The following is a 144,179-nucleotide window of genomic DNA, read 5'->3' as shown; positions in this document are numbered from 1 at the left end:
CCCCAGGCGATTGCTAGCCAGTGCCCTGCTTGGGTTGACCTCTCCACCGCTCTAAGACGATGCCTGCAGAGGGAATCCCGAGGGCCCCCCTGACCGCGAAGCTCCGGACGAAGATATCCGACGCCTAAGAACACACTGCACCTGCAGCCCCCAGTCCTTGGAGAAAATTACCCCTGGCGCTTCAACGTCCAGCAAGCGGCCCTCCTCCCTGTCCGCCCATGGTGTGCCCGAGACACCCCCCTTGACCTTGTGTGCAGCCTCTGAGTGACCCCTGGGGTCTCCTCATAGACGAGCATTGGAAACCCGACATCCTGTTTGCACCCTGCACCCGGCCGCCCCTGTGCCGCTGAGAGCGTGTGCCCTCTGAGCCGCGGGTACTTACCTGCAGGCAGGCCTAATCCCGAGCACCCCCTGTCTCCATAGGAGCCCACGTTAAAATTGCTCAACTTTGACCTCTGCACCCGACCGGTCCCGTGTTGCTGGTGGTGAGTGTTTGGGATTAACTTGAACCCCAACCAGTGGACTTCCTAAAACCCCGGGGCTGAAACTGTAAGTGTTGTACTTACCTGTAAACTGACTTAACATTTCTTCCCCCGCAGGTACTGTTCTGAAAATTGTACTGTGTCCATTTTTAAAACAGATTATTGCCACTAACTCAAAAACTGTATTACTTACCTAGTTCAAACAAAGTACTGTTGATACCTGTGTGAAAATACGGAACTTTTAAAGTACTTACCTGCAACTTGAATCTTGTGGTTCTAAAAATAAATTAAGAAAATATATTTTTGATACACAAAAAACATTGGTCTGGAGTTAAGTCATTGATTGCGTGCTTCTTCTATTGTCTATGTGTGTACAACAAATGATTTGCACTACCCTCTGATAAGCCTAACTGTTCGACCACAATACCACAAAGAGAGCATTAGTATTATCTACTTTAGCCTCTGTTAAGCCTCTGGGGAACCCCTGGACTCTGTGCACACCATATCTCACTTTGATATAGTATATACAGAGCTAGCTTCCTACAAATATATTCAATGCCTAACTTTTATATATTAAGTTCACATTCTTGTGGACTTACAAGACACCCTCAAAGGGTGCCAGAGCTAATGTATACAAGTAAACAATTCTATTTGGATAAGGTATTTGTTTTAGTCATGTGTCACTTCATTGCTTTTAACTATGACTTAGCCATAGCAGAACAATGCTCTCCGGAACCATACTTTTGTGCCCTCTATGTTGGCGGTGTAAATACACACAGCACTATACATATGACATTTAGCTCACAAGTCGCTGGTGAAATTTCTGCACCAATGTACAATGACCTTTTTGGAGAATAAAATAAACTCTTAGGTGAAACTAATTTTACAGTATAGTTGTAGGGATACAGCACGATCACTGCAGTACAGAATGGGTGCTGCATGGCCGTGGGACATAATACCTGCAAAAAAAACATCCATTATAAGGCCAAAAGTCCAGGTTACCATGCAAGAAGGGTACATTCCCTACAAAATATAGGGTGACGGTCAATATTAAAACTCAATATTTTGGTAGAACACCAAAACATGAAGGTATATGCAACACAATAACCATGCATACAAATGATGATGTGATGCTGTGTTTAAATACAAGCATCTATGCAAACATACTATACATCCCAGCTACCAAAAATCATCTGTTCCCTTCATCTGCACACCCTCGTATTCATAGTGGCCTGGGTTGCAACAGGTACCTGTGGCTGTAGGGTTCAAGCTACATGCAGCTGGAACTGCAGGTGCTATCCACCTTCACCTAAGCCATATGACAGCAACCTACTACACTGTTGTTTTATTTTGTGGATGGGCGTGCTTCCTTATTTATTCCTATGTCTTCCATGTTCTTCTTGAGGGAGATAGAGATGCTCTTCGGCTCCAGTGTCCCAGTCCCACACTAGTCACCCAGAGATAAAACCTTTTACACACATGTGCATATTGATCTGCTATAGCACTACTTTTCAGGCTGGAACTTTTCCAGCCCAGGAGAACAAGTTACCAGGGAAAGGGTATGGCTTTGTCTTAGGAGAGTAGATTGGTTGATCAGGATATTTCAGGCACTGGCACAACACTGAAGGTGCTTTCAGATCTGGATCAATTGCACTCCATACTCTGAAAGTAGTCCTCTTGCATGTAGCCCATTGTGAAAATGGTAGGCTGCCAGAATGGCAGTCCAGCCCTGGCTATTGTGGTTTACACTGTTACAATGGTAGATGTACACTTCTGACCATGCTGTTTTTAAAAACCATCTTCAGAGGCACACGATATATTGCAAACCAGACCTTGGAGTCAGCAATGGCTGTATTGTCATATCCCTTAGTTGCAAGCACACAGCCAATACCACATTTTTTACAAACCTCTTCTGAAACCTCACCTGGTTACACCTGCCAATGAATATACGTTCATGCACCTAACAAAACGTTTATGCTTCTGCAGGATCAGACAGGGGATGAAAGAGCCCCAGAAATGCTATGTTCCAGATTCCAACTGATTTCAAAAGCTGCCCCCTTCTTGTGTTTCTGCAAAGCAAATGAGCCAAATGCTTTGAAATGTTGTTGGTTGAACCTTTGTTTGTTTTTACAGCACTTTATTAATATGCATGCAAATTGCGTTTATTTTTTGGATCGCGCTCACATACTGCAGCTATACCTTAGGGGTATTTTTCCCTATTCCAATGCATGTGACTTTACAAAAACGTTGTTGTAAGAATATCTTATAACCAAAGATTAGTGAAGTTAGAAAGTTCTGCTCATTTAATCTTTACAAAGATCTCTGGTTGCACATTTTACACTTTACACTTTTTGCATGAAAATCATGACTATTTATGTTGTACATATTTTTGTAATATTTTCTTTTATTTCATATTTTTGTATAGCATACTTGCACCTGTGGGTCACACAGAGCAACATTATACATTTGAAGTTAACTGAATTAAGAAAGTACCTTATAAAATGCTAAGGGCCTGATTTAGAGTTTGGCAGACGGGGTTACTCAGTCACGAACATGACAGATATCCCATCGGCCCTATTACAAATCTATGATATCCTGTGGAAATCATAATATGGCAGACAGGTTATCCGTCATCTTTGTGATGGAGTACCCTGTCCACCAAATTCTAAATCAGGCCCTTAGTCAGAAAAGCCTATCCGGTAAATCCATAGCGGGCTGGCGTTAGTGGGAGTAGGGTATTTTGTCAGCCAGGATGTGATTGAAGATGTGAACTTTGAGATGTTCTATGAAGTAAGTGATGGGTGTAAGTGTTTTTAGTTAGGCGGTAATGAGTTCCATTGGAGCTAACAAAATGTTTAGACCTCATTCAAAGTCCAGTGCAGAAACTGGGTGCAAAATCCACCTGGGGAAATGCCAACACTGCCCTTTGGTTTGGTATAACATACTGTTAAAAATTGGGTCTTTGGTTAGCAGTCAGGTTACCCCCTGGCCAAACAAGGACCCTCACTCTAGTCAGGGTAAAGAATAATCACCCTCAGCTAACCCTCGCTCACCCATGTGGTAGTTTGGCACGAGCAGGCGGGCTTAACTTCAGAGTCTAGGGGTAAGGCTACCATGTGGGTAAGCGGGGGTTAGCTGAGGGTGATTCTCCTTTACCCTAAAGTGAGGGTCCTTGCTTGAACCTGTGGTAACCTGACTGCCAACCAAAGACCCCATTTCTAACATTAGTGATCAGCGGTTGGGATTGGACTTGCATCATACAGTGATTACGTGTACACTACTGTTTTCAGTGCAGACCACTACATGACCACATATTACTTGTCTTGTGATTTTGTTTTTTTTCTTTTTTGGATTTTTCCCTACTTCAATTTTGTGGTAATCCTCGATTGACTTTTAAACTTCATTTGGAACTTGTTTTTCTGCCTTTCAAACTTTTCACTTCTGTTGACTTTTTTCACCATGTCTCAGTCTGGAGATGCATCAGCTGGAGCTGCTTTTGATTTAGGGAAACAGGAGTGTTATACAGTGGCCCGATTGAAACAGTTCCTTAAGGATCATGCCTGCCCCATTAAGAGCTCTACCAGGAAGGAGGAGCTGCAAAAGGCACTGAGGGCCTGGGTGGCAGCCAAGGAAGCTGAGGGGCACACAGAAGATGAGGAGGAGGGTGATGAGGAGGTGCAGAGTATTCACAATGGTATTGTGGGTGGGCCTGTTCTGTCTGGGGAGGATCTCCAGGGCAGGTAGCAATGTCTCATCTAAGGGTCTGACTCCTGAAGAGTTGCAGGACAGACAGGCAGAGAGGGCTCACCAGTTGGAGTTGGAGAAAATGAGGATGGTCATAGAGGAGAAAAAGTTATTGTTGGTTCATGAGCTCAGCTTGAGGGAGCTGGATCAGAGGAGCCAGTCTAGTAGGGACGGTGATAGCAACATCACAGTGCAGCCTGAGCAGCGGGTGCACATTCCTAAGGACCTTGTGAAAGATTACAAGAGGGAGGATGACATACTGCTGTGGTTTGAGGGGTATGAGTCTGCTCTCCATATGAATCTGGTCCCTGAAGCTCATTGGGGGGTGGGTCTGTAAAAGCACTTTGAGGTAGAGGGAAGAGATACTCTGACATCCTTAGGGGATCCACAGGGGCTCACTTACCCTATCACGAAGGACGCCCTGATCACTAGGTATGGTCTCACCCCTGATCAGAATAAGGACAAGTTTGGGTCCTATAAGAAGGAGGAATCCCAAACATGGTTGGAATGTGTTGATTCATTCCACAGGTCAGTAAGAGGGCAGTAAGATGACAACTTATGAGGGGCTTTACAATCTGATTGCTTGGGAGCACTTATACAGTTTATGTTTTCCAGAGCTGCACCAGCACCTGATTGACAGCAAGCTGACTGACCCCCAGGAAGCTTGCGCAGGAAGCGGACCGCTGGGAGAGCACCAGGGTCCAAAAGAGGTATGGGGAGACCACACCAAGGGTGGGCAGGGTCTCTCTCAGAAGAAAGGGGGAGGTAAGGGTAAACAGGGGGAGTTCTTAAAAGGGCCCTAATCTGATTCCCAGAGGAAGGATTCCAAGCCCCCCAGTGAGAAGAAGCCATGGTTCTCCAAAGGAAAACCAGTGGCAGGGTTTGGTCAGTGTAGCGCTTGGGGAGGAGTTGGTTCCAGGTGGGTGGGAGCCTACTGGGTCTGGCTTATGATGTGCCTTTAGCTGGTCATTTTTTGTATTGTATTGTAATAGTATTTATATAGCGCTTACTACCCCTGACGAGGCGTCGAAGCGCTTTTCGGTGAGTAGCACGCTACTCTGGAACCCAACAAGAATTAGTGATGGATTAGTGTAGGGAAATATGTGTGATCTAAAAAGGGGAAGAGAGAGTAGTGTAAGTAAAACGCTCAAGGAAGGTTGAAGCAAGGGAAGTAGATGCCACTGAACAAGTGGGAATGAAGCAAGGACATGTCCAGGAGGTAGGGTACTGAAGCAATAATAAGGGAAGAAGCAGAGCGAAACGCATGGAGAAAGCAACTAAAGTTCTTGAGAGCTTTAAAGCCGAAAGAATGACAAAAGAAGGGGAGGGAAGGCATACAAGAGCTGTTAAATACAGGAGGGAGAAAATAGGGCAAGGGGAGAGCAGATGGGCCAAGAAAAGAAGAAGAAAAACTGCACGTAAGGTATACGTGAGGACACGGAAGGAACTGGATAGATCTTCACCAAAATTCCAATGCCAGCTGTGCCTCCTACTTAACGTCCTAACCAACCACAAACAATCATAGTAGTGAACATTGAGTGTATTTAACGGTTTGGCGGTGCCCATCACACATTGCCCAAGCTAGTGCCAAGTAAAACAATCGATCTGCGTACTGAACAAGTCTAGTGACACTGATGCTAAAACCATTGAGTATCAGACTGTCACGGTCGCCCACTTGCTGCCAGTCTAGTAACCCGCTTGACGGGCTGCCCAGAAGGGCGCCAGGTACGGACCCCCGCACAAAGTTCATGATTTGGGGCAGGACAAGACCTTTGAGCGGCTTGTCACCCACTTCTATTAGCCCCAAATGCGCAGGCACTCTGATGCTCATTGTAGGTTTTGCCCAACTTGTCAGGCAAGTGGCAAGAGTGGGGGGAAATGTAAGGCTCCCCTCCTACCTTTTCCTGTTGTCAGTACCCCCTTTGAAAGGGTTGGCATTGACACTGTGGGGCCTCTGGATCCCAAGACAGCCATGGGCAACAGGTTTATCCTAGTCGTGGTGGACCATGCCACCTGGTACCCAGAAGCCATTCATTTAAGCTCAATCACTGCCCCTGTGGTGGGCCGTGCCGTGATGGGAGTCTTTACTCGCATGGGGTTCCCCAAGGAAGTGGTGTCCGATAGGGGTACCAACTTCATATCAACATATATGAAGTCTCTGTGGAAGGTGTGTGGGGTAACCTACAAGTTCACCACATCTTACCAACCCCAAAGCAATGGTCTGGTTGAGAGATACAACCGCACCTTGAAAGGCATGATCATGGGCCGGTCAGGGCCCTTGAGGCGGAAGTGGGACATCCTCTCACCATGCCTTCTGTTCGCTTACCGGGAGGTGCCTCAAAAGGGATTTGGCTTTAGTTCCCTTGGAGCTCTTCTATGGCTACCTGGTGAGGGGACCGTTAGGTCTCGTGAAGGAGGCTTTGGAAAAAGCTCCTAGTAAACCCCCCAGAATGTATTCAGTTACATGCTGGCTCTGAGAAACCATACTGCTCGCTTCAGGAGTCTCGCACAGGAGAACCTAGAAGCAAGCCAGGAGGATATGAAATGCTGGTATAACCAGAATGCCACTCTGGTCGAGTTTCAACCTGGTCAAAAGGTGTGGGTAATGTCACCAGTGGAGCCTAGGGGGCTCCAGGACAAATGGACTGGGCCATTTGAGGTGGTGGAGCGCTTAAGAGTGAAGCCACCTACCTGGTGGACTTGCAGACTCCCAGGAGCCCTTTGAGGGTCCTGCATGTTAACAGGCTCAAGCCACACTTTGAGCGGACATACTTGTCTATGCTCCTAGTGACAGCTGACGAGGTGGAGGAGGAGAGTGAGCCTCTTCCTGACCTCCTGTCTTCAGGAGAGAAAGATGGGTCTGTGGAGGGAGTGAACCTCAGATCAGCAGAGGGACCTTTGCCAGGTGTTGGGACAGTTCGCCTCACTTTTCTCCTTGATCCCAGGGGTCACACACTTGTGCACACATGATCTGGACACTGGGGATAGTACACCCATAAAACAAAAGGTTTATAGGGTGACTGAAAAGGTCAGAGCCAGCATCAAGGATGAGGTATCTAAGATGTTAACTCTGGGGGTTATTGAGCATTCCAGCAGTCCTTGGGCAAGACCTGTGATTTTGGTCCCAAAGGCTGCTGCTCGTGGTGCCTCCCCAGAACTCCAGTGGACTACCGGGGTCTCAATGCGGTCACTAAAACTGACGCGCACCCCATCCCCCGAGCTGATGAGCTCTTAGATCGGTTGGGAGCTGCCAAATACCTCAGCACGTTTGATTTAACGTTTGGGTATTGGCAGATTGCCTTGACTGAGGGGGCCAAGGAGAGGTCAGCATTCTCTACCCCAGATGGGCACTTTCAGTTTACGGTGATGCCATTTGGGATGTAAAATACCCCTGCCACCTTTCAGAGGTTGGTCATCCAGGTTTTGGCTAGGCTGGATGAGTTCAGTGCCGCCTACTTGGATGACATTGCTGTCTTTAGTTCCACATGGGAGGAGCATTTGCAACACCTCTGCAAAGTGTTGGAGGCCCTGCAGAAGGCAGGCCTCACTATTAAGGCAAGCAAATGCCAAACAGGGCAGGGTTCTATGGTGTACTTGGGACACCAGGTGGGGAGTGGCCAGGTGGTACCCCCCTACAGCCAAAGATTGATACCATTCTGGCTTGGGAGCCTTCTAAGACCCAGATTGAAGTGAGAGACTTTTTAGGTCTCACAGGATACTATAGGAGGTTTGTCAAGGGGTATGGCACAATTGTTGCTCCCTTGACTCAGTTGACCTCAAAAAAGCAGCCCAGAAATGTGATCTGGACTGAGTGTTACAAGTCTGAGCCATGTTTACAGGGCTACTAATGTGGGTGGCACAATCTGTGCTGTGGGCCCACAAGTAACATTTGATTTACAGACCTTGGGCACCTCTAGTTCACTGTACAAGGGACTTACCAGTAAATCAAATGTGCCAATCATGGAAAGCCAATTACATACACATTTTGTAAAGGAGCACTTGCACTTTAGCACTGGTTAGGAGTGGTAAAGTGCCCTGAGTTACAAAAACAGCAAAATCAGAGTCCAGCACACATCAACAACCTGGGCAACAGAGGCAAAACGTTAGGGAAAACCATGCCAAGGATGAAAAGTCTAACACATACTGTATAATACATTCGTTTTGCACCCAGTTTTATAATTTCTTCACGTATAACTGGGAGCAATGTTCAATGACAGTTTTGTGGCCAGTTTTACCAGGTTGTATTGCTTTTTGCTTGCTATTTAGCACACAAAGGGGCATATTTAAAAAGGTTTTGAGTCACCCTTGCACAACGCTAGGGGGTTTAGGAAATGCAAGAGTGATGGAAAACCTAAATCAGATTTAACAGGCCATGCAAGGCCAGCTTGCATGGCCCTGCCTAGCTTGATAAATCCAGAGTAATGCAACGCAGCATCAATTGCTGCGTTGCATTACTATGCCCTGGGAAGGCGTTCCGTGGGTTTTCCCACGCATCCACCCATGGATTTTGGTGCCTTCCCAGAGTTATGATCACTGGTAGACCTGGGAATGTGTCAAAAAACATATGCCTCCCCAAGTGAAGCATAACAAGAAATATCTTTATTTCTACTTGTTAATTTTTCTTTCTATGTGTTCTGCATTCTGCAACCATAAAGATTAGAAGAAGAAACTCCTTGGTTAAGCAAAACCCATGAAAACCTAAGGGTTCATTAGCGTAGTGTCAATTTACAATTATAACAGGACGCTGTAGCTGTGCAAAATTGCGCCTGCGTAGTTCCTAGTAGTTCTAGCTCCTAATATCTTTGCAGTTATTGCAGAGCTTAAAAATGCACCTTAAGGACATTTTTAGTCACATTACAGAACAAGAGGTTGCTTTAAAAGGTTGAACTCATTCGGAGAAGGTGTGCTGTACTTTGCCAAAGTTTAAAAAAACAGGCCTGTTAAGAACCCAGCTACAGGAAACTGCAACCCGATATTTGGAGCTGTTTCCGCCATTTATCTTGGCAGTGAAACCAGTGTGCAGAAAGTAGCCCAGCATACCTCCTTCCACCCACTCCGGCTCTTTTCAGGGTTCAGAGTGTGTGCAATTAAAAAAATACACATTTTATAAATCTCGCTGTCGTCAGTTTTGGTGCTGGTGGTATTCCCATGCTAGTTACAGCTGTGTTCCATGAGTCAGCATATATTCTATTGCAAGTGGCTGTCATCGGTTTTGGTGCTGGTGGTATTCCCATGCCAGTTACAGCTGTCTGTCATGAGTCAGCATATATTCCATTGCAAGTGGCTGTCATCAGTTTTGAAGCTGGTCGGGCTCCCATGATAGTTACAGCTGTCTCTCACGAGTCAGCATATATTCCATTGTAAGTGGCTGTCATCGGTTTTGGAGCTGGTGGCGCTCCTATGCTAGTTACAGTTCTCTGCCATAAGCATGGGAAGTGGTGGTCATCAGTTTTGGAGCTGGTGGTGTTCCCATTATTATAGTTATAGGTGTCTGTCATTGGTCAGCATATACTCCATGGCAAGTAGCTGTCATCGGTTTTGGAGCTGGTGGTGTCCCCATGCTAGTTACAGCTGTCTGTCATGAGTCAGCATATATTCCATGGCAAGTGGTTTTCATCGGTTTTGGGTATGGTGGTGTACCCATGCTAGCTACAGATGTCTGCCATGAGTCAGCATCTATTCCATGGCAAGTGGTTGTCATCAGTTTTAGAGCTTGTGGTGTCCCCATACTAGTTACAGCTCTGTGTCATGGGTCAGCATATATTCCATGGCAAGTGGCGGCCATCGGTTTTGGAGCTGGTGTTGTGCCCATCCTAGTTACAGCTGTCTGTCACTGTCAGTATATATCCATGGATCCATGTAAAGTGACGTTCATAAACATCATGTGACCCATTCATAAAGCAGATGTGCTCAGTTTACGCCTACGCGTCTCCGCAATTTGCCAATTGGGTTGTCACAGAATTGTCATACCTGTGTGTAAATGACAGCATAAAAACTATAGATCCTTTCGGGAAATTATTTTTCTTAATTCATTTACAAATTTTTTTTTCGTAGTTACATTTAAAGTCTAAATAAAGACTTGCAAACTCAGGTATTAACCCATATTGAATTGCGAGTAGAAAGTGTTTACTAGTGCGGTCAGTAAAAAAATATGCAATTTTATTTTCAGCACATATAAAGGAAGACAATCCCATTTACATATCATAGCATGATCTTCAGCGACGCTTCAGAGAGGGCCTGCTTTCATAAGTAGCTCTCGGCAGTCTGCCCTAAGATTTTTGGGGCTGGGACAGCACCTGGTTGTGTGGAGTTAAAACAACGCAAGGGGCAGATTTAAGAAAAGTGGGGCTGCATCCAGTGCAGAGCCACTTTTCTTGACCCCCCTAGCTCCCCCCCAACACCACGTGTACGCCATATTTAAAATAATGCGTACCATGGCGCAGGGTAGGGGGCAATAACATCAGAATTTTTGACGCTATTGATGTACTGTTCAGGGTTAGCACCAAAATGTTGGCGCTAACCCTGAACAGCACATAGGGGCCCATTGTAACCAATAGTGTGCCCCCTTTCAACGCCTGCTGTGATCAGGCGTTAAACCCTAACGGGGGTATGCCCCCCTTTCATACATTATGGCTGGCGCAGGCATAATGTGGCGCACGGGGTTACAAAGTGGCACAATGCATGCATTGCGCCACTTTCTAAATATGTCACAGTGTTTTTGCCATAAAATCACCACATTAGCATCAAAATAATTATGCTAATGTGGCTATATATGGAGCAAGGGGCTCTTAAATTTGCCCTTAAAGGTCTTCCTGCCAGAGTAGAGGCTGGGGTTAGGGATGGTAAGTGAGGAGATGACCAGAGCATGGTCATGATGGAATCTTACGGTGAAGGGGGTGTGAGATAAATAATGTGGGGGAGCATGTTCATTATGTGAAGTGTTCCCAGCGTTCAGTTCTTAATTTGTAAACGAATAAATGCGGGTGCCCAAAGTTTTGCCCAGAACTCCACGGAGAGCGCTGTCAAATGTCAGGAGTATCGAATACCAGGGCTGCATAGTCTTGATTCCAACAATGTCTCTCTTTTGTTCACCACCAGACACCCCCTGTCTCTTTATCTCACTCTTGCAGGTTCCTTTTAGGTTGAGGCACAAGGCTTTGACCTGTTTGAGAGCCAATACTACAATATTCACTGCATTCCGGAAAACTCACCCCATAATGCTTTGCTAGCATTCTTTTTCACACCATTTTTGTCCATAACTCAGCCTGTGGTGGTCCTAGGACAATGGGACCACCATCAAAACATTCCGCATGACACACTCTTTCTTTCAAGGTCATCTCTCAGTCCTCATGATAGGCTAGTGGGGACCCGAAAATAATAACCCCTCCCACCATGCAGTGACTTTTTAAGCAATTTCATAGCTTGAACTTTTGTTTTCCAGTGGGAAATAGCTTGTCTTTTAAGGGCCTTGTTTGTAATACCATTACTATAGGCATGCTGCTCCTGAAAATGCATAATGCACTATGTTCTCCAGGGGCTCCATATATGGTTTCTGTGCATTATTTATTGCCATTTTTTTGTATTATTTATTGTTATTTTCTATATGTGTGGTTATGCCCTCTAGGGGCTACCTATATTGTCACATAACCATGTTTCATACAAATACTATTTTCATTGTAGTGTCCTCTAGGGGCTGTCCTAAGCATTATAGTCATATCAATATATTAAAATATTTATGGTGCGGAAACTTGCCCCATGATGCTTTGCAGGGAATTACTTTTACACAACATTTTTGCTCATAACTCAGCCTGTGGTGGTCGTAGGACAATGGGACCACATTCAAAACATTGTCCACAATGTGCTGTTTCTGTCTACATCATCGCTTGGTCCCCACACTATGTTAGTGGGGACTCTAAAATAATAACCCCTCCCGCCAATGTCTTTTAAGCTTTTTTTTTTATGGCTCGAACTTTTGTTTTACAGTTAGAAGTTTTGTTTTAAAGGCTGTGTTTGTAATATCATTGCAGTAGGCCTGCTAGCTCTATTAATGCTCTCTAGGGGCTAAGTATATGATTACTCTGCATTACTTTCTCCTGTTTTTTTTCATGGGGCTATGCCCTCTAGGGGTTAACAATATGGTTACATGACCATGTTTCCCGCAAATGAGATTTTTGTTATGGTGTCCTCTAGGGGCTGTTTTGAGCATTACAGTCTAATGCCAAACGTTTATTTCTGATAAAGATTTAAATGATAATTGTATATGTTTTAATAATCTCTCCTTACTACAATTATGACCATAATTCAGGTCAACTTAACATCCTAATTATGCTATGACTGTTTGGACACTCTTGATATGTTTGGGTGACCCTTCTAGTTTATTTCTCCTCTGTGGCTGTCTTGTGCCTTTATTTGGGGAATTGTGTTAGCCAGCCAGCAACTCTGATGGTGGGGTGGTCAGAGTGGTATTCTATTGGAATTAGCATGGCAGATTTAAATTAGGATGCTAAATGGCAACATAATTATTTTTTTTTTGCTGCAGATAGAAGAAGAGGATAAATAGAAGTGCTTTAGTTATATGCAGGGCCACTGGATTTATATGGCAGGAAAAGACGAAATTATGAGGCAGGGTTGACCAATTTATGTGACAAGAAAAGTCCAGTTATGAATTTACAATGCCAATAGCCCTAACTCAAGCAAATGTGAGACCTATTGCATTGCAAATGCTTGTTTATCCTTGTTATCTTTATTTGTCATTGTTTTCTGTATTTCACGTCCCCCTTTTTCCCCTTTTTGTGTTTTTTCCTCTCTCTCTTCTGCTGGGTCAAAGTCTGATGAGGAAAAATAAATGCCAGCCCTCAAAAATGAGGGCTGGTGGGGCCCACCTGGAACCACCAGGTCTAAATAAACACTGCCAGAGGTTCATTTCAATGCTGTGAATGTTGCAGCAGTGAGCATTGTAAGAGGGCAACTTGTGAAGTTTGACAGTGGGGAAGACACCTACTGCGGCTCTTTTCACAGGGCCAATGCATCAAAGTTGTGTCTGGCAACTTTGGCTACTGCCCCTATCAAGGGTCAGTATTACGCACACTCACTCACAAATGTGCACATGTATGCACACACACTTGCACTCACACATACACACACTTCACCTGGCTGGCCTTCATTATCTATTCAGCCTGAAGGATTCTCTTTGCACCTACATGATTACATTCTCTCGCCCCACAGTCATACATGACAGCAGGTGTGTTGGACTTGAGGCCCAAGGCACCCCAACCTCAGTAATGTAGCAAAGATGTCATGAGGGCCCTGGTGCAAGGAAGGAAAATGACACCATTGACTTCTGATGGGCGTAGTAAAATACTGCAATTAATAGGGTTCAATTGGCCTGCAGGGCTCTGGTCCTGGTGCCACTGCACCTGCTGCACCGGTGAAAGCTATGCCCTTACCCAGGCCACATGTAGGAGCGCAGCCTTCACAGCCTCCTTGTTTGAAGGGGTCTACTACGCCACCTGTTATTGTTTCCCTGCAAGCCTGTCCTTATGTGGAGGGCTCTCCACGTACTTCCTAGAGGTGTGCTTAGGTGTTGTTATCTTTCAGCCTACATGGACTTCATTTGTAGACCATCATTTCCATTTCCTTTTTTCACTCTTGATTGGTCCATACAGACATCATGGCTGGCAGGGCGGATGGAGGCATGGCTCTCACGAGAGATGTAACCTCAAATGGCCTTGCAGGTGCCACTTATGAGGAGGACACCATTACAATTATTCATTAATTATTATTACACTTTGACAGCCTTGTCCAAGATCTGACAAAAATGTATTTACATCATCAGACCACATCTAGCTAGAACCATCTATTGTTTTGGATCTACATTTTCAGGCATGTCTGCTGTCGACCAGCTCTTTGAGGTCTGAAACCTACAAATGCAGTCATACTAAACAGAAGGTTTCCTGAAAGAAATCTGTTATTAGTTGCAAAGGATGTGAGCCTTTGACAGCTAATAAGTCCACAAGTTTCTTGTTCATGGGAACCAAGTACCTAATTGTAGCACTTGTTGCTCTCAGTGTAGTGAAGCAGAGCAGTCCAAGGCCTACTCAGGGGAGGCAGTGTGGGCTAGTCACCTAGTGGGTCCTGGACCCTATAACCACAACAGCCCTCACTTATATTAGTTACAACATCACAATATAAGAGGGTGTCATTATCAATAAGGCAAGAATACTAGCTTTAGCAGGGTGTCACCACAGCAATAAAAACAGCAATATGTTATTCTTCGCCATTGCACTCAGGGGGGACTGGACTAATATGGAATACATGTCCACTGCACCACCACTAAAATCAATGGAAAAGTATCACTGTTCAGTACCATTATTTATACATTAAAACATTGTCAATAAAGCATTGAATTGAATAATGTGTCCCAGGTATGCTGCTACAGCAGCCCTTGATCTAACTAACAAGACTCCCCACACTCCAGACCAAGATCTCCTGGAGCGCTTTGAAAACAAGGGAACCCTCACCCAGGTTCAGGAATTCAATCCCCTGGGAATCTTTGGGTGATTTTCAGTAAAACATACTGAGGGGGCCTGCTAATCTTCTGGCAGACGCTAACACTCTACGATCTATGTTGGTGGTGCCCCTGCCCTTGTAGGGGCACCAGAAAAAATCTGAAATTTAATTTACCCAGACTTGAATATCTAGACAGCAGCCCACACTGTTTGTCCTTCCCTGTTCCTGCCACGTGCTACATGCCTCTTTTTGTTGTAGGTACCAGGTGCTTGTGCCCTCAGGGCACCTGCGTGTTGTCGCTTATTTGGGAGCTGCGAGGGGAGCCCCAGGCCCCTGAGCATAGCTGCCACGGTTTCATATTGCTATGTGTGACATTTTCATAATTTCAGTGTAATTATGAGTGACATTTCAACGACTATGAGTGACAGTTTCTTGCAAATAAAATCAAGCGATGAAAACGAGGGAACCATATAAATATCATAATCTATTGAGAATCCTATACCTCTCGTTGTACACCTGCGCCACCATGTGGCCTTTGATAAACACTACTCAGAGCTTACCTAGCAAAGTAAGAAACTGGCACAATGTTTCAGGACTTGCGTGACAATCTCAGGTATTGCGGTAAGGCGGAAAAATGACCGGAAATGTATTATTCTAACGCGAGATGCGTAACACTTGGCAGGGCTGTCTGAGGCCCCTGTTGGCTTCCAGCGCAACTTCCAGGACAGTCACAGAAGCCAGCAACACTCTCTTGAGCAGCAGACAGCAGGCCTCTTTTCGGCTCCTGCCCACACTAGAGTTTGGTGAGCACTTCCGCTGTCTAGGTACATGTAATAAAATACATTAATTTTGTATTCCAAAACACAGAGTTGGCGTCGACTATTCCCCAGTTTCCTAGTCAAATAGGGTTATTTTATGTTCACTTTTCATAAGAAAGCCTCTGTCCCAGGGTGTGCTTGACCCCACCTGGGTTAGAAGCCCTAGGTGCGCTCTTAACAACCTGAGACTTCGCTGAACAAGTTTATATTAATTTTAAACTGCAAATGTGGGCTCTGGGCACGTGTTCCTGTTTCAGGTGGTGCGTGCAGCTGGAGTCTGCTGGCAGCGGACACCGCTCCAGCCCTGACCGCCACCTCAGCGCTCGCACAAACTGAACTTAAATGCTGAACAAAGTTCCCCATGCGAGTCTTGGCATGGGCGACCAGCCATCTGTGGTCAGTGGCCAAGGAAAACAGGACAAGGCCTCAGAGAAACAGAAATGGAGACTATAACAGCGAGCCCACTCTCTCTCAGGGTGGAAGAGGCTGGCACCAGGGCATGTTTATTACAGGTGGGCGTGGCACTGCTTGCTTTTGTGATATACATGGTCCCACGTTTTCCTACACCAAAATACAGTTTATTTTCATGGAGAGGTGGCCTGGAGGAGAGGGGGATTTGCTCAGTTTCTTTTCAATAGATCAATTCAGTTCCCCTTTCAGAGCCTCAGATTCATATAGTAACCAAATGAAATGTCTTCCCGAAGGATGTGCAGCTGTAAAAACAAGTCCTAAAAGAAAAAATAGCAATTTTGTGAAATGGAACTAGAAGCAAATAATTATAGCTAATGTAAAAAAAAAAAAAAAAAACTATAGGTTCACCGACTTCCTACTCGCACCCCGTTGACAAGCAGGCAGTGGAGATGCTTAATGGAAAACGGTGAGTCATGCACGAGCAGCCTCAGCTGCGGAGCGCACGAGCCCGTGGATTAGGAGAGTGTTAGAGACCAAGGGCCATATGCACAAACACTTTTTCCCATAGACACAGAATGGGTAAAACCCTTTGCTACATCTGGCCCTAAATCACCTGTAGGTAAAACGATTTCAGACAGGTCGACGGTCGCTGAATATTTAGACTTTATGAACAAGCAAACCTTGTACCTATTGGTTTTGCCAGTGCTGCTTACCTATGATGTGCAGCATTAACAAAAAATTTTTTTGAATCGACCAAATAAAAAACGGAAATAAAAGGCACTATGATGTGCCTATTGCTTGTAACCGCATCATTTCATAGGTGTGCACTTGTGTGGTGACGCACGCATGCATGTGTCACCACGCCTTTACGTGTCTATGAAATTATGCGGGCGATATGTTTTTTATTTATGAATCCAAAATGGCAGACGCCTACTGGATCGGTAAATAAAATAAAATAAAAAAGCATGCGTGGGGCATCTATGATTAGGGGGAGTAGACAGCGTACATGAGGGAGAGACCTAGAACATGCATGCTTTCTCAGAGTGCTGGCAGAAAAAGAAAAACAAGCATTTGCAATGCAATAGGTCCCACATTTTCTTGAGTTATAGCTATTGGCATTGTAAATTCAGAACAGGACTTTTCTAGCCACATAAATTGGTCAACCCTGTCTCATCATTTCTTCTTTTCCTGCCATGTTCTGGTGGTCACTGGCGGCTACTGACATCAGAAATTGCAAGCCCTTGAGGAGAGACCAGAAGATGACTGCACTACCTCGCAGTGTGTAAACGTCTGAACAGAAATTGGAAAATGAGGCTAGAAAAGTATTTTCTTTTTATTTTAACAGAATGCAAGGTCTTGCAAGCATTCTTGCCTCGCATTTCAACAAACAGAGCAGCCTGAGAAGAGTTATTTATGAGTGCTGGCAGGGAGGAGCCCTGGAGAAAGAGACTCGAGATGCGATGCGGGGCTAAGCAAGTCTCACATCATTGCTTCTAGGTTGAGCTACTTTCTACCAGAAAGGGCATATTGTGACTTTCGTGAGCAATGAGCTGAACGACGAGGCCCATTTTAATACTTTTTTTGCGGCGCATTTGCGTAATATTTTTTTACGTAAATGCAGCGCAAACTTAACTCCATATTTATATTTTGACGTTAGACATGTTTAACGTCAAAATATTGGAGTTTGCATCATTTTTTAGATGCGTGAACCTACCTTACACCAATGAGATGGAAGGTAGGCGTTCCCATCTAAAAAATGGTGCTATTCCCATAGCCCCATATTTATCCCCTGTGCTAAAATGACACACAGGTGGGAGGAGGGGCCATATAATGGTGCAACGCTAGCTCTGCACAGTTATTTAACGCCTGGGTGGGACCAGGCATTAGCGGACCTGTGGACCCATTTCCATGGTCAGACACCATGGAATGGGTCCACAGGTGCCCTCCCCAAGCCCCAGGAACACCCCAACCCCACCAGAGGGACACCGGAGGATGGGGGACCCCATCCCAGGTAAATAGGTTAAGTAGAGGTAAGTATTAAAAAATATTTTTTAAAGTGCCATTGGGGGCCCAGAAATGGGCCCCCCTACATGGCACAGGGTGCAATGACCATGCCCAGGGGACCGTGTCCCCTGTGCTGGCCATTGGGGTGGTGGGCATGACTCCTGTCTTTTATAATACAGGAGTCATGTGGTATGGATGGTTTTACGTCAGAAAATGACGCTAGGCTGGTTAAAGGCATTTTTTTTTGCCTCTAACCAGCCTAACCTAATTTTTTGGTGCAAAACCCCCTTCCCCCATACCGCCACCCCCACCCGGCTAACGTCATTTTCCCAGATGCTAGCCCACCCTTTGCGCTGGCTTGCGGGATTCCATAAATTTGGCGCCCAGCTGGCGCTCTGGAATGACGCAAGCCGGCGCTATACTTTTTGACGCAAAACTGCATTTGCGCAGTTTTGCATCAGAAAGTATAAAAATGGGCCTGAGTGTTTCTTTTGTAAAATAAGCTTATTTGAGGAGCCAGAGGTAAAGGAGGACAGCACTGGCATTACGCCAAAACAAATGTCAACTACATGGGAGGAGATGGGAGGAACGGAATGCTGCAATAAAACGCCGGCAGCTACTAGCCTAAAATACCCACAGTGAAAGGGGAGCACCAAAGAAATAACAAAAATAGTCCATCACAGCAACAGATAAAGAAACCAAAGTGGAATAATACAGTGGTTTGTCACTGCTCTGAAACAGAAAAAGAAGGGAGAAAAAGGCAGAACTGACCACTAGCGAGCAAGAATTTTTAAAGGACACTGCATCCAACAAATGAAATCGCTTTAAGCCATAAAACGTATACTAACAGTATACATGAAGTCGAATGCTTACGTGCGACCTAATGAAGTTTCACGTATCTGATAACGCGTCCCAACTTTGATAATTATCTTTACAACAGGACTCGTTTTAGGCCAATGAACCTTTTTACCCTGATTGGAGACTCCTTAGGACAAGGCATCGATTTGACATCTCAAATAATCAATCAATAATCGAATCAATATTCAATATAATTAATCCATGCACATTTAAGAAGATTTAAAACACACCACGAGCAAGGTTATGAATATTTATTCCCTATTAACTACAATCTACTAGCATATTCATTAGTCTCAATACCAATAAGCACATTAATAAAACTACAATATGGCAACTGGAATAAGATTTTATCAACGCAAAAATCATGAACATCAGCACAAAACACGGAGTCAGCATGAATCAAGCTTTAGCAAAGTATTATTAGTACATTATTCAACAAAGCAAAGACTCAGTCATTTGTCTGCCCGATTTTGTTAACGCCTTAACTATCCTCTAATCAGCATCAGCATGTTGGGCTTCATGCAAAACAATTTAGAAAAACCTCTAACTATGGCCTCTGTCAAAAGAGCAGTTGGTACCTAGAAAGAAAAGGCAAACAGACAAATACAATTTAGCATCATTTAGTTACCCTCCGTAATGGGTCAGCATACAGAGTCAGTCTTCGTCCTCAGGACAGCAGTCGATTCGCCATCAGCCAGAATAAAACAGCAAAGTCTCAGCAGGTAGGGCAAAGCTCTTCCCTCATAAGGAGGAGAAGCGTGTGTGGGGCAAGGCAAGAAAGTGAGGATGGTTTGAAGAATCAACCAGGAAAGCTAAAACAGAATATCCGAGTAACAGCAAGAATGTCCCTCTAAAGGCTGATTTCTCCTTGTGTCATAGGATTATATCAAATTTGTCGATCAAGTTCCTAATTTCCAATTGGTCAATATTTGGTGCATCATTATCTCTGTCCAATAGTCCGTTGATCACCTTACTAGAATTTTTCACTTAAGACAGTTCTCATGCAGTTTATTGGCTCCTGTGTTTTCGTCTTCAACGGGTAGAATGTCAGGTGGGAAAAGTTACACTAGTTACTCCAGTCAGTAGTTCATTGTCTTCCCTTGGTCTAGGCGACCTTGTACCTGTTGCAGATTACACTGTTGCACTCTGCAAGAATGTCTCCTTGAGCAAGTCGGGTTCTCATGAGAAAGAATTTACTACGGTTCCACACATCTCTAGCTCCTGGAAAAGTACAGCTTTGTGTCCTTCAGGAAACAGCACATTATACGTTAGAAAAACACAGTTAATATGAGACCAGGCAGCTAGGCCCAAACCCTTGCTAACTAAGGCCTAATGATTAATTTAGCAACCCTAATACATAACTCTTAATGCTAATACAAAATCATACATTAATATACCGTTAGTTCATCATTAGTCAATTTCATTAATCATCGTATACAATGGTGGCCACTCCCCGTGGGCACATTTCAAACGCATGTATTAGTACTTGTGATCACACGTTATTTTGCAAGCTTTTCATGTAAATTTTTTTTATTTAAAGATCACACTCCATCAATCCCTCCTCTGATGACTCTTGTCATCACACAAATCCCTTTCCTTCACAATCCGTTCATCTTCTAAGTTCTTTCATCTCAATTTCTTCCCCCACCTTTGACTTTTCATATTTTGCCCTAAACATTTTCTCCTTTTTCTTTTCCTCCCTCCTTGTATTGCGTTTTGCCAATTTTTCTCAAATTCTTTTACTAATTTTACATGATAACCATAATCCAAATAAACAAGCTAAAACAGTCAATATTCCCTGTATTATTTTTGCAAATATCCCATGCCAAATACTACGAAACCAACTTCCCACTTTAGCAAGTCCCTTTCCAACCTTTTCCGAAAACACCAGGCTCCTTCAATTCCTTCAAATCTGTACTATCTCTTGTTAGGTTAGTAAGCATACTTCTAATCCCATTACTATTGTCAGGTATGTAGGCACAACAATGTCGCTCATTAAGCATCTTACAAACTCTGCCATTTTTCTCTAAAAGAATGTCTAAAGCAAGCCTGTTTTGAAGAGTCATAGCCCTCTCCGCAGCAAGTTCAGTATCCATCAGGAGTATAGCTCCTGTAAAATTTGTCAGCATGTTATCCACAATAGTAGACAACTTTCAAATCTTTATCGAGTTTAAGATAACTCCCACTGAAGGAATTATTGCTCCAAATATGTCTCCTACTACACCAGCAGCAGTCTCTCTCCTTTGCCTAGTACGATGTAATTCAGTCACTTTCGGAAACTTCTTTAAATTCTCTAACTGATATATCTTTGGGAAAACTATCCCCAAATAACATGTCCCATACCATCCCTTTGGAAGACAGTAATAAGCATTAAGTCCACATATATAATAGATCCCAGGGATCGCTGGATCCTGTCCATTTAACATGAACGTCCATTTACTCTGAAACAAAAACACATGCTTACATTCACTCGTTCCCACAAACACTCTGTCATAGTATGACTTAGGTCGCATTATACAAAGCTTTCCTACGTTTAGTGCATCTAAAGCTAATTTCCCTTGTTCCCTAACTGCACTATAGCTCTCTCTACTAATAAAGGAACGTTGTTGCAATCCCTTGTCTAATTTCCCCTTCAAAGACTTCCTCCTATCTTCCGTGTGATCTAAAAAGCTTTTCTCTACTGGTGTAAGCAAACATGTCAGATTATTGCGGTGTGCATAGGACGTACTAATAGTTAATGTTGCCTCGAAGAATCCTCTAACTAACTTTATGGCATAATACTTCGCTACACTATTAAGATCCTCTATGATAGGCACATAAGAAAATACAAGGTCATGATTGGAATAAAAGTATTGTATTTCTTCCTGATTATAGAATCGAGTTAGTAGCAGACTACAGCTTATCCCATAGGTTAAAGGTAAACTATGATAGGTAACTCCCTCTTGCACCGAAACAGGAATTTGTGTACACATATAACAATTTTTCGCATCCATAGTATCAACATACTCACTCAGCAAGCGATAGAAAACATTAGTAGATAGTTCCCCTTTCATGTTAGTTCCTTCATGCAAATATCTTGTGTCCTGCTCGAACCTCTCCCAAGGTGGAAATTGTAGCATTGTTAGCTTCATCCCTATCTATCAAAGGCTTACCCACAACCCAAACTATAATGAATATCACACACACAATACCCTGAACAACACCCAAACACTTATAACGCCTACTTCCCCTATCATCATCTCTCGAGTTAGCCATGATCTGTAAAGAATCAGAAAGCAGAATGTTATAAGAGTAAACAACCAACTGAGGAAGGTTTAACGTTCTTTTTTTTTTCTCTCTTTTTTTTTTCTAAGAAAAGTCTCTCTTTAGCTGGTATTTACAGAGTTCCACTCACTCCCAGGGTCCTTGTCAATTCAGGTTAGCAGCTTGTCAAGATTGGTTTTCAAAAGTCAAATCAGATTAACAGTGTCACATCCGGTAACTTATCAGTCTCTTTTCTCTCAGCTTTCTTTAGCTCTATTTCAATTTAACACAGCCTCTTTTCTCTCTGCGGCCAAGTTTAGGTGCTGTAATATTGACCTGGAACCTCTCGATCAAAACAGAATGCCAAGAACTCTTGTTGCCACTCAGCTGATGTTGCATATGCCCATTCAGGACCTGCGTACCTCCTGTTTGCTACTCTCTTTCTTTTCAGTTTACGTTTGCCCTGTAATTCTCCCTCACTGAGATCTTCTTTCCTGGAGGTATCATTTTCCAGCTCTATCTTTTCCTCAATAACCACCTTTCCTTTTGTCACTTGCGATTCTGGCCACTTATCTCCTTTCAGTGTCTCATTGGTCTGTGATTCTCCCTGTGGCAGCTCGTGGCCCTCCTCAGATTCTATGGTGCCTTCTCTTGATGGACCTGCAGTTTTCTCAGGAGGAGTCTGAACGCTCTGGCTTTCTCCTGTCTCAACTCCTTCGCCTCCTGGGTCTGTCAGGGGTTCTACCTCGAACCCATATCCGTCTGCTTCTGAGAGAACCTCTCTTTGGGTCGGTCCTCCTGGCGCCTCAGTTGAGATAGGCTCACTGTCACCTCTCCGGGTCTCAGTTCTTACTGAAGTGACCAAGCCGTCCTCAACGGGCTCTCCTTCTGTCTCAGTTCCCCTTTGATTACTCTGCTGCCCTGAGACTTCCTTTTCTGTAGCTGTAATTTTCGACAGTTCAATTTCCTCATCAGTTGGGCACGTCACCTTTTTCGTGTGACTGGCACGGATCCAGTTTGGAATTCCCGCACATTTCACAGCAGTAGTAGTTGTCAGTATTACTTGATACGGCCCCTTCCAACGTGGCTCCAAACACGATTTCCTCACGTGTTTCTTGACGACAACCCAGTCACTAGCTTTCAGATTGTGACCTGGATCATTTATCAGTGGCAATGTAGTAGCTTCCACCTGGTGAGAGAAAGAGCGGACCATGTCAGCCAGACCCCTGCAGTAGTCCAACACCATATTATCTATGATATTCACAAGAGCATTTGCAGGCACCGCTGGCAGTCTCATAGCTCGGCCCATGAGAATCTCATGAGGAGACAGTCCCGTTTTCTTGTTGGGTGTATTTCTCATTGACATTAGCACTAAGGGCAACACATCAGCCCACTTCAAATTTGTAGCTGCACACATCTTTGCCATTCTCGACTTCAAGGTACCATTCATCTGCTCCACTAGTCCTGAAGCTTCTGGGCGGTAACTACAATGCAACTTCTGCTCAATGTTCAAAGCTGCACACAAGAGCTTAACCACCTCGTTGTTGAAGTGACTTCCTCTATCTGATTCTAAAGAGATCGGAAACCCGAAACGTGGGATCAATTCCCTAAGCAGCAACTTTGCTACGGTAAGGCTGTCATTTCTGCGTGTAGGGTAAGCTTCGATCCAATGACTAAAGATACACACAATCACCAACACGTATCTCAGACCTCCACACACAGGCATCTCGATAAAATCCAATTGCATTCTGCTAAATAGACCTCCTGCTCTCCCAATGTGGCTCAAATTCACCACTGTCCCTTTCCCCGCATTCATCTGCTGACAGATGATACACCTATGACAAATCACTTCTGCGGCTTGCCTGAACTTCGGGTTAAACCGGTCAACTTTGAACAACCTGATTATGGCATCTCTCCCAATATGTGCTTGTCCATGGTAAAACCTTGCAACCTGTGACAAAAGACTGTTCGGTAAAACCATCTTCCCCTCATCTGAAACCCACAAGTCATCCGGCCTCTGTATACATTGCATCTTAACCCAAGTACGTTTCTCATCTTTGCTGGCGCGTCCCTGCAACAGTTTCAGTTCCTCCAACGTGTCAACCACCCTTAAGGCATAACCTGTGCATGACTCATTTTCTGTTTCAGGTAGCAATTCCCATTGATCCTTGAAGGATATACAGTTCAATGCGCAAAACCTCGCGACTTGATCCGCATATCCATTTCCCATTGAAACAAAGTCCTGTGATTTCACATGTGCACTGCACTTTACCATGGCAATTTGCTGAGGTAACTGAATTGCGTGCAACAACTCCTTAATTCTTTCGCCATTTTTCACAGGAGAACCAGAAGAGGTCAGGAAACCCCTCTGGAACCATAACTGACCAAAGTCATGGACAATTCCAAATCCGTATCTGCTGTCAGTATAGATAGTAACTTTCAATTTATCAGCGGCATGACATGCCCTGGTAAGAGTGACCAATTCAGCCACTTGAGCAGAATATACTCTTTCAAGCCAAGAGGCTTCTAGGATGCCAGTGATTGTACACACAGCGTATCCGGTTCTCAGTACTCCTACTGAGTCTCTCAGACACGAGCCATCAACAAAGATAATGTAATCATTTTCTTCCAATTGGGTATCTTTAATATCAGGTCTCGGTTTGGTTCACAGTTCTGTTACCTCAAGACAATCATGTTCCACATCATCAGTATCCTCAATTTCTGTATTCTCATTTGGAAGTAAAGTTGCCGGGATCAACACAGTGCATCTTTTCAAAGTCAAATTCGGTGACCCCAGTATGATCGTTTCATACTTTGTCAGTCTTGCATTTGTCATATGCTGCGTTTTGGTATGGGTTAACAAAATCTCAACCGAGTGTGGGACCATGACTGTTAAAGGATGTCCCATCACTATGCCTTCACACTGTGCGAGGCTTTGACCGACTGCTGCTACTGCACGCAGAAAACCGGGTAAAGCTGCTGCGACTGGGTCCAAAGTAGCTGAAAAATATGCTACTGGTCGGTTTGCACCTCCATGGACCTGTGTCAGGACAGACAAGGAACAAGCATCACGCTCATGACAAAACAGGACAAAAGACTTCGTGTAATCAGGCATACCTAAGGCTGGAGTCCTGCACATACACTCCCTCAGCTCGATGAATGCCCTAATTTATTTCTCTGACATAACTATGGTATCTGGGTCATCCTTAGTCTCCTTAACCTTCTTAACTGTCAGTCTTACTAGTGGCGTGGAGATAACTGAGAAATTCGGGATCCACTGATGACAGTAGCCCACCATTCCCAGAAACATCCTAATATCTCTCCGTGTTGTTGGGGGACTCATCTGCAATATGGCGGTCACTCTTTCCTTGGATATTTTCCTTGACCTCTCAATTAGATGACCTAAGTATTTCACCTCCTTCTGACAATACTGCAACTTCTTTGGGGACACCTTATGCCCATTCTTTCCCAAGTGGTTTAGTAAGGCAATGGTATCATACTTACAATCATCTCTTGTTTTGGATGCAATCAACAAATCATCAATGTACTGCACTAGAGTCGATTGAAAAGGCAAATCCAATTACTCCAAGTCTTTCTTCAGTATCTGATTGAAAATGGAAGGTGATTCCGAAAACCCTTGGGGAATTCAACACCAACTGTAAACCTTGTCCAAGAATTTGAAACTGAAAAGAAATTGGCTGTCCTAATGAAAAGGCACAGAAAAGAAGGCTTGGGACAAATCAATAACTGAGAACCATTCTGCATCGCATGGAACCTGAAATATGATCACAGCTGGATTTGGTACCACTGGACAACACTTCACCACTATGTCATTGATCTTTCTCAGATCTTGGACAATTCGAACTTTCCCACAAGGCTTTCTCAATCCCATTATGGGTGAATTACATGGACTGCTCATCACTTCTTTCAGAGCCCCTTGCTTCACAAAGTCTGTGACTATTTGAGTTACCTGTATGAGGACATCCTGCGCCATGTGGTACTGCGGTATCTGGGGAAACACAGCATTTGGTTTCACACTAACCTTAACTGGTTCTACTCCTTTTATCAGTCCCACTTCCTTTCCTGTCAAATCCCATACCTTCTCTGCTACTGTCCCCTGCAAGTCTGCTGGCAGATCAGTCACTGTAAACAGTGGGAAGAAGCTTATCAGAGGCTACTCTTCATCTGTGGTCTCCATCTCGGGCTCTGAAATCTGTCCGTCGTCCCCTTCATCGTCACTACTTGTCTGCACCTCAATCCCTTCATTGGAACAGGTGATAGAGCACCTCGTCTTGCACAGTAAGTCCCTTCCCAGTAGGGACACAGGACTTGAGTCACAAGCCACAAATCTGTGCGATCCCTGAAAGGTGCCAATCTCAACCTGAACTGGATCAGTAATCGGGATAGTCAGAAGCTGATTTGCTACTCCTACCACCTTTATCGTACGTCCCGAAAGGGGCAATTTCAGAACCTCTGCACTTCGGACTGTAGAACGTGTAGCTCCTGTGTCAACCAAGAATTAAACTTTGTGACCCATCACTTTCCCTTGCACATAGGCCCCTCTCTGATCTACTTCTAGGGACGCTGCAAGCCTACACTCCTCATTATCTGAACTCTCATCCGACCAATCATCGTTTATTCCATTCTCACCACGCAATGGGAACTGTTGTACTGTGTTACTTTGACTCATTCCTTGACCTGTGACCAGTTGAGGAAGCATCACCTGTTGCTGTCCCATTGGTGCTAAGGGCAACTGCATTTGCTGTCTAGGTATCACAGGAATCTGCTGTTGCACTTGCTGCATCTGTATTGGCTGTGCACGAGGCATCTGCACTTGTTGCATGGGTTGGAGACCCTGCATCTGAGCCATGTTATTCTGAAGGTTCGGATAAGGACCCCTCATTCTTGGCCCTTTAACATTTTGGAATACATTGACATCATTGCTTTGTTGAACAACTCCCTCCTGCACCATCATCGGGCACTCCCGCTTCCAGTGTCCGACGCCCCCGCAAGCATGACATGGTAACACCTTCTTCATTCCCTGTACATCATTTTGAACCACTACAGTATTCAAATCTGGTCCACGGTTCACAAACCCTCCTCGGCCTCTGCCTTTCGGTTGCGGCTGAAATACTCCGTTTCCTTGCGGTTGTTGCACCATTTGCTGCAACCCATTTCCCTGCATCCCTGCTTGTGCTGCCTTGATTTGCATCACCATCACTTTCTTCTTCAATTTTCTCTGCTTCAACTCAATTTTGTCACTACAGTATTTCGCATACTGCAACACCTCGTCAACCGGCTTCGCTTGCCATCAGATCAAATGATTCTTAATTATCTGGCTAATCTCTGGTCTTAACCCCTCAATGAACCTGAACACAAGGTGATTCATGTCCTTTGCCTCTATGACCTCTGTACCACTGTAATGCTTGAACGCTTTCAACAACCTCTCATAGTAGGCATGTATCGACTCCTTGGCTTCCTGAGCTGTTCGATCAATCTTTTACCAATCAATATTCTGCGGCGACACTTTCTGCTTCAAAAATTCAATCACCTTATAGTAGTATTTCATTACATCAGGAGACGGTGCTCCTGTCATTCTGTCCCTTGCCGGTTCCGCTGTCAGCCAATCAACACTCCTCTTACATTCAATCCACAAGTCAGCTGGAACTATAATTTCAAACAGTTTATTCAAGTCTTCCCAAAGACACTTTGCGAGCTTCACAAACCTGTCTGTCTGCTGATACCATTCTATTGGTTTCTCCCTCAACCTGGGAAAGTCATTTGTAAATGACAAAATGTCACCTCTGGACCACGGTACGTGGACAAGAACCCCTCCAGCTGTCTCCCTCAAGGGGTACACCTTTACTGTATCAGTGTCCAGCACTGATTTTGCCGGCTGCTGCTCTGAGCAGTCGCTTTTCCTTTTATCTCTTTTCTTTGCCCATCTGCCTTCCCACTTTTCTAATGCTCCCCACACTTGTGCGTTCTGCTTTATCTCCTTAAGATGCGCCTTCATCCATTAGACCTCATGTGATCAAAATCCTTAGGTTCAAAATCTAACCTATAACTCCTCTTCAGATGCTTAGTATTATCTAGGTCTATACCGTATTTATCTGCTAGGTTCGCCAGTCTGTGGTGTACTTTGCTCACTTCCTTGGTTATCTTCGGGCACAGATACCTCAATTCTGTTTCAGTGTATGATTCTAGTCTGTTAACTCCCATGCTCCCTTCTACTAACTCAGCTGCTTCCATGCCCAACCTCACAAAATTCAGGTACTCCTCTCTTTCTGATCGCTCTGCGGTTGCAGGGGTAGTCTGTGGTGTATTTAACTTATCCAACCACTCATTCAGTTGTTGCGCTGTCAGCCCTTGCAATGAGATATTTCCAGCCTGCATCATCGGTGTCTGAGGTACATTCGCACTTGAGATTTGCGGAGTCAGCAGTCCCAACCCTGATTGTCTTATGGTATCTGGAGGAATCCCTATCGGACTGAAGTCTAACAGGGATCTAGACCTGCCTATTGTCACTGGAGTCATCCCTTGAGAGCTCCCTACGAACCCTCCTCTTGTCATCTCTTGTGTCATCACCCCCTGATCGCATACACTAGGCTTTGCATGTGCATAAAACGGAACTGGCGGACCAACCGTAATCGGTAAGGATATGGCGGCTGGCGGCTGCCTGCTTCCCAAAGCCTATGGAGTATTAACTCCTGTATTCTGATTCATCATCGGTGCTGTAGCTAACTGCGACCCTGTACCTGAGGCATGATTCGAAACTATCTGTTGCTGTGCTCGAAGCAGCAAAAGTGGAGTCGGCTCAACCTGCACTAATTTTGGTCTCGTGTATGCCTGACCCGGTGGCACCATCAAACTGGTAATTGTCTCCAGTATTTGGACATCAGGATAAAGCCTCTGAACGGGTGGTGGCTGCAACTGTGTCTGCATCACTGGAGCAGTAGACACACTGACACTATTCTGTACCGGAGCTGGCACCGCAACCGTATTTGCCTGTGCTGTTTTTGTGGTTCCCTGATTCTGTGTCGAACTCACAGGACCTGCGCTTGTACTTGGTCTATTATCGTCTATGGCGTATGGCGGTGGTCGATCATGCAGCAACTGATTAAGGAACTCATCATCATCTGAGTCATCTGCCTCTGCCCAAGACTTTTTAGTCTCCTTTTCTTTGCTAGACCCTTTATCCGTCTTACAAGTGGCTTTTCTTCCTTGTGTGCCGGCTTCTTGAGTTATTGCCGGAAACATCCTTACTACATCTATTATCTCCCTTCTCCACATCCTGTGCTCACTATCCCACCTAGCCTCCGCTAGTGTTTTTTCTGCCTTTCTCATTCTCCTCTCAAACGTTTGTTGCCGTTAGCGCATAGCCATCAACTCCCAAATCGCTAATGCCTCAAACTGTGCTGGCCTCGGAGGCGGCTTTTGCTCCGTTAATGCCTTCCGCAAATTCTCTAGGATCATTATATTAAATGATCCGTTCTCCCGAAAGGCCAAACTCCCATCCTTTTCTGTTAGTTTGCACCATTGCTTTAGCCAAAGACATGGCGCGACTCCCCTCTCCTCCATTACGGCATAAGCCGGAGTATCCTCTGGCGGTGTGGGCTCCCCCACACTCGCGGTAATGTACACATCTCCCCCTAGAGCGCTCTTTAGAGCTTTGAAGAACTTCATTTTTACATCTCTTATTTTGTTTACAATTGAATCAGGAAGTGACTTTAATTCCCAGAACTGTCTTCACCTACCTTCTCAACCAATTGCCTTTCACGGACGGCTGCCAATCTGTGCGCGACCCCTCTCACTAACCGACCTATCCCAGCGCGGCTCCAATGACGTCACACTCACACACACTGCGGCTGACAAAGTCTTGCGGCTTGTCCTCCTCACTCTCAATTTCACACAAAACTAATGCGATATATTGCGAGCATCAACAAAACTCAAATTTGCCGGTTTACTACAGGAAGGGTAACACAATCGCTTCAGAACCTTACAGAGATTTCACTTTAAGCCTCGGCCGCTACTCTCTCCTTCTCAGCTCCCGCATTCGCAAGCAAAATTTTACCCGCACATTCTACTCTCGACTTGTCAATGGGTCATCCTAGTGCACTTTAGAACTCACCAAATCTCCATCGAAGTTTTCATTCACTCACTTTGACTCAAACTCCACTCGTCAACCACGCCCGATTGACCTATTAAACCGCGCAAATTACAACATAAACCAAGTGTCTCATACACTTGTCAATATACTCCGGAGTCTTAGACCACGCAGGGTTCGTACATCATCAACAACCATGTGGACAATTTTTTAGCACAAAGCGCCACACTCACATGAAGTTCGACGACTTCCCTACTCTCATACTGTGGAGTACGCCCACTCCTACTAAAACATCACCTGGCCTAAAATTCTCACAATCCTCACAATTCACCTGCGATATGCATAAGCTGTAAAAGCGCAAACCCTACGTCATTCATACTATCACTAGAACGCCGAGAACATACCACAATTAATTCGGCAAGCTCCGAGATTCCGGGAAAGTCATTTGGGACTTAGGGGTACATCATCCCTCCAATTTGCATTATCTCTGAATCAATTTTCAACCAATAATCCCTCGTCCCAAACCGTCCTCTGCTACCAGAACTGATAACGCGTCCCAGCTTTGATAATTATCTTTACAACGGGACTCGTTTTAGGCCAATGAACCTTTTTACCCTGATTGGAGACTCCTTAGGACAAGGCATCCATTTGACATCTCAAATAATCCATCAATAATCAAATCAATATTCAATATAATTAATCCATGCACATTTAAGAAGAACGAAAACACACCATGAGCAAGGTTATGAATATTTATTCCCTATTAATTACAACCTACTAGCATATTCATTAGTCTCAATACCAATAAGCACATTAATAAAACTACAATATGGCAACTGGAATAAGATTTTATCAATGCAAAAATCATGAACATCAGCACAAAACACGGAGTCAGCATGAATCAAGCTTTAGCAAAGTATTATTAGTACATTGTTCAACACAGCAAAGACTCAGTCATTTGTCTATTTGCCCGATTTTGTGAACTCCTTAACTATCCTCTAATCAGCATCAGCATGTTGGGTTTCATGCAAAACAATTTAGTAACATGAATTTAGAAAAACCTCTAACTATGGCCTCTGTCAAAAGAGCAGTTGGTACCTAGAAAGAAAAGGCAAACAGACAATTACAGTTTAGCATCATATAGTTACCCTCCATAATGGGTCAGCATACAGAGTCAGTCTTCGTCCTCAGGACAGCAGTCGATTCGCCATCAGCCAGGATAAAACAGCAAAGTCTCAGCAGGTAGGGCAAAGCTCTTCCCTCATAAGGAGGAGAAGCATGTATGGGGCAAGGCAAGAAAGTGTGGATGGTTTGAAGAATCAACCAGGAAAGCTAAAACGGAATATCCGAGTAACAGCAAGAGTGTCCCTCTAAAGGCTGATTTCTCCTTGTGTCATAGGGTTATATCAAATTTGTCGATCAAGTTCCTAATTTCCAATTTGTCAATATTTGGTGCATCATTATCTCTGTCCAATAGTCCGTTGATCACCTTACTAGAATTTTTCACTTAAGACAGTTCTCATGCAGTTTATTGGCTCCTGTGTTTGACGTCTTCAACGGGTAGAATGTCAGGTGGGAAAGGTTACACCAGTTACTCCAGTCAGTAGTTCATTGTCTTCCCTTGGTCTAGGCGACCTTGTACCTGTTGCAGATTACACTGTTGCACTCGGCAAGAATGTCTCCTTGAGCAAGTCGGGTTCTCATTAGAAAGAATTTACTACGGTTCCACACATCTCTAGCTCCTGGAAAAGTACAGCTTTGCGTCCTTCAGGAAACAGCACATTATACGTTAGAAAAACACAGTTAATATGAGACCAGGCAGCTAGGCCCAAACCCTTGCTAACTAAGGCCTAATGATTAATTTAGCAACCCTAATACATAACTCTTAATGCTAATACAAAATCATACATTAATATAGCGTTTGTGCATCATTAGTCAATTTCATTAATCATCGTATACAATGGTGGCCACTCCCCGTGGGCACATTTTAAACGTGTGTATTAGTACTATTGATTACACGTTATTTTGCAAGCTTTTCGTGTTAATTTTTTTAATTTAAAGATCACACTCCATCATATGTGAGCAGTGCAAGTCATTCATTCAAAAGAATGGCAAAGAGGCTGTGCTCTAAAGGGAGGGACAAAAACAAGAAGAGAAAGAGAAAGTTAGCTCACACAGTAAGAAGCAAGGAAATGACAAGAAAAATAACCCAGCGAAAGGAAAGCACTCGGGGAGGTATCACCCAACAGTATGTTTTTGGTATAGTCCACAAGAGGCTTTTTCCTACAAACAGATAGAAACTGTCTGGTAGGCGAGACATAAAAATATCCTTTGTCACAAGTAACACCACAGATGTTACCAAAGTCCAATTGTCCTCTTTCTAGACTCTTGCATCTGCTCCTCTCATCACATCATTTATTCTAATGTACCCCTGAAGGGGCTCATTTCAAAATGTCTGAAATCACTCTCTTAGGATGTTTCAACTTAGGCACATTTCCTTCTGTTAAACTGTCTTTAAAGCAAATATCCTTTCCTTGCATGTCTAGGACCTCCCTCCTCTATTTAGGTTTTACTAAATACAACTTTTTCTTTATGGGAATCTCCATGATGTCAATAATTATAAACAGACAATAAATGTAATACAGAGAGAGGGTGAGTATTGGGTCAGCTGTTTTTAGCCACTGGCTGTCATGTAGCTTTCATATTTTGCCACTGGCTTTATGAAAGGTGATATTTTCCTATTACTGTTGCCATTAGGTTGTTTTGGTGATGTGCTTCATGATTAATTCCTACCCACCACTTGCTACCTGTCGTCATTTGCTTAATTTCTTCTCATCTTTTAGTTTGCCTCATTTCATTTCCTTCTATCATTTTTGCTTCCATCCACTTCTTTCACTTTTGTGCCCTCCCTCCATACTTAACTTTTTAAAAATGAAAAACCCTCATCAGGAGGCCACTGCAGCGTGCACCACACCATTGCCCCTTCCAGCACTGCCGGTGACAGTATTAACACAAATACTAACTACCACACTCCAACAAGTGTGACAATTTAGCCTATTCTAGGGCCCCAAAGCTATAAGAATGGCTTAGGTCATTAGTCATTTTTAATGTATATTGAGTTAATAAACAACTGTTGTTGTGCTCATCTCTAAATTAGGCAAACAGCGCCACTACGTATCAGACTGTCATAACTGCCGGTGCTGACAATTAAGTGCCAGTGCCGAGCACCAGAAACCATCGGCTCAAATTAAGCACTGCCTCTGTCCCTCCCTCCCTTCTGAATCCCAGTGCATCCCTCCCCTTCACTTCCCCTCCATTCCCTTACTTTCCCTTTCACTTTCCCTTCCATTCCCTTCTGTAACACTGCTAAAATAGTATTCTAGGCATCTAATACAGGTATGTTTCCCACCTACAAGTGACTGATAATGGGAGCCTTGTGAGATATTAGCAGAAGACTGATTAGATCAGAAAATGTAGTCTCATTTTAATGTCTTAGTCGCATCTCTCTGGCTGGTATTATATAAGTCAAGTTAAGTAAAATTGTATAACGTGAAATCTGGGGAAAACAACATTTGGAAATTTCAGAGGTGCATTTAAACTTCACCCAGATATCTGTTACACCCCACCTAAGACTGATGCAACTCCAATCTTCCTCTCCCTATTTCCGCATGTTTGGGCATCCTAAATTTCATTGTAGAATGTTTATCAGCTACATACCTTCTATCAATATGGTCATGAATATGGACCTGACCCATACCTCTTAGCAACATGCCTGATCTTGATCCCTCCTGACAGCATGCGGCTGAAATCAGACCTCCTCACAACATGTGTCTGAACGCCTACCTTTGGTAGTATGTATCTTAACACATAACTCCAGGTAGCATACGTCTGATGTATGCGCTTCACCCATTCCTTCTCACTGCATGTTTTTGAATCCCATATCCTTGTAAATGTACAAAGAAACGCAAGAACAAATAAAACATTTAAAAAACATGGCAGGGTTAAACAGTGAAAAAGGACTATTTCTACAATGAGGATGAATAGAAATCTGTGGAAAAAAGTTAGAAAGGATTATTTTTTTACCATAGGGTCGAATGGAAATCTGTGGAAATGAAAAAAAAAGTGTTATCAAACTACTTTTGGATTGTAAATACATTTAAAAATGTTAGCAAAATTTGCTAAATAAAGGTTTATTTTTGTATGTCAGTAAAGATTATTTTAAAAGCTTTGTTTTTTATATTCATTTAATACATGGATTCTTCCTTTAAATTGTAAAATGGGTTTATGCTCAGTAAATAAAATTGTTATTATAATTGATAAAATGTTTACAATGTTATTTATGTTTAAAATGTTTTTAGAAAACCACTGTGAAAAAACACCCCCCCCAAAACGAACAATAAATACAGCACACTCCATACACTCCCCATCCTCGTCCCCTTAATACATATCATCCCTTTTCTAACACTGTGTATTCACAGTTAAAATACAAGTGCATTTTTAAACAAAACTCTGAAATAAATATGCACACACCTAAACATAAATAAATACTCGAACCCCAAATATAAACATACTAACAAAATGCACTCCCCATCCTATTCCCCATCACCCTAGCATCTTGTTCCTTATTCTGTATGTGCACAGTTAAAACATAAATATATCTATTTTTAAATAACTCCCAAAATAAATTTCCACTACCCTAAGGAAATAAATACCAGTGCCCCAAAAATAAACACCCTACAAATATTATACTCCCCTTCCTGATCTCCTATAAACCTAACACCCCACTCCCAACATCGTGCAGGCACAGTTAAAATCTGAATACTTTATTTATAAAAATTAAAACTTTGAAAAAATATCCATATCCCTAAAAAGTAAATATGCACCCCCCAATTTTTTTTCCAAAACTCCCCTTTTTACTCCAATTTCCTATATCTCTAGGGTAAGGAAGGTCAACCCACCAAACGGTGCTCAATTTGTAAACTAATAAGGGCCAGTGACCAAAGTACTGCATAAAAGGCTGTGGCCGGTGCTGCATAGTCCTGAATCTGCCTCAGGGCTCTTTAATTTACTGCCAGACATTCCATTTCCTTTGATCTCATTCTTGTGACTTCCTGCTTTCTCCCTTGGGATGGTTTCTTTCTCTTTCTGTTTGTTTCCCTTTTGTGTGTTTCCACTCATTATTTCTGAACATGCCTGACAACTGGCAACCAGCGGCTCAAATTAAGCACTGACATCAAACCACTTTTAAACCATTGTAACATATTGTTTTGGGGTGATAAGCTCTTCAAATTCTCTGTTTAATCCCTCTAACCTAACCTCTCTTTGGGGAAACCCCCATACCTCACTTTTAACCCATCTAACAGCACTATTATGATTATTATAAAAAACCTAACTACGGTTTCACCTTACCCATCCCTGTAACCTAAAAACCTTGCTAAACATTACTTCTACTCATCCCTGGATTCTAAAAAAGATCCTTACTACCCCTATTCATCCTTAAGCCCTCACAAAACCACACCCCCTCTTTAAACTCTCTAACCTACATTTGTAGGTTAGAGATGCTACCCCGTGCCTCCTTTTAATCCCGCTATGCCATTTTTTATGAGTCAAAGTAAATAAAATACACCTTGACTACCAATTTCTACACCCTAAAAAAGGCCAACTACTCCTTAATCATATCCGTTTATACAACCCGTATTGACTCATAATTATAACCCATTCCAAAACCCTAACCAACTAAGGGGGTCATTCCGACCCCAGCGGTCAAGGACCGCCGGGGCCGGGGTCGGCGGGAGCACCGCCAACAGGCTGGCGGTGCCCCCGCAGGGCATTCTGACCGCAGCGGTTTGGCCGCGGTCAGAACAGGAAAACCGGCGGTCTCCCGCCGGTTTTTCGCTGCCCTGTGGAATCCTCCATGGCGGCGCAGCTTGCTGCGCCGCCATGGGGATTCCGACAGCCCATACCGCCATCCTGTTCCTGGCGGTTCGCCCGCCAGGAACAGGATGGCGGTATGGGGTGTCGTGGGGCCCCTGGGGGCCCCACAAAGAATTTCAGTGTCTGCTAAGCAGACACTGAAATTCGCGACGGGTGCAACTGCACCCGTCGCACCTTCCCACTCCGCCGGCTCCATTCGGAGCCGGCTTCCTCGTGGGAAGGGGTTTCCCGCTGGGCTGGCGGGCGGCCTTCTGGCGGTCGCCCGCCAGCCCATGGCGGTTCCCGCCAGGTGGGCGGCTACCGCCGCCCGCCAGCCTCAGAATGAGGCCCTAAATCTCCTACCACCCCTTAACTTTCATTACTGACTCAAAAACCATAAAAACCCTTATTAACCACTACCCATACTCTTCTCTGAACCCCTAAAAAAACCTTACCAATTCTTTCCTTATTTGCATTGTAATAACTTGTGTTGTAATGAAATGCATTGAAACTACTTTTGTGTTGTAAAATCTTCATGGTAAAAGTACCACATGATGAAAACTGTGTGGTAAAGGTAATATACCCAGCTGGGGGCTGGCAGTTTCTGAATGGGGTGAGCCAGACCCTGCTTTTATTAGTCTATCTTCAATTTCCAGGTCAGTACCAAACAAGTTCTGATAGTAGGACTGATAAATGGATATTTCAACATCTGGTCTTCGATATTCTTTGAATCATGAAATATTTCACTATGCCTAGAAGACCTTATCATATGGATACTATATAAGTGCCCTTTATAGTATATATGCTTCCTTGTGTCACATTTCAGTTTGCTGCCCATGATCTAAGTATGCCATAAGGTGTTCATGGTGTCTTGGAATGCCTCTAGCATGACCTGAGTTCCATTCCCTTAGCAGGCCATGCCAGGCCTCGGTCAGGGTGGCCAGATTTCGGATGAACAGCCTTCACATGATGAGTATACCCAGGAAGCTGCTAACTTCTGCAACATTCTTGGCAAGACTCCCAATCTGATGGCCTGTACTTTGCAGGATTAAGCTGTTACTCATTCTACCCAGAAGATGCACCTATAGAATTGGAGCTGGAGCTTCACGTATTTCTCCTACATGCTGTGTAGAGTAAAGCTAACACTTCTGCAGTCTCTGGAATATCACAGCCGGGAATAATGTTCTTGCTTGCAGGACAAGAATATTAGCATGCCATCACTGATATTAGTACCCTGACAGGTAAAGATGAGTATGGCATTCTGAGGTACTTTGGCTGATGATGACAATGAAAAATTTCCAAGCTATTGTAACAAAATGTTTCAATTCAATTAAGGACTCGGAGGTGAGGATTATGCTATTCTTTCTTCAATTTTTTGAACATCAGCTATTCACAACATTCAATAATAAAAGACTACCATTCCCATAAAACATTGGGAATTTAGAAGAAAAAACATCACAACCAATGAAAGGAGGCAGTCCATGGAATAGCTAATCCACATTCAGCAGTCCACAATATAGTGCATTCTCTGTGTCCCCTAATCCTCTTTTGTCTCGCGAGACACGCCGTTGGTTTGTTCTCATACATCTTGTTTAACATCTCTGTTCCTAAGAAGAGAATAGCATTTAGTGGGGAAACGTGAAGGATGTCAGGAAAAAATTCCTGCAGAAAAAGATAGTTGTTAGATAATTTATTACATTATATAAATGAGGTATTCTCATAAAATGTAACAAGTAAGTCAATAAAAGCAATACTTACTAGAAAAGGGGAGGGTTATTCATATCCTGTTGATACCCTCTGAGTCCTAAATAGGATTGAAACTTTCTGTTACAATAGCTAGGACATTTTTCATTCTATGTCAGGACCATAGGCAAGAATTATGCTAGTTTAAAGCTTACTTACCACTAAATGAGCCATATCCAAAACTGGTTTGAAGGAAAACTTTTTAAACATAGAGTCTGAAGACCAGTCAGCTGCATTCATGATGTCCTCCAAACGAGCACCAAAACTGAACGCCTTAAACCCATAGCTCCTCACGTGGAATGTGCACCAAAGAGTGATATGTCTATACCAGCTCCTTGCATTACCCAGTGCACCCAGAGAGCAACAGTGGGAGAAGATACTGTTTTATGTGACTTGCGCAGAGCAATCAGAAGCTGACGTTCACCTGGGGGGCGAAATTCCAGAAACATCTCCTCATATGTCTTGAGGCATTGTACCAAACATAGCTTCGGTAAGACTGGAAAGGCCGGATAAGAGATAACCCTAGTGTTACACTTTGTTCTTCTACTTATGGTGAAAGATACTCCTGAGAGGGAGGCTCGGACATCTGATACTCTTTGACATGAAATCAGTCAGAGAAGCATAGACAGCTTAGCTGAAAGCTCTTTTCTGGACAAAAATTGTTTGGGTTGCCAGGACAAAAATAAGTTAAGTACTTAGTTGACATCCCAAACAGCTGAATAACGAGGTTCAGGGGGAAGGGAAAGCCTGATTCCGCAAAGGAGACAACAGACAAATGTTCCCCCAAAGGAGAGCCATCCACTGTAGAATGTCCTGCAGAAATTGCAGACCTGAAAGTATTGATTGAATGATATGCAAGCCTATCGGTCACCAGGCTAGCCAGGAAGTTAAGGACATGCACTACATCAGCGTCCACAGGATCGACACCCCGTTGCAAACACCAACTAGCCCATCTATTCCAGGACGATCTGTAATGTTTAGTTGTGCTTATAGCCCTGGCTTTGGATAAGAAGTCCTGAGCTTAGTGTGATAGGCCTGGGACCGGCCATCATCTCCTGTAATCTGCCATGCTATCAGCGTGAGTGATTCTTCTAGAATTTTTCTGATAAGGAATATGATCCGGATTGAGGAGAAGCACAGGAAACAGGGGGAGTCAGATTGGAGAATCCCAAGAAAGTTGCAGAAAAACTGAAAACGAAACAGGAGACTTCCAAATCGGGGTGATCAACGCTAGAGTGGCCTGTTGGTGAGAGATCTGAGTGGATGTTCAAGTAATCAGCTCAAAAGGGTGAAAAGCGTAGGCGATCTCTTGACTCTAATCTTGGTGAAATGCGTCCACAGCAGCTGCCAGGGGATCCAGTCTCCAACTGAAAAATCTGGGCAGTTGGTATTCCAACCTGGATGCACAAAGGTCCACAGTAAAAGGACCCCAAATGTTTTGAAGATTCGAAAAAATCTCAGGGTGAAGTTTCCACAAACTAGAATCCTAGAAGTGCCTGGATTGGAACTCCACTGCCTGGTTCTCCTGACCAGAGAGGTATTCTGCTGTGATCAGAATTTGTTGATCTAGGCAGAACTGCCAGAAACTGGTTGCGAGATCTGAAAGAGTCTTGGACCTCGTGCCCACTAGATGATTGATATAACACACTGCCGATATGTTGTACATTTTCAGGAGGACACACAAATGAATTGAGCCCTTCGTCCAGCACTGGACTGCAAAAGAGGCAGGTTAAAGCTGCAGACAATTTATGTGTAACTTCTGTTCGTCCGGGGACCATAAGCCACCGGTGGAAAAATCTCCACGTCGTGTGCCCCAACCTAACCTGCTGGGGTCGCTTTCGATGATCAGGTCTGGGGCCAAACTGAAAATTGCTTTCCCATTCCCTCGCTTCTTTTGAAAGGAAGACCATTTGTGAGTAAGTTAGACCGCTGAGAAGATGGGCAGCATTTAGGCACTATAACACCTGATAATAAAGAGGGCCTGGAAAAATGGCTTGGATAGAAGATTAAAGAAGACCTTGTAAGCGAGCTATCTCAGAAAGTGAGACTCGCTATCTGTCCAGGGTTCATCTTAATTCATGACATATCCTTGTTTTTTTTCGAGATGGAATATTTAGCATTGCTGTAGTAGAATCCATGATAAAACCTAGAAAAAACGCTTTTTAAGAAGGAACCAGCAAATATTTGCTTTCGTTTATCACAAAACTGAGTTGCTGTAGATGGTTGACAGCCAACTGTAATTGGAGAGACAATTTCCAGGAACACTGGGCCAGGAGAAGGAGGTCATCGAGATATACAATGAGACGTATCCCTCACGCCCTGAGGTGTTCCACAACTGGTTTGAGAACCTTTGTGAATCACCATGGTGCAGAGGATAGCCCGGAAGGAAGAGTGGTAAATTCGAAACGTCTGGTGCGAGACGAATTGAAGAAATCGCCTGTATGGTGGGGAAATATGAATGGTCAAATAGGCATCTTTCAGATCAAGATGTACTAAACAATCGAGAGGACGCAAGACATCTTGCAGGAGGTGATTCCCCTCCATTTTGAAATGGGGGTATACCAGCCATTTGTTGAATTCACGCAAGTTGATGACTGGTCGTTGGCCCCCGTCAGTTTTGTCTAGTAGGAAAAGATTGCTGATAAGGATGCAATACTGTCGGATATATAGCGCCCTTGGACAGAAGTGCAGTGACCTCCGCATCCACAAGGGCGGCTCTGTGAGAAGAAAACTGAATGGGACGGGGGCGGAAGTCCTGCCTGGGGGTTCCATAAAACTCTATCTGAAAAACTCTTATTGTCTGAAGTACCCATGCATCCCTTGTGAATGATTCCCTGGCCTGGGTAAAATTCGCCAGCCTGCCCCCTACTTAGGAAGTAACATTTGGTCCTCTACCACCTCAACTGCAGAATCGCCGGCCTCTTGTTGGGTGGAATTTGGCAAAGCAGGTTTCATCTTGATATTGGCCTTGCCTGGAGCCTTGCCCTTGTGAAGGGTGTGGGAATGGAAACGGCCAGCCGAGCCACCCCTGCCTCGACCAGCCCCATGGAAAATCTGAGAGAGGAAAAATTTCTTAATTGATGACTGAGCCTTATCTAAGAAAGTGAAAGTATTAACAAACTTTCCTAACTCTTTAACCCTCTGGGTGCCTGAGACGAGGTGGCCTCGTCCTCTGCCATGGTTCCTCTAGCGCTCCCCGTGGGCCTCCCTCCCCACCCCCTACTCGGGTATGGAAAGGGAATCACTTACCCTTCCACCCCTATCCCCCCTCAGAAATCTGATGATGTCAGAGGGCTCACAGCACACCAATGTCATCAAATGCTGCCGGGGACAAGCTAGAAGCCATTTGCTTCAGGCGCAGTGATCGGAGAGGACCCAACAGAGGTGAGTCCTTCTCCTGGGGGGAATTTAGGGGGAATAACAGACACAGGGGGAAAGGAAAGAGTTTTTCTTTCCCCCCTGTGCCTGTTTTGAGTGGATTCCTGTGTGTGTGTTTTGTGTGTGGGGATGGGCCCCTGTGTGTGAAATTGTCCTTAGATTTGTGCACAAAGATATTTGTGTTGTCTTATGTCTAATTTGCTTTTCTTTTTTCTTTTTAGTGGGATATCATTGGTGATTGCTGTGTCTGTGCAGAGTAGTTGCTGGTGAGTCTAGCTTTTTCAGGCAAGTGAGTAGTATAGTTTTTGAATACATAACTCTTTGTGATAAAGGTACACTTTGTTTATTACTTATTTTACAGAGTGCTGGTTGTTGTCAAGTTACACTTAGAAAGGATCATGGCTAGCCGCAGAGTGACTGCTCAGCAGGTTGTTGGCATGCTTTTTGAGTCATTTTCTGACCATGATTATGAGATTGACTCTGCATCTGAGGCAGAGGAGGAAGTAAGAGATTCTGGCAGTGAGTTTTCTGTCTGAGAGGAATCTTCTGATGAGGAGGCCACTCTGAGTGCAGATGAAGGGCCTATTTTAGAGGAGGACACTGGTGTGCCAATAGTGCAGCAGCCTGGGGCTGAAAGGTTTCCCATTGGAAGATCTGACACCTGGGTTGCCCCAAACATGGAGCAGCCACAGCTGCCTGCCTTTACTGGTCTCCCAGGGTGTAGAGTAAATACGGAAAACTTTTTGCCTGTCAATTTCTTTGAGTTGTTTATGGACAATGTATTTTTGGAAGAGATTGTTGAACAGACTAATTTGTATACGGAGCAGTATTTGAGGGACAACGCTGCCAGACGTAGGTCTCAGTCTAGAGCTACCCAGTGGATTCCCACAAATCTGGAAGAGATGAGAAAGTTCTTGAGATTTACTTTCTTAATGGGGTTGATAAGGAAGCCATAACTGGCTTCTTATTGGTCTATTAGTCCCTTGATGGCAACGGCTATATTTCCTGCAACCATGACTCCTAATCGGTATTTGCTTCTTCTTTGGATGCTGCATTTTGTTGACAATGCTTTAGCCTTGCCACAAGATCACTCTGATTGTGACCGTCCTTTTAAGATTAGGCCTGTACTTGATCATTTTGTAGATTGTTTTTCAGAGGTGTATGTTACAGGCAAAGAAATAAGTGTGGACGAGTCTTTGGTCCTGTTCAAGGGACGTTTGGTTTTTAAGCAGTACATTCCTAGCAAGAGGGCACAGTATGGAATTAAAATGTATATGCTGTCTGAAAGTAGTACAGGATATGTGTATAATTTCCGGGTCTATACTGGTAGGGATTCCAGTATTGACCCCCCTGGTTGTCCGCCCACTTTTGGAGTTAGTGAGAAAATTGTGTGGGAACTTGTTGAACGACTGTTTAACAAAGGTCACCATTTGTACGTGGATAACTTCTACACTAGGGTGCAGTTGTTCAAGGAATTGTTCAGAGTGGACACTGTTGCTTGTGACACAATCCGTTCTAACCAGAAAGGTTATCCAAGGGAGCTAGTCTGTAAAAAAAACTTGAGAGGGGACAGTGCAGTGCCTTGTGTAGTAATGAGCTGCTAGCTCTGAAATTTGCAGACAAGAGGGATGTGTACATGCTAACTACCATCCATGATGAGAGTACTTCACTTGTGGCTGTTTGGGGTCAGGTTGCGGAAGTGGGAAAACCTGAGTGCATTTTGGACTACAATAAGCACATGGGTGGTGTTGATAGTGTAGATCAGAGTTTGGAACTTTACACGCTCTTCGTAAGTCTTACGTGTGGTATAAAAAGTTGCCCATCCATTTATTTCATTAGGCAACTTTTAATGCTTTTATTGTGTTCAAGGATTGTTCCCCTGAGTCAAGGATGAAATTTGTTAAATTTCAGGAGTTAGTGATAGAGAGCCTTATTGTGGTGTAACAGGCAAGAGTTCCTAGAGTAGCAGTTGTGGAGGATGTGGCTAGATTGAAAGATCGCCACTTTCATGATCCCATTCCTCCCACTCCCAAAAAAGACTTGCCCACTAAGAAATGTTGAGTCTGTGCCCGAAGAGGTATCTGGAGGGAGAGACAGATGTACTGCCCAGACTGTCCTTCAAAGCCTGGGCTGTGTGTGGCTGGCTGTTTCAGGACTTACCATACCCAGAAGAATTACTGGGAACTGCTGTGTGCGTAAACTGCTGTTTTATATTTTCATATGTTCAGTTTCACAGTTGGCATTACTGTTAGTGGTTTCTTTGTTGTTTAAAAACACACAAAAAAGGGATGGTAGTGTGAGTGCAGTGGCGCTTGGCTGGCGGTGTGCGTGGAGTGGCGCTGGGCTGGCGGTGCCAGCCAAATGCCAGTCCACATACTCCCATCAGGTGGTGTGATTGCTGAATCAGGCATGTGGGCGTATGAAAGTGATGGCTCCTTGAGTGGCGCTGGCTGTCGATGCAAGTGTTGTAACGTGCTGGGCCTGTGAATGACAGCGTGAATGGTCTTGTGCATGTCAGGTATGAAAGGTGTGTGAATGGACTGTAAAGCGGTTGGTGCCTTTTTGTGGTTTTACAGCTCACGAGCTGTGAGTCATTGGTTCAGTTTTTGGCCTTTCAGTTATTATCAGTGCATTTCACTTTTGTGAAATCTCTTGTTAATAAAATTTGATCTACTGAACCATCACTCACCTTCGTGCCAAATCCAACAAGTATGTGTGGTAAAAATGACAAAACCTGCTCCGCTGTAATCAAGCGTCGCAGCACACCCGTGACATGGTAGGTGTCTCGGGTGGGACCCCGATGATGAAGCATGCCACCAACTTGGTTGGTGGGTGAGGGGGTCTTTTTAACATAACCTAAGTGCATTTCTTTTCACAATTTTAGCGTTTGGAACATCACAGAAGTACATGGACACATCAAAATGATCTATTACAAAACTACTTGTGTTTGGTGGTATGGGGAGGACCTATGTTTTTGGTCCCGGGTACGGCCTTCATCTAGGGAAACCTACCAAACCCAGACATTTTTTAAAACTTGACACCCCAATGAGTCCAGGGAGGTGTGGCTTGCGTGGATCCCCCAGCATTTTCTTACCCAGACTCCTCTGCAAACCTCAACATTTGCTTAAAAAAGCATATTTTCCACACTTTTCTTTGTAGGATCACCGCTCTGGCACAAATTTCCTACCACCCAGCATTCCCCTCTCTCTCTCTCTCTAGTAAAATGATTCCTCACTTGTGGGGGGCCTGAAAGCAGAGTCAGCCTAAAGATGTATAAAAGGAAAATATGTGCTTATCAACTCGCTGTGCTATCCCCTCAATCTCTACAGGTTTTTGGCCTTTTTCTGTTGCAGGCACCTGGGCCATCCACACAAGTGAGGTACCATTTTTATCGGGAGACGTGGGGGAACACTCGGTGGAAGGATATTTGTGGCTCCTCTCAGATATCAGAACTTCCTGTCACCGAAATGTGAGGAATAAGTATTTATTTTTGTCAAATTTTGAGGTTTGCAAAGGATTATGGGTAACAGAACCCGGTGAGAGCTCTACAAGTCACCCCAGGTTGAATTCCCCTAGGTGTCTAGTTTAAAAAAATGCACAGGTTTAGTAGGTTTCCCTAGGTGCCGGCTGAGCTAGAGGCCAAAATCCACAGCTAGGCACTTTGCAAAAACAGCTCTGCTTTGTTTGGGAAAATGTGACATGTCCACGTTGTGTTTTGGGGCACTTCCTGTCACGGGCACTAGGCTTACCCACACAAGTGAGGTACCATTTTTATCAGGAGACTTAAGGGAACGCTGGGTGGAAGGAAATTTGCGGCTCCTCTCAGAGTCCAGAACTTTCTGTCACCAAAATTTGAGAAAAATTAGTTTTTTGCCAAAATTTGAGGTTTGCAAAGGATTCTGGGAAACAGAACCCGGTGAGAGCCCCACAAGTCACCCCATCTTGGATTCCTCTAGGTGTCTAGTTTTAAAAAATGCACAGGTTTGGTAGGTTTCCCTGGGTGCCGGCTGAGCTAGAGTCCAAAATCCACAGATAGGCACTTTGCACAAAACAGCTCTGTTTTCTTTGGGAAAATGTGATGCGTCCATGTTGTGTTTTGGGGCATTTCCTTTCAACGGGCACTAGGCCTACACACACAAGTGAGGTACCATTTTTATCGGGAGACTTGGGGGAATGCTGGGTGGAAGGAAATTTGTGGCCCCTCACAGATTCCAGAACGTTCTGTCACAGAAATGTGAGGAAAATGTGTTTTTTTGCCACATTCTGAGGTTTGCAAAGGATTCTGCGTAACAGAAGCTGATGCAAGCCCCACAAGTCACCCCATCTTGGATTCCCTTAGGTGTCTAGTTTTAAAAACAGAACAGGTTTGGTAGGTTTCCCTAGGTGCCGGCTGAGCTAGAGGCCAAAATCCACAGCTAGGCACTTTGCAAAAAACAGCTGTTTTCTTTGGGAAAATGTGATGTGTCCTTGTTGCGTTTTGGGGCATTTCCTGTCGCGGGCACTAGGCCTACCCACACAAGTGAGGTACCATTTTTATTGGGAGACTTGGGGGCATGCTGGGTGGAAGGAAATTTGTGCCTCCTCTCACATTCCAGGACTTTCTGTCACCGAAATGTGAGGGAAAAGTGTTTTTTTGGCCAAATTTTGAGGTTTGCAAAGGATTCTGAGTAACAGAACCTGGGGAGAGCCCCACAAGTCACCCCATCTTGTATTCCCCTAGGTGTCTAGTTTAAAAAAATGCACAGGGTTGGTAGGTTTCCATAGGTGCCGGCTGAGCTAGAGGCCAAAATCCACAGCTAGGCACTTTGCAAAAAACAGCTCTGTTTTCTTTGGGAAAATGTGATGTGTCCACGTTGTTTTTTTGGGGCATTTCCTGTTGCTGGCAATAGGCCTACCCAAACAAGTGAGGTGCCATTTTTAACGGGAGACTCAGGGGAACGCTGGGTGGGAGGAAATTTGTAGTTCTTCTCAGATTCCAGAACTTTCTGTGACAGAAATGTGAGGAAAACATGTTTTTTTGCCACATTTTGAGGTTTGCACAGTTTTCTGGGTAACAGAACCTGGTGAAAGCCCCACATGTCACCCCATCATGAATTCCCCTAGATGTCTAGTTTTCAAAACTGCACAGGTTTGGTAGGTTTCCCAAGGTGCCGGCTGAGCTAGAGGCCAAAATCCATGGCCAGGCACTTTGCAAAAAATAGCTCGGTTTTCTTTGGGAAAATGTGATGTGTCCACGTTGTGTTTTGGGGCATTTCCTGTTGCGGGCACTAGGCCTACCCACACAAGTGAGGTACCATTTTTATAGGAAGACTTGGGGGAACACAGAATAGAATAACAAGTGTTATTGCCCCTTGTCTTTCTCTACATGTTCTCCTTCCAAATATAAGACAGTGTGTACAAAAGACGTCTATTTGAGAAATGCACTGTAATTCACATGCTAATATGGGGACCCCTGAATTCAGAAATGTGCAAATAACCACTGCTTCTAAACACCTTATGTTGTGCCTATTTTGGAAATACAAAGGTTTCCTTGATACCTATCTTTCACTCTTTATATTTCAGCAAATGAATTGCTGTATACCCGGTATAGAATGAAAACCCATTGCAAGGTGTAGCTCATTTATTGGCTCTGGGTACCTAGGGTTCTTGGTGAACCTACAAGCCCTATATATCCACGCAACCAGAAGAGTCCAGCAGACGTAACGTATATTGCTTTCAAAAATCTGACATCGCAGGAAAAAGTTACAGAGTAAAACGTGGAGAAAAATGGCTGTTTTTTTCACCACAATTTGAATATTGTTTTAATTTCAGCTGTTACTTTCTGTAGAAAAACCTTGTATGATCTACACAAAAGACCCCTTGGTGAATTCACAATTTTATCTACTTTTCAGAGATGTTTAGCTTTTTGGGATCCAGCATTGGTTTCACACCCATTTCTGTCACTAACTGGAAGGAGGATAAAAGCACAAAATATAGTAAAAATGGGGTATGTCCCAGTAAAATGCCAAAATTGTGTTGAAAAAATCTGGTTTTCTGATTCAAGTCTTCCTGATCCTGAAAGCTGGGATGATGGTGATTTTAGCACCACAAACCCTTTGTTGATGCCATTTTCAGGGAAAAAACACAAGCCTTCTCCTGCAGCCCTTTTTCCAATTTAAAACAAAAACAAAATCTTTGCTATATTTTAGCTAATCTCTTGGTCTCCTCAAGGGGAACCCACACACTCTGAATACCTCTAGAATCCCTAGGATGTTGGAAAAAAAGGACACAAATTTGGTGTAGGTAGCTTATGTGGACAAAACGTTATGAGGGCCTAAACGCAAAAATGCCCCAAATAGCCAAAAAAAGGCCTGGCACCTGAGGGGGAAAAGGCCTGGCAGCGAAGGGGTTAATAAAGGGTTCCCTGAAGAGTCCCCCTTGCAGAGTCTGCTAAATCCCCTAATTTCGGGTCCACTTTCATTAGCAAAGACTGACGACGCTTGTCGATAACACACAATTGGCGGTGCCTAGAAAAATGATGGTGTGTTGTGCCTAATCTGAAAATATCTCTGGGGAAATTAAGGAACCCTTAGTCTTGGCATCTTCTGCCATATCTAGGATCTTGGTGAAGGGACCCTAGGACGTCCAAAAGTGTGTCCTGGCACACCCGCCAAGATCTATCAATACCCTTTTTAGGGTCCTTAATGAATTTCTGGAGGAAGGTGGTCAATCTAGAGTCCAACTGAGGAGTGAGAGCAACTTTATCAAAAAGGGAAGGTCGAGGGCACTCAGTCCTTAATCAGTTACGAAATTCCTTCCCCATCTGTTTTCGGATGCGACCCACTACATAGTTTGTCACCTTGTCAGACAGGGCCCATTCAGAAGACCTAGGATGAACTATATCATCCGGGTCGAGCATGTCGGACTCATCAGCGACAGCACCAGAAGGAGGATGAAAAGAAGGGAGCCAAGGCCTCGAAGGACCATCATCATCATCTGGATCATTGTGGGAGTCAGAACCGTGATGTTCAGGGGAAGGTGTGGGAGGGTGTTCTGACAATAAACCAGAGGGATCAGTTCTGTGTGAGCCACTCACCTAAATTCCAGGCGTTCCGATGGTGCAATGTCAGTTCCCCAATCCCGGTGAGGACTAATGTGACTGGGATGAAGAGTACATTTCCCTCTCGCAAGTCCTGAAGGGGAAGAGGGTTTTGGGAAGCGAAAAAGAGAAAATACCAGCTTCTGCTTCGTGGACTGCAGAATCGAAATGCTGGACCCTGGACTGCATGTCTTGTTAGGTGTCAGGACTTCTGATTTCTCAAAATACTGGGTTCTTGGGTTTTAGGACTCTGGGATGCAAAATAATTAATTAATTAATTCATTGAAATTGCATAAACTGTTGTACATAGCATAATGTCAGTTATTGTGGCACACGTTTCTATAAGGCTGAACAAGTCTGTTCCTCTTTTTACAATACTTTCAGAGTCTCTGAAGCAATGTCCAAACTCAAAAACAATCAACTTGACTAAAGGGCTTCTTTGTGTTCTGGCGTAATCTATTGCCAATAATAGCTTTGATAATTTGCTCTATTTCCAATCTCCTAATTCTCAGGGGAGCGCTTGTTACAGGAAATACGTCTTTCCTTAATGTATGTTTAGTGGTATCTTGAATTCCCACTCAAACGATAAATCACGCTAGTTCATAAATTATTTAAAAGAAAGAGCTCTGTTTTGTTTCATTTAAGCGATTAATTTTTCTTTACCTTGAAATGAAATTACTTACTTGAAAATTTCAGAAGAACCCAAACTGTTTCTTTTCACCCTTCTTATTTTCTCTCTTTTACAGGAAAAACTGGATTATCGGCAGAAGATGGAAGAGGAGAGCCGGGACTCCGCAGGAAGCCGACAGCAGGGCGAGGATTGCCACAACTTGACTGGAGGCTGTCCGGAGGACGAGAAATGCTGAAACTCGACTGGAAGCTGGTAGGAGAATAAGGAACACTGGAACTCGACTGGAGGCAAGCTGGAGAGCAAGGAACTTGACTTACACTGGAACTCAACTGGAGGAAGGCTGGAGAACAAGGAACTTGACTTGACTGGAAACAGGTGAGCAGAGGAATAGGTATGAAGCCAAACAAGGCCTCGCAAGCACCCTTAAATAATCAAATGTGCTCATATGCCTTTTGGCAGTTGATTGATTGTTAAGGAAATGAGCAATTATCCTCCTGATTGTGGAACATGTTCAATACAGATCACATTGTGAAGAGCACATGTTTTGGCAGTTACAGTTGGAGCAGGTGGAAAGGCAGTTGGTTGCTTGTGAAGTAAATGAGCAATTACTCTCCTAATTGTGGCACATGTTCAATACAGATCACATTGTGAAGAGCACATGTTTTGGCAGTTACAGGTGGGATACAATGTGCATAATCAACAAGCATTGGTTATCATAAATGAGACATTTAACAAGCATTGGTTATTGCAAACTTGATATTTAAGAACGTAATGAATATACCCAAATAAGTCTGAATGTTGCAAGCAACAGCATCTTACTGTAATCGAGCTCTTGGATGTGCTAGTGTACCCACAACAGGATCCCAAGTAGTACAAAGGTCTGCATGGGACTGAAAAGATTGTTTTATGCAGGCAAAGGCTTTATGGTCAACTCCTGTGTTGCAACGGAATTTCACAGGGGTTGCGTCATCTGAGGGAAGCTGGGAATTATCTGGAGATAAGGAGTTTGATATAGGAACCACGGTAGAAGCTGCAAGTTTTGTGCACTCACACACAATTTGTTGAGTCGCTTTTCAAGGGGGCCCATGGGCTCAGATATTGCTCGATATACCACCGCATCCACAGTGTCAAAGAACTCATCATCCTCAGTTATTTCCACATTTAAACAAATTCAATGTGATGAAAACAACAGGAGCAGAAGGGAAGGTATATACCTACATTATTTTTTGGGCAAAGCCTTTAAAATGGAGGGCTGGTTGTCAGTTTGAATATGTAGTGGGCGAGCTGCACTATTATAGTGTCTTAGCCCGGGACACATCACCCCTGGTGCTTACAAAGTCTGTAATTTTAAGGGGTCTCATCCTGGGAGTGTGTCCCAACCAGCCAGCATGGCTTATGCAATATAATACAGACCCCAGTTGGGGCATTTATTATGAATAATACAGACCCCACGTTAGTAGCAGGGTGTCAGGAATGACAGAATTGAAGTCGGAAAGGCAGTATGGACTCAGAGGTCTGAGGTGTCACTCTCCAAGCAGGAAGGCTCCATAGCTGGTGGTGTGCAGCTTTGCTCCGATCTGAAGAGAACTGAAGCTGACCGCCTCAGCAGAACAAGCGCATCTCTCATGCACCACCTGGCAGTGGGAGGGCAGCAACTCGGCAGGAGCTGCATCAACAAGATTAACTGCCGCGAAGGAGCGAGAACGTTCCTGCAGCAAGAACCGTAACACAATACAAAGGGCAGAAACAATATTTAAAACAATGAATGTACAGGAAAAATACAGGGAATTATTAATATATAGGATGTTAATTATAAGAGTAAAAAGTGTGACTTATCTTCGGCTGTGAGCAGCGAAGAGAGAGTATTAGGGGACACAGATGATGCACTATATTGTGGACTGCTGAATGTGGAATGGCTACTTTATGGACTGCCTCCTTTCATTGGTTGTGATGTTTTTTCTTCTAAATTCCCTATGTTTCATGGGAATAGAAGTCTTTTATTTATGAAGTTGTGAATGGCTGCTGTTCAATAAAGTGAAGAAAGAATAGCATAATCCTCTCCTCCAGTTCTGAAATAGAATCAGAAGCTAAGTGCCAGATGTAGCAAAGTGTTTTTCCCATTCTGTTTCAATGGGAAAATGTGTTCGTACATATGGCCCCAGATGTATCAATTTTTTTTGCATTTGCAAACTGTGCGAATCGCAAAAATCGGCCGTTTGCGAATGCAAAAATGCCTTTCACAATGTATGAAACTCATTCGCTGTGCAATTTTAAGGAATTGCAAAAATAGCGATTCCTTAAAATTGCGACCCCGTTTAGAGAATCGCAAATTGCGATTCTCTAAATAGGAAATCGCAAATAGAGAATTCCTATTTACGATTTCCAAAGCACATGTATCAAGCATTTCCTAAATGTGAATTGGGCATTTAGGAAATGCAATTACAACAAATTTAAGTTTGGTTGTAACCATGTGCAAATTTTAAAAATGCATTATAAATGCATTTTTAAAATTGACATGTAGCGCACACATGTCACTAAGGCATGTGTGTGATTCACACGTCCTCAAATATTTTTTGGGGTACATCAGAGAGGGCCTTAGGCCCCCAGCACCCTGGGGTTTGCATTACCTAATTTGCGAATTCCTGACTGGAATTCGCAAATTGGGAAATGCAAAACTATTCGCACCTATGGGCCTACAGGCCCATAGGGTTGAATGGAGTCGCATTCTCTATTTGCGATTCGGTAATAGCATTTCAGAATTCTAAGAAATCGCTATTACCGAATTGCAAAATTCATACATCCCATTTTGCATTTCTTAAATAGCGATTTCTTAAAATTCGCTATTTAAGAAATGCAAACCAGATCTTTGATACATCTGGCCCCATGTTCCATATTCCCCCACAGCCCCAAAGGGGTGGAAGAGGTTATTATGTATCATGATTCTTCATGGAGCTCCAACTGGTGGTACCCGGCATTGAGGTCAACCTTGAAAAAGCACCTAGCCCCACTGAGGTCCAAAAGCTTGTCATCAACTGTTGGGGTGATGTGCTGTTCATCTCATTTGCCCATGTGGGTGTCCTCAGCTCCAAATAGGTGTTGATTAATATGGGTTGTTTTGCTGTTTTTGGGATGAAGAACATAGAATTTCTTCAGCACAGCATATAGCACCTTACATTTATGAAACAAAATTGAAGCAGATCAGGCTTCTCTGTCTTTTCTATATTGCCTTGCCACATTTTAATGTATGAAATCTGGATCGGTTTAGGGGATATTCCTTAAAATTTTTCTTATTTGTTGTTTTACTCTTGACACTTGGCGCTCCTATCTATGCACCGTACGGTTTCGAGGTGGGTGGTAGATCAATCGGTCATCTTGTTTGTGCCGCTCCCATGAGCAGTTGATGCTCTAGTCTTTTGCTCTGGAGGGATCTCCTCCCGGTTCCAGGCACTTGCCCTATAAAAACACAGCCTTGGCGTGGTCACATCGGTAAACAGATTGGGCTTCTCTGCCGTTTTTTATATTGCCTTGACACATTTTAATGTACGAATTTCATTCTGAATTGGTTTAGGGGGATTTAAAAAAAAATACTTTTACTTGTTGTCTACTCTTGATGCTTGGCACTCCTGTCTATGCACTGTGTGGTTTAGAGGCAGGTTGTAGATTAGATGGCCAGCTTGTTTGTGCCACTCCTTTGAGCAGTTGACACTCTAGTCTCTTGCGCTGAGGGATCTTCTCCCTGTTCCTAGCCCTTTCCCTATAAAAATGTGGCTGTGGTGCAAATGGACCACTAGTGCGCCAAAGGTGTACCAAAGGCAAGCCTTTTGGAAATGGCCCTTTTTGCAGGGTTATCCCCAAACTTTTTGCCTTCTTCCTCCTATTTTTTTAGGCCTGTTTTTGCTGGTTTATTGTCTCTGCGCATTTCACCACTGCTAATCAGTGCTAAAGTGCATGTGCTCCCTATATAAATTGTACTGTTGATTGGTTTATCCATGATTGGCATATTTGATTTGCTGGTAAGTCCCTAGTAAAGTGCACTAGAGGTGCCCAGGGCCTGTAAATCAAATGCCACTAGTGGGCCTGCAGCACTGGTTGTGCCACCCAAATTAGTAGCCCTGTAAACATGGCTCAGACCTGCCACTGCAGTGTCTGTGTGTGCAGTTTTAAACTGCCAATTCGACCTCGCAAGTGTACCCACTTGCCAGGCCCAAACCTTCCATTTTGGTACATGTAAGGCATCACTAAGATAGGCCCTAGGTAGCCCCATGGGCAGAGTGCAGTGTATTTAAAAGGTAGGACATGTACTGGTGTGTTTTACATGTCCTAACAGTGAAATACGGCCAAATTCGGGTTTCACTGTTGCAAGGCCTATCTCCCTCATAGGTTAACATGGGGGCTGCCTTTAAATAACTTTAAAGCACAGATTCCCTTTGAGGGCAGATAGAAATGTGGAGTTTGGTTTCTCTGAACTCACAATTTAAAAATACATCTTTTAGTGAAGTTGGTTTTTAGATTGTGAGTTTGAAAATGCCACTTTTAGAAAGTAGGCATTTTCTTGCTTAGACCATTCTGTGACTCTGCCTGTTTGTGGACTCCCCGTCTGGGTCAGTTTGACAGTTGGGCTGTTCACACCTCTCCTCTAGACAGTGACACAAAGAGATCTGGGGTGTAGCCTGCATATCTTGATGAGCCATCTGAGCTACAGAGGAGGGAGAAGTGGTCACTTGCACCTGAAAGGACTGTGCCTGCCCTCACACAATGCAGTCTCCAACCCCCTGGTGTGTGTCTGGGGCCTTGCCTGGACAAGGAAGGTTCTTGCAAACACCTGAGACTTTGCTTTGAAGTTTGCCAACTTCAAAGGCAGAAAGGGGTATAAGAAGAAGACCTAAAACCCCAGACTTTTAGAATCTTTCTGGAATCAAGAGGAACCTCTGCCCAGTAGAAGAGCTGAAGAGCTGAAGTAGGAGTACTGTCCCTTAGCTGTGTTGCTTTGCTGGACTGGCCTGTAGTTGCTGCTTCTTCCTGAAAAGAGTGCAAAGGGTGAACTTTGCTCTGTGTCCTGTTTGAGAGAGTTCTCCAAGGGCTTGGAGTAGAGCTTGCCTCCTGTTGGAAGTCTCAGGGACACCAAAGACTTCAGTTTCCTGGACCTGCAGCCCTGGGAACTGTGTGTTTTGTGCTGTTCAAGAAGAGAAACCACTGCGCTGCCGCCAATGAAGCCTCTGGCCTGCACCGTGACCTGCTGACGCCGCATGGAGCTGCACTGCCCCGCTTCGCACCGCGACCCCGGACTCACCGACACCATCATCGGATGACTTCACTGATCCGCTGCACGCACCGTGACCTGTGGGCCCCAAACTCTGGCATCGCCTGCTCACACCGCAGCCTGGGCATCCCCGACAACGATGCTCCTGCTGACACCGGTGCCGCTGCCTGCACCGTGGCCTGTGGACACCACTCGTGAGGTACACGAAGCACCATCCTGTCCCGCACCGCAGCCCCGGTCCACTGACGCCAGCACCATCGACTCCAGTGTCGTCACCAGGCATTCCTGCCTGCACCGTGGCCTGTGGACAGCACTTTTGAGGGTCACGAAGCATCGTCCCATCCCGCACCGCCAGCTTGGGCCTACCGACAAAAGCGATTCAGCAACTGCAATGCCACTGCCTGCACTGTGACCTGGTGACACTGCACGTCGCACCGCCCCACTTCACACCGCAGCCCTGGTCTCACTGACGCCGCTGGACGCCGTCACCGAGCAGCTGCCTGCACTGTGACCTGTAGGCACCACACGTCGCATTGTCCCACTTCGCACCGCAGCCCCGACGGCATCCACGCCAGTACTCCTGACTTCATCAGCCCAGAGTTCGATCTGCTCGTGTGACTTCAAGGGCCCGACGACTCCCGCACCGACTCCGAAACCGACACCACGACGCCAGCGACGCCGCTCTCCAGAGCTCACCGTGAGGATCACGACGCCCTGCAAATCCAAAGGTACTATTTGTGGGTCTTCCCGACATCGTAGCTGGCCCGCAACGCTACGGCCGGCCTGAACTGTTGGTTTTGTTGATCAAGATGCCATGATAGCCCCAGGTGGAGCTATCGACTTCAAGGAACTGTATTTTTAAGATAAATCTTACAAAATTCATATCTTTATTACTGTATGTTGGATTTTTATTGTTTTAGTCTTGTTTTACACAGATAAATATTGGCTATTTTTCTAAAACTGGTGTGGTGCCCTTTTGTAGTGTTTTCACTGTATTACTGTGTGTCATGTGCAAATGCTTTACACATTGCTTCTGAGATAAGCCTGACTGCTCGTGCCAAGCTACCAAGGGGGTGAGCAGGGGTTATCTGAGCAGGTATCTCCCTTATTCTGACTAGAGTGAGGGTCCCTACTTGGACAGGGTGAAAACTGACTGCCAACTAGAGACCCCATTTCTAACAAAGCCCTTCTGCGTCCAAATGGGCCCAGAGGCCAGGAACGCTGGTTCTTTTCCAAGCCATGTTTCCAATGATGTTAGTGGTCAGTAAGTCCTCCATCACTCCAGACAACCACACCATATGCTATCGTTATTGTGTTTTTGGTACGGTAGCTGATCAATTGTCATTCTTTGTCTAAACATCATATGGACATTTTTACTTTCCTTATCGATTATATGCTGGTTGTGATTTTTCTTATGGAAACTTGGCTGAATGATGCTTCTGACATTATTTCCTCTCTACCTGCTTATTACTGTATTGTGACTACATGGATAAGAAGGGCGGTGGAGTTATGTATTCACTGAGTTTAACAAATAACTTTACCTTTTATGGTTATCTGATTAACGGTCCACCTGGGCCTGCGGAAAGGTGCTGCTCACTATTGGCGTAGGTTCTCTCGCCTTTTACTCTTAAATGCCTCAACTTTAATATTTTGGGTGACTTTAATATTCACTTTATTAACCTGTAGTTTTCCTTATTCCCTTGTGGGTGACTTCAAGGCCTTTTAGTCAATTTGGCTACTCATAAAGGAAGCATTTACATGATCCTTTTTTCTAATCTTAGGACAGCATTGGTAGGCTGTCTTCTTCCACTTTTCCGGTCTGATCACTTTGCTGTTCCAATTCTAATTTTGGTTGCTACCCATAGTGAGTGTCCTTGGGCTTCCTGAGCTTTTTCTAGACATTGGTCTAAACTCAATGTAGCAACCTTTAGTTCCCTTCCTCATGTGACTATGCATGAGTTGGTTGGGATTGCGGAACACTGTCCCCAGTGCTACTGATATCTGGCTGTGGCCATTCCTCTCTTCTGTGCTTCCACTCAAATCAAATTGCAAATTCTAAATCTTACCCCGGCTCTTTGGTTTAATGACTCTTTACCAGGGCTAAACAAAAAAAATAAAATGCCTGAAGCTGACCTGATGTAAATACTACTTCCAGGAGGATAAAATTATGTATAAACTGGCTATGAGAGATTATAATAAAGTCTGTCGCTGTGCTCAGGCCACATACTACTCTGATAAAATTAATCTTGCGTAGAATCGCACTAAGGTGCTCTTTCAGATTGTTACATGTTTAACAAATTCAACCAATCTTTTGCCACACCCCTTGCTCTCACAGACACAGTGTGATGACTTATCTGCCTTTTTCTGTAAAAAAAGTGTCTGATATCCATGCTTTCTCTCCCCCTTCTCAAGAGGGGGAAGCTGGTGCCACCTCTCATGTTTCTCTTGCATGTTCCTTGGGGTCTTTTTCCCATTTCTTCTGCATTTGTGTCTCTTTGTCCTTTGCTATTTCCTATCATGATTAACCTTCTTAATTCTTCTTTACTTGAAGGTTCAGTTACTAAATCTAGGAAAGCTGTGATTGTGGTTCCATTACTGAAGAAACTGAAGAAACCTGAAGAAACATAGCTTGGATATCTCAAGTTAAGCTAACTATCATCCTATTTTGTTACTGCCACTATTTGCAAAGATTCTTTAAAAATAATGTTAATCAACAGCTGTCAGCCTGTTTGGAAACCAATGGCCTCCTACACTCTTCGCAATCTGGATTTAGGGCTGATCACAGCAGAGAGTCAACTTTATTAGACTCCACTGCACAACTTTGGTTACAGCTCAATAGGGATGGTACTGCATCTCTCATTCTATTAGATCCAAGTGCTGCTTTCAATACTGTTTTTCACTGGATGCTTCTTTAAAGACTGGAGGATCTGAACATTCAAGGTATTGTGCTGGCCTGGCTATGCTCCTTTCTTCAAGACCGTTCTTTATAAATCTTTGCTAAACCGCACAATTCTACCTCATACCTGTTACCTTTTGAGGTGCCTCAGAGCTCTGCCCTAATCTCCATTGTGTTAAATATCTATGTGATGCCATTGGAAGACATAGTCAAAGGTTGTGGTCTTTCACTGTTTTCAAACACAGGTGATACGCAAAACATTGTGTCCCTATCCCCTAATGAAGATCGGAGCTCAGCTGCTCTTAATTCCTGCCTTATAAGCGTGGCAACCTGGATGAACAATACATTTTTAAAGCTAAATGGGTGTAAGTCTGAACTCAAATTTGGGGCCCTCGCTGCTGGCCTATAGGTCTGGGGACTGCTCCTACCCCTACTCTGGAATGAATCTAGGCTTCTTGCTTGATGACAAGCTCACTGTGAACCAAGGAAAATCAAGGCAGAGTCCTCTTACTTCAGCATCCTTAGGTGCTTAAGGAAAATATTCTTGTCACAGCCCAAAGAATGGTTGTGCAAACCCTAATCATTTCAAAACTTGACTATGGACACGTTCTTTATCTGAGTGTGACAAAAACTGTAATTAGAAGATTATAAATTGTTCAGAATCTACCTAAACACCTGGTCTCTCAACTTCTCCAGAATCCAACATTGGCTCCCAAATGGCAAGCGTGCCCAGTTTAAGGCATTTTGCTTATGTACAAAGCTTTGTCTAATTCTGGACCGCTCTATATTAGGTCATTGGCACCGTCATATCTTCCTAATTAGACTCTTTGATTTAGCAATTTGAACTATGCAGTGGTTCCTCCGAGTCATAAGGTGAGGCATGGCGGCTGTTCCTTTTCTTACCTGAGCCCAACACTCTAGTACTCCCTGCCTGCTTCGCTTAGGCTTTGTAACTCTTTTGAAAAGTTTTGAAAACTTCTGAAGACAGGGTCTTTTTAACCTCTTTCTTAGCCCTCACTGTTGTCCCAGCACATGGAATCCCTACTGGGACAGCCATGTGCTTTATAGATCTGAATAACCCCTTCGGTACGCATGATGGAATGGTTCCATCATGCGCCTCGGCGCTCATGTGTGGAGGACGGAACCATTCCATCCTCATCACACCAGCACCCAGTCCCTCTGCTGTTTACAGAAGAGGGATTTGGTTTTTCTAAAAACAGCCTCAGGAGCTGGGAAAGAGCTTTCTTAGCTCCTGTGGCTGTTTTTAGTTTCCCCCACTGAAATGACAAGCAACGCGCATGGCGCCCTGACGCCATTTCAGTGAAAACGAAAGTGAAATGAGCCGATCAGCTCATTTCACTTTCACTGCCGCTGTGTTCAGGGGCTATCTCAGCCCCCAAGCACATAGGCAGAAGGGAGAAGTATCTTTTGAAAAGGGAAAATCTCTCCCTGTAGGAGGGCGATCACCAAGCGGAGGATCCACCCACTACACACCAGGGAGGGGGTAGCTGCCCTTTCAGCAAGGGCGTTTGCCGCTCCCTATTTTTGGCCATATTCAGTCTTTCTACCCTCCTCCGGGAGTGGAAATGGGGGCAATAGTCACTGCTCTGCCACCCCGGGAGGGCAGAAAGCACATTAGGCACCAGGGATTTTATTTATTTTTTTAGAATAGTGGAGGGGGCTTCCCACTATGGGCATGCCAATTCCCTCAACCCCCCAAAAATGGGCACTGTCTTTCTGCCTCTCTTGGGTGGCAGATGGGGGCAATAGCCTCCAATCTGCCCTCCAGGAGGGCAGAAAGCACACTGGCACCAGGAAATATATATATATATTTTAGAATAGGGGTGGGGGCTGCCCAGTTTGGGCATGTCAATGCCCCCACCCCCCAAAAATGGCATGGTCTTTCTGCCCCCCCCCCCAGGAGGGCAGAAAGCACACTAGGCACCAGGGAGTGTATATTTTTTAAGAAGAGGGGTGGGGACTGCCCACTAGGGGCATGTTAATTACCCTACTCCTCAAAAAATGGGCAGTCTTTCTGCCTCCCTTGGGGGCAGATGGGGGCAATAGTCCCCGATCTGCTGAAATCCCTCCTGCCCCCAGGGAGTATTTTATTTAGCCAGAGTAGGGTTGGGGCTGCCCAGAATGGGCTTGGAAATGCTCCCATCCTTCCCAAAAAATGGGCACATTCTTTCTGCCCCCCCGGGTGCCCACTAGGCACCACAGAGTATTTTTTACGGGTGGAGTCTGCCCAGAATGGGCTTGAGAATGCCCCTACCCCCCACCCCAAAAAAGTGAGCACAGTCTTTCTGCCCTCCCTGGGGGCGAGACGGGGGTAATAGCTTCTGATTTGCCCTCTGGGGGGCAGAAAGCCAACTAAGCACCAGGGAGTGTTTTTTTCACCAGAGTATTGGGGGGACTGCCCAGAATGGGCATGCTAATGCCCCCACTAAAAAAATAGGCACAGCCATTCTGGCCCCCTGGGGCAGATTTGGGCAGCAGTCCTTGATCGGCCCCCCTGGGGGGGAGCTGAAAGCCTACTAGGCACTAGGAACTATTTTTTTATTTGTGTAGAGATGGGGGCTGCCCAGAATGGGCATGCGAATGCCCCCACCCCCACAAAAAATGGGTTATTTAACCCAATTTGCCCTCCTGGCAGAAAGCCCACTAGGCACCAGAGATACGTTTATAGGCAGTTTAGGGAGGGGCCCCATAGGCAAGGGTTGCTCGCCTTGTTTTTGAGCACACATTTTGGTGGGCAGATCAGTGATATTTTTAGGCTCATCTGTCCCCAAGGGGATAAAAAACCACTAGATAGTAGGAAAAGTTTTTGTGTGTGTGTGTGAAATTTGAGTTCGGCTGACAGTGTCTGGGTGTACTGGCATTTTGCTGGTGGCGTGTGTCGACTGGCGTTTGGCTGGCGGTGTGGCTTGCGTGGATCCCCCAGCATTTTCTTACCCAGAATCCACTGCAAACCTCAAATTTAGCTAAACAGTTACATTTTCCTCACATTTCTGTGTGGGCAAGTTGAAGGATCACCGCGCCAGCACAAATTTCCTACCACCCAGCGTTCCCCTTGCTTTCCGGATAAAAATTATACCTCACTTGTGTTGGTGCCCAAAGCAGAGTCAGCCTAAAAACGTATAAAATGAAAACTGAGGGGGAACCAAAGTGGGTCCAAAAGGGCATTCTACATGTTTTTAGCACTTCCCTGTCACTGGCGCTTGGCCCACCCACACAAATGAGTTGTCATTTTTATCTGGAGACTGAGGGAATGCTGGGTGGTAGGAAATTTGTGCAGGCCCAGTGATCCCGCAACCTTTCTGCTGATCCCACAACTTTTCCGCACAGAAATATAAGAAAAGTGTGACTTTTAAGCTAAATGTGAGGTTTGCAGGCAGTTCTGGGTAAGAAAACGTTGGGGATCAAGGCAGGCCACATCTCCCTGAACTCCCTCAAGTGTATAGTGTTCAGAAATGTCTGGGTTTGGTAGGTTTCTCTACATGGCCGCTAAGCCCGAGACCAAAAACGCAGGTGGCCCCCTTATCTGTCACAAAATGACCTTTTGTTGCAAAAAGAGATACCTGCAGCCTACCCACACAAGTGAGGTACCATTTTTCTCGGGCGTCTTAGAGGAACACAGAATAGTAGAACAAGTGTTATTACCTATTTTCTTTCTATGCATTTGTACCTTCCAAATGTAAAACAGTGTGTAAAAAAGAAGTCATTTTAAGGAATTCTCTGTCATTCACATGCTAGTATGGGTACCCACAAATTCAGAGATGTGCAAATAACCACTGCTTCTAAACTCCTGGTCTTGTGCCCATTATGGAAATAAATAGGTTTCCTTGATACCTACTTTTCTCTCTCTTCAGATTTTACCAACTGAATTGCTCTATACCCGGTACACAATGAAAAACCTATTGCAAGGTGCAGCTCATTTATTGGTTCTGGGTACCTTGGGTTCTTGGTGGACCTACAAGCCCAGTATATCCCCACAACCAGAAGGGTCCAGCAGACGTAACAGTATATTGCTTTAAAAAATCTGCCATAGTTAGAAGAAGTTACAAATGAAAACGTTGACACAAGTTGCTGTTGTTTTCAATTCAATTTCAATATATTTTCATTTGAACTGTTACTTTCTAAAGGAAAACCTTGAAGGATCTACACAATTGTCCCTTTGCTGAATTCAGGATTTTGTCTACCTTTCAGAAATTTATAACTTTCTACCATTGGTTTTACACCCATTTCTACCACTAACTGGAAAGAGGTTGAAAGCACATAAAATAGGAAAAATGTGGTATGTCCCAGTAAAATGCAAAACTGTGTTGTGTGTTGAAAAATTAGTTTTTCTGACTCAAGTCTGCCTGTTCCTGAAAGTTGGGAAGATGGTGATTTTGGCACCACAAACCGATGTTGCCATTTGCACGGAAAAAATAGACACTTTATTTCTGCAGCACTTTTTCCCAACTTTTCCCCCAAAAACTAAATTTAGCTCAATTTTGGCTAATTTCTCTGTCGCCTCCAGGTAAATCCACAAACCCTGGGTACCTTTAGAAATCCCCAGAATGTTGGAAAAAAAGGACGCAAACTTCGCGTGGATAGCTTATGTGGACAAAAGGTTATGGAGGCCAAAGTGCGAACTACCACAAATAGCCAAAAAAAGGCTTAGCAAAGAGGGGGGAAAAGGCATAGTAGCGAAGGGGATAATAATATTAGCCCCTTAGCTGCTGGGCCTTCCCCCTCATCCCCAGTGCTGAGCCCCTTTTTGGCTATTTGGGAAAAAAAAAAGAAAGAAAGTAGGGACCGCGGGGAGGCCTTTTATATTTTTTTCTTTACTACAATGTCCACAAAGGGCTACAAAAATAAAAATAGAAAACCCCCATAGCTGAGCTATGGGTGTTCAGTTCGACTCCAGTTGGACTCAGTTTTTTTTTTTTTATTAAAAAAATTTAACTTTATAAAATATATTAAATAATTTGTTTTTGTTAAATCCAACAAAAATATCTCATTGTAAGTATTTGAGATATTAAAGCCTAAAAATATCTCTCTTTCCCTCTGACTTTCTTCCTCTCTTTCGATCTCTTTTTCAATCAATTTCTCACACATCCACTTAGACACTTACGCACCCACTCACAGACCCACTCAGACACTCATGCACCCACTCACAGACCAACTAACACCCTCATGCAGCCACTCAGAGACCCGCACATAGACTGAGGCACCCACTAAAACACTGATGTACGCACTCTTACACCCAGACAGACAATCTGACAGTCACTCTCATCCCCAGATACACCCTCTCACACCTATTCTCACACCCAGGGAAGCTGTGGCTAACTCCTGCCGCCCACGGCGAAAGGGCTGTGCACAGCGTGGGTTTGGGTGGTTGGGGAGCGTTGGCCGCAAGGTCTGGCTGCAGGCCAGGTCTTGCGGGCAACCTCCTCTGAGCATGAGCGAAGGATGTGCACGATTTGGGTGCTTATAGGAAATTGGCCTCAGGGCCTGGTCGATGGCCAGGCCCTGTGGCCAACCACCGCCGTTGCATTAACGTATAGTAATTAAAATGACTATATGTTGAAAAAAACATAGAAATTCACTGAAAAAAACAAAGGTTACATTGGATGTTATAGTTAGGAAATAGAATTTAAAAAACCTTAGAAATTCACTGAAAAAAAACAAAGGTTACATGTACGTTATAGTTAGGTTCTGAATTTATTTGTACAAAACTGTAGAAATTCAACAGTTGTAGTTACCTGAGCTAACTATAACTGGCGCTCCAGTAATACACTGGTTTTGACTTCACATATTACATCACTCATGACATGGTCAGTGACATCACTGATGACATCTCATATAACATCACTGATGACATCTCATATGACATCAATGATGGCATCATCCAGTGAGTGTAAGTGGTTGTATGGTTTTCAGTGAATAAATATATATATATATATATATATATATATATATATATATATATATATATGATCCATCAAACGGTCCACATTGTAGCACGCAGATTCACAGGTGCACACGTTGACTCATTGCACTCCAGGAGAGTTTATTACTTTATTCAAAAGTGTGCTACAAACGACACCACCTACGCGTTTTGACCTATCAGTCTTGCTCACAGTTTAGTGAGCTCAAGATGTATCAATAAAAGTTGTTTGGTGGTAAAGCATCTCACTAGAGGTCTGGCTTCTGTTACAAAGACGGTGGCCACCATTTACATAATTTCATGACATATTTGTATTCAAAACAAAAAAAGGGTCAGGGACAATATCTCTGGGGAAAACAGTGGCTTTGTATTCAGACTTTGCGACTGTTATATTTTCCTCTGACTAAGAGAATGGGGGAACTAAGGGGCATATTTATACTCTGTTTGCGCCGAATGTGCGTCAAACATTTTGGCGCACAATCAGCGCAAACCGTGCATCATATTAAACTTTGACACCGGAGCCCGCGGACGTCAAAATTCTTCTGTGTGAGTCATTTTTTTTATCCGGGAAACTGCCTTGCGTTAATGACATGCAAGGTAGACGTTCCCGCCCAAAAAATGACTTTAAGGCATGTGCGCCTTATTTATACTCCTGCGTCATTTTGACGCACAGGAGAGGGTGGGCCTTAAAAAACGGCGCACAGCCTGATGTGTGCCGTTTTTTAACGCCTGGGTCAGGGCAGGCGTTAAAGGACCTGTGGGCTCACTTCCATGGTCTCTGACCTGCCCCCAGGGACACCCCCTGCCACCCTCGCCCACCCCTGGAGGACACCCATGGATGGGGGGACCCATAGAAGGTAAGTACAGGTAAGTTGAGGTAAGTATTTTGTTTTTATTTTTTAAAGTGGCATAATTTGGACCCCCTACATGCCACTGTGCCCAATGGCCATGCCCAGGGGACAGAAGTCCCCTGGGCATGGCCATTGGGCAAGGGGGCATGACTCCTGTCTTTGCTAAGACAGGAGTCATTTCAATGGGGGTTGTGCGTCATAAAATGGCTCAAGTCCGGTTTGAGGCATGATTTTTGCCTCAAACCTGACTTGCACCATTTTTTGAGGCACAACCCTCATTTTCCTCTACGACGGCGCTGCCTGGTTTGAGTATTTTTTTAAAACTCTGACCAGTCTGCAGCGCCAGCTAACGTCATTCCTTAAATAAGGCGACGCATGGCGCATAGGAATGGTGTTAGCCAGCGGTAACATTTTTTAATCAAACCGGCGCTGGTTTGCGTCAAAAAGTATCTATATGGGCCTAAATACCATAATCCTCTCTAATCAGCTACAGAAACCTTTAAAACTACTGTTTTTATGTGTAGCACCTTAGTCCCTTATCAATATTTGGACGTTTGGATCAAATAAGCACTGTGCCACTCCACCTTTCCCTGTTGTAGTATCCTCTTGGCTAATAATCAATGATATTTATTATTCATTCCTCTTTGTAAATTTAGTGTATGTTTTTGCATTTGATAGGCATGTCAAATAACGTAAACCCATTTTGGTACTGTGGTGAAGTTATTGTTAGCTTAATGAACCTGGAGGAGCTACTGTTTGATTTAATAATTGAATTCAAATCTACCTTGGTGTTGGGTTGTCATCATGTGGTCCATATATATGCATATGTTCCTGTCTTCATTGCTGACAGCTCTGTCCAAGGCCATAACTGCATTTGCAACTCTCATGTTCAGTAGCTCCAGTATTAGTTACAGTCATCAACTCCAGGTCCGGGACCATTATGTCCTTGACATCTGATATCTGTTTCTTCTGGACTAGTTTCATCAAAGAATGAACACACATCTGTTTCTCATCCTGGGATTAATTGAACGGTTGCTCATTCTAGAGACTCTCATTCTCTTGTCTCCAACCTTTGAGAAACCTTTCTTCTTGCCATGCATAAGTGATGCCCAGTAAAACATCTTAATGGCAAACCTTTGCGAAGTGTTCATTATTTCAATATGCTGCAAAATCTTGGCCCCTCACCTGGCAAACCATATTCATGTGGCAGTATGTGGAGTATCAATATCTCTCAGGAGGTTCCTACTTGACATATTATAATGTGGTCTCCAAGTGAGCTACCATGCCCTGGATAGTTTCATTAAGCCATACTCTGGCTTCCTCACCCCGCATGTACTCACAATCTCCTTCCACTTAGAGTAGACTGTGCTTTTTGATTAACTATGCTCATGCCTCACCTGATGCTGTGTGTTGACCTGAATAGTGAAACAGACCATTAGTGCTGGGACTCAATAATTGTCATCTGCACAAACGTTCGGTAAAGTAATGGAGATGCCATAGAAGTAATTACCTCCGTAGCAGAGACAGACAGAACTTTTCACATAGCCCTGTCATTTTCTTTTATTGACACCAAAATAATTAGACCTATTTGCCATCCATAGTTTTCACCATGCCATACTGCATGCCAGGGAAACATAGAAAGCTGGAAAGTATAGGGCAGTGGTGCAAGTGAGAACATTGGTACAGCTACCCTAGAATTGTTCATGATGTGGCCTTTAAAAAGTCAACAAGGTTCCATCCCAACCTCATTGCCAGTTGTTGGATTGCAAGGCCCAGGCTGGCAGGGCAGGGGCATGTAGCACATCAGGGAAAAGTAAAGCCCAGTTACACCCAAAGTCAGATACAAGCTACTGATCTAGTGCACTATTTATACCTGTAACTTTTGGTGCAGTTATCAAACAAATTGCACCACTGGTTGTACAGAGCTTTTGTTATTGACTGAAAGTGTATGACGGCAGCTAACATCAGCACAGCACATCAATTTATAGTGAAATCTATTTTGCTCCACAAGAATGACAGAGACGATGGTTTCCAACCATGATCCATTTATTGGCAGATTATTAAAAGTTAGAAGTTTATTAACTTAGAAATCAGTTTCTCAAATAAGCATGTATATCAAAGTGATGAATCAATCTGAGATCATGTATTCTATAAAGAAAATGTTAAATTATAACGAAGTACAGAATGCAAACTATAGGCAGAATCAGTTCCATAAGGGAACTTCTCTAATCTAATATAAGCATCAGAGGACAGCATGGGGAAGTTTTATTGTGAAGGTGTCAGTCTTATATGAGCCAAATTAAGGTTCAAGGGACATTTGCAATAGGATTCAGGAGAAAGGCTCAAGAAGCAAGTATTGCAGAGTTTGGAAAAGTTCTTCTCTCAGTGAAGGCAGGTCAGGATTTGCAAAACCTAAACTAAGACTTCTAATTAAAGTATGTTGGAACTTTCCAGAACGTGTTCCTACCCATACTCCGTGGAGTAGGTAGACTCCCTTCGTACCCACCACCAGACAAACAAGGGTATCCTTAGCTTTGTACGCCTGATACAGAAGAATAGCTCCCATGCCAACACACTGTGTGAATCATAACAAGTATCCAGTTAAAGTTCTACACTAATGTTGGACCTGACAGCCTTAGGGTGGTATTCTCCCCAACGTTTAGTTTTCCTCTCTCCTCTAAACATGGTAAAATTGGCTTATACCCAATTGGCACAATTAATTTACCTATAAATCCCTGGTAAAGTGACACTACATGCACACTGGGCCTGTAAGTAAAATGCTACTAGTAGGCCTGCAGCACTGGTTGTCCGACCTACTTGAGTAGCCCTTTAAACATGTTTCAGGCCTGACATTGCAGCGCCTATATGTGAAGTTTCAGATTGTCAATTCAAGGTGGCAAAATAAACCTTTTGCCAGGCCCAAACCTTCCTTTTAAATGCATATGTCACCCATAGGGTGGGCCCTGGACAGTGCAGGAGGCATGTTGCAATGTATTTAAAAAAGTAGAACTTGTACTTTTAAGTTTTACATGTCCTGGTAGCGAAAAACTATTAAATCAATTTTTCACTGCTGCATAGCCTATCTCTCCCATAGGATAACATTGGAGTTGACTTATTACATTTCATAAGTGGAAACGGAAAGAGATGACCAGTTCATAGTTGGTCACAATTTAACATCCTAACTTATGGTGAAGGCAGATTTTAAATTGCAATACTGCAAATGGCACTTTTAGAAAGTTGGCATTTTCCTGCATTAGCCCGTGAGTGTCATGTACCTGGGTCACGTGACTGGATGTAGCTTACAGTCGAACTTTGTGTATTTCTCTTAGACAGCCACACACAATAGGAAGCTAGGTGTGCCTGGATGGGCCATCACTGGCAGGGTGGAAGGGAGGAGCTAGGCACAGCCTTCCCTACACCTCGATAGGTTGTGTCCTGCCTCCACACAAAGGGCTGCATACCCCCTGTAGTTAGTCAGAAGCCAGGGAAGAGAAGGCAGAATGCCGGGAACGTCAAATGGCAATCTCTAGAAGCTTCTCCCCCCTTCACAGGCACAACTGGGTATAAATATTGGACCTCAGACACCAAATCTTCAGTACACTTCTGGACCTGTGGATACTCTGCCAGGAAGGAGGACTGCTCTGTTACTGAAAGACTGTCACTCTGCTGAACAGCACACTGCTGAACTGCTGCCTTGTTGTGCTGCTGCTTTGCTGTGCTGATCTGCTGTCAGCTGCACTCCTGCCTGGGGCAGAAGGACTGGACCTAGATCTCTTGAACCCAGAAACTCAGATTCACTCCTAGGGCTAGTTGGCTGGCCTCCTGACTTGAGCCTCATCGACTGAAGTCTACAACAACCTTGCACCTGCACCTGAACTCTGTCATCTGTGAGTCTACCCTACCAGGTGGCCCCTTGGAAGTGGGCTTAAGTAGCTTTTCCGGCCTCTGTGGATGCACCAGAACCAACGCATCTCCTCTTTGGCGTGGTGCAACCCAAAGCAGAACTGACACATCACCGCTATTGAGTGGATTGGAATGGTCGAAAGACACACATGGCCTCTGCAGCCCGCATAACCTTCAGAACCACCACTGTGAGATGCATCCTTGGTGGAGGCCCTCACATCCCTTGTTGACGGCAGCCTCAACAACGATGCCGGACTCTGCATTGCAGCCACGCAGCTACTCAAAACCAACTCATAGCCCCAAATGAGCAACACATTCCCAACTTCGGGTTTAGAATCGCAAGCCCTCGTCGACGGGATCTTGCAAAAGACCTCACACTGCAGCCTGTATGACTCACCTTCAACACAGAACCTCGCAATGCTCCACAAACCAAGATTGAAGGTACTTTGTTCAACAGGCCTAACTGGGTCCTTGTAACCGGCCCATGCATCATCACGATACGCTGAAATGGTGACTTTGTCCTGCCTGGCGTAATCAGCTACCCACAGTTGGCGCTTTACGCCCTTTGGCGCTATTTTTCTAAAACCTTTAAAATTGAATATCTCCAGATCTACTAATTGCATTTTTTATAGCTTTGTTCTTGTTTTATTTATTTATTAAAAACTAATCTATTTTTCTAACTTTGTTGTGGGCACCTTTTGTGGCATTTTTTCACTGTATTACTGCCTCTGAGTTTAGCTTGACTGCTCTGTGCCTAGCTACCCGAGGGTGAAGGACAGGTTAATTTAGGTTTTGCTTGTGACTTCACCCTGAGAAGAATTGTGGTTGCTTTTTGAGAAAAGTTTCACCCTGTCAGCCAGTAACACAGTTTCTTACAGCTAACATTTCTAAATGTAAAACAATGAGCTATTCTCCTAAAAATGTAGATTGTCCGACTCCTGAAACTTGAGAACCAAACATGAAATTACACTAAAGTCAACATCATGCTTACAATAACTTTGGATAACTGAAGCCTAGTCACGGCCTAGGCTCATGTCAAAAACATTTGATTAATGTAAGTGCATCATAAGCCAGTGACTAGACTGAGTATATCAAAGTGGTTTCTTTATAAGTGAATATTGCCTTCAATTAACACACAGGTTAATAACTTTGCACACTATTAAACATGCAAGAAGGTAATGCAAATGGAGCACAAAACTTCGCAGGTCCACCATCAAACGTGTGCAGTAGGCCTTTTTCATTGTTTCCTAATAATAATATTTATTACTTGTCAGAACCAAATGTATAATAAGCATTGGCACAGCCAAGAAGCCTTGTTTGTCGCAACAGTGCTTATACTTAGTGGCTTTGCCAATGTTCTTAATTTGCAGATGGTGGCATTGCTTGCATATGGATGGGAGGCCATCTTGGAATAGTTTTAGAATGGCTTAGATACACATATCCAAGTTCCTGGGCGGCTTGAAAAGCGTTTCCCTTTGGTCTACACAAATACAACTCTACAATCAAAATCTCGGTTTATTTAAGAACTTCCCTTTCAATAGTACAATAGTTTAACTACTGAAATGAGTGGGTTTTATGTAAGTGACTGCAAGGAGTGAGTGAGAGAGTGACTAATGTGGGGACAACGCAAGAGTTCTGATGACTTTATTATTGAGTGCCAATGTGAATGAATTTGTAACTCAGGCCCATATTTATACTTTTTAGCGCCGCATTTGCGTCATTTTTTACGCAAAAGCGGCGCAAACTTGCAAAATACAATTGTATTTTGCAAGTTTGCACTGTTTTTGTGTCAAAAAGTGTCGCTAAAAAAGTATAAATATGGGCCTCAGTGTATAAGTGTATACGTCAATAAATATGGAAGAAAATAACTGCACGAGTCAGAATCTGAACAGTGCCTAAGTAAGTGTGAATTAGTGGATGAATGTTTAAATGAGTGTCACACTGTGTGGCTGAGTATGGGGTATAAAATGTGTTTTGTGACATCAACACAGCAAGTATATAATCACAAACCTTTGGAAGTGTTAATATGTGGTGAGAGGCAGACCATTTGGTCAGATGTGATAGGTTATCAATTGATATGTTGACCAGCCCTGACATATTTTGACATCATAATTTATTTAGCATATCAATTAAACATTTTTTAAAATACACAGATTCCTTCTGTGAAGGAGCAGACATTAGAAAATGAGCATGGGCGTGCAGAGCCTAAAAATTATGAGTTTAAATTTCAATCATGCTCTTAAAGAAAATATGGAATATGGGAATTACCTGAAGCAAGAGTGTTTTAAGATGATGTGTCACTGAAACACAGAAAGTTACATTAAATTCTGTGTGTAGGTCTGATCATGCTGCTTTATTTCGAACTGTTGTGAGTAGAAAAAACAAAAGTCTTGGAGCCATGTCCTAAAACTTCGGGGATCAATAAATATGCAGATGTTTTGTTAAAAGGACACGGAAAGCATGCAGGATAGTCATTTTTTTAGTTTTATTTTCGCTCAGATAGCGCAGTACAACTTTAAAAGGACACTAAAGTACAAAAAGAGCATAAAAGAGGTTATTGGTACAAGTCAGATACACTGTTCTTGCAGCATCCACTAATTCATCTTTAATTCGTTGTTCTATTTTTATGCATGTACAGTAGAGAATAATCTAGTGGTTAAGAAAACTTGAGGATCCTGCACCCATGCCTTCATAATCCCTGACTTGAATGAGAATGTTATCCCACATGTAGGTTCTGCATGTCCCACAGAGGAGCTACAGTATATGCTGAAACTGAAACAAAACTGTGAATTATTCACATCCATTGTCAACAATATCCCCAACATTCTAATACCAGGGCTCAATTTGGGCCGGGTCAAACTGCGCTCCAAGGGTGGGTTAAAGGGGCCCGGAGTGTCTGGTTGAGGGTTAAAGAGACATGGGAACCTGCTCATTTAGAGAGCTCGCACAATTAAAAATATGAGGAAAAATGCAGGCAGCAAATCTGTATGGTTCTCATCAGAAGCAAGCAGAGGAGGTGAAAATACAACTGCTTGAGGAACAACAAGATTCGTGAATGCAAATCAAGACACTTCCAATCACTGTTGTGGGCTTCTAATTCAATGCAATACCTCTGCAATCTCTGCAAAATCCAAAAACCCTAAAGAGTTTACCATGTCACACTTCAAAGAGCACAAAATGAGATGCACAAACAGGGCCTCCCCACATGCGCCCACAACTATACTTAGATGCATAGTACTTAAACAACTTCAAACAAGACAGACAACAAGTATATATGTGTGTGTGTGTGTGTGTGTGTGTGTGAGAGCAAAAGAAACTAAAAGGCATATTTATCCGATTGTCACACAGTGCAGCACACTAAGGCCAATATTTATACTTTTTTAGCGCCGCATTTGCGCCGCTTTTTGACGCAAAAGCAGCGCAAACTTAGAAAATACAATTGTATTTTGTACGTTTGCACCGCTTTTGCGTCAAAAAGGGGCGCAAATGCGGCGCTAAAGAAGTATAAATATGGGCCTAAGTAGCCTTGCTGCACTGCACTGAGTGACGGGGAAATGGCAGTAATGCACCGAAGTTAAGGTCCATATCTATACTTTTTTGTGCCGCATTTGTGTCATTTTTTTACGCAAAAGTGGCGCAAAATCCAGGGTCTGTTTGTGTTCCCCGTGGCTGTGTATCAGAGTCTCTAAGGCAGTGGTTCCCAACCTGTGGTTCGCGGACCCCCAGGGGTCCGTGACACATTCCCAGGGGTCCGCAGGCCTGGGCCGGGAGGAACAATTCTCTGACAAACACTTGCATTTTTTTTATATTGATTGCTTCACTTGACCAGTTTTAAAAGCAGTGCAAGCTTCCTCCAGCTTTCCAAAGTGTCGAGATTACTCTAGTGATTAATGTCCTTGCTGGAGAGAGACCAGAGTTTTGTCTAGTGGCAGTTTTGACTCAAAGGTAGCACAGATGGTTAATATGCCTGCTGCAAAGAACGTGTATCAGGCAAAGAACAGTATTTATGTGCATAGCACAGTGATTGACTGCTTTTGTTTCTTTTCTTACTGTGCAGTACATAAATTACAATCATAATCTAGCACAGTGAGTTTAAGGAACTGCATGCAAACTGCAAGGCACAAATTAGAAAGTTATTTTTGTCCCTAGACTTTCATGTTTCTTGCGCTGCTAAAAAAAGGTTGGATTGCATAGAAACACATTCTTATTATTAAAGTCAACGTTAACCACTGTGCTGTGTTCTGAATCCTGAGTTTGTGCTTCCCCAGACCAAGCACTCTTAGAAAATGCCTGCCAGTGTGGATGATGTGAATCCTACACCTTGTTTTCCCCTGTAAAGTGCTCTCACTCCCTACACTGGAATGAGAGGTGCTATAAAACAAATGAATTACATGTGATAGAGAGGCTATGGAGAGGTGAGAGGCCCTTATGGTTTACTTCCTTTCCCTACCACATATTTATGTGAAAAAACTTTCTGAGATCTATATACCTAAAGATAAAAACAGGAATCGCTGGGGAAATGTTGAATCTGACCTGAGGATTCAGCTTTCCTAAATAAAACTAAACATTAAGAATTTAGTCGCCGAGTTACAGTGCCAACCTTCCCATTAAAATGTTTTAATTTTGCATATTTTTTCAATATAAAACAATTATATCGTTAGTAATGCGAGCGTTTGTTTGGTGTGCACTTATTTGTGTATTTTTTGCAAATTAATGTTTTAATGTTTACAATTTAAATCGTACAAGTTGCTGGGGGTCCCCAACTTTCATTAATGATTCAGTGGGGGTCCTCAGGAGACAAAAGGTTGGGAACCACTGCTCTAAGGCTTTGGGATCGGGTGTTTAGTCATTTCTTCCCACTGATCTGAAGTGGGTGTGTGCTGAGCAAAACAAGGGGCCACCACTGCTTTGTGCCGGGCCTAAAGCGGTTTTGCTTTTTGGCCAAGAATGACATGATTGGGGTGAGAGCAACACTTATTTTGTAGCCTAAACGATGCCACACTGAGGCCCACATTTAAAGGAAGCAGCAGCCCAGAACCAGGCTCAGGCACACATCAGGCTTAGGGCAGGCTGCGGTGCAAAAACAGCCACCCTTGACGTTATGTATACAGAATGATGGACAAAGTTGTCTTTTGCCTCCTTAACCTCCTTGACTTTTCGTCCGTATTCCACATCCAGACACATACCCTCAAATCACCCATGGGATCAGAGGTACAGTTCTACTTGTTCCTCAGCAACTGCTGGCAAGTAATCAAATTGAAAAATCCAAGATCTATCCCAGCCCCCATCCACCATGGAGTTCCCTGAGGGTTCATCCTAGCCCTGCACTTTTCAGTCCATACATGGAATCCCTTAGTGCTCTCCTCCGGCAAGCCAACTTAGCATACTCCCTATACTCAGATGACACACAAACTCTTCATCAAACTATACTAGCTGGAGGATGTGGGTCACCTGAACCATATCCTGAAGAATGCACAACGATGGCTAACCCAGAACCACTTGATGCTCATCCCTCAAAGAGCTAAGGGCCTGATTTAGAGTTTGGTGGTTGGGTTACTCCATCATAAATGTGGCGGATGTCCCATCCGCTGTATTACGATTTCCATAGAATATAATGCGATTGTAACACTGCGGATGACATAGTCGTCATGTTTGTGATGGAGTTACCCAACCACCAAACTCTAAATCAGGCCCTAAGGCCCATATTTATAGTTTTTTAGCATCGCATTTGCATCGTTGTTTGATGCAAAATCGGCGCAAACTTACAAAATACAATTGTATTTTTTAAGTTTGCGCCGCTTTTGCATCACAAAATGACACAAATGCAGCGCTAAAAACGTATAAATATGGGCCTAAATTCCTTATAATTTCACCTCAGGCCAACCCACCACTAATCCAGGTCTGGATAGCATTCCTCAATGCTCCAAACGGCATCCCCAAAATCAATGTCAACACGAAATTACTAGGAATAAATCTAGACAAGACTCTTAACATGACAGCACAAACAAATGCATCAGTAAAAAGAACAATGCACGACTTAAGTCACCTCAGAAAGATGAACATGATCTCAAAAATGTTGTAATGGCACTCGTCATAACAACACTAGACTAAGCTATTTCAATCACTTCCACGATCACCATGGTAAACTGGCTTCCAATAGCAGCACAATGCATACTCAAAACAGCGTGCATCACTAACACATTTTTACGCACTGGCATTCCCAAATACCTGGCCGATAACTCACTAAATCAGATGGACAACATCGCTTATGCAGCTCTACTCTACTAGAGCTATCTAGAGTTAAAAAAAAAAAATCCTAGACTCACTCTTTCTCATGAAACGCCCCTAGAATTTGGAATTCCTCGCCCACAATACTAACAAATCTCTCAAAATCCTCTTTCAAGAAAAGAAAAAGCACTTCTACTTGCAAAATACCTAAGAGTTCCGGAACCACTCTGAACAGATTTGACAAGGTCCAATCGGTTACAATGCCCACACTTCTCAAATCGGTTATCTTACATCACAAAGAAAAGATACGTTCAATGAGCAATTGAGGATATGACTCCAGGGGCGGCTCCTTCATAATGGTGAAGGCGCGTTGCCACCCTTGACTAAGCCAGCAGCTGAAAAATAAGATGATAGTTTACTATTGTTTTACTTTCCAGCTGCTGTCTCAGCCAGCAGCGTGTACAGGGAGGGGTGGACTCGGCCATGGGAGGAGGAAGAGGGGAAGGGGAGTGGAGTGCACTTAAGTGTGCATGTGTTTGGCCGGCCATTTTAGGCCAGCCAAATACACATGCTCACTGTGTTGCACATGCTCTCTTCAGTTTCTCCAACCCGGCTGTGTTGCACAGCCGGGTTGGAGAAACTGCACAGACTTCCATGCAGTGGCTGAGCAGCAGACCAAGCTGCTCAGACCAATCCTGGCGCTGTTCTCATGCTAGGTTTAGCATGAGAGCATTGCCAGAATTGCATGGAGAGCCTATGCTGGTGTACCAGGGACTGTTGGGACACCAGAAGAGCAGAGGAGGGAAGCGACAGGTGGCGGCGTGCGGAACGGTAAGCTTTTTTTAAATTATTATTATTTTTATTTCACCCACCTCATCTCCCTGTCCTTGTACCTCCCCCTGCCTCTCCCCTTGAGATTTGCCTCTGCCGCTGCTGTATGACTCTCCTTCGTAGACCCTCATAGTTTAGAGACTAACGCTCCTCCTACCAGGCCAACCATTACCTTTGCAGATCTTCCACTTCTTTATATAATTAATATAAATTTTTATGCTCATTGACCTGTGCTTCCTCTAAACGCCTTTCTAAGATGATGAATGTGTTGTTCTCATGTACAGCGCTCTGATACACGCTGGTCATGTTTGTGCTTAACAAAACTTTAAATAAAATAAAAATAAAACAGAGCTGTCTTGTTACAGCTATAAAATGCACACAAGTCAACACAGTCAAGGAATGAGAAGTGGATGGGCCGGGGAAGCAACAAAGAAGCTTTCGGGGATGAAAAGAAGAGGTTCAAAGTGAGGAGAGAGAAATGGGGGAGTTGTAAAGTGTACAATAAACATAGAACTTGCAGAGCGAAGTAGACAAAAGTGGTTTGTGAGCTGCCATGTAAATAAGAAGCACGGTGTAAAATTAAGAGAGCTTAATAAAACCAGCTTGGATGCTACCTATAGGGATATTTAGCAGCCCATACAAGACTGCACAGTAAACTAGAAACATTCCTAAGGAGATGAGAAGCAAAGAAGATGTCATGCAGGGGCAATGAACATGGACAGAGGAAGACAGCTTGTAAAATAGGCACGAAAGAGGAAGAGGGCAAGAAAACAAATGCACTCCCATAGAATGCTAAAGGCAAAAGAAAAAGGTAATTCCTTGAATGTGAGCAGTGGAAGAATAAAAGTCAGCCAAATAAAAAGATAGGCAAGAGGCTATGCTTCACATGACGGACAAATACCAGAAGAGGAAGGAAAGCCATCAAATAAGAAGCAATCAAATGAGAGTGACAATAAGGACAATCAATGGAAAGCAATGTGTGGGCTCTAAGGTTTTGTTAAGCCCATAACAGGCTTTTCGAGCTTGTGCTGTCTGCTCGGCGGGAGCTTAATGGGTTTATAATAAGAGTACCTTAATAAGAGGGACACGTGTTCAGAGACATCATAGAGGAAAAGAGGCATAGAACAGTGTTAAACTAAATTAGAGAAACTGGAAACATTAAGAAAATGATAAGCTGTATATAAGAGTTGTAAAAAATTACTGATACACATTCAAATAGCTGGTGTAGAACATTGAAAACACTGCTCTTTGCTTAATAAACTAAAAGTCGCCCTTTCAAAGGCGGCTTGAAATGTCATCTCTGCATTGAGGTTGATGGTCACTGCTGGTAAGATCAAACGGGTCTTCATTATCATTTCCAATCTTGATTTAATTTGTTTCCCTCAATCTTTCAGAAAGGCACATTGAGCAAACACATGAATGTAACCGGCATTGACTTATCCAGATTGAGAGCACCATGGCTGACTTTGGAGGGTGGAGGGTGTGCCACAGTGGGGAACTAAAACCCACACTGCCAAAAATGCTCCCATTGTTCTCTTCCCATCCATCCATTCTCAGGGCCTTCCCTTCTCTCTCTTCTAACTCTGATCAGTTTCTCTCCTTTGTCCCCCTCAATTTCTCTCTTTCTGTCTCACTTGAAACCTCACTATGCCTGTTGCAATAGAATTTGGGGTGGTTGGAGCAAGGGACAGCGGCACCAGGAGTGGCCCTGTGTTTTCAAAACCAGTCTCCAGCCCACAACGGAAATGCCCAGTGGATAATAAGCTATCCAACCCTGCCTAATATGTGCAAGATCTGTGCATCTACAAGCACATACCTGCCTAGTGCACACATAGCTTGCAATAGTAACTCAATTTGTGGGAATTTATTCATTCGTCCAGCCTCAAGAAATAGTCAAGCATGATGATTTAGCAATGCGCGTTGACGCACAAATAGTTAAACATTAGAACCCTCTTTCACAAAATTCCTTAGAGTCAACGGGAGTATGGTGGCCGCAACAGATCAGGATTAGAACTGTAGCTTCTGTCAGCCTCTGTCAATAACAATCACTGATACATGGCACTCTATCCCCTGCAGACTCCTTTGAGATCCTCTTTCAAATCCTGGGGGACTCTTTTATGCTGCTGTCACTGGTGGAGCAACCTGGTATGTTCCAGCAAAATGGTAGTAGACTGAAGACTGCCTGTCTTCTGCAGCTGACAGTGGTAGGCCCCTTCTTAACAGCAGGCTGGCATTACCCCCACTGTGCTGCCGATCTATATTGTCTTGACCTAGTACCAAGGAGTGGCATGGCTCTTTGGCCATCACTGATGCCAAGAAATGTCCTTGAGTGGAGGTGTCCCACAGAGCTGTACTCTCTCTCAGCTGCAGTATGGGGGTAGAATAAAAAAGGCTCTTTTATTGATCAAGTAGTGGAAAGGCATGTGACCTTAGGTGAGAGCAGGAATTTCATTGGAAGATGGTGCTCAAAATTGAAAACATTGAAGCAGACGGTATATGAAGAGCTAGTAATTTGGGAGTACTTTTCACCGGATTCCGTGTTTCACATCTTAGAATGGGAAATAATGTGCGAACAGTAGATGTTAGCACCGTGCTGAGGTGCTCAAACACCACGTATGCACCATTGACTCCAACAGTTTATGGAAATAAACTGTTGCACATTGCACATTGTCACACATTGCAGGAACAAACATCTGCAATATATACCTGCACAGATTCCCATTTAGGGCCCAAACTACTGTTTGTCAACAAAACTGAATTACCAGCTCCATTGTGACCTGAGCAGGACTGTGACTTTGTTGTCATCAGTTAGAGGAAAGGGACGACAGAGTAGTGCGCATTATGTTAACAACAAGCATTGATATTACCACTCCCGCTACTGCAATGCATATCCACAGATAGGATATTCCACCCAGGCCTGTGGTCATTGTGGGAAAACAAAACCCCCCAGCCTGGTTTACGGGCCATCCCCTACTGAGGAAGGCAAAGAATTAGCCTGAGACAACCAGTTTTTTGAATTTGAGAAAACGGTTTTCAGGCCGTATTTATTACGCAACAAAATAGCATTCAAACACTTTGATTAACATCACACAACGTATATAATTTACATAATTTAAAAGAGTTGGAGAACTTCTATACATTTGAATCGTCTGTTCACATTGTCGAAATCATGTTTGGCTGCCCCGCAAGCCCATAGAGCACCGGCAAACTGACTTGGGAGCCCGAGTGCAATCCACTGGTCTCCACAATATAATCTCTACAAGGTGAATCCCCTGCTACCTCAACAAGGAGAGGAGCCAAAAGGCCACAACGTCAGCTCAGCCCCTCAAATGTCCATGCCAGAGCAACCTAGAAGGAGATCCCCCCCCCCGGCACCCAATGGGAGATGGTCTTGGGCAACAAGGCAGTGTCTTGGACCCCAGGTGCAAGCTCCAACTTCCCACAATACCCAGGGCAGTGCCATAGAGTACCCAGTGAGCCGAGGACATGCGCTGTAGCACACGTCCCTGGTCCTGCCTTACTGACCGTAGTACTATTTCCTCTGACTTGATCAGAGGTGTAAAGCCAGAATACACCTGCCTTCTTGTTCAAGATGCTAAGGTGTCTACTAGCTTTACGGCCAAACCTGCCTCCAACTCCGCCTCCATATCTGCAATAAATATGACAGATTACAAGAATACCCATAAAGGAAAACCATGATGAAGAAAATGAGCTAAGAACAATCCCATGGAGCATGACCCCAAAGTATAGAACTAGGGATAGGTGGGCGGGTGAAGAAGCTTGTGTCCAGAGCAGGGGTAGCGTTGATGTTCACCATGCCAGGGGCACGGTGAAGTGGGCAATGCAATTGCCCATGGTCTTAAATACACACTGTCCTGTGACCCTGCCCATTGTCCAGATGACCCCGCTGCTCCCTGGTAGCCAATGGGCGGCAAGCGCGGCTTCCCGTGCAAACCAGAAAAGCGTGGAAAAATTTCAAAACAAGTGCCAAGCAACAAATGCCATTGGTGTACCCCTCCCATGGGCCAGGTGTCGGCCTCTCCTGTGGCCGGGGCCGCCATTATGGCGATGCCCCTTTATTTATGATATTGAAAGTGAAAATAACACAGCGATTTTAATATTTTGTGATAGTTTGATCATTTGTAACATTTTGGAGGGAGTTTTCCAGCTCTCTACGAGTTTGAACTACAGTTTTTCAAAAAACATAACTAAGAAGGTAAGAAAGGCACAAAACAAAAACTGCTTACAATCTCTCTCCCTAGCGCCTATTTATAAATATACAAATAGAATCAAATATGGAGAAACAATCTATTTAAACATTTTAGGGGCCCTGGACAAATAGGAGGTTTCCTTAAGCTGCTGAAGACCCACCTCTCTTTAACACTGCCACAACCACGTCCAGATTTCCTTCCCATAGTTGCTAGGTTCAGTGTATTAGCATTTTAAAAGTGGATACATAGAATGTTTTTTAGTTCAAATCATCCTCAAGAGACTTTCTGTGGACACTGGATTAGCTGAAGTACCTTTTACCCCCTAATTCACTCTGAAGCATAGTTCTCCATTTTTTAAGGTCTGGCCTAGAAAACCTGTTTCCCAAAAAAATCATAATACAAATGGTGCACATTAAAACACATACACATATATATTCACTGAAAAAATACATAAGTTAGAAAGAGGAGGTGTGCCTCCCCTCCCCACATAACGGAATTTCAGCCCCATGGGTGGGCCCACCAAGGATTCTGGAAACTCTGGGAGTGGGGGGGCTACATGGTGCCCCTCTCCATGAGAAATAGCTTTGGCTGCCTCTGGAGGCTCGAGGAGGGGGGGGGCACAGCCTCCCCCCCATGGCTTTGGAGTGGGCTCCACAGGGCCTCTGGTGGCTCAGGGAGGAGGGCCACTCAGCCCCTCTCCCCTTTATGAATACAGCCCCAGTGATGGGCTCCTCACTGCTTATAGTTATTTTTTTTTTCAAACCTGTGAGAGTCTTGCAGGATCGCTGCAGTTATGCAGGGCATAAGGGATCAGGGTATCCCTACCCTGCCCCCTTATATGTTTTTTTTTCTAACTTCTGGACAGGGGAATAAGTCCCCAAGTTCTATAATGGCTGGCAGCAACATTTTTCTCCTGTTGCTTTCAGGCAGCCAATCAGAGAGCTCGCAGGAGTCTGACTCCCGCAGGAGTGACATGGCCCAAGGGAAGTGAAGCTCCCTGGGCTAATCGGAACGGAACGCTCTACTTTTAACCAGCCTCTTGCAGACCCAACTGTCCTGAAGTACAGCATGTATTTTTCAACCTTAATTTCTCAAAAACTACTAAATGGATTTACAACAAATCACAAAAAAGCACAATCTGCATCAAGATCTAGCTTCCTGACAAATCTTCTTAAAGAAGTTTATGGAAAATTCATGGGGATTTTGTGTTTTGGGACCCCTTTTTTTCTCGGCCCTCCGCTTGACAGAACACCCTAAAACTTGTATATATGTTTGTAATAAGTGTGTCAATCCACTTCAGCTACCAGCTGTCTTGCGCATCTTGTTTAAATGAGCCATCTTCAGTGCCAGGGCTGGTAAACCAATCTCTGTTGTGCTTTTGCTTTTTTAATGTGTTTTTGTAATGGGATATTTGTTATTTTTTCATATTTTTTTGCAATCATGTGCAGCCAGTCTTTAGATGCTGGCATTTTCACTTTAAATGTTTGCTTTAAAAAATCAAACGAAAAAAACGGAAAGTATTATCAAGTACAGACCTGTTGGCTTAGCCACTGCTTGTTCATCTAATACCATGTTTGGAACTAGTATACAGTTAAAATGCTCTGCGACGCTCCTTGTAAAGTGGGCTCGTGCCCATCTCAAGTCACGCACGAGCTGTCTCCGCGGCAGCAGCATCTCGTAAACACCGCACACCGCGCCGGGATGGGGTCAGGTTCACATTTTACGGTTGTTTGTACGTGAGGCTTGAAAAACAGTATAAAAGTGTTCGATTACGGTATCTCACATTCTTAGAGGGGGGCGCCTTGATTCACACTTCGGAGGCCCCTGGAGATGAGGAGGGGGCACCGGCCAGGCCCAGTTACTGCCTCATTCTGTGACGGGACACAGGAGAGACATCTATTAAAACCCACCCGCTGCCAAGATGGCCCCTAAGTACACAAGGGTGTGTAAACCGCGGGCTTTGGAGACTCCAGGCTGTATGTCTTGTTTTGTCAGCCGTGGGAATGAGGGCTGTCAGCACAGAACATCTGGGGGAATGCGTGACGGGCCCTGCCCTTGTGAACCAGGAGTGCACAACACACGTTTTAAGTTTACGTGGTGCCGTGACTTTCACCGACCGCTGTCAGGGAACTTTAAAAAGGAAACATATGCGAGGGAGAAACCTTCCCCTTAGATCACAGAGGAGCAATGCCATAGCCGCATGCAGGGCTGTGTGCTGTCCACGCAAGCCCTGCTTCATTATACGTTCTTATTAGCCATCACAACTGAAGCCCATAGCCTCCTCTTACTGCTCTCAGGTGGGGGGGGGGAGGTGGATAGGGGGGAGCACCACAGAGCGGAGAAAAAAATGCCCTCCAAAATTCTCCCAGAACTGAAAAATAAAATGGTGAAATACTTTCTTTATTACCATTTAATTTTTCAGCACCGTACTGAACCGAGTGTCATGACAGGGCGGGGCCATTGTTTAAAGTGCGCATGTCCCTTTGGCCAGTCTCTTGTGACGGCCAGTCTGACATGCGCACTTTGAACTTCTCTAAGGTTAGAGAAAGCCCAGGCCTCCAGTGCTCATGTGAGTTCTGAGAGAGAGGTCACCCCCACCAATCCTGATGCTGCTTTCATGCTGGTAGCCAGCATGAAAGCAGCGTCAGGATTTGTTAGTGGTGTTTCCTGGTCCTACTTGGAGCTTCCAGGAGCAGGAGGACGTCATGAGGAAGAGGCCAGCAGGTAAGTGACTTTTTTATGTGTAATTATTATTATTGTACCCCTCTGCTGTAATTACAAGCCAGCTGCCACTGACTATAATTGATACCCACATGTAACTTGTCCTTAAGTGGGTGGGATGTTTTACATCTCTGATATCACAGGAAGATTTTTGTAGAGAAAGAAGGCTATATTTTAACAGAATAGCGCCTTTTTGCGCTGTGATAACCCGAAAAAGAAGCATTGGCAAAACCAAAAGATGCGGCTTGTTAGGTAGAGCCTACCACGCAGCGCAGCTGTCCCGTTGCATAAGACATACTTTGAACTAACCAAGAACATAGAGGGCTTGCAGCCCGCCCATGCTTACCACTGGCTGGATTTACTATTGCTCTCATCTTTCTGCTTCGTATTCAATGGCTTTCCTTGTCCATCTTGTGCCTGTTCCTCCCCTGGGGCATTTTCAATTTACTGCTGTCCTTCCACTACATAGTTTTATGGAACTACTTCCTAAGGCCAAAGCACTCCACAAGAGTGCATCTTTTTCCCAAATGTCTCCCTACTGTTCTTCTTGCCCCCTCAGCACTCCGTGTTGCTCTCTCTCATGTTCTTCTCCCCTGCCCACTTCTGTGATATCCTCGCATGCTTCTCCCCCGCACTGCTTTCCCGTCCACGCGCTTTTCCCCTCGGCTCTGTGTCGCTCTCTTTCTCTCATCCATTGCTTCTCTCTGCCCCTTCCCCGCACTCTGTGTTGTTTCCCCCACCTGCGCCCGGGGTTGCTCAGTTACGCCTCCCTGGCCCATGTTGCTTCCCGTCCACCCACTTAAAAAAAAAAAAAACGCTTTTACGTGGTTTCTTAGTTTATTTACAGAGCCAACTCAGGTCGGTAACTAAAAAAAAAAGCAATAGCGCTTGCGTCATTATGCAGAAAATGATGTGGGTAGCTACACCATAGGCTTTTCATTCTTCTTTTTTACCCAAAGAGTTCTACATCAGGGTTGATGTACAGCACCTCTAAACAACATTGGCCAAGCCAATAGGTTCCAAAGGCACAATCTGTTAACTTTGCCAATGCTTGTTTTATATAATTGGAAGTAAGTCTTCATTGATTGACTAGTTTTTGTGTGTGTTTTTTGTGAGTGACTGTGTGGCTGGATGGCTGAGGGCGGCGATAATAGGCATGAATGAATGAATAGATCAATAGGTAGGTGGATGTAAGAGTGCATGAATGAGTGAGTGTACGATAGATTAGTAGGGATTAAACCACTTCTACAGGTCAAGGGTTCAGACAGTAGTAGTGATGATGATGAAAAAGTGCAAAAACTGGCAATAACATGCCAGTGGAGCCATCACAGGCGAGGTGTGAGTTCCACCATCACATACAAGTCTTTGCTGCATAGTGACATTTGCAGAATTATTCTTCCTTGTCCTGAGCGCGTTGTTAGATTTATACCAGTATTCAGTACTTCTAGCGTGTGTTCAGATGTGCCTTTTCACTCAGTAATCATTAGTGCTTTGTTCTCATTTATACCATCACTAACCAATCTTCATTCCATGCTCAGATTTACAGCATCACCAATACCCAGTGCATCTTGATATCATACAATTAATAACAAAAGGAGTGGGTGTTAAGCCTCCAGATAGATAGTACAAAGTGAATAGCAGGCGATCTGCTCTCCGGGCATGTCTCAGCAGGCGCCTTATGGTGGAGCCAACCTTGGTCTCATTGCATACGCCTCCCGTGTGGCACCCTTGCCTGCCGCAGGGCCCAGGACAAAGCTGAGCACCCGGATTCTATGGGCCAGATTTACAAGGCCCTAGCGCCTCCTTGCGCCACATTAGCATAATTTGTTTTAAGATAGTACCAGATTTACAAAGTGGCGCAATGCATGTATTGCGCCACTTTGCCACTCCTTGTGTCACATTATGCCATAATGTAGCCATAATGTATGCAAGGGGGGCATTCAGCCGCTAGGACACCCACAAGAATGGCACAGTGAAGTGAAATCTACAAGATTTCACTGCACCATTTTTGGTGTCATTTTTAATGCCTGCTGAAAGCCGGCATTAAAAGGACGCATCCATTGTTTTCAATGGGCCTCCTTGCTCTTCACTGCACCAGCGTCAAAATCTTTGACGCTAGTGCAGTAAACCGCCACAATAGTGTCAAAAATGTTGATGCTACTGGCCTAAGGTGCACCATAGTGCACTATAGTGTAAATACGGCACACCCATGGTGTCATTAGGTGGTGGTGGGGGTGCACAAGAAATCTGGCACATCAGTACTGATTCCCCATATTCTTGTAAATCTGGCCCTATGTTTCAACATGCAGTTCCATGCACCACAAACTGGGTACAGCAACCATTACCACTCCATATAATCTTCTGAGGGTTTCTGGGTAATGTCTGTGGTTAGGATTCCTGAGTGCTTCCAACTTCAGAACCACAGCATGCATAGACTCTGAATATAAAGGCTAGAGTCCCTGCTAACCTGCAGAAGTGAGGGCCTTGCAGTGCACTCCTGGTGCAGCGGTGAGATCAAAAAAGCCCATTTGGTAAACACCATTGGATTCTGAGGGAAATCACCTCATTTAAGGTGCCCACCCTGTCAATGTTAGGATGCAACAATTATCTTAGACAAGGGAATTCCCATCTGTAATCCTCAGCAACTTTCTAGATAACGTAAGGTTGTCTACAGACTCCCTCCTGCAGGACTGCAGTGTGAAGAGATCCACACACAAAGAATAGAGTGCCAACTTACCTGAGTAGGAGTCTGGCTCTCTGTACAGGGTACGAAAATGACGTGCACTGTGCAGAGTCCAAGCAGACCTCCTAATGCTCTGCTTTTGTGGTAGTGTGGGCGAGCAGTTAGGCTTATCTTGGAGATGTGCTAAGCATTTGTTGTACTCGCAGTATCAATAAATGTGGGAACACACTCCGAAGAATAACTTGAGACCAATTTACAAAAATACTTTAGATTTTTAGAAACTTTTTAATTTTAAGACCAAGATCATCAAAATATGGTAAGTACTTTTTTAGTTATGATTTTTCAAAGTTTAGAAAATGTTCTTTTTGTGTGTAATTACACACCATAGGAATGAAAATGTTCTCTTTTTGCTGTAATTATGCACCAGAGGAGTTAATGGGAAAACTTTAAAAATGCATATAGAATCAGGCAATGCTTTCACAAGTGTTACCTTCTATTTTTAGATCAAGGCCATTGAGATGTCCTGTGGGCTGGCCGTAGAAGTTCGGGCGGTTCCCTGTTCAAGCAGGAGCATCGACTGAAAGTCTTGGAGCTGGGGCACAAGGGAGAGGGTGACCACTTGGAAAGACACTGCACAGGTGGACTTAAAGTTAAGCCTGTCCCCTTGGAGGGTGGAGGTTGCAAAGGGTTAGGATTCCTAGAGCACAGTTGGTTTGTTGGTGCAGCGCAGATAGGTCAGCCAGGAGTTGTATGTCCTGGAGTCCTTGGAGCCCGGAGTAGGTCACTTGTAGGGTAAATTTCAGGTCAGCAGGACCACTCTGGGGGCTGGTTCTTGGGTGTTCTGAAGCCCCTTGACTGGTGCTTGCTTCTGGCTTTTTGAGAGTCTGGAGTGGACTTTGCTTCTGGGTGTCTGACGTTGGGGGTCCACTACCCTGGGTAATGGTACGTATCAGGCCCTGAAAGTCCCAGTGCCACCAAGCTTGGCACACTGGTAGTTTTTGTCCTTCGGGTCCATTGTGTGGATTTTAGTTGGGCTAATTAGTCCTTTTCATTGGTCAGTGGCTGGTCAGTGAACTGGCCTTCACTGGTTCCTTACCCGCAAGGTGCAGGAGAGTGATAACTTCATTCTGACGGATGCTCCTGGTGATTTTCAGAAGGCTGGAGATGCTCTGGGGTTTTGTGGAGTTCTTTAGGTTTCTAGGTGACACCTCAGTGGCGATTGTCGAGTCTTTGGAGCAGCAGGCAGGGTTTGGCGCCTTTTTCTTTGTACAGCAGGACTTCTGTTCTTGTGCCTCGACTCTTCTTTGTTCCTGGTCTTCTTGTGTCCTTCGAATCTGATCTGTTGTTCTAGGGATGCCCACTAAATACTACATTTAGGTGGTGGTAGGGGGAGTAGCTGGTAGTGGCCAATGGGCCACCTATCTTAGGGTGGCTACACCCACTAAGTGACATCTTCCTGTGGGAAGGTGTCACATCCCTAACCCTGATTGGCTATTATCCTGCCATACAAGACGGAGGAAAATGAAATGGAGTGGTAACCTAGCCTGCCACACCTGAGGGGTGGTGCAGTCTGGGGTTGGCCACTCCTCCTATCCTGGCTAGTTTTCCCACCTAAAGTGGGGGCAAAACCATTGGGCAGCCATCTCCTGATAGCAGCAGAGGTGGTCAGCTTTCAAAAGGCAGTAAAGCCTTCGAAGCTGACCTCTGGTGCACCTCCACACAGGAAAGGCTTTGTGTTCTGGTTCCTGAGAGCAAAAGGCTCTCACCCCAGGAGTCCAGAATCATGTCTGGTGGTGGCAGGCTGGTTAGGACCAGTCAGCAACCATGCCAGGGCTGTTAGCTTTTGCAGGGGGAACCTCTAATGTGCCCTCTGGGTACATGTTATAATAAATCCAACACTGGCATCGGTTTGGGTTTATTCTTCCGAGTTGTTTGATACCAAACAACCCAGTGTTTAGAGAGGCCATCATGTAGCTGGGGAACTTGAAATGACCAGTTTCCGGCAGATGCATTTGTTACGGCTACCCTGTACACTTACTATGTCTGAGAAATTAGCAGAGACACAGTAGGGGCATATTTTCTCATACACACATATGCCCCACATGCATTATAGTGCAGCTTGCCTTAGGGCTGGAAGGCCTGTCAGAGGGGTGACTTACCTATATTGCATGCAGTGTTAGTGGACATGGCACTCTTTGATGAGTGCCATGTTGAGTTTGCAACTTATGGATACACCTTGTCATGCACTTGCAATGGAAGTCTGCTTGAGGCTCATGTAGGGCCTCATGGAGTTGCACAGTTGGTGCTGCAGTTCTGGAGGGCCCTCTTCAGTACCCATGCCCTATGTACCACGGGCACCATTTTCTAGGGACCTACAAAGGTGGCTGAAGTGTCAGAACTAGTACAGCTTTGGGAAAAGAGATCTGGCCCTGGGAACTTGTTAAGCAGGGGCCCAGGGCACTTACAGTTTGAAACCACATTCATTTTACAGGCAAAAAGTGGGGGCTCCATGTCGAAAGAGGCCCTTTCTCACAACCTGTGGTGGGACCATGCATTTTGCAACACCAGTGCTTCTTCTTGTATAGAAACACAAGTGTGAAATAGCCCACATTGCAGATAGGATTGGCTTCTGAGTGGAATGCCCTCATCTAAGATTGCCACCATGTCAACAGCATGATGCTATAGCCATCTTAGCTGAGAGATTCCACATAGAACGCAATGGGATTTAGCAGCTAGCCATATCAAGGAACCAATCATATATACAAGGCAAACTACAGCATCATGTTGTGCTGACAGGACCCAGAGCCTCTGATAATGGTTTCTGTCTATCAGCTTCTTTGACCAGTGCTAAACAGTCCAGCATGCTGAAACGCAAAGATGCTTGCAAAAGTTTCAGTCATTGGCAATCACTACAGCTACAGTTCAGTCCATGAGTACGTTGTCCACTCTGCCACTTCAGGAATGGGCCTACCGTAACGAAGTCAGACCTAGTCCTGTCCTATTAGGATTTTCAGTGACATGATAGGTGCCATCTGGACAGGAACAAAAGCAACTCCAGATCTTTTTCAGCATCATTGAGCCTCATCAGTGAGGTGCAGCTTGGGTCCTGTGGCTCATGAATATGATACTCTTAACTGGGCATACCAGTCACACTTAGGATGTTACACTGAAACTCAAAGGTGGTGACGGAAATTCTTGAACATGTCTCAGACACTGGCAATTACTTCAGCCAAAGCTCAGTCCATTGCATTTTGCCAGCTATGCCACTCCAGAAAGGCACCAGCCATGTGCAAATCAGGTTTGAAGCGTCTGTCCCAATTTCCAGAACAGGTCTCCACTTGACAGGTGTAGTAATGATAATGAGGCAGGGAAGGGACACAGTAGCTGGAAATCCAGAACTTTATTCCTCAGTAAAATCTCAACTCACCATCTAGCAGGGCCCAGTACAATAACATCATGTTACCCCCCAATACAATACATATAAAAACATTCTCATGCCATGACAGACACATCAAAGAATACAGTGAGTACAAAAATTCAATATGAGAGCACCAACACAGAATGCCACAACAAGAACACAAGCAACCACAGATTGGTTTAGACTTGGAGCTCATCAATTTATGTCAGCTTGAGTCCTGTGGTGCAGTCATCACTGGAATCACACTGGGGATAAGCATAGCACTTGTGACATCACATTGAAACACAATGGTGATTCTGGTGATTCAGGGCTGCATTTCATATAATTGATTTTTTCCACTGTACAACATCAACATCATGTTGATGTTGATGTTGTACAGTGGAAAAAATCAATTAAATGAAATGCAGTTGATTTCAAGGGTCATTTAGCTGACCTTCTGTGTGGCTACAGTGACACAACAAACTACAAAATAGGCCTTTTCCCTGAAGTGCCCAGCTGACCAGTAGCAACTACACACTACACATCCTGAGCATGATATTGATCTTAGCTCTCACACCAGTGGGGAACTGGTTTGAGTTCACAAGCTGATCGTATGTTTGCTACGGTGGGTATTCGGATCAAGGCAGCAGGCAGCAGGCATTTCTGCAGTGAAACAGGCTGGACAATGAAAACAATAGCTGCATGCCTTCCATACACCACATTGATCCTTTCCTTGAGCATGTAAAAAATGAAGGGTCTTCACTCACAAGAGGGCAGACCCCTTCCTTCATGTTCCCTACCTAGGCTGGCAGCCCTGAGTACACTACCTTCACTGTGTGTCACTCCATCCCAATCCATCATGACTCCTTTATTTCCAGTTATCCATTGCCTGTTTTTGTGATATAAGGAGCTGTGAAACTGAGGACCCTGCTTTGCAAGCTTTCTGTTTGTTTGTTTGTTATAATAATCATTAAATTGTTTACTATTTTTGACTTTTTTATTTTCCTTTTTTTTAGTTTTTAGGTTGGAATTGTCCTGCTTCTCTTTGGACGTGGACTTGTTCTGCCTTGCCTCGCAGAGATGTTTAGTGCATGGTGTTATTTCATTTGAGTTATTGAATATTTATTTGCCTTAATGTTGGTCTTTCCCTGGAGGTTTTTATGTCTTTTTCATCGTTCCTCCGTCCTCCATTCTGTGGTACACCTGAGAGACACCTATGGGCATATTTATGAGAATGTGACGCAGAGCAGCGTAGCAAGTCACTTTGCTGTGCTGCACTGCATCACAGGAAAAGGGCAGGAATGCACCATATTTAAGGCGATACGGTGCATTCCTGCCATTCCCGTATGCTGACGCCCTATTGGCAGCCTAGCACCAGCGTACTGCATTGCATGCAGTATTGTTTTTGTGCAGGAAGGGACACCTTCATGCACAAAAACAAACTTGAGAAGCATATTCCTCTTTCTATGTGTGCTGCAGAAAGAGGAAGTAACAAGGAGAAAAACATATTTTTTTCATCATTACTCCTCCCCTGAGTATATTTTTGGTGCATTCCCAGGTCTACCACTTCTGGTAAATCCTTGAATGTGTCAAAAAACCATGAAAGTTGCATGAGAAGACCCATGCAATGCACATTGAATGCCTTCCCAGGGCAGAGTGAGACAACACAGTGATTTGTGCTGTGTTGCATTACTCTAGATTTGTGGAGCCACTCAGGGCCACGCAAAGTGGCCTTGCATGGCTTCATAAATCACATGTGAGGTTTGTGTTGCACATGTACCAAATTAAGTGTCCAAGGAAACCCTTGATAGGGAGGGTAGATAACTCCATTAATAAAAACTCAAAGAAAGAGATAGTAACTATTCCTGGGAGACAGCCACCAAAAAAAGGTAATCTGGAGGAAAGCTCTAAATAAACCAGTGGACACAACTCGAAATGTTCTTGTTAATATTCAAGAATCAATAACTGCCTTGAAATCATCGGTCTGGGCCTCACTGGACTCCCTTTCAGAACGCTTAAGAGTGGTAGAGAGCAATCTGGAGGCGGGCTAGTAATTATGAAGTCATTACAGCCCAAGGACCAACATCCTCAGAGAAAAGATCCTAATGTGTCATTCTCAACTTCAAACACTACGTGTAACTCACAACCTGTAATACAAATGAAAAAAACTCCAACTAAACCTGACCCGACTCTAAAACTTACGAATAACTCACAACCTTTAACATTACCACCAATTACCAGGCAAATACACGTAAGGAAGCTGAACAGTGTTCCGTCCATAGATAGGAAAATTCGGCCCGCCACAAACCCCGCTGGGGAACAATACCCAAGGAGAACCACTGAGACTTCGCACACACCAAGTGATTATTTACATCTCCTCCCGGAGGCAACACCATACGTAGTGGTCCTGGCTAATGTTCCTCTTGTGGCTAACCAGCATCGGGAAACATGGACAGCCCTGAGGAACAAATCCCTTAACTGGATAGCATCACGCCTGGATCCCGGGATGGTGGGGCCCCTTTTTGATGATATAAAAATGGTAAGGAGAATCAAACGGTTAGGAAGCAGCCGAAAAGTATTAGAGGGAGACTGCGTGGTTCTTTCATTTAAATCCCCAGACCTAGTGGACAGAGTTATTCGCGAAGTCGGGATAAGGCATGTTACTCACCCGGGTATCTCATTACTACCGCTGGGATATTTTTATCAAAGTTTTTTGGGGCAAAATTCTAACATTGCTCAGCCATCCTATATACCAGCTTTACCTAGCCCTGATTCTATTTCTTCTTGTAACAGATTTCAAACCCTTGCAATGCTAGAAGATTTAGATTGACTTAGTAGGGCGAAGAAAGAGACACCTAAGGAGATGGCATTGGAAATGAATATAGAAGGGGGGCAGACAAGGCAGGGAAATATGCCCAGGATACCAACCATTATAACTCATAGTGGTACATCCCCCCGATTCTAAATAAGGCACAGGGACAGAACCAACAGAAATTGGAAATAGCTTTACTTTATTGGAATGTGGCAGGCATAAGTAATAAGCTTAGTAACGCGGACTGGAAGAATTTTATTGTAGATTTTCCTTGTATATGCCTTCAGGAAACTTGGCTCCTAAATCCTATCCATAAAAATGGATATAAAACATACCACACTCCGGCAGTATCTACAGGACATGGGAGGCCAAAAGGGGGTTTATGACCATACATATCAAACGAGCTTTCCCTAACAAATTTAAACATGCAAATTTCGAAGGTTCTTTACCAAGTGATAGTGAGTAATCTAGATCAAAAGACCCAGCTAGTGGTTATTAATTTGTATAATTTTTATATGCACCAGCTGTCGAGGTCCCCATTATTTTAACACAGTTAGGTGAGGAATTAGAGAGAATCTGCACAAAATCAAGGCGAGAAAGTCTCATTCTGTGGGGTGGCGACTTTAATGTCCATCTCTGCAAGGAAATTTCTGAGAAGGTCTGTGGTCTGTATGAGGAAGATATCGGTTCAAGGCCTCATTTTAGACATAACATTCAAGGTGATGCAATGAACATATTGGCATAAACTTAATTTGTCCTTTATAAATGAAAATGACCCACAGTTTAATCCAACTTTTAATGGAAGGGGTGCAGACACAGTAATTGATTACGTTTTAATGTCTACTCACTTCACACACTACCTCTCCATATATTTAATATATGATATTGCAATAAGTGACCATTTCCTGCAGAGTTTAAAGATCACACTAACATCTCCTACTTTTAGACAGCAGGATAAAGCCGTCTTGGTAAATGATATTGAATTAGCCTCGCGTAATGGGTACTAACTATGATGGTCCCAAATAGAGCCAAAGGACCTTCTGAAGCAACTAATTTGTGAACATAAGCAAGCTTTTGTGGACTGCCTCAGCGATGACATAGATCCAGCAAAATGCTTAAGTGCCTTTTCTTTGATAGCGCAGGGTGTGAAAAAAGCTCTCACCAGCAAAACATGAAAGAGGGGGCAGAAGTGAAAAACGGTCTGGTTTGACCTCGATTGCACAAAAGCACACAACAGATGAAAAAAGACCCTAAGTGCCCCAATAAGATGTATAACTGAGATACGTGTACGGAGGCAGGAATATAAGGCGGCCGTTAAAAAAAGGAAAATTACCATGAAAGAAGATATTTGGGAATCCTTACACAAAGCTAGCCTTACAAAAGATAATATCCTTTTTTAGAAAATAATAAATACTCCTACTCCAGGGGCTAGACATGATCCTAGAATGGAAATTGCAATAACAGAAGAGGATTGGATTGGTTACTTTTCCAAGATATATAGCCCGGCTTCTGATATAGAGTTACTTGATCCTCCAATGAGTTATACCACCCAAAATAATTCACATATGATTATAGCACCTCAATTCAGTCTGGAGGAAGTAGTATAAGCTATAAACTCAAGTAAAGTAGGAAAACCACTGGGTCCTGATCGTGTACCGGTAGATTCATATAAGGCAAACGTACAAGTATGGGACCCCTTACTGACGCAGGTATTGAGAGCTTGCAGTATGCAAGGACCGCTGCCATCTTGGCTAGATTCCATTATTGTCCCCATATACAAAAAAAGGTGACCACCTTAACCCAGCCTGTTATAGACCCATCTCACTACTTGACACATTAGCTAAAATTGCTGGGAGAGTTATTCTAAATAGATTACAGGGCTGGGCTGAGGAAAACAATATCTTATCTGAACTACAGTACGGTTTCCGCACAGGAATAGGCACAGTGGAACAAGGACTGAATTTAAGTATCATAATTGGGAAATACACAAAGATTAGAGAGGGTAACTTGTATCTGGCCTTAATAGATTTATCTTCAGCATTTGATTGTGTAGATCATGAGAAACTATGGGAAATCCTAAGTAGAATAGGGGTAGAAGTGACAATAATCCAGTTCATACGGGAACTGTATCTAGGGAGTAGAGCAAGGGTGAGATATGGGACAAGAGGGGAATGCACTAGACTTTTTGGTATACACAGGGGAGTACGTCAAGGCTGTGTATTAGCCCCATTCTTGTTCTTAATAAACAAGTTGGAACTAGAATTAACAAGCAAATGTAAATATTTCCCTCAAATAGGCCATCACCCGATTCTGGCCCTACTCTATGCAGATGACGCTGTACTTATGGCCCGGACTCCACTAGCCCTCCAAAGACTTTTAACAACTTGTATCACATACATGACAGACTTGGGCCTTACCGTCAACCGTTTAAAAACCTTTTTAATGAATTGTGGCAAGAAATCAATTAAGACTCATGATATCATCACGCAAGACTGAAAGATTGATACAACTTCAACATTTTCTTATCTGGGCATACTGTTCGATAAGCAAGGTTCTTGGGCACAGTGTGTAAAAACTAAGAAGCTACAGATCATGAAGACGACGGCCCTGAAGATTTTTTCAAAGAGGCTTGGGGTGATTACTCCGCAGAACATGCTAAAGGTCTATAGAGCTAAATGCATTCTGTCTGCCACGTACGGAGCAGGGGTGTGGGGGCATACCAATTGTAACACAATCCAAACGGTGGAAAATGATTTTTTGAGACATTTGTTAATGGTACCAAAATGTACTTCATCATATATTAGCCATGTAGAACTATGGGCCCCATTTTTTGTTGATTTAATAAAGATACAGCCAATATTGCCATGGCAGAAAATTTGTACCTCAGAACACACTGGCCTGAATAGGGCAGTGTTACAGGACTGCATGGCATCAGTTTTTTCTCTAAGAGTCCCTTGGTTGAGGTATATTATGACCTTCTTTGAAAATATGGGCCATAAAGAATACTAAACAAACCCAGAATTACTAACGAGATTAACCAGGAAAGATCTGAGGTCCCTGTCCCTGAAGTACTTAGAAGACCAGAGGTGGATAGGAGATGCAAAAACATACTGTCATGTCTAATCAACTGATGCTGTCCAGGGAGGGTATACAGCCTTACTTGATAAATGTAGTAAAATCTCGACATCGTTTCGTTCTCACTAGGCTAAGGCTAGACACGTTCCACCGTATGGTAACTTTTCTGACCATGAACGATTGGAGTAATGCACTAGGGGTCTGACCTTGCGATACAAAGTCACCCCAAAGTACAACACATGTGGTTCTCTTCTGTAAATTTTATGGAAAACAGAGAAAGCGTTTTTTAATGCCTTTTTTTAAGATCCACCCACATACGACAATGTCGCCCTGCGTATCTTTATTTACAGATGTTACCTTCTATTGAAATATGTGGCATTTCAGCACACTTTTTAAGTTCTCTAATTATTGTAAGAAAGTCCTTGGGAGGACTGGTAACATGAGAATTTGGCCACCACAATATTTACAATGCACTGCCTAATATGTTATTGTATTTTAACTTTTTGTGTTTATTGCCACGTTTTTTAATTATGTGATTTTTCACATATTTGTTATGGGTATTTTACATTTTAAGATTTGTTTTATGCGCTGCTTTTATGACTTGTCAAAAGTCGAAATAAAGCTTGTATTGTATTGTACGTGGTGCATATGCGACACACACCTACTCATAAATAGGCCCCTTAGTGTTTACAAGTACATTTCCAAAGTACTAGGTGGAACTATGCCTACATGAAGGAGATGCCATTTCCTTTATCATGCAAAGGAAGAGAAACTGCTGAAAAGTTACATCTAGCCCTCAAAAGACACATTGTTTCAAATCCATTGGTTAAAAAGCAGTGAGTTTGGGCAGATTTTTAGGTAACTAAATAAATGTTTCTGGAGCAATGTTTCTAACCAACTAAAACACCAACCTTTTAAAAATCCCATGATAGTAAAATAATAATCAGTTTTAAATTTTGCAAAAAGTAAAAATTACAATTTCTGTTCTAGTGACAGTTAAAAGCTAATAAAAATGTAAGGACCAGTCCAAAATTCCACAGCCCAGTATTTAAGAAATAATAACAGCCAGGCCAGTTTTCATAATGCCCTACTGTGTAATACACAGCAAGAAGGCCACAAACTCCACAGCATGGTTGGTGTTTGCAATCCTCCAATATCTAACTACTTATGTTCTGAGGGTTTCTTGATTCCTTCCTATCCCTCAGAGCTTACCCCTCTACTCCTTTTTGACATCTGGGACAGTTTGTCGTTAGATAGTCACAACTACTTGTCCACAAAAGAAATTAAGGTAAACTTTTCCCTTGCATCATGGACTGGGGATTGTAAATATGCCCATAGTTTGTGAATTCTGCAGAAGGGCCACTGAAAATCACTAAAATGTGGCAAACTCTTTTTTTTAACAAACATGTGATAAACGTGCTGTGCATGAAAGCGTATGTATTTTCAAAAAGAATATATCAACAAAAATGTGCTGCTCAAAGTTCACCCTCTACCCAGCTTTAAGGAGCAGGCAGAGTGGAAATAAATCATGTTTTAACCACAGTGTTTGAAATTTCCTAAGCGGTGAGCAATGTTTCCTATTTTGTGGTATAGTCCAATTTGCTAATTTGTTGAAAAAAGAGGTGTTAACCCATGGATAAACCCAGAAAGCTACACATTTCTGAAAACAAGACAGAATTCTGAATTCAGAAGCAGTAATTTGTGTAGATTGCTCATGGTTTTTTACAGACAAATAGTGGTGGCAAGTAGTCCAAAAACCACCATACACTGAGCCAACAACCAAGCAACGGCTTGCCATGAATTCCCAATGAGTACCCACCATGCACCACTTCATAAGAAAAATATGCTGAATAAAAAATTGATCTGAAAGGAAAGTCATCCATTTTTTAAATGCACCATAACATCTGAGTTTAAATTTAGGGGTTTTTCGTACAACTCTGACTTTTAGACTGTCCATAATGCCATGTGATTCTTAAGACATGTTTTAGAATGTGTTTTCTGTGTACACTGATGTACATTTGGAAGCAAAACATATGGTGAATTTCAATAGTTCATAAATGTTATACATTTCTATTGTTCTAAATTTCTCCTGATAAAAAAATTGACCACTGTTAGAAATGTGATCTCTACTTGGCAGAGGTATACATCCTTGTGCAAGTAGGAACCACAGTCCTAGTCAGGGTAAGTCATAACACAGCCCAAATTATCCTGTGCTCACCCTCTGGTAGCTTGGCACAGAGCAGGCACGCTTAATTTAGAAGCAATGTGTAAAGTATTTGTGCAATAACTCATACAGTAAAACAGTGAAAACACCACAAAAATACACTACACAGGTTTAGAAAAATAGATAATATTTATCTGAATAAAATAATGTCAAAACAATATGTAGTGTGGTCAGTTTTACGTATCCTTTGCGCATTAGCTTCAGGCTTTAGGCCTTTGTGCATTTTGCCCTGGATGTATTTTATTCCTTTGCTCGCAGCTTAGAGCCTCTGTGCACTTTGCTCTAAATGCTTTTATTCGGCTTTGTACTGTTATTTTTCAAATAGCCAGTTCCACGGTCTTGTTTTATATTTCATATCACACTGTTTAGCCTACTTCAGCACTGAAGTTCTCAATAACACATTCCTGTTCACTCTGTGCTTCAGTCAAGGATACAGTCTGGTACATTGTCGATAGACGTGGTTGAAGTTTAGTCTTTGGCATTCCTGCGTAGGGACATTTTGTGATCACGCTGACATGTTAGTTATAAAAACACTTCCTTGTCCCAATACACGCAAGAGGGAGATTCCGACCAGGGAACCACAACTAGACGCTGACTGCCTCGTTGCAGATGCTGAACCAGATCACAGGCCTTTGCTCAGGTATGAGGGTTGATGTCTACGCAGGGATTCAGAAAGGCAAGTTGGAAGCTTAACATGCTGTGCTCGAAATAGAACTAGCTAAGGGAGAGTAGAAATTGTTAAACACCATGATAGCGTTGTTCTTATGTTTCACTCTCCTTGTGACTATTTCAATCCTACTGTGTTGTATGGTTCTGGTTATTGCGGCTCACGCCTTAATATCTAAAATGCAGTCGTTTTATTAAAACATTATATAAAACTTACACTGCCTTTGTCATTTGTATATGAGATCATACTGTAAATGAGAGAGTTGGTTTGGATCTGAGTGACCACAACTTCCCTGAGAAGTTCCAAAGATGTCATGCGCTCGGCTGCCTAATCATCTCTTCCCTTTTGGAGAAATGAGGCACTGCTAGTTAGCTGGAGCAAAACAGGATTTAGGTTGACGGAGGTCCTTCCAAGTGGGTCCGACTCAGTCCCCCACACCGTGAATGATCCTGCTACCTAAAAATCCAGTAGTCTCATTTAGGATAATGAAAGCCCACGAGACAAATAAAATCCAATGTATACAAGCAAAGTTTTGAATTTATGATTAAATCTCACTAAAGCACTTAGAAACACAGTAGCTCCAATTGGAGCTATCACAGCGACATTGATGGAGTCGATTCCAATAATCCGACACTACAGGCGCTGGTCACGGAGTCTCACGGACCCCCAGGTACAGTACTGTTAGAGTTTTCATCCTTGGCGTGGTCTCCCTTAACTTTTTGCCTCTGTTCCGCAGGTCCTTGATGTGTGCGGGACTCTGATTTTACCATTTTTGCTACTCTGGGCACTCTACCACTGCTAACCAGTGCTAAAGTGCAAGTGCTCCTTTACAAAATATGTATGTAATTGGCTTATCCATGATTGGCATGTTTCATTTACTAGTAAGTCCCTAGTAAAGTGCACTGGAGTTGCCAGGGCCTGTAAATCAAATGCTTCTGGTGGGCCTGCAGCACTGGTTGTGCCGCCCACATAAGTAGCTCTGTAATCATATTTCAGACCTGCCACTGCAGTGTCTATGTTTGCAGTTTTAACTATAAATTCGACTTGGCAAGTGTATCCCTTTTCTTACATGTCAGACACCCCTAAGGTAGGCCCTAGGTAGCCCCAGGGGCAGGGTGCAGTCTAAGGTTAAGGTAGGACATATAGGGGGTTATTCTAACTTTGGAGGAGTGTTAATCCGTCCCAAAAGTGACGGTAAAGTGACGGATATACCACCAGCCGTATTACGAGTTCCATAGGATATAATGGACTCGTAATACGGCTGGTGGTAAATCCGTCACTTTTCCGTCACTTTTGGGACGGATTAAAACCTCCTCCAAAGTTAGAATAACCCCCATAGTAATGTGTTTTATATGTCCTGACAGTGAAATATTGCTAAATTCGTTTTCACTGTTGCAAGGCCTGTCCCTCTCATAGGTTAACATGGGGCTACCTTTAAATCTGATTAAAGTGTAGATTCCCTTTGGGAGCGGATGGACATGTGGAGTTTGGGGTCTCTGAGCTCACAATTTAAAAATACATCTTTTAGTAAAGTTGATTTTAAGGTTGTGCGTTTGAAAATGCCACTTTTAGAAAGTGAGCATTTTCTTGCTTATACCATTTCTGTGACTCTGCCTGTTTGTGGATTCCCTGTCTGGGTCAGTTTGACAGTTGGGCTGGTTGCACCTCACACTAGACAGTGACACAAAGGGAGCTGGGGTGTAGTCTGCATATCCTGATGAGCCATCTGTGCTAGGAGGGAGGGGAGGAGTGGTCATTCACACCTGAAGGGGCTGTGCCTGCCCTCACACAATGCAGTCTCCAACCCCCTGGTGAGTGTCTGGGGTCTGGCCCGGGCAAGGCAGGATTTCACATTCAAAAGAGACTTTACTTTGAAGTAAGCTTACTTCAAACGAGAAATTGGGTACAAGAAGGGCACAGAAAACCAAAGAATTTAGAAACACTTCTGGAAACAAGAGGAACCTCTGCCTGGAGAAGAGCTGAAGAGCTGAGGAAGAAGAGCTGCCCTGCCTGTGACTGTGCTTTGTGGAGCTATCCTGCAGTTGCTGCTTCTGCCAGAGTAAGAGGGCAGAGACTGGACTTTGTTTGCCTTCCATCTTGAGAAGAAATCTCCAAGGGCTTGATTTAGAGCTTGCCTCCTGTTGTTTGAAGTATGAGGGACAGCAAAGACTTCTCACTGCCAGCACCTGGAGTCTCTGGAAAGACTCCTACTCTGCCCTGTGGTGCCCATCCAGTTCCTGGAACCCTGAAAGGAGAAGCTGGCAGCCTAAATACAAGGAAATCCATGCACGGAGCGCTGTGCGGGGAAAAGATCGACACGATGCCGATCTGCGGCTGAAGAAACGACGCGCCGCCGGCTCCGCAGCTAAGAATCGACGCTCGCCGGAAACACGACCGAAGAATCGACGCACGGATCAGGAATACCGACGCGCAGCATCGATGACGGAGGCTGGGAGATCACCACCCGCGCTGCGGGGTTTTTGGATCTTCGTGCAGCTGGATTTCCGACTCAAGTACTGCTGGGCGTGGAAAAACAACACAAGGCCTGCCCGGACCCGAGAGCGCTGACCGGCATCGACGCATTGCTCTCCTGTGGAGAGAAGAAACGATGTGCCCGACCCGGCGAAAGAAGAAACGACACAAGGTCCCGCTCGTGAGTGGAATCAACGCATCGCAAGCTCTTTTTGATGCGCACTCGCCCGTGCGGGGTTCTTTTTGACGCACCCAAGGTACTTTTTCACTCTGACAGCGTTAGTGTGTTTTTGAAACTACTTCAAGACTCTTTTTGATTTTTCATTGATAACTTGACTTGTGTATTGTGGATTTTTGTCATTTTGGTCTTGTTTTGTTTAGATAAATATTTCCTATTTTTCTAAACCTGAGTTGTGTCATTTTTTAGTGTTTTCATTAAGTTACTGTGTGCGTTGGTACAAATACTTTACACCTAGCACTCTGAAGTTAAGCCTACTGCTCTGCCAAGCTACCAAGGGGGTAAGCAGGGGTTAGCTGAGGGTGATTCTCTTTTACCCTGACTAGAGTGAGCGTCCTTACTTGAACAGGGGTAACCTGACTGTCAACCAAAGACCCCATTTCTGATATTGGTGAACAGAGCTTGGGATTTGGACTTGTATTTGTACTTGACATACAGTGATTAAGTGTACACTACTATTTTGAGTGCAGACCAATACATGACCACATACTACTTGTTTGGTGATCTTTTGATTTTTTTTCTCTTTGGGACTGTTTTTGTTCTACTTCAATTTTTTTCACTGATTCCTTGATTGCCTTTCTTTGGAACTTCATTTGGGAACTTGTTTTTCTGCCTTTGGAACTTTGCACTTGTTTTTGAATCTTCATCATGTCCCAAGCTGGAGATGCATCAGTTGGAGCTGACTTTGACCTTGAGAAATTGGAGAGTTATACCAAGGCTCAGTTGAAGCAGTTCTGTAAAATTTTTGAGTGTCTCATTAAGAGCTCATCCAGGAAGGAGGAGCTGCAAAAGGCGCTGAGGGCCTGAGTGACAGCCAAGAGCACTGAAGGGCACACAGAGGATGAGGGAGATGAGGAGGAGTAGGAAGAGTTTTCCGTACACAATGGTATTGTGGGTGGGCCTGTTATGTCCAGGGAGAAGGTCTCCAGGTCAGGTAGCAGTGTCTCATCTAAGAGTCTGACACCTGAGGAGTTACAGGACAGACAGGCAGAAAGGGAGTACCAATTGGAGCAAAGAAGGCTAGCCCTTGAGGAAAGGAAGTTAGCGATGGCTCATGAGCTTAGCTTGAGAGAGATGGATCATAGAAGCCAGTCCCGTAGAGATGGTGGCAGCAACCCTACAGTGCAGCCTGAGAGGAGGGTGCACATTCCTAAAGACCTTGTGAACGATTACAAGAGGGAGGATGACATATATACTTGTGGTTCAAAGGGTATAAGTCTGCTCTCCACATGAATCTGGTTCCTTAAGCTCATTGGGGGGCGGGTCTGTGGAAGCACTTTGAGGTAGAGGGGAGGGATACACTGACAGCCTTAGGGGATGCTCAGAATCTCACCTACTCTAGCATGAAGGATGCCTTGCTTACAAGGTATGGTTTTACCCCTGAGCAGTACAAGGATAAGTTTAGGTCCTACAAGAAGAAGGAATCCCAAACATGGTTGGAATATGTTGATTCTTATTGCAGGTCACTGGATGGTTGGGTGAAGGGCAGTAAGGTAACTACATATGAGGGGCTTTACAATCAGATTGCTTGGGAGCACTTGTACAGTTTATGTTTTCCAGAGCTGCGCCAGCACCTGATTGACAGCAAGCTGACTGACCCCAGGAAGCTTGCGCAGGAAGCGGACCGCTGGGAGAGCACCAGGGTCCAAAACAGGTATGGGGGAGACCACGCCAAGGGTGGGCAAGGTCCCTCTCAGAAGAAAGGGGGGGTAAGGGTAAAAAGGGGGAGTTCTCTAAAGGGCCCCAAACTGATTCCCAGGGTAAGGATTCCCAACCCCCCCAGTGAAAAGAAGCCATGGTTCTCCAAAGGGAAGCCAGTGGCAGGTGGTCCCCCACGTAAGTGCTATGCATGTGACCAGGTGGCTCATGTGAGGGGGAGCCCCAAAAGGACACCGGCACCCACTGGTGCGCCGTCCCAGGGTTTGGCCAGTGTAGCGCTTGGGGAGGAGTTGGTTTCAGGTGGGTGGGAACCAGTTGAGATGATCCTTGTCTCACTAGGGTACAGTGAGATGGTCCAGAGAACCCTTGTGCCTGAAAACACTAAGAAGTACAGGCAGTGGGTGACCATTAATGGACAGAGGGTGGAGGCTCTGAGAGACACAGGAGCCAGTGTGACTACAGTGAGAAGTCAGCTGGTGTCTGAAGAGCAGCTAGATCCCCGGGTACTTCACCAAGTAGTTGCAGTGGACAACTCAGAGCGCCCGTGCAGAGTGGCGCAGGTTCCCTTTGAATGGGGGGGGGCTCAGGTTCCTCGGAGGTAGCTGTGAGTCCAACCATGCCTGTTGATTGTTTGCTAGGCAATGACCTGGAGGATTCCCCTTGGAAGGAGGTGGAACACAGGTCTCACTTGGAGATGTTGGGTCTGCCTGGGTGGGTATCCGTATCCACCCGGTCAATGGCATCCTATCAGGGTAATCAAGAGCCCCTGGAGCCTGAAACAGTGGCCAAGGGAACTACCTAGAAGAGGAAGGGCAGGGGGCGTGGGAAACCGGCCCCAGAAGTTTGCACGGTCCAAGAGGAGGTAGAGCCTGAGGGTGATGCACCGGAGCCTACAGGGGAACAGGTGGCTGAACTGGAGGAAGTCCCTGAGCTGTCGCAGTGGCAGCAGGAATGGGGGCCTACCAGGAAAGCATTCTGTGCAGCACAGAAGACATGCCCTACTTTGGGGGGTTTGCGGCAGCAGGCTGCAGACCAGGCGGCTGGCAAGGACCCAGGATCACACCTGATCTATTGGGAGGAGGATCTCCTGTATAGCAAGCCTAAGGTGCCTGGGTCAGCCCGTGTGCTGGTGGTACCCCAGTGCTTCAGGGCCTTCCTACTGGGGTTGGCTCATGATTTGCCTTTATCTGGACATTTGGGGCAGGACAAGACCTTTGAGAGGCTTGTCACCCACTTTTACTGGCCCCTAATGCGCAGGCACTCAGATGCACATTGCAGGTCTTGTCAGACTTGTCAGGCAAGTGGCAAGAGTGGGAGGAAATGTAAGGCTTCCTTCCAGCCTTTGCCTGTTGTCAGTACTCCCTTTGAGAGGGTAGGCATTGACATTGTGGGTCCTCTGGATCCCAAGACAGCCATGGGCAACAGGTTTATCCTGGTCTTGGTGGACCATGCCACCCGGTACCCAAAAGCCATTCCTTTGAGATCAATCACTTCCTCTGTGGTGGGTTGTGCTTTGATGGTTTTTTTTACCCGCATGGGGTTCCCCAAGGAAGTGGTGTCTGATAGGGGTACCAACTTCATATCCACGTATATGAAGTCTCTGTGGAAGGAGTGTGGGGTAACCTACAAGTTCACCACCCCTTACCACTCCCAAAGTAATGGTCTGGTTGAGAGATTCAACTGCACCTTAAAAGGCATGATCTTGGGCCTGTCAGAGCCCTTGAGGTGGAAGTGGGACGTCCTCTTGCCATGCCTTTTGTTCGCCTACAGGGAGGTGCCTCAAAAGGGACTTGGGTTTAGTCTCTTTGAGCTGATTTATGGCCACCCTGTGAGGGGACCTTTGAGTCTGGTCAAGGAAGCTTTGGAGAAAGCTCCTAGTAAACACCCCCATGATGTATTCAGTTACATGCTGGCTTTGAGAAACCAGACTGCCTGCTTCAGGAGTCTCGCTCAGGAGAACCTGGAAGCAAGCCAGGAGGATATGAAACAGTGATATGACTAGAATGCCACTCTGGTCGAGTTTCAACCTGGACAAAAAGTGTGGGTGATTGCACCAGTGGAGCCTAGGGCACTTCCGGATAAGTGGACTGGGCCAGTTGAGGTGGTGGAGCGCAAGAGTGAAGTCACCTACCTGGTGGACTTGCGGTCTCCAAGGAACCCTTTAAGGGTCCTGCATGTCAACCGCCTCAAACCTCACTTTGAGGGGACTGAACTGTCCATGCTCCTTGCGACAGATGATGGGGTAGAGGAGGAGAGTGAGCCTCTTCCTGACCTCCTGTCTGCAGGAGAAAAAGATGGGTCAGTGGAGGGAGTGAGCCTCTCCTCCTCCCTGACTGAGGAGCAGCAAGGTGACTGTCGCCACGTGTTGGGACAGTTTTCCTCACGGTTAATGATCCCGGGAGTCACACACTTGTGCACACATGATGTGGACACTAGGGACAGTACACCTATTAAACAGAAGGTTTACAGGGTGACTGACAGGGTCAGGGCATGCATTAAGGATGAGGTATCCAAAATGCTTACCCTAGGGGTTATTGAGCACTCCAGCAGTCTTTGGGCCAGCCCAGTGGTATTGGTCCCAAAGGCTGCTGCACCTGGTGCCACTCCAGAACTCAGGTTCTGTGTGGACTACCGGGGACTCAATGCGGTCAGCAAGACTGACGCACACCCCATCCCCCGGGCTGATGAGCTCATTGACCGGTTGGGAGCTGCCAAGTACCTCAGTACGTTTGATTTAACATCTGGGTACTGGCAGATTGCCTTAACTGAGGGGGCCAAGGAGAGGTCAGCATTCTCTACGCCAGATGGCCACTTTCAATTTTAAGTGATGCCATTTGGGATCAAGAACACCCCTGCCACCTTTCAGAGGGTGGTCAACCAGGTGTTGGCAGGGCTGGATGAGTTCAGTGCCGCCTACCTGGATGACATTGTTGTGTTTAGTTCCACATGGGAGTAACACCTGCAACACCTCTGGAGAGTGTTAGAGGCCCTGCAGAAGGCAGGCCTCACTATTAAGGCAAGCAAGTGCCAAAAAGGGCAGGGTTCTGTGGTGTACTTAGGACACCAGGTGGGGAGTGGCCAGGTGGCACCCCTACAGCCTAAGATTGACACGATTCTGGCTTGGGAGCCTCCCAAGACCCAGACTGAAGTGAGAGCCTTTTTAGGTCTCACTGGATACTACAGGAGGTTTGTTAAGGGATATGGTACCATTGTTACCCCCTTATCTGAGTTGACTTCTAAGAAGCAACCCAGGAGAGTGATCTGGACAGAGGCTTGCCAGAACGCTTTTGATGCCCTGAAGGCTGCCATGTGCATAGCACCTGTGCTGAAGACACCAGACTACTCCAAGGAGTTTGTTGTACAAACAGACGCCTCAGAGCATGTATTGGAACAGTACTCTCACAGCTTTATGAAGAGGGCCTAGATCAACCCGTAGCCTTCATTAGCAGGAGGTTACTACCCAGGGAACGTAGGTGGAGTGCCATAGAACGTGAAGCGTTTGCTGTGGTCTGGGCACTGAAGAAGCTAAGACCCTCCTTGTTTGGGACTCACTTCCGAGTTCAGACCGACCACAGGCCCCTCAGATGGTTAATGCAGATGAGGGGTGAGAATCCAAAACTGTTGAGGTGGTCCATTTCCCTACAGGGGATGGACTTTACAGTGGAACACCGTCCTGGTACAGAGCACACCAGTGCTGATGGTCTGTCCAGGTTCTTCCGCCTTAGTGATGAGAACTCCTATGAGGTTGGGTAGTTACTCCCCACTTTCAGCTGGGGGGACACGTGTTAGACTTTTCATCCTTGGCGTGTCATATTTCATTTACTAGTAAGTCCCTAGTAAAGTGCACTGGAGGTGCCAGGGCCTGTAAATTAAATGCTACTAGTGGGCCTGCAGCACTGGTTGTGCCACCCACATAAGTAGCTCTGTAATCATATTTCAGACCTGCCACTGCAGTGTCTATGTGTGCAGTATTAACAGTACATTCGACTTGGCAAGTGTACCCACTTGTCAGGCCTAAACCTTCCCTTTTCTTACATATCAGACACCCCTAAGGTAGGCCCTAGGTAGCCCCAGGGTGCACTGTATGGTTAAGGTAGGACTTATAGTAATGTGTTTTATATGTCCTGACAGTGAAATATTGCTAAATTCGTTTTTCACTGTTGCAAGGCCTGTCCCTCTCATAGGTTAACATGGAGGCTACCTTTAAATCTGATTAAAGTGTAGATTCCCTTTGGGAGCGGATGGACATGTGGAGTTTGGGGTCTCTGAGCTCACAATTTAAAAATACATCTTTTAGTAAAGTTGATTTTAAGATTGTGTGTTTGAAAATGCCACTTTTAGAAAGTGAGCATTTTCTTGCTTATACCATTTCTGTGACTCTGCCTGTTTGTGGATTCTCTGTCTGGGGCAGTTTGATAGTTGGGCTGGTTGCACCTCACACTAGACAGTGACACAAAGGGAGCTGAGCCATCTGTGCTATGAGGGAGGGGAGGAGTGGTCACGCACACCTGAAAGGCCTGTGCCTGCCCTCACACAATGCAGTCTCCGACCCCCTGGTGAGTGTCTGGCCTGGGCAAAGCAGGATTTCACATTCAAAAGAGACTTTACTTTGAAGTAAGCCTGCTTCAAAGGAGAAATTGGGTGTAAGAAGGGCACCCAAAACCACAGACTTTAGAAACACTTCTGGAAACAAGAGGAACCTCTGCCTGGAGAAGAGTTGAAAAGAGCTGAGGAAGAAGAGCTGCCCTGCCTGTGACTGTGCTTTGTGGAGCTATCCTGCAGTTGCTGCTTCTGCCAGAGTAAGAGGGCAAAGACTGGACTTTGTGTGCCTTCCATCTTGAGAAGGAATCTCCAAGGGCTTGATTTAGAGCTTGCCTCCTGCAAAGACTTCTCACTGCCAGCACCTGGAGTCTCTGGAGAGACTCCTACTCTGCCCTGTGGTGCCCATTCAGTTCCTGGGACCCTGAAAGGAGAAGCTGGCAGCCTAAAGACAAGGAAATCCACGCACAGAGCGCCATGCGGGGAAAAGATCGCCGCAACGCCGCTCTGCGGCTGAAGAAATGACACGCCGCTGGCTCCGCAGCTGAGAATCGACGCTCGCCGGAAACGCGACCGAAGAATCGACGCACAGAGCAGGAGAAACGATGGGAGATCACCACTTGCGCTGTGGGGTTTTCGGATCTTCGTGCGGCTGGATTTCCGACTCAAGTACTGCCGGGCGTGGAAAAACAATGCAAGGCCTAACCGGACCCGAGAGCACTGACTGGATCGATGCATCGCTCTCCTGCAGAGAGAAGAAAGAACGCACTCCCGACCCGGCGAAAGGAGAAACGACGCAAGGTCCCGCTCGTGAGTAGAATCAACGCATCGCAATCCCTTTTTGACGCGCACTTGCCCGTGCGGGGTTATTTTTGACGTACCCAAGGTACTTTTTCACGCTGACAGCGTTAATGTGTGTTTGAAACTACCTAAAGACTCTTTTTGATTTTTAATTGATAACTTGACTTGTGTATTGTGGATTTTTGTTGCTTTGGTCTTGTTTTGTTTAGATAAATATTTCCTATTTTTCTAAACCTGTGTTGTGTCATTTTGTAGTGTTTTTGTTAAGTTACTGTGTGTGTTGGTACAAATACTTTACACCTAGCACTCTGAAGTTAAACCTACTGCTCTGCCAAGCTCCCAAGGGGGTAAGCAGGGGTTAATTGAGGGTGATTCTCTTTTACCCTGACTAGAGTGAGGGTCCTTGCTTGAACAGGGGGTAACCTGACTGTCAACCAAAGACCCCATTTCTAACAAGTACATTTTGAAAACAAAGAAACAAATACATCGTACGGAGTCGGGGAGATGAGGCGTCGCTGGAGCAGGTGCGGCGTCAGTCCCTTACTGCACCTGGGGAGATGAAGTGTCGGTTCCGCACTGCAAAGCAGGTGGAGGCGAGGCATCAGCTCTGTCCAGTTGCAGAGGAAGCTGGTGCGGCATCGGTGGCGATGAGTCGGTCCGTGGTGACCCAGCGGTCTCGATAGATCCAGTTGTTCAAGACGTAATGTGTTGAGTTCGCCGCATCGCGATGACCCTGCGTGACGTCAGTGGTGTTGCGGTAACATCAGACTTGCATTGCAGGCCACGGTCGTTGCATGCAGCAATGTCCATGGAGCGGGCACAGGTTGTAGTGTCGGTGCTGGCGTCGCTGAAGTCGTTCCTGCTGTCGCTGAAGTCAGATAACTAGCTAAAAGCTAGTGGGTGAAGTCTTTGCTGTCCCTGAGACATCAAAACAGGACACAAGCTCAATCCAAGCCCTTGGAGAGCACTTTTGAGGAAGGCAGAATCCTTCCAGCAAAGTCAGAGGCCAGCAGGGCAGCAGTCGTTCTCAGCAAAGCAGTCCAGATGAGTCCTTTGGGCAACCAGGCAGCTCCTCTGACAGAGCTCAGGTGTAGAAGTGTCTGATTTGGTGGGGTCAGAAACCCGGTTTATATACCCAAAAATGCCTTTGAAGTGGGGTAAACTTCAAAGAGTGGTTTTGAAGTGCACAAGTTCCCATTTCAGCCCAGTCCTGTCTGCCAGGATCCCTGTAGGGGGTTATCAGTCCTTTGTGTGAGGGCAGGCCACTGGCCTTTGAAATGTAAGTATGAGCACCTCCACCCTTCCTGCCCAGGAAGACCCATTCAGTATGTAGATGAATGAAGATGTGACTGAGAGTCCTGTGTTTATGGTTGTCTGGGTGAAATGCACAAGGGGAGCTGTCAACCAGCACAGATCAGACGTGGATTGGAGACAGGCTGTAAGACACAGATGGCAGTAAGTGCAGAGAAATGCCCACTTTCTAAAAGTGGCATTTCTAAAATATTAATATTAAATCCAACTTCACCAGTAAGCAGGATTTTCTTTTATCATTCTGGCAATACCAAACAAGATGACTACTCCTTCCAAATCAGAATCTACCAATTAAGAGTATATGAGGGCAGTTCTAATGCTGGTCTATGAGAGGATCAGGCCTCACGGTAGTGGAAAACAAATTTATGAGTTCTTCACTACCAGGACATGTAAAACACATAAGTGCATGTCCTACCTTTACCTATATAGCACCATGCCGTATGGGTTACCTAGGACCTACCTTAGGGGGGACATATGTAGAAAAAGGGGAGTTTTAGGCTTGGCAAGTAGTTTTAAATGCTAAGTCAAAGTGGCTACGAAACTGCACACACAGGCCTTGCAATGTCAGGCCTGAGACATGATTAAGGGGCTACTTGTGCGGGTGCAACAATCAGTGCTGCAGGCCCACTAGTAGCATTCAATTTACAGGCCCAGGGCACATGTAGTGCACTTTACTAGGGACTTACAGGTAAATTAAATATGCCAATTGGGTTGGAACCAATGTTACCATGTTTAGGGGAGAGAGGATATGCACTTTAGCACTGGACAGCAGTGGTAACGTGGGCAGAGTCCTAAAACCAGCCAAAAACAGGGTCAGAAAAATGGAGGGAGGCAGGCAAAAAGTTGGGGGATAACCACCCTAAGGCTGTCAGGTCTAACAACCACCATGTGTTGTGGGCCTATATCACAAGACAAGAAAGGAACAAAAATACGAGAGAGAAAATGATGACGGGGAGAGAAAATGACGTTTACATAAGGCAAACTTGCGTGGTGGTGGGTGGCTGCCATATAGGTGAAAGACCTCAACTCTATTTGGAAAACACTTTCCCACTTCTGGTGTACTTCCTACAGGGAGATACTCCACTGATATTCCCATGTTGCAAAATGTAGCCTACCAATATTCTGTCTAGGCCTGCAGCCATAGTCTAAAATAGTTGTCTAGCTCGGTTGCTTAGCTGTTGGTCTCTGAGACTAGAGCAGAGACACCTGGAGCAGTGAATGGTAGCTGAGAGAGGGAAGCCTGGTGGGACAAATTGAAGCAATAGTCTACCCAGCAACTGTATTTCAGACGCTACGGGCCAGATTTAAAGAAAAGTGGAGCAGCGCGGTGCTGCGACAAAATTGGCAGCGCCACGCTGTGTCACTTTAGAAACGCAGGGATGCACCGTATTTAAGAGAATACGGCGCACCCCTGCGTTTCCCCTAGCGCTGGCGCTAAAGTCAGCTGGCAACGCAGGCAGATGTCTGAGTTGAGGGGTGTGATTGTTTATGTGCGGGAAGGTGTCCCATAAACAATAACTAATGGCGCTTTGGCACATCTGTGTGTGCTGCACAACATTTTCAAATGATTGTTTATGTACCGGAAGGGACACCTTCCCGCACATAAACAATCATTTCTGGCATTTTGCTTTTTCTATGCGTGCAGCAGACTGCAGCACCCATAGAAAAAGCAAAAAACGAGGAGGAATAAAAGTATTCCTCCTCTTTGAGCCCTGCTAACGCCACCCCTGGGGGAAGTGTTAGATTTTGGCACTGCCTCAGGTTTACGAAATTTTCATATATCTGAGGCAGCGTCAAAATGCAATGGGTGTTGCTGTGGCACGCCCACAGCAACACCCATTGCATGCCCCTTCCATGCACAGTGCTGCCTGGGAAGGGGCCATATTTACAAGGTGGCGTTAAGCCACAAAAAGTGGCTTAACGCCACCTTGTAAATACGGTGCTGTGCTTAGCGCCACAAGAGCGTCACAAGAAGTGACGGTCCTGTGGTGCCAGGGGCCTATAAATATGGCCCTACGTGTCCACTAGTGAAACCTCTTAGTGCAAGAGTTTTCTTGAGCTAAAGGGTGATGATAAAAAGAGGGTTTTCCAGAGAACCCATGTACTGCTCAACCACCTGATGGCATGAACAGGTCACATCAAACTGACCCTGGCAAGGCAAAGGCTGTCTGTAGGAAAGTACCATCTTGCCTGGCATGTTACCCCCATTTTTTACTTATATGTATGTTTCTTTTTGCCTGCGTCACTGGGATCCTGCTAGCCAGGACTCCAGTGCTCATAAAGTGTGAAGCCTGTATGTGTTCCCTGTGTGGTGCCTAACTGTATGACTGAGGCTCTGCTAACCAGAACCTCAGGGTTTATGCTCTCTCTGCTTTTAAAATTGTCACTGCAGGCTAGTGACTAATTTTACCAATTCTGATTGGTACACTGGAACACCCTTATAATTCCCTAGTATATGGTACCTAGGTACCCAGGGTATTTGGGTTCTAGGAGATCCCTATGGGCTGCAGCATTTCTTTTGCCACCCATAGGGAGCTCAGACAATTCTTACACAGGACTGCCACTGCAGCCTGAGTGAAATAACATCCACGTCATTTCACAGCCATTTTACACTGCACTTAAGTAACTTAAAAGTCAGCTATATGTCTAACCCTCACTTAGTGAAGGTTAAGTGCAAAGTTACTAAGTGTGAGGGCACCCTGGCACTAGCCAAGGTGCCCCCACATTGTTCAGGGCAATTTCCCCGGACTTTGTGAGTGCGGGGATACCATTACACGTGTGAACTACATATAGGTCAATACCTATGTGTATGTGCAACTTCACAATGGTAACTCTGAACATGGCCATGTAACATGTCTAGGATCAAGGAATTGTCACCCCAATACCATTCTGGTAGTGGGGTGACAATTCCATGTGTCCCCGGGGCTCCAGCATGGACCCCAGGTACTGCCAAACTAGCTTTCTGGGGTTTTCTCTGCCGCTACCGCTGCTGCCAACCCTCAGACAGGTTTCTACACCCCTGGGGCCTGGGCAGCCCAGTCCCCGGAAGGCAGAACAAAGAATTTCCTCTGAGAGAGGGTGTTACACCCTCTCCCTTTGGAAATAGGTGTTAAGGGCCTGAGAGCAGTAGCCTCTCCTGGCCTCTGGGAATGCTTTGAAGGGCACAGATGGTGCCCTCCTTGCATAAACCAGTCTACACCGGTTCAGGGATCCCCCAGTCCCAGCTCTGGCGCGAAACAGGACAAAGGAAAGGGGAGTGACCACTCCCTGTCCATCACCACCCCAGGGGTGGTGCCCAGAGCTCCTCCAGAGTGTCCCACACCTCTGCCATCTTGAATGCAGAGGTGTGAGGGCACAATGGAGACCTCTGAGTGGCCAGTGCCAGTAGGTGACGTCAGAGACCCCTCCTAATAGGCTCTTACCTGGTTAGGTACCAATCCTCCTCTGAGGGCTATTTAGGGTCTCTCCTGTGGGTTTCTCTTCAGATAACGAATGCAAGAGCTCACCAGAGTTCCTCTGCACTTCTCTCTTCGACTTCTGCCAAGGATCGACCGCTGACTGCTTCAGGAAACCTGCAAAACCGCAACAAAGTAGCAACAAGACTACCAGCAACATTGTAGTGCCTCATCCTGCCGGCTTTCTCGACTGTTTCCTGGTGGTGCATGCTCTGAGGGCTGTCTGCCTTCACCCTGCACTGGAAGCCAAGAAGAAATCTCCTGTGGGTCGACTGAATCTTCCCCCTGCTAACACAGGCACCAAACTTCTGCATCACCGGTCCTCTGGGTCCCCTCTCATCTTGACGAGCCTGGTCCCTGGACAGCCCAGTGGCCCTTCTGTCCAAATTTGGTGGAGGTAAGTCCTTGCCTCCCCAACCCAGACAGTAATCCTGTGTACTGCGTGAACTGCAGCTGCTAGGGCTTGTGTGCACTTTTGCAAGACTTCCTTCGTGCACAGCACAGCCCAGGTACCCAGCACTCCGTCCTGCATTTCTCAACTCGCTGAGTTGGACTCCGACTTCGTGGGACCCTCTTTTGTTGTGCTGAGATGACCACCATGCTCAGATCTTCTGAACGCCTGTTCAGGTGCTTCTGCGGGTGCTGCCTGCTTCTGCATGGGCTCCCTCTGTTGCTGAGTGCCCCCTCTGTCTCCTTCTCCAAGGGGCGACCTCCTGGTCCTTCCTGGGCCCTGGCAGTATCCAAAATCCTCAACTGTGACTCTTGCAGCTAGCAAGACTTATTTGCAGTCTTTCTGCATGGAAAAAGCTCTGCATCCTCCAGCACACCGTGGGGCATCTTCTGACCAAAGGGGAAGTTCCTGCCACCTTCCGTTGTTGCAGAATCTTTGGCTTCTTCCACCCAGAGGCAGCCCTTTTGCACCTTCATCCGGGGTTTAGTGGGCTCCTGCCCCCACCGGACACTTGCGTTACTCTTGGACTTGGTCCCCTTTCTTTGCAGGTCCTCAGGTCCAGGAATCACTCTTCAGTGCTTTGCAGTCAGTTGTTGTCTTTGCAGAATCCCCTATCTCAACTTTACTGTCTTTCTGGAGTAGTAGGGTAACTTTACTCCTACTTTTCAGGGTCTTGGGGTGGGGTATCTTGGACACCCTTAGTGTTTTCTTACACTCCTAGCGACCCTCTACACACTACACTAGGCCTGGGGTCCATTTGTGGTTCGCATTCCACTTTTGGAGTATATTGTTTGTGTTGCCCCTAGGCCTATTGTCTCCTATTGCATTCTATTGTGTTCTACGGTGTTTGCACTACTTTTCTAAGTGTTTTACTTACCTGATTTTGGTTTGTGTCTATATTTTGTGTATTTTACTTACCTCCTAAGAGAGTATATCCCCTGAGATACCTTTGGCATATTGTCACTAAAATAAAATACCTTTATTTTTAGTAACTTTGAGTATTGTGTTTCTTATGAAATAGTGCTATATGATATAAGTGGTATAGTAGGAGCTTTGCATGTCTCCTAGTTCAGCCTAAGCTGCTCTACTATAGCTACCTCTATCGGCCTAAGCTGCTAGAACACTACTACTCTACTAATAAGGGATAACTGGACCTGGCACAAGGTGTAAATACCACAAGGTACCCACTAAAAGCCAGGCCAGCCTTCCTACACTGTCCACTCTGGCATGCTGACCTATAGTACGGCAATCAATGAGGTCTGCCCATAGGATGCGCATATGTCTTTCTCTCTTTTGTGAGGTATCTTGGCTGAATGCATAAGTGGCCCTTTGTGGTCTAGGGATCTGCAAATAGCCTTTGATATTCCATAAATGTTGTTATCTGAACCACCTGCCACAATCCCATCCCTAGCTCTACACCAGTCTCTTGGAAAACACACAGAGTCTTCAGCAGGATAGAAATTACAGAATACAGAAATTTGCTGTCCTGGGGTAAACTTCTTGACTCAGTCTAGCTTGCCTCCATATGTCAGCCATAGTAATAGGAACATGTAAATACAAATTACTGCGCTCGTTGTGACACAACCAGAAATTGAATGACTGTCATGGCTGAGAAGAATGACTTCAGAGTTTCTGGCCATTACAGTGACCAGTAAATTGAAGTTGTAACATATAGAAAAGTGGCATCAGGAGGAAGAACAGCAGATAGTGGAGCTTGGTGGTTAGGGTTGGGACCTTAACCAAACTTATCTAAACTTAGGAACCTCCAGGAAGAACACAAGCTAAACGTCTAGGTGTTGGAAGGAAGCATTTGAGAGCAGGAGGGCATCCATGTGACACTTGGGTGGGGTTAAGCAGAGAATTTGTAAACCACCCAGTCCTAAAGCTTTCAGGATGTTGTAATAGAAGGTTCTATCCAGCACATATTTATTAAAAATATAATTGCAGGGACCCAGAGGTTTTCTCAGGAACCTGCTGCCTGTGCTGCTGAATGAGGGTAAACCCCAAGACTGCGTAGCCTTGTTTCCACTTCAGGCCTATTTCTTCCACCACCAGGCACCACCTCACTCTTGCAGATTCTTTTTCATCACTGCTTCCTTCCTTCGTCCCTGTTTTCCTACCTTTCTCCTTTTACTCTGAGTCAAATCTTGATGAAGAATCAGAAGTGCTCACCATAAGCAACCACCAGCGCAAATTAAGCACTTGCTCCAGGCCTCTGGGACTATGGCTTGGCAGCTGCCTGGCTAGTTCTTGCTTCTCTGAATCATGGAAGCACATACTCTACCTCTCCCATTACAACTGCCATTCTTCCATGCAACATCTAGGCCCATATTTATACTTTTTCATGCAAAACTGCGTTAACGTAGTTTTGCGTGAAAAAGTTTACCGCCGGCTAGCACCATTCCAAGACGCTGGCCAGGTGGAATGACGCAATCCGGTGCAGAGGGCGGGCTAACGTCAAGGGAAATGGCGTTAGCCGGGTGAGGGTCGGGGTGGCGGTATGGGAGAAGGGGGTTTTGCACCCAAAAATGACATTAGGCTGGTTACAGTAAAAAAAGATGACTCTAGCCAGCCTAGTATTATTTCTTGACGCAAAACCTACCATATCACATGACTCCTGTCTTACAAAAGAAAGGAGTCATGCCCACCACCCCAATGGCCAGCACAGGGGACAAGGATCCCCTGGGCATGGCCATTGTACCCCGTGTCATGTAGGGGTGCCCATTTCAGGGCCCCCAATGGCACTTTGAAAAAATAGACAAAATACTTATCTCTACTTACCTATACTTACCTGGGATGGGGTCCCCATCCTCGGCTGTCCCTCTGGTTTGGGTGGGGGTGTCCCTGGGGCCTGGGGAGGGAACCTGTGGGCTTATTCCATGATGTTCCACCATGGAAATAGTCCCATAGGTCCCCTAACACCTGCCCTGACCCAGGCGTTAAATAATGGCACTAAGTAAGCTTAGCACCATTATTTAGGCCCACCTCCCTTCCGTGCTTAATTTTTGCATGGAGTATAAATAAGGCGCCTGGGCATTAGAGTCATTTTTTGCCCAGGAACACCCACCTTGCATCTTATTGACGCAAGGTAGTTTCCTGCTAGCAAAAAATGACTTTAACTCCATAACTTTGGTGCTTGTATCATATGGGATTTAGATTTCAGCGGATGGGATATTCATCACCGTATTGTATTGTATTGTAGTGTAGAACTTGTAAAGCGCATTCCGGCCATAGCATCGAATCGCTGAGGGAGACAGTAAGTTGCACGGCTCCTGATCCAGGAAATAAAAGACACTAAGACAACAAGAAGGTGCATTCTACCTAATGTGAAAACAGCCAGGTTTTGAGTTGCTTTCTAAAGCAGAGATACGTCTCCTCCAGCCTGATTGATGGCAGAAGTGTGTTTCATAGTCTCGCTGCCACTGCTGAGAAGGCTTTGTCTCCCCATCGAGCCTGATCGCAGCGAGGCACCGAGATGAGCTGGAGAGTAGCAGATCTGAGCTGGCGACAAGGCTGGTAGGGCTGTAAAACCGAGATCAGGGAAGAGCAGCCTGTCTGGTTGTAGGCCTTATATGTAAGGCAAAGTGTCTTAAACTTAATCCGTTTCTCCACTGGTGACCAGTGGAGCCATCTCAGGCTCCTGCTGGCTGATGAGGAGCGAGGTAGATCCAGGAGAAGGTGGGCCGCAGCATTCTGAATAAGCTGTAGTCTATGTAGGGCAGCCTTGCTGATGTTGAACATGGGAGCATTACAGTAATCCAATTTAGAAATGACTAAAGTTAGGAAAACTATAATTTTAAGTTCATCCTGAAGAAATGGGAAGATTTTCTTTAGCATTTTCATAGACCAGTAGCAATATTTGACCGTATGGTTGACTTGTTGCTCAAACAATAGAGTACTGTTGAATATAATACCAAGATTCCTGGCCGACGATCTTGGGACTGGACACTCATTGCAAGACTTTGGCCACCAGCGTGGGCTCCATAAATTAGTGTCCATGCCAAAGAAAAGAATTTCTGTTTTATCTCCATTCATTTTGAGCCAGTTATGGCTCATCCAGCTGTTGATCTTGCTCATGCAGTCATAAACTCTGTCTGCCACCTCCTCCCAATTATGGGTGACAGGAATAATTAACTGAGTATCATCCACGTAAGACACCACTTGAAAACCAAATGAATGAACCAATCAGGCCAGAGGTGCGACATAAAGGTTGAACAAAGTAGGGCTGAGCGACGACCCTTGTGGGACACCACACAGAAGTTGAAACGGAGTGGCCTTAAAGTCGCCGTAACTCACAGTGATAGATCTGTCTGTCAGGAAAGATTTCAGAATATCAAGGGCCTTTCCTCTTACTTCGGCTTTGTAAAGCCGCCGGATCAACAGTTGAGGGGATATGGTGTCAAACGCCGCAGAAAGATCCAATAGAACAAGAATGGCTCCCTCCCCCTGATCCACTCTTCTCTGAATTATATCTGCCGAAGATAACAGAGCAGATTCTGTACTATGAGCTTGGTGGAACCCATGCTGAGAGGGGTCTAGTCCACCGCTGGCCTGAAGAAAATCAGCCAGTTCGGTATTAGGATGTTTCTCTAATATCTTGGCAGTGGTGGGTAAAAGAGAAATGGGCCATAAATGTGTCAAGTCATTAGGTTCACCGCTAGGCTTCTTTATAAGGGGGATCACAGTGGACTCCTTCCAGGCGACAGGGAAGCACCCTTCCCTTAATATGTCAGAGTAGACCGGTTCCAGCAGGTCAGGCACTAACTTTAGTATCCTTGGGGGGCAAGCGTCATTAGGTGACCCTGACTTTACACCTTCCAGCTATTCTGTAATTATGTTGGCTAATAGCGGTGAACAATTGGTCAGCTCAGCACTGGAATCTAAAGGCGCAGATCCTTCTGGGTCTCCTCCATCCCCTTCTAGAGGAAGCTGTGCAAAATATGCATGCAGCTGAATAATTTTATTCTTAAAGGAGTCAGCGACTCTTTGGCAAAAGGTAGGAGAGTTCTCAAGCCAGGGAGAGGCCGACGAGTGGGTCAGGGTGCGGACCACTTTAACAAAAGTTCCTTAGCTCCATTCTGTGCTTGCCTGATTTTACAAGAGAAGTATTCTGTCTTAGCTTTTGTAATTGCTGATTTATAGTCCTCAAGAGAGGCCCTGAGCTTGACTGTCTCCGCTACAGTCTTATGGGCCTTCCATCTGCGTTCCTGATGGCGATAGACTCTCTGTAGGTTCTTAAGATCCTCTGAGTACCATGGAGAGGAAGGGTCCGCCCCTGCCTGGGACTTGACGTCACCAAGGGTGCAAGCATATCAATGGCAGCCCTGAGCCCCAAATCAAAGCCCTCCAATTTAGAGAGGCCCTGCTCTTGTGCGTAATCCCATCCAGACTTAAGGGCCTTGGCCAGGCTCTGCTCCTCCACCTTATGCCATTTTCTGCCTAACCTAGAGGCAGCGGGCAATTTAATACCAGCCGTGAAATAGGCTACCTTAAAGGTTAACAAGTGGTAATCTGTCCCATCCAAGACAGTGTTATCTAGGCTAGTCAAACTATCATGTCGGATGAATATTCCATCCAGCATATGTCCTGCGTGGTGTGACGCAGCCCTGTCAGTGAGAGACCAGTCAAGGCTTTACATCAGATCATGAAACTCCCTTGTTGCTGGGTCCCGTTTATCCTCTGGGTGGAAATTTAATTCTCCCAGTACAACATCCTTGGGGGTCAAGGCAATGGGTTTGATTATAGCAGGCCATGGATAAAGAAAGTCATTCTTGGGGCCCGGGGGGGGGTGGTGATATATTAAACGGCCCTCAAAGAGTATGGAGTAGTGAAGGCGTAACTTGAAATAGGCCCCTTCACAGACAGCTTGTTTCACACTGATTTCTTCGAATGTATAGTTAAGATTGCTCCTAACAATTGCCGCAAGCCTCCCTCCCCTTTTCTCTGTCCTGTCAAGTCTGGAGAATGAGTAGCCTGGGGGTGAGGTAGCCAGAAAATCGGGATTAGAATCTTCTCCAGCCCACGTTTCTGTGATAAAAAGGCAGTCTAAGTTGGTGGATTCAATCAGCTCCCTGATTTCTAAGAAGGTCGGCCTAGTGATCGGGCATTAATTAAGCCACATATAATAAATTGCCTAGTCTCGCTTCCTCGATTTCTGCATACTGATACCGTCAATTGCTTTGACGGTGGGCTATCGTAGTGGGGTGTCGCTCCAGGGACCCAGGTCCATGTCTCACAGCTCCATCCCCACATAAGGTTAGGATCAACTTGAGCGCAGCACTCGAGAGTCTGCCTGGTTGAAATATCGAGAAGCTCCTGTCTGGAGTATTTTCGAAGCGGAGTGGACCAATTCCCTGAGGCAAAGTGTCCAGCCCCTGGCCCTGTTCGGACGCGGACAGACGCAGATGGGCTTGCCATAGGCGCGCCCTTGGCGCGGCCACATCCCCTCTGCTTAAATGCAGCCGGGAAAACACGCTGTGTCTGTCAGACGGACAGCTAGACCGCCCCTGTCCGCTGCCTCCAAAATGGCCACTGCTACGTGGGAACAGGGGAGGGCTCTAACAGGCCCAACACCCTGAACGTAGTGATCCGGTAGCCGTAAGTTCGCCTGGGACCTCTGAATAAAAAATGTAAAAGCTTTAATAATTGTAAAAAAGATAAAATATTAAATGAGCAACCTTTAAAATATTACAGAGCAAGCAGTAGAAAGTGCACATATAGAGAATAAAGACTCTAAGGGGATGATAAGGACAACAGAGCTAAAGCAAACCACCACAGTCCCCGGAAGCCTCCCCGAGACATTAATGGGACAGAGATTCCCAACACCACGCAAAAGAGGATCTGGGGACCATAGACTTACTGTGTATCGTACTGTGTTTCCTAGTGACAAAATAACCCGTCCACTGAGCTCTAAATCAAGGCGTTAAACTTTTCTGCACATAATTGGGCAAAACACGTGGTGATCATATTTTTCACACGTTTTCAAAATTTAAATCCAGAGGCCCTGATTAGGGGGTGCATTGCACTGGTGGGGTGGTAAATCTGCATCCATAAAAACCGGTACTGTGTAATAATACCCCACCATGGGAGTGCAATTATAATTGTATCCCCATGGAATGGGGAATAACCACAACGACTCGTTCTTGTGGGATCATTCCGCACAGCATTGCTTTTGCTGTGGGGATGATTGATCATATTTACCAGCAGGTGCTGAATGTGGGCGGGGGGGCTGCTGCAAGGGAGAGTCGGAGAAGGTGGGTGAAGGCAGGGGACACCATAGTCCATCAGTGCTCCCCACATGTCATGGCTGAGTGTCCCCAACACTGCACCATTTGTGATCAAGCCCAAAGTAGTTAGCACCAGTTTGTTGCTGGTGGTCATGTCATTTAATAACTCTACTGGCAACTCAGTGTAAACTTACTTAAACTGATTTGCTAAAATTTGTGGTCTCCAAGTTGATTTGGAAATACTCCAGGCAAAGTTTGAATAAACTTCATCTCAAGCAACGCCCTCCCTGAGCAGGATGGCAGCCGCTTACTGATGTTTATGTGACAAGCTGTGGAATGAGATCGCACAATGTAAGCCCAACACCTCGGATCCCCTTGGATTTGGGAAGGATTTAAAAACATGCTGTGTCAATAGGTTTTGCAACATGGGCTTAAGTGCTAATCCCGAGGGCTTAATGGACATCGAGTTAATTGCCAGTTCTGTGAAGGCTCTTGGCTGCCTTTACAGTTTGGCAATCAGTCCCCTCTACAGAAAAAGGATGAAAAAACGTGAAGAGATGGTCAAGTCCGCAGAAAACAAGCTTTGACAAAGCCAATAGGTTTGAAGTTGGCCTCCAGCCTTTACGTTATTTTTAATGCTTAATTTATGTTGTCGTGGTTAAGCAAAACTTTATTGTTGGTGAAGCTGTTGTGTCTTTGGTAAAGCCAGTAGGTCTGGGTAGTAGTAGAAGGCGCCTTGATGCTTCCAGTGGTACAGGCACTCCACCGCTATTCATGCTCCAAATCATTAATTATCCATGCACGCATTCATTCCTTCTTGTACTCGTGTATTTATCCATCCACCCATTGATACATTATTGCATTCACTCACTTACACATCTACAATACTATGCTGACAATCTCACAAATTAGTGAAGACACATTTTAAGTTATAAGCATAACCTTTTCGTTTTGCTGCTAGTCTGTCAGAGGTCTTGGGGGCTTCCCGGTTTGTGTGACTGCTAGCTTGTGAGGGAGGTAAGAGAGCTGTTAGCAGTGTGGTACTGCTAGGCTGAGAGAAGAGTGCAAGTGTTGTTGGTAATGTGAGACTGCTAGTGTGAGGGGTGTGAGAATGCTGTCAGGAGTGTGAGACTGCTAGTGTGAGGGGTGTAAGAATGCTGCCAGGTATATGAGACTGCTAGTGTGAGGGGTGTGAGAATGCTGCCAGGAGTGTGAGACTGCTACTGTGAGAATGCTGCCAGGAGTGTGAGACTGCTAGTATGAGAATGCTGCCAGGAGTGTGAGACTGCTAATGTGAGGGGTGTGAGAATGCTGTCAGGAGTGTGAGACTGCTAGTGTGAGGGGTGTGAGAATGCTGTCAGGAGTGTGAGGCTGCTAGTGTGAGGGATGTGAGAATGCTGCCAGGTATATGAGACTGCTAGTGTGAGGGGTGTGAGAATGCTGCCAGGAGTGTGAGACTGCTAGTGTGAGAATGCTGCCAGGAGTGTGAGACTGCTAGTGTGAGAATGCTGTCAGGAGTGTGAGACTGCTAGTTTGAGGGGTGTGAGAATGCTGCCAGGAGTGTGAGACTGCTAGTGTGAGGGGTGTGAGAATGCTGTCAGGAGTGTGAGACTGCTAGTGTGAGAATGCTGCCAGGAGTGTGAGACTGCTAGTCCACGTGCTATGGCTGATATTCTGTGGGCGCATGAGAGAGCTGTCAGTAGTTTCTTACTGCTAGTTTGTTAGGGGTGTAGATACAGTAAGAAGCAAGAGACTACAACTCTGGGGTGTATGACAGGCTTCTGATAGTGTGGCCTGAGAGGAGTGTGAAAGGGCTGTCTGTTGTTTGAGACAATTATGGACATATTTATACTCTGTTTGCACCGGATTTGCATCATTTTTTTACGCAAATCCAGTGCAAACTTAACTCCATATTTATATTTTGACGCTAGACCTGTCTAGCGTCAAAATATTGGAGTTTTTACTGTGAAAAGCTACCTTGCGTCAATGAGATGCAAGGTAGCCGTTTCCAGGCAAAAAATGACTCTAAGGCCTTAGCGCCTTATTTATCCTCCCGTGCAAAAATCACGCATGGGAGGAGGAGGGCCTTAAATTAAATAATGGCGCTAAGCTTGCTTAGCGCCATTATTTACCGCCTGCATCAGGGCAGGCGTTAGGGCGCCTGTGGGCTCATTTCCATGGTCGGAAACCATGGAAGCAGCCCACAGGTGCCCTTTCGTGCCCCCACTCACTCCCACCCACATCTGGAGGGCACCTAAGGATGGGGGATCCATCCCAGGTAAAACCAGGTAAGTTTTTTTTTTTTAAAGTGCCATGGGAGGGCCTAACTTGGGCCACCCTACATGGCACTGTGCCCAATGGCCGTGCCCAGGGGACATGCCCCCCTGCCCCTGGGCATGGCCATTGGGCAGGGGGGCATGGCCATTGGGCAGGGGGGCATGACTCCTGTCTTTACTATGACAGGAGTCATGTCCATGGGGGTTGTGCGTTAAAAAATGACGCTAGTCAGGTTAGATTTACGAAAAAGTAGGGGAGTACCCTATCACCCCACCCTGCTTAGGGTACTATCAAAGCATATCCACAAAAAATATAGCAGGCAGGGACAAATCTATTCATTAATTAAACTAACCAGTAAACTCACTTCTGGTTAATAGGGTCAATTAATTTCCCAAATATATTTATTTATTTATTCACAGATAGCAGTGCATACCTCATCATAAGAACATATAAAAAACATCAATAATCACATAACAAATCAATACCTGTAACATAAATTACACTACACAATTAAACACAAACAATACATCAAAATGGAAAATGCCCAACGAAATGGTTCATAAAGGTCACTCTAGCTCAATTCTCATTGTGATCCTGCCTTATAAAGATGCTTGCTCGTAACTACTCGTGCGGTGCTAGTGCTTTGGATCAGGATGCGGCGTGATGAAAGGAACAACCGAACCGATGACAATTGATTCGAACATTTGACTGCATGGTGATATTATTGCCTAGTTAAACCAGAAACGTCAGGATAATAATAACAGTCAAATAGACAATTCGGCCTGATGGTTGCATTTAATATGCGACTTTGTTGATTAGAGGAAGAGGTGCCAGTGTCCTTCGACTGTCCTGAAGAGGCCACAAGTTCACAGGCCGAAACGCGTCGACACTATCTTACGGGATCAAGGGCGTGTAATTAATGAATTGAGAGTTTAAATAATTCAAAAGCACTACATAAATACCTTGAAAGAATGTTAGGTGTTTTCAGCTGGGTGTTAACCCCTTGGTCATCTTTATAAGGCAGGATCACAATGAGAATTGAGCTAGAGTGACCTTTATGAACCATTTCGTTGGGCATTTTCCATTTTGATGTATTGTTTGTGTTTAATTGTGTAGTGTAATTTATGTTACAGGTATTGATTTGTTATGTGATTATTGATGTTTTTTATATGTTCTTATGATGAGGTATGCACTGCTATCTGTGAATAAATAAATAAATATATTTGGGAAATTAATTGACCCTATTAACCAGAAGTGAGTTTACTGGTTAGTTTAATTAATGAATAGATTTGTCCCTGCCTGCTATATTTTTTGTGGATATGCTAGTCAGGTTAGAGTCATTTTTCTGACTTTAACCTGACTAGCGTCATTCCTTGACTAGCGCCATTCCTTGACACACATCCTGTTTCCCCTACACCTCCCCCACCCGGTTAGTATCATTTATTTTTATGCTAGCTGGGTCTTATCACCGCTGGCATCATTCCTTAAATATAATGCCCGGCTGGCATCTAGGAATGGTGCTAGCTGGTGGTAAACTTTTTGATGCAAACCTGCGCTAACGCAGGTTTGCGTCAAAAAGTATCAATCAGGGCCTTACTTTGTGAGGGGTGTGAGAGGACCCATTAGCAGAGTGAGTCCATTATTTTGAGGGATGTGAAAGTGCCGTCTGTAGTGTGGCTGTTAGTCTGTGAGGGATGTAAATGTTGTCCGGAGCTCGTGACGCTAGTGTGCGAGGTGGTCAAATGCTGTCATGCTGTCAATAGAGGCAGCTGCTCTGTGAGTGGTGCGAGAATACTGTCTCTAGTGTGAGATTGCTAGCGCATGAGTGGTGTGAGAGTGCCAGTGGTAGTGTGAGACTGGTAATCTGTGAGCGACATGAGAGTGCTAGCTGTAGTAAAACTATACTGATAGTGTGTGACTGCTAATCTGAGGGGTGTGAGATTGCTGTCAGTAGTGCAAGACCTCATGTCTGGGAGGGATGTTTAAGTGTTTCAGTAATGTGTGACTGCTAGTATGTAAGAAGCATGAGAGTGCTGCCAGTAGCGTGAGAGTGACATTCTGTGAGACGTGGGAGAGCACTGCTGCTAGTGTGGGAACCGTAGTCTGAGAGGTGTGACAGTGCTGCCTTTATGTGAGACAGTTAGTGTTAGAGGGTACTCTGGTAGTGCGAGACTGCTATGCTGTGAGGAATGTAAAAGTGTGGTCTGTGATGTCACTGCTACTCTGCAGGGAGTGTGAAAGTGCTGTCTCTAGTGTTATATTGCCAATCTGTGAGGGTTGTAGATGTGGTCAGTAATATGAGACTGCTACTCTCATGGGTGTAAGAGTGCTTCTGCTAGCTTGTGAGATTTGTGAGCGTGCAGGTGATAATGTGAGACCTGCTGCGTGAAGGGTGTGAGATGGATGCGTGATGTCGGTCGTGTGAGACAGCTACTCTGAGAGATGTGAGAGTGCTTCATATGTGAGTCCTCTAGTCTGTTACAGATTATAGTGTCACATGCAATACTGGGCCACTCCCATAACCACAAATGCAGCTGTGTGTCAAAGAGCTCTGTGTTGCAATGAAAACCAGAAGGGTTCAGAGAATGAAAAGAGGTGATGGTCATTGGAAATCTGAAGACCAGGGACAGCCAAGCACAGGAGCCTGCAGGAAGAGATTTTCTAATCATGTTCCTTCAGTAGGATGGCCCCCATTGGTGAGAAACATTACTGGGCACACTACATTGTGCCAATTCTAAACCCTTCCTTGCAGTGACTGTGCAACATATTAAGCTTAAATTCTATGATCCTGTCACAGAGCCCTACATTTCTCCACCTGGGTCTCTTGATTTTCTTTCACCCCTCTTGTTCCTGTAGCCAATCTCCTATCCTTGTTCCCTTTCCTTCCCCTCTGCTTCCCTGCCTGTGACAGTATTTCATTTGTAAGAAATAAGTGCTAGGCGCCTCATCATGAGGCCGCTACAGCTTGCGCACCTACTGACCCTGCCAGCGCTGCCAATGACAGTAGCAACACAAGGTCTTACCCTCACCCTCCTACAGGTCTAACAATTCAGAGTAATCCAGGCTTCCAAAGCTATAAGAATGGCTTGGGTGGCTGGTAGTAGTCATTAGGTTTAATAAACACCTGTTATTGTGCTCATCTCTAAATTAGACAAACAGCGCCACCATTTGTCAGACTGTCATAAGCGCTGGTGTTGAAAATGTGAGTGCCATTGCCGAACCCCGGAAACCACTGATTCAAATTAAGCACTGGCCTGTGAGCTTGTTGATGGTATGAATTTTCTTCTCTGTTGCCAAGGATTGTGTTTTTTGACATGCATCCAGGTTTGAGTGAAACTGGGACAGGAGTTTGCATACGGTGCATTTATATAAACACTGATATCTCATTGTTGGTATTTATTAATTAATTGTCCCTCTCACACTGATTTCTGGGAGTACCAGTAAAATACTGGTCATGTGGCAACCTTATCCTTTGTGACAAATGTGCTCCACTTCCACACCCATAGGCTTCTTCTTCTGACAGCCCGCAGTAAGGAACAGGAGGGCATGCATTACTATAGCACCTGTGTAGGCTAACCCTAACTTCTAATTCCTCTTCAGTACTGTTTAAGGGAATCCTTTTTCAGGGTCTTTTGGTGTTATGATTGTTCTGGGAGTAATGTCCAAACATCCTCATGATTGTTCTGGGAGTAATGTCCAAACATCACTAAAAAGGAGGATTCCTTTTATTTTTCAGTTCTTTTTTACCCGCAAACAGCCCAGCTTTCTCGTCCTGACTCTTGCTTCCGCTTCTCTGTGGCTTGCTTTTCTCTGCAGCAACCCCTGTAATAATCCTTACGTCTGACAGTATTGGCAAATCAGAAAAACAAGGTCAACCAACTTTAAATAGATACCCAATAGAATGCAAATCCTACAATTTGTTGGCAGTGCTTTATAGGTTTCTTTTCAAATTATGTTAACCTTTTGGATTAAACTATTTTAGTATAGACCCAAACGTTTTCTTCGCTCATCAGGAGCTTTTAGAATTCAGGCTCCCCGTACCTACAAAGCAAAATGGGGAGATAAAGCCTTTACGGTGGCCGCATCAAAATGCTGGAATTCCCTACCTTTGACGACCAGGAAGGAACAACATTTTTTAGTTTTTAGGAAGTTAGTCAAAACATGGCTCTTTCCGCACCAATGCCTTCTCTTGATTTCTCTCTCACACACAGTGGACACGTCTCTTACCTTTTTAGTGCTTTGATGCCTCATCCGGAATGCGCTTTATAAATACAAAATACAAATACAAATTAAAGACCTGCCAACACTGTCAGAAACAGAAAAAGATCTATCCCATGGACTGGAATGTTACAGAGGAAAGCCATTTTTGAAGAAGCTGCAGCAAGACAGTGTCAGAAAGTCATAGATGACTGCAGTAGAAAAAAACTACAAAGAAGAAAATTATTTTGATTATGTTTTTTTGCTCCCTGTGAGAAATTGGGTTCTTGGTTGAAGTGGCTGTAACATACATGCCCGTGGATCTGATTCAGGTAAGAGACTCACGATTTTTTAACCAAAAAATGGCTGTATTTTGTCTGTCTCCTGCCTGAAATTGCTTCTGATTCAATAGAAGTCAATGGGAGAAATACATTCTCCTGATTATTTGTTTAAAAACTCCCACTTTCCTCTTCTAAAATGTTAACATGTTTGGTGCAAGCACTTCTCAAGCAACATCCACAATCCTTGTCAGGGTGAACCACAAACAGTCACTTAATTAACCTATGCTCACGCCTCTGGTATCTTGCCACAAAAGCAGTCAGGCTTAACTTAGAGGCAATGTGTAAAGTATTTATGCAGCATTTCAAACAGCAATAAAGTGAAAACACAACACAAGAAAATTCCCACCCCAATCTAGAAAAATAAAGTAAAAGTTAATAAATCATTTGACACCAAAGCATCAACAATCCAATCAGTAGGACAGGTGATATGCAATTTTAAAAGTAGAGCTTAAAAGCACAAAGCGCCAACTGTGGTTGTCTGAACACGCCAGTCTGGGGCAAAGTCATATGCTCAGGCTGAACACGATGAAGCACAGCCCTAATACGGTGATCATGTTACGCCCACTGAGAATTGCACCTTATGTCCTCGATGCGAGGCATTGCGTTGCACAGCGTTGGCTTCATTGAGTGATGAGGGTCCTGTGTGTCAAGTTGCATCGCACTGCATCAACTCCAGTGAAGAGCTGTGAGGGCTGCAATATAAGCTCCACGTCAAGTTGTGTCGCACTGCGTCGGTCTAGATTAGGAGCTGTAAGGGCTGCGATATAAGGGCCACGTTGATTTGAGTCGCGCTGCATTGGTTCTGAAGGGGTCTACAGCTGGGCAGGCAGAGCACTTTTATTCCCACGTCCAAGGATCCACAACTGGGGAAGCACCACTTTGGGGGGGGTTAGAGCTCACAGCAGGCAGAGTCCAGGTGCAGGGTTCAAGGTGTTGGAACTTGTTTTATCCTGTTAGCTCAGACCAGGATGGCACCCAACTAGCCCTTGGAGTGACTCTAGAAGACCTGGGTTCAAGGTGTAGGCCCAGTCCTTCTTACTCAGGTTGCAGGGCAGCAGGGCATTCCCTCTTACAGACAGGGCGTCAGAGCAGCAGAGCAGTCCGTCTCCTTAGTCCTCCACAGGTCCAAACGTAATCTGAAGAGTGGTCGGAGGTTCCCCTTTTTATACCTGTTGCCCACTTTGAAGTGGGAGAAGCTGCTGGAATTTCTTCTTAAAAAGGTGTCTGAAGTTTACTGCCTTACTGTCCTGGTCCCAATATGCTTGGGGGCACAATAGGCTTTGTGTGTGAGCAAGCGTGATCGTTGACAGTTCCATCCCCCATCCTACCATCCTGCCAGGAATAGACCATCTTTCCAAAACCCACACTCTCTGTTGTGATGCTGTCTGGAAAGAATAACCAAAGGCCAACTGACAACTACACCTAATCATGTGATTCAGGAGTATGCTGCAGGCACCAAATAGTTGGAACAAGAAAATGCCAACTTTCTAAAAGTGGCAGTTTCAGAATTGTGACTTAAAATCAGACTTTACCATTAGAGAGGAGTTTAAATTACAATTCCTTAAACGCCAAACATGAAATTCCTACCTGCTCTCAATCACACACTATCACTTAATGTAATAAGGTAACCCAATTTTATCCTATATAGTCATTACAGCAGTGAAAAATGAATTTAGGAGTTTTTTTACTACCAGGACATGTAAAACTTAGAAGTACATGCCCAATGTTTTAAGTACAATGCATCCTTTCCTAAGGGCTGTCTAAAGTCTACCATAGGGGAGACAATGTATTAAGAATTAAGGTTTAGACCTAGCAACAGGTTTATTTTACCAGGTCAAAATAGCAGTTTAAAACTGCATACACAGGATGCAATAGCAGGCCTGGTGCATGTTTTCAAAGGCTGCATAAGTGGGTGGCACAATCAGTGTTGCAGCATTTAATTTTCAGACCCTAGGTACCTGTAGTACCATTTTACAAGTACATTAAATGTGGCGAAAGAGGGTACGCCAATTTCACCATGTTTAAAGAAATAGTGCAAGTACTTCAGCACCGGTCAGCAGTGGTAAGGTGCGCAGAGTCCGAAGGACAGCAAAAATGGGTTCAGAAAACAGGAGGGTTAAGGCAAAAACGTTGGGAATGACACTGCTGGGTGGGCCAGGTCCAACACTCCCTGATTGTTCTAGGATTCGTTTGTAAGATTTACCGTGCTCTTGGGCCTCTTTTCAAAGTTGACTGACCATATTTAGATTGCAGAACTGACAACAGTATCAGACACAGAAGATGGAACACCACAGAGACCTGAGGAAAGCCATCTCAAATCAATCAAATCAAGCAAGATTTTTAAAGCACTATTAACACCCTTGAGGGTATCCAGGTGGTTGCAGCTCTCAGGGGCTCATTCACTTAGGTTTTTGCTGCTATGTGGAAGAAAACACATCCTCTACTTCTGCTTCCGTGAATGTGCTGAGTGTGGGCAAGCAATAGGGAGGTAGAGTCGTCTTGACGGTTGATGGAAATTCAGGCGCTAGTTAATGGTTAATCTAGAGCAAGAAAGAAGAAGCAAGAGACAGGGATGTCATTGGCAAAAAAAAGTTAGAAAAGGTAAACAAGCATTTTCCAAAGAGAAACCCACGCATTAGCCCAGCAGCCCTGAAGGTGGCTAATTTGTGTGTGGATGTGATCCTTGTGAAAGGGTAAATTAGCATCACTCTGAGGGAAGTTTGCAAGTGGCTAAAATGCACTTATCCTCTGCCTTATGCAGTTGTGGGGAAAATAAAAATGTGAAGGACACATCAACAGACCAATGATTCAAGTGAACTGACAATATATCCCTGTAAATAAGTATATTATATACATATAATTTTAGTAAAATTAAAAGGCTGTGGCTAATGCCAGACTTAACACAATCATTGGCAATGTTTATAGGTCTCGCCTTTATTACCTATTGGCTTTGTCAATGTTTGTTAACCATGCTTTACCCCCCACGCTTTGAAACATGTCTAATAAATAAGAAAAAATCCTGTTATTCTGCTAGCTGCATCATTTTGTAGGTGTGTGCATCTACAACAAGATGCTGCTGTTTTTTTTGTTTTATTTGCTGATCCGAGTTGGGTCATCAAATTAAAAGAAAGAAATGTGCAAACGTGTTTTTTTAAGTACAGGTGGTGGGAACAACATGGAGGGTGCAGCTGGGGGGAGAACATGGAGGAAGTGGGTAGGGCAACACAGAGAATACGTGTGGGGGAAGCAACACGGAGGAGGGGAGGAGAAGCAATAGGTGACGGAGAAGTAGTGCACAAGTGAAGCGAAGCAACATAGAGGGCAGGGAGCGGAAGCAGCACACAAGGCAGGGTGGGGAGGAGATGCAATGGGCAACAGAAAAGGGGGGCATGGGAGGGTGGAAGCAACTTGGATGGCAGTGGACAGAAGCAACTCACAGCAAGTTGGGGAGGAATAGCAATGGATGAGAGAGCAACTGGATCAGGTAGGATGAGAAGGACACAGGTGAGTAAGCAATGGGGGAGGACACAAGAGTGAGCACAACATTGAGGGGGAAGGGAGAAGCAAAAGGGTGACAGAGCAACACAGTTGGGGGAGGTTAGTACATGAGGGAAACAGCTGAAAAACACATGCACTCTTGAGCAGTGCTTAACCAAAAAGAAAAGAGTACTACTTGAAAACCAAGCAAAGGAAGCACAGAAACCAGTCAATCAAAGGAGATAGTAAAGAGGCTAAGCACCATGGGAGGGAGACAAGAATATCAAGCTGGCACATGTATAAGAAGCAAACAAATGAGAGTGACAGAAAAGCCAATCAATGGCAAGCAATGAGCAGGTTCCAAGCCGCTGTATATTCCGGATCAGCCCACAACATATCTTTTGCAACCAGACAGCCTAAAAATGACTAAATTAATCAGTGATCAAACTAAAATGTATAGAATGCCAAAACTGAGTACAAATACATGAAATACATATTTCATATATAAAGTCACTTTGTGCATATATAAAAAATATATCATAACAATCAAGGCACATACTGAAGTTATAAAAATGTAGTTAAGAATACATCAAAGATAATATTGACTAACAGAATCTTAGATTGAACCATCATAATTTCCAAACAGACTGTGAGAAACTGGTATTTGCCAAATGGGCATGAGAAACAAGGCAAACCATTCAAAAAACAGAGCAACACAGTAGGAATAATTATCTGCAATATTTAATCCAAAGGCAAGTTTTTAATGAGAAAAGTAAATAAATGAAGCAAATTGGATAAGGAGGTTAAACATTACATGCAACCTATGCTGATAACAAACTATGCAAAACTAATAAATGTGAAACCCATGAAGTAATAGGAAAATAATTATTTGGAAAGATAAATATCCAATTAAACAGGTTAAATATAAAAGAGAAATGATCCTGAGCCACAGTAACAAGGTTCTCTAAAAGAAAAGCATTCCCAAACCTTTTCCTTAGAAAGATGAGGAGATTGACTGCAAACATTTAGTGCAACTAAAATAGTTTCGGCAAATTCTGCCTCTGCAGAGAATTTACACTAAGGGGCCTCAGACCTGGAGCTAGAAGTGTTGAGGTAAAGAATTTGCATTGATTCACACTTTGTGGTAATATTGCAAGCATTCCTATTTTTCAATAATCTTCAGGACAGTACTCTAGTGACACTGTTGACTTACAGTAGTAAGCCATCCTTCCCAGGCCACTTCACCCACACAGTAGGGAACAGCCCACTTCAGGATCCCAGCAGTCCCTCTTCACACCATATCCCACAAAGGGCAATAGCTTCTTCTAGAGACAATGGAGCTTCTCTAAGCCACAGGGTCCAGGAGGAGATAAAAGACCCCAGCAGATGAATCAACTGTCCAAAAATACTTTCGGTGGGGTCAGGCAATAACATTCATTCGCCCAAAATTTGCAGAAGCCCGACAGCTCAATCCTCTCATCTCCCGCCTTTTTCAGAGTTCAGGGGCTTAAGGTTTTCTTTATTGTTGACCTGTTGCAAGCTCTTTCTTTAAGATAACCCTCACTGCATGGGAACGCGGTTGCGAATCTTTGATGGAAGGGCTAGGCTATTTTAAGCAGGAAGTTTAACACCAGATCTTCCACCTATGTTCTGACCAGGTCACTGGCTACATTAAAAAAATCATTGTGCCACGTCCACAATACCACCACACAACACTAGAGTTAACCACTGTGCAAACGTCTTGTTGTGGTGTTGATTATGTTGGAGGATAGCAAGGAGATTTGTTTCCTTAATTATCCCTGAGATTTTGTGCCATTGCAGGAAAGTGTCAATTCTTTTTTTTTTTAACCAAAACGCTCCCACCGTGGCATTTTTGCTATGCATCAGTGTTATACTGTCTTGAAGATGATATTACATATTTGCATGTGCTTTAGTATGCACCTATTCAAGAGACATTTTTTAACTGGATAGGAACTGTGTGTGCCATTCTGATTCAGTGCTAGTTGCCCTCTCCTCCTGAGGAAACTATTCATTGTTAAATAATGACTAAGGGGCTGATTTAAGAGTTTGGCCGGCAGTGGTAAGTCCGGGGTATGGCAGAGTACTCTGCTCCCACCATACCCAGGCTTCTTGGCCCTCCAAATATGGAGTTAGCCGCCAGCTCTGAGTACAACTGTAAACATTGGCAGGAGCCACTGTCACAGTGGTTCCCATCAATATATTACATGTTTGACAGATGGTGCCGTCAAAATGATGTCAAACTTTTAACATGCTTTTCTTTTTTCAAAAACAAAATCCCAAAGCAGGATTTTGTTTTTGAAAAACAATAAATAATGTTCCCACACCGTGGGAGTTTTCTTCCTTGGTGTAAGCGCCATTCGAGCATCCATTCTAAATTGGCAGGCAACTGAGACGGAGCAGTCCCCATCATTGACATACGTAAGGTCTCACGGTCTGTAAATCAGGCGGTGGAGCCTCAGTTTGATAGAGAGGGTTGTCCACCACCGTTAAGATGGACTGCTGTCTCCGCCAAACTCTAAATCAGTCCCTAAGTGATTTGCCTGGAATCACCAGATATTGAGCTGTTGGCGGGATGTGAACCAGGCTCCCAGTTCCATAGATGTCATCTCTGATCTTTAGGTCTCATCTCCTCCGCATCCTGCCCAACCTGAGTTCTCCTGTGGCTATTGTGTCTTCTCACATCATGCCACTAGGCCACTCTTTGTCAGCTTTATTGCTACCTTCGCTATGGCCTGTCTGTTCCTTTGCACCCACTCCATTTTGTGCCCTTGACCCGCTGTTTGGATCAGGCCAGGTTACCGCTTCAGCCCGCCGAGGCCCACGGTATGTACTGGGGCTTCATTAGTCCTTAGCCTGATGTACCCCCAAAGAGCCTCTGTGGTGATCTTGAGAGAATTTGCAAAGTGATTGTGAGAACTCCTTTAAGTTTTAAAGACTTGATAGTTTCTGAGCAGAAAAAAATGAATATTGGCACAAGCCCAATCATTGCCTGGGACTACACATAAAAGAAGCTGGAGCTTTGGGGAATGCATAGGCCTGGATGTACTTTCTAAAGGTTTTAAATATAATCTTGTAAAGAGGGCTGGAGAGCCCAGACTGCGGATAAAGTCCACTTCATACAGTAAATATGTTGGTCTACAGAGTGCGGTTTATTGCATTACTCACTAAAACGAGCCCAAGAGGAGCTGCCCTTCCAGCAGAAGTATGTCTCACCTTCCTGCAGAGATGACTAAACTCTCCCAGCTCTTTGGTGACTGCATCGTGGACCTACCTATAGACACAAAATGAAAACATAAAGCAATGGAAAGCGAAGAAACCGATACATGCAAAGCTAAACTCTCAATGTTCTATTTTCTCACACTTCTCCGTTCAATTATATTTACTTCATTGTATCAACAGAACAATATCACCTTTAATCTCATAGAACATATATTTACCCTTCTATTTTTTGTTGTTGTGTGTTTTACATTTTTTTATTGTCTTTTAAACAAATGTTTTTACTGCAGACTAGAACTCTATTTTGACAGCCCCTTTGGCCCTAGTTCACGTGGTTGTGAGTGACTATGAAACAAAGTCCGGGGACTTGGGAAAAGCTCCGTTTGGTCATGGGAATAGGCATGAGAGATGGTCGTATTCCTGCAGACCGGACATATGGATAGAGTAAATATTAGAAGTACAGTTAGACAGCAGTATTATGGTACAGAACACATCTTTAAAGCCTGGCTCACGTATCCTGGCTTGGCTGTGGTTCAGACAACCCCGTGCCGAGCAGCATTACTCGCGCTGTTTATTGCAGTCCGCAGCAAGACACATTTTTCCGACCGCCTCGTCCACTCCGTCGACTTATACGGAGCATCAAAAACACGAACAACATGTTATCCGCAGAATGAAAGGTGCTGGGAGAAGATGGTGATGAAAGCTGGGAATTGTGGGAGTGACTGAAGGCCTGCACTGAGTGTTCCTTTTCAAACAAGTGTCAGTCTTATAGTGCAGCCAGCACTCCAGGAACAACTTTACAACCGTGAAGTACATGCACTGCAGCCAGCGGGTGCGCAGTGTTCCTGTCTTGGAATATTCTTGGAATAAGTGGAAATTCATGGGATGTGCTATGGACAGCATAGACTCATATAGCTGAGCACTTGGAAGGGATGTCTTGGGTCATGGCGTGCGCCCCTGTGCTCCTGGAGGCGCTCATCCGGTCAGTGGAGAGAGGATGGAGGAGGCTGTTCTAGGAGAGGCCTCCACCTTGTCACACAGTAAACACCCAGATGCCTGAACCCCCGATGAGTTCTCACTCCACCCGTTTCATGCACAGTTTACCCATTGACGTCATTTAGGGGTCTGCGACCCCTGGCTTGCCCTTTGCGACCCCTGGCACTGCCTTTGCGATCCCCCTGGCCCCAGAGGTGGCAAAATCAGTGCCAGGAACACAGCGGCAGCTCATCCTTATGGACGTCAGTTGGGGCTCCACTGTCTTTGTTTTCTGTCAATGTTTTATTATACTAACAGTAAATAATAATATATTATTCACTGTTAGTGTAATAAAAATGGAGTAATATTAGCTGGAATATGCCATGGCAGGTGAGGTGAGTAAAAATTGCTTTTAAATGTATATTGTGCGTGCTTGTGGGTGATAGAGTGCTTATGTGACACAGAGTGTAAGTGTGAATTTATGTGTGTGTGTGTGTGTGAGAGTGAAAGTGGAGGTCTAAGGGCATGTGACGTCACTTCCGCTACCCCAGGCATTTCGGTGAATTGACCTCCATGAGGTTACTGCTCTCCCTAATTTGCCTCTCTCCTGTTTTTACTGCACAGCTCAAGTTAACCCATTTCTCCTTGTTAGCACCTGCCTTGAGGAGGGTTTATTATCGGCTACAAAGTACTGTCTACAAATTTTAGTTGATAGTGCTTTGCGTCATAAACTATGGGTGGCAGCGTAGGAATACCAAAGTACCACCCATGGGGCACCCCCTTAATGTAAAGTAAAACTAAGCAGTACAAAGCACTATTTACGTTACCTTTAGGGCAACTTTCAAGCAAAAAAAACATTTTGTGCTAGAAAGTAAATAAGCAAGATTTTGCACCAGTTTGTGTCACTTTGCGTGGCTTTGCATTGGCGCAAAGCCTTGAAAATCTAGCCTGTTGTTTCTGTGATATCTCCTTCCTATTACCCACTCCTAGCAGATGTTTTCTGGTCACACTGGTAAAGAGGAGCTGGAGGAGCTGATTTGGGCCCCCAAATCACCCCAATACATCTCCAACCCTCTCCCTATGAAACACCTTTTCCTTATCCTCCGTTGATCTCCCCAGTACGTGTTTCGATATGGTTGGCTTGTGCTGGAATTTCTAGAAGAAAAACCAAGTTGGGAAACAACACAGCACTAATTGTGGCAAGAAGGTCAGAACTACACTGGGTGTGAGGGAGGGTCCCTGTGGATGTACCCATAGCAAGAGGAAGTGGCAAGGTCCTGATCACGGGTCCACGCGGCGCCCCTTGAAAAGGGAGGGCTCTTTAGCTCTATTTTAAATTGTAGGAGTAAATCTGCAAGCCTTATGTGTGCATGGAAGTAATTCTAGTGCTGGTTGAGGATGGTATTAGTAGCAGTGTTTAGGTGAGTCTGGCAGCGGCGGCTCCTCCGCTATGGCGGAGGAGCGTCGCCCCCCCCCACCAGCAGCAGCAGTTGCAAACCTTTTAAAATACCACAACGATGATAAACTATGTTTATTATCGTGGTATTGTAAAAGGGGTGGGGGCATGGGGCCTGACAGGGACTGAAGGGGAGTGCACAGCACTCCCCTCAGTGCCCATGTATGTCAGGCCAGCCGTTTTGGGCCGGCTAAACACACATGCGCACTGGGCTGTCTCCAACCCGGCACTGTGTTGCTGGGTAGGAGACAGCAGGCAGAGGATCCTACTCTGCCTCGAGCGCCAAGCCAGGGTGCTCTAGCCAATCCTAATGCTGCTTTCATGCTGCCAGCAGCATGAAAGCAGCGTTAGGATTGGCCGTACGGCAGGCTGGGAGCCTGTGTCTGCTGTGAGGACTGAGGAGCGGCGCGGAGGCGACGGGGAAGGTAAGTGTTTTTTTATGATTATTTTTTTGGTAGTCCTGCTCCCCCCCCCCCCCCACACCACACACCGCACCACCCGGCCCCTTCCCACCCCCCACCCCACAAGCGGCTACTGGAGTCTGGTAATTGCCTTCTTATCTGTCATCCACAGTACAAGTGGGGGCTGATAAGGGAATCATAAAGAGTAGGGCTGAGAGCTCAGGATTAATCTTTTGATGCACATATCATTGTGGCTGACATCCAGGTGTGAACTCTAGTCACTCCCATTGCCTGTGTTGTGGGACTATCAGCTTCTGAGTATCTGCTGCTGTGACAGATGGCTTTTCAAGGGGAAAAGGGAGAGGAGAGGTGTGTGCTTCAAAGGAAGCAGAACCCCAACATAAAACTTTGAAGACCCAGACTGTAAATCACATTTGTTGTCTGGAAATCAACTATAAGAAGGGGAGGTTGAGATCCTAAAAACATTCTCATCTGCCAAGCAGTGAGAAGAGCTGTGTGGGGAGAGGAAGTCCTGCAAGACTTCTGCCTGTAACCTGGACCAGGGGCCAAGGTCTGTTCTTCTCCTTGCTGGGTAAGGGGACATGATCCATAGAAACCAAGACCACCTGATCTGGAGCCAGGAGCACTAGCACCTGCCTGCTTGCCAAGACAAGTCTGCATGTGAAAAAAAGGAGATGTTTGGAGGTAGCAAGGTCCAATGGGAGGCCTGTCAAGTGGAGGCCCAGTGCAAGGTGTGAGGAGACAGCTGCTGCACCGTTCGGGTCATTGCCTGTGTGGAGATGCATATTGGTGACCCCCTCATGCCAGGAAAGGGGAGCAGTGAAGATAACCATGAGCAGGGTGCTGTGCGGGGAGAGTAAAAGCCTTTGCGGCCCTGTTGTGGTGACCCCGTATACCAGTAAGGGACACCGTAGAAGATACTTCCAGATAATGAGGGCTGAAGCCTGTGCAGAACCTTAGCGGTGACCCAGTAAACAAGGAGGGATCCCTGTGGTACGGAGTACCATGCCTTGAGGGCTGGCATTTTGGTTGGTAGTGTTGCGGCATCCTCGTATGCCAGAAGGGACTGCCAGTATCAAGAGTGCTGTGAGGATCAGGCTGCTTCCCAAGAATTATGAAGTAGTGTGACCCGTAGGTTGCAAGACAGCATTGAGGATTGCACCTGACCTGCCCCCATGAACTAAGAATGACACCAAGGGTGCATTGCAACATCACTGGGACCCCATCGGGAGCATCGGAATCCAAACGCCTTCCCCCAGGAAGCACAGAAAACAGTGCAGGAGAACCACCAGAGCATCTCCGATCTCTGCTGGAGCCAGCTGTGTAGGCTCACAGAAGAGTCTGTGCCTGCTGGGTGCAGTCATGCCTCCTGTGTGTAGCGGACTCTCTAAACATGACCGGAGCCTTGCAAGTGGCCACAGGTGGAGCACACACTGAGGCACTGCATGCTTCCTTGCTGCTAGAGCGGGTACGAGTGGTTACAGGCATATCAGGCCCCGGGGGGGCATTTTCTAAGAATCAGAGTGGACGCTTGTGTTAAGGCTACTAGTGAGAACTCCCTGGATGCAGCCACCAGTGAATGGGGAATAACCCCAACCGCATTACAAAGAGCAGGTGCGAGAGAGCTCTGCCAGTGAAACTCTAGAGCCCCTCGACCTCAAGGGGAAATGCGGTATTGTTTATCTTAGTTGTAACATTTCTTTGACTGCGTAGCTTTAGAAATAAAATACTTCTTTTTATTATAAAAATAAGTATTTGACTTGACATTGGTTTATTGACACTGCTGGGCACTCTGAGTCGTGTTCACTAATCTGTATTCATACTCCTCGCTCAAGGGAGTTTTGACTGCTTGCCCGCAACTACAGCTGAGAGTCAAGTGCTGAAGGAGAACTTGACCCAGTTGCTAAGAATTTGCAGTATGCAGGACCCCAAGATATCAGGAGTAAAAGGTCTCAAACCCCATGGTTGAGCCTAGTAACCCCTGCCCTCTAAATGGGATTTTGACATGCAGTACTTGATGAAAAATTTAACTGGTTGTAACAATGGAGGAACATAGGCAGAAAGTAAGTATACAGTAGGTGGGACTAACCTTTCTCAGATTTAACAGGTATAGAGATTACACTTTTTCCCATAGACACGGAATGGGTAAAAACCTTTGCTACACCTGGCTCTTAAACCCTAGTAGGCTGTACTCCTCTAGTGGAGGGATGTACTCTTCTGTTCTGGTGGACTACACCCTACCATATTTACAGATCCCTGTCTGCCTCGTGGAAAGGTCTTTGCCTTCAGAACAGCCACTGCACATTGGCTTCCCTGAAGGCTTTGAAAATTTGCTGAACAGCCACCATGTTTCATGTGTCAACTCAGCAAACCTTTTTTGGTTCGCACCTAAGTCAGGAGATTTCTCTCAGGATGTGGTAGCCACTTTTTGGTTTGGGACCTCCAGGGATTTCAGAATCACAAATCAATTAGCCAACGATTAACAGGTTGGGCTGAGAGTAACTGAAGTAGGTAAATTGAGGGAAATTGAAAAGTTAGTATGAAACTAGAGAAATTACAGATTCGTGTACTTTTGGTTATACAATAAAGACTCTCAGCTTCCCTTGCAGTCCAGCAAGTCTGAACAAGATTCTCACAGTAGAAAGGCTTTGTGTCATGGTTTAGACCAAAGAGGTAGTTGCTGATACTGCTACTATGTTCCACTCTAATTCGCCTGAGTAGCTTTTACATCTAGACATCTGTCAATCTACCAATAAATGGGTCTGCTCATTTCTAACTGCCCAGACACTCTCACCACCAGGATCTTCACTAAACCCCTCTTTAATATGTAACTTTCCCTGTTGATGCCAACAGTCCGATCATTTGGGCTAGCGATCTTTTCTTATGCTGACGATATTCAACTTGCCATATCAGTTTCTGAAAATCAACCTTCCTCTTTGGAGAATTTCCACCAGTGCATTAAAACCATGGCAAAAGGGATGAGTACTAAGGGGCTTATTTACAAGCCCCTTGTGCCACGATTGCATTATTTTCTTGATGCAGGAATGGCGCAACGCAGCCCCCTACAGGGTGCCACATTTACAAACTGGCACAAAGGGGTCATTGCGCTAGTTTGTAACACCTTGCACCACATTATACCTGCACTAGGTATAATGTATGCAAGGTAGGCGCTTGTTAAAGGCCACGCAGAACTAGCAAAGTGATTTCACTGTATTGTTCTGCGAGTTTCAATGCGTCCAAAATTCAGTGCTTGCTAAGATCAGTCGTTAAACTGATGTAGGACTTTTTAACATGGGGGTCTCCTGGCATTCCTGGAATAGCGTAAATTTGATTACGCTAGTCCAGCAATGCATCAATTTAGAGCCACAGATGCATCAGAATTTCTGAAGCGTCTGTGAAAACGTGCACCATGGAGCTCTGTATTGTAAATACAGTGCATCCATGGCGTCGCTAATGGGTCACAGGGCAATGCAAGAAATCTGACACATCAGAGCCGATGCATCCGATTCTTGTAAATGAGTTCCTAATTGTTTAAAACCTAATGCTGACAAATTCAAAGTGTTGTTCTGCAATCATCTCGCACTAGTCACCTAGTTGGTTGCCTCCTGAATTAGCATATCCCCCTAGAACCATCCATGGCAGCTAAAAATCTAGGTTTCCGGTTTGATTCTAATCTTTTCTTCAATATTCAAGTTCTACAATAGCTGCCACGTGCTTTGGAATTCTAAAAATGATGAGAAAAATCCTTCCTTTACTTCCAATGTCTGCCAGGAAGACGGTAGTCCAGGCTTTGGTCACTTTCCATCTGGGCCTGCCACAATACCTTCTTCACAGGCTACAGGTAGTTCAAAATGTAGCAGCCAGACTCCTTCTTAATACCCTTCACCGTCAGCTGACTGTGGATCATCTCTAAGAGGTGCACTGATCGCCAGTCATAAAACTCTTTCGGTCCAAAGCACTTTGCTATGTGTGCAGAGCAGTCTCCAATGAAGACCCTCTCCACCTTCAACATCTTATTGGGCACTACCGCCCTCTGAGAAGTCTCTGTTCCATGAATCTTAATAAAGCAATCATTCCTCTCATCAAGCCGCCCATCAAGGTGTGTTCTCTCTGGTACTTGACTTACAATTCAACCTATGGTTAAGTCATTCCGAAGCTATTTCTAGGAAAAAGCTAAAAACCTGGTTATTCAAGCATCAATACATACATTCCTGCTCCTGCAGCTTGGCATCTGAATACCCCTTTGGAGGCAGCAGCATGCTTTAAGAAATATTATTCATTAATTAATTCATTAATTTAAAGGGGTGGCAAATGACAGAAATAGAGTAAACTTTACTTAATTGCAGATGTAGACATAGGCCCTCATTATGACATTGGCGGTAAGTCCCGCTTACCTCCATGCTGACTGCTGCCAACATACTGCTGCAGCGGAGGTTTACCGCTACCCATATTATGACACACACATAACAATCCGTCACTATACAGCCACACACACAAGACCGCCAGCCCAAAGGTCAGTGATAAACTGGCAGAAACAAAACCCACATCGTTACGCCAACAGAACTACGCCCACAGCATTATGACCCATGAATGACCGCGGTGGACATTCAACAGCGGTAAACCATTGGTGGTACATACGGCCGCGCTCAAAATACACACACACTTACAAAACAACACTACATTGGAGAATTCAAAATACACACACCTGACACACATACACACACCACACTCACACACCCACAGCAATATAAAACACACACACACACTACCCACAACCCTTTACGACTAAAAAAATTGACAACAGAGAGAGAGAGCCACCAAGAGCATCCACAGAACCAGAGCCACAGAACACCATCACCCATACACCATCCACGCACCTTACAGCACACACCCCAACACATCACCCCACACACCCTCACACACACCACACACACTACACCCATGGCACCACAAAGACACCCCAGATTCTCTGAGGAGGAGCTAAGGGTCATGGTGGAGGAAATCATCTTGGTAGAGACATGGCTATTCAGATTACAGGTGCAGCAGACATCCATTGCTAGGAAGATGGAGCCATGGCGGAGAATCGTGGACAGAGTCAACACCGTAGGACAACACCCCAGAACAAGGGATGACATCAGGAAGAGGTGAAACGACCTACCGGGGAAGGTGCGTTCCGTGGTACCAAGACACCAGACAACAGTACAGAGGACTGGCGGTGGACCCCCACCTCCTCCCCCACAACTAACAACATGGGAGGAGCAAGTCTTGGCAATCATGCATCCTGAGGGCCTGGCAGGAGTAGCAGGAGGACTGGACTCTGGTAAGTCAACTCTTTACTACTTTCACCCCCCCTCTACCTGCATGCCATCACATACCCCAACCTCTACCCTCACCCCCATCACTCCACCACCTCACATACACCCCACCATCACAACTCACCCATCCCAATACCAAGCCCTGCAAGTAACACCAATGCACGGACCCCCATCACAGAGCTGCATGGACACACATCACTAAAGCATGCACATTAGAGAGAATCACCTAGCCCACAAAATCACTACTCACACAAGGCAAAGCTGACAGGGCAATCACAAACATAGAGGGCAACACACCCATGCACAAGGTGGCACACGCAGAAACAATAACACTGCATTTACATCCCCACAGGTCCCTCACACAATGTCACCGGAGAGGAGGTGCCAGCAACATCCAGTATGCCCACAGAAGAGGCCCACAGTGATGACAGCAGCTCTGGACACCTGGAAACCTTTAAACACTGCAATACAAATGTGCAGGAATAAATACATAGGGATGACCTGTAGTAGGCTGCAGTCAACACACCAGGTGCCAGAGTGGGGCACCGATATCTGAAAATAGAGATGCCAAAGGGTACAGTAAGTGGCCATAGAAGTGGGAGAATATGCCTGCCATGTACCATGTCAAACACAAAACTGTCAATGTAAAGTGAAGTTACAGTGTCTTATCTGTGTGTCACTGGAAGTACTGTCGTATAATTGCTGTTCTGTTGTCCTCATTCTCATCCTCTGCCTCCTCATCTTCACTGTCCACAGGGTCCACTGCTGCCACACGCCCATCTCCAGCCTCTTCCTCCTGCAGAAAAGGCACCCGGCGTCTCAAGGCAGGGGTAATGCAACCTGTAGCATACCACGATGATCTGGCAGACATTCTTGGGTGAGTAGTACAGGGATCCACTAGTTAGATGGAGGCAACGAAACCTGGCCTTCAGGAAGCCAAATGTCCTTTCTATTATTCTTCTTGTACACCCATGTGCCTCATTGTAACATTCCTCTGCTCTTGTCCTGGGATTCGTCACTGGGGTCAGTAGCCATGAGAGGTTGGGGTAACTAGAGTCACCTGCAAATATCGAGGGATACCTGTTAGACACACACTAACCCTTATGGCCAACACCATACCCATACACCAACATCCACTGGGAGGGAACCAGGGCTCACCTATTATCCACACCCGGTGCCTCTGGAGTTGAGCCATCACATATGGGATGCCGCTATACCTCAGGATAAAGGCATCATGCACAGACCCAGGATACTTAGCATTGACGTGGGAGATGTACTGGTCCGCCAGGCACACTATCTGCACATTCATGGAGTGAAAGCTCTTTTGATTTCTGAACACCTGTTCATTTCTCCGGGTGGGGACAAATGCAATCTGCCCCAATGCCCCAATGCCCCAATGATGTTGGGGATATGTCCCATTGCATAGAAATCAGCTTTAACTGTGGCCAAATTCTCCACCTGGGGGAAAACGATGTAGCTCCGCATGTGTTTAATCAGGGCAGACAACACTCTGGTCAGTACTATTGAGAACATTGGCTGTGACATTCCTGCTGCCAAGCCCACTGTCACTTGCACGGAGCCAGTTGCCAAGAAATGGAGCACAGATAGGACTTGCACAAGAGGGGGATCCCAGTGGAGTGACAGATAGCAGATATCAGGTCAGGCTCCAATTGGTCTCACATCTCATGTATTGTGGCCCTGTCCAGTCTATAAGTGAGGATAATGTGCCTGTCCTCCATTGTTGCCAAGTCCACCAGGCGTCTGTACACGGGGGGATGTCGCCATCTCCTATTCATCAGCAGCGGTTGTAATCCAGGGGGCAAAACGGACAGCAGCTGGTCAGTATTCCACATTTCCAAACACTACACTGCATTGCATGTTGTAACTGTAACAGTATATTGTTGGATAGGCCCAAATGGTGCCTATGTGTACTGTGACACAGTTAGGTGCCATGGCCTGCCCCCTTCCTGAAATGGCGTCTGCCTGTCCTGTGTGGATGGACATGTGGAAATGAGGTAATGCCGCTGTTGCGGGAGGCGGTCGAGTACCGCCATGCAACTCCTCATTGGTTGTCATTGGGCCCTATGGGTTACAGTGGCCAATGGTGAAGTACGCCGGCAGTGACAGTATGCACCGCTGCGGACGTGACCGCCATTTTCTATTTGTTCACTCACTTGCTACCTGACCTTCAACAGGAGAGGACCTACACTGCAAGTGCTGCTGTGACCTGTGTCTGGAACCTATCATGGCTCGTGTCACTGGGGAAAGGGCCCCTGCCTTCACCGCTGCGGAGTTGGAGAGACTGGTGGATGTGGTCCTACCCCAGTACAGAATGCTGTATGGGCCTCCAGACCAAGAGGTGAGTACACTGTGAGCACGATGCATGGGGCATGAATGCATGGAGTGCTGTGTGTGAGGGCCTCATGTTGGGGGGGTTAGTGGAAGGGTTCTGGGCAGCGTGATGCATGTATGGTGGGCAATGTCTGTGCGTAATGGGATGGGAGGGCAATGGTGGGCCATGAGTGTAACAGGCCGGACGGTCTGACTGATACCTTTTTCTATGTGTATTTTTCTGCAGGTCAGCGCCCAACAGAAAAAGAGTATATGACGTGCCATCGCCAAGGACGGATGGACCCTGTGGGCCTATGGCAGGTGGAGCACCCAGTGTCGCAAACGGTGGGAGGACCTGAGACGCTGGGCACGGAAGACGGCGGAGGCCCAGCTGGGGATGGCCTCCCAATGAGGAAGGGGTGCCCGTCGAACCCTGACCCCTCTGATGGCCCGCATACTGGCAGTAGCCTATCCGGGGCTGGATGGGCGCTTGAGGTTATCACAGCCGCCACAAGGGGGTGAGTACAGTTTCCCAAAATACTACTTGCGCGTGGTGGGGTGGTCTCTGGGTGGGGGATGTGGGCCTGTGGGTGCCCCTAGGCCAGGCCGGACACTGCAGGGTAGGTCCCATGTTGGGCAGGGGCTTATGAACTCCACCTGCTACCAAGCTAGTAGGCATCCACTACTGGGCAGGGGTCTGTGGGTGTCAGGTATGCTGCTCTTGGGGTTAGGTATTCCTGTCCATGGCCTGGTGACTTGCATTGCTACTGGTTGTGCATTGCCTAGTGCGTAGGGCATTTCCCTGTGTGTGTGTATGTCGTGTACGCCAACAGTGGTGTTGACCAAGTGTATCCTTTGTCTCTTCCCCCCCTTTTTGTTTTGTCACCCTGTCCTTCTGTGCATTAGCATCATCTGGTGAAGGAGCAGAGGCACTGGCGACGGAGGGAGCTGCATCCCACAGGGCCCAGGAGGCCGAATCCACCGACGGTGAGGGCACCAGTGGGACAGAGGGCAAGGTGAGCATCATGGCCGAGACAGGAGGGGACAGTTTGGATAGTGATACCTCCTCCGATGGAACCTCCCTGGTGGTGGCGGAAACCTCTGTGCTCACCCCAACTACAGGTACAGCCGTCACCCCCGTACCAGCACCGCCCTCCCAGCAGCCCCTCAGCGTGTTTCCCGTGCCCGCTCACACCATAGCGAAGGAGCCACCCCTGGGGACTGGGGATCCAGTTCCTAGGAGAATAATTTTATTTGTGTCCGGATTGCCGCTTTACTAAAGGATAACGTTATTGAAACAAAGAAAGAACATTAAAAATGTAAATGTGGATATTTTTATTTTGATTTGGTGCCATTCCCCTGATGTAGTGCTTTCACATGTTA

The sequence above is a fragment of the Pleurodeles waltl genome, chromosome 5 (genome assembly GCF_031143425.1).
Source record: "Pleurodeles waltl isolate 20211129_DDA chromosome 5, aPleWal1.hap1.20221129, whole genome shotgun sequence".
In the NCBI taxonomy this organism is placed as follows: domain Eukaryota; kingdom Metazoa; phylum Chordata; class Amphibia; order Caudata; family Salamandridae; genus Pleurodeles; species Pleurodeles waltl.
The sequence above is the reverse complement of the archived record's forward strand: the minus strand, read 5'-3'. Positions refer to the sequence as shown.